The sequence below is a fragment of the Myotis yumanensis genome, unplaced genomic scaffold (genome assembly GCF_028538775.1).
Source record: "Myotis yumanensis isolate MYYU_CA2020_CCGP unplaced genomic scaffold, mMyoYum1.0.hap1 SCAF_11, whole genome shotgun sequence".
Classification (NCBI taxonomy): domain Eukaryota; kingdom Metazoa; phylum Chordata; class Mammalia; order Chiroptera; family Vespertilionidae; genus Myotis; species Myotis yumanensis.
Window position 1 is genome coordinate 40,072,907 of NW_027223762.1, and position 132,249 is coordinate 40,205,155.

Sequence of the window (132,249 nt, forward strand, 5' to 3'; positions counted from 1 at the left end):
GAGAAGGACGGCTCTACGGACTACAAGGTCCGGCGTCCTCCTAGCCAGGTGGGCGGTGGGAAGGGAAGGGGACGGGCTCAGCCGGGGTTTTAAACAGTAGTTGGCGTACTGGCAAAGGGGGAATCCTAGCTTGCGTCACTGGTCCAAGTGGAGAGGCGGGACTCGAGACGCGTCACTCGGGCCCCAGCTGCGGGAGAACTTGACACACCCGGGCCAATTTCAGCTCCCCCCAGTGTTTTTCCGGGGGGCCTGTCCAGGCTCCGCGCTTGTCCCTGGAAGGCGGAAACGGCTGCGGGGACCGTCTCCTGGCGGAGGGGCCTGATCCTCGCCGCCATGTCCGGGGGCTTTGAGCTGCAGCCGCGGGACGGCGGCCCCCGGGTGGCCCTGGCGCCCGGGGAGACGGTGATCGGCCGCGGGCCGCTGCTGGGAGTAAGTGTGCGAGGGCTCGGCCGGACCCGAGAGCCGTGCAGCGAACGATCTCGCTCGCTTCTGCGGCCCTTTCCCTCCTGAACCTATTCCCCATCACGCCGGCCATGTCTGGATTTTAAAAGTTTGGGGGCAGCACGTTTTTCACTCAACTTGAATCCACTCACACACGTTTCCCTTATGTTGCCTTTAAAAAGCACGGACTTGTGTTATCATCATTATCATCTCATCCGGTGGTCGGCAGACTGTGGCCCTGGGTCCAAATCCAGCCTGTTTTGGAATGGGCCTACGTCCTAAGAACTTTAAGTTTTAAAGTGGAAAATGTAAACAAACAAAGAACCTGTTAGCCTTTCAGGGGGAAGAATTGCTCCAAGGGCTGTGGATATTGCCTCTTGACTTGACAAACCACAATATTTATACTAGTTTCTGGCTCTTTATAGAAAAAAAAGTTTGCCAACCCCTGAAATTATCTTTTCTAGAATAATTTCTTTAACGTTTTTGGCCTCATTTCTGTGACTGATGGCCTCACTTTTATCGGAATAGTCTTTCAGTAGCTAACCCTTATGGGGTGTGTAGTGTTGCAGGCATACCAAGTTCTGTAATCCTTTCAAAACCAAGGGAGTTAGGTGCTCTTATTATCCTTATTGTTCAGATGAGACAATTGAGTTGTAGATCGGTTATTTAAAGGCCACATGTAAGGTTTTGGACACAGAGTGACACTAAGCTGTTTAATCTCCACCCTCTTTGGGATGTTTAAGAATTAGAAAAGTGGTCTGTTGCATTCTGAAATTTTGTAGCTCTCCTTCTAAATATGTACATGCATGTTTTCTTGATAGTCAACACTTCTTTTTTAGTGCCCACTTTGTGCAACACATTTTGTAGACTCTAGCACTGTGGGGCATCCAAATATGAGACATGGGATGATGCCCTCTAGTTTTCTCTTGGACGGTGGAGACAAACCTGTGCCAGTGAGCTAATGCCAGGGAATAATGGGTATGGACTGTTATCCTGGTTAACCTCCAGTGTCTAAATGGAACCATTGGTATTAGCGCAAGAACCCTTCTCCAAGCAGGATAAGTTGTGAGAAGGAAGTCAGTCCTAAAGGTGTGTGTGTGTGTGTGTGTGTGTGTGTGCGCGCGCGCGCGCGCGCGTGCGTGCGCGTTTAGTAAGGTTAAGTAAGAAAGTTGAAATTCACCCGTTCTTTATTTTTATTTTTTTACCTGGCAAATCGTTACTTAAATGTTTAAATAACATTGACAAAGGAAGAAGGGGAGAGAAAAGGATAGAGGGAGAGACAGAAATAGGGAAGAAAGAAGAGAGAAAAGGGGCGGTAGAGGACAAACCTCCCAGGCAGTTCCTTCAAATGTTTGTACAGCTTAATACTCTTAAATGAAAACTACTGGTTTATTTATTTATTTGTTTAAATATATATATATATATATATATATATATATATATATATTTGTTTTTAATTTAAATTCTTTATTGTTGAAAGTATTACATATGTCTCCTTTTCCCCCTATTTACCTCTCCCTGGAGGCTCCTACCCTCCTAGCACAGGCCCCACCCCCGCTTGTGTCTGTGTCCATTGGTTATGCTTATGTGCATGCATACAAGTCCTTTGGTTGGTCACTTACCTGCCCCCCCCCCCGCTTCCCTCTGAGGTTTAACAGTCTGTTCCATGCTTCTAGTCTCTTGATCTTATTTTGTTCATCAGTTAAAATATATTTTTACTGGTGGTCCAGTGCGGGGGGATGGGGGGTGTCCCTTAACCCGGCCTGCACCCTCTCCAATCTGGGACCCCTTGGGGGATGTCCGACTCCCGATCCCTGTGGGATCGTTTCTAAACTGGCAGTCGGACATCCCACTCGCAATCCGAGACCGCTGGCTCCTAACCATTCACCTGCCTGCCTGCCTGATTGCCCCTACCACTCTGCCTCCTGGCCTGATTGCCCCCAACTGCCCCCCGTTCCAGTCTGATCACCCCTAATTGCCCTCCCCGCTGTCCTGATCACCCCCAACTCCCCCCTCGCCAACCTGCTCGCCCCCAACTGCCCCCCCTGCCGCCAGCCTGCTTGCCCCCATTGCCCCCCACCCTGCCAGCTGACCTGATCTCCCCTAACTGCCTCTGCCTCAGCCCCGCCACCATGGCTTTGTCCGATAGGACGTCTGGTCTCCTGGTCTAATTGGGATATTACCCTTTTATTAGTATAGGTTGGTTTCAGAGAAGACAGGAGAGGGAGAGAGAAATAGAAATGTCAATGATGAGAGAGAATCATTGATCGGCTGCCTCCTGCATGCCTCGCACTGAGGATCGAGCTCACAACCTGGACATGTGCCCTGACCAGGAATCGAACCATGACCTCATAGTTCATAGGTTGACGCTTAAGCACCGAGCCATGCCAGCTGGGCAAAACTGTTGTTTTTTAAAAAATATATATTTTATTGATTTTTTTACAGAGAGAAAGGGAGAGGGATAGAGAGTTAGAAATATCGATGAGAGAGAAACATCGATCAGCTGCCTTCTGCACGCCCCGTACTGGGGATGTGCCCACAACCAAGGTACATGCCCTTGACCGGAATCGAACCGGGGACCCTTCAGTCCGCAGGCCAATGCTCTATCCACTGAGCCAAACCGGTCAGGGCTAAAACTACTGTTTTTGATTTCAAAATTTTCTTATTCTGTTTTGACAGCAGGAATTAGATGACATTCCTTTTTGATCTATTTTCCTCCAGGGAAATAGGACAGCACCAGATATCTATCTAGTGAGATTCCTACAGTAATTGAATCTACTGCTTTAATGAAAAAGAGAAGAGGTCCCCAGTTGGGGGTGGGGGAGTCATGGACTTTAGTGTGGACTCTTCAAGTGGCATCAGTTTACCACTTGTAAGAATGTTGTAAGTGTCCCACAAAGTTTCTACAAAGTAACTGCTCCTCATTCTGGCAACTCTGTACTGTTCCTGCTTGTGCAGAATCTCACTGGCTCTCTTGGAATGCTAGTCCTAACCTTGTCCAACAAGGTTTATCCCAAGGGAGTGTGCCAATCATTCCTAGCTGCTAGGTTTCGCTCCTTCCTTCCTTAATTATTGAGCCCAATACATGTCTGGCACATGATCTCATCCTTCCTGTTCTGTGTCTCAACCTCTCACTCTTCCAGTCCTCAAAAAAGAGTCTATTTGTACTTTAGGGTAAAAAGGATATAGAGTTTGCTTTTGGAAGTGCATTTTCACAAAGAAGCAGTGCTACCCATTGTTAAAACTTAAGGAGCAACATTCGTGGTGTTAACATTCTTCCTATTTAGTTGACTAATATTTTAGTAAACTCAGAAAATAGTTGATGAATATATACTAGAGTCAGATGGGAGGGATAAAAGAGAAACAAATCTTTACTCTCAAGAAACTTAAAGTTTAATAGGTATGAGAGACATAGAAGCAAGTAACTAAATAAGTCACAACCTCAAGTGGGACTGGAGCCAGTCAGGCAACCTGAGTGAGTGAACAGGAAGGAAGTAAGACTTACTCAATATGTCAGTGATTATGAAGTGTTAGAATAGGTAGAATTTTGGTTGGTGGAGAGTGGGTGGTAGGGAGGGAAGGTCCCTTTCAGACTAAAAGAATGTACCATTTCAGCCTCTAAGGCTTAAAAGTGTAGGCATATTGGATAATCAGATAAGTGCTGACTAGACTTGTGGGATAATCATTACAACAATGGTCCCATTTAACTTTTTACAGACAGTATTTTTATAGCACTTGTTAGTTAGCAGTTTTAGGCAGAATTGAGTTGAAAGTACAGAGTCCCATCTACCTCTGCCCCCCACCCCCATCTGCAGCCTCCCCCACTATCAACATCCTGTACGACAGTGCTATGTTCTATAAACTTATATTGACATGTCCTTATCGCTCAAAGTCCATAGTTTACAGTGGGGTTCAGTCTTTGTGTACATTCTATGGGTTTTGACAAATGTGTAATGACATGTATCCACCATTGTAGTACCACACAGAATAGTTTCACTGTCTGGAGAATCCTCTGTGTTCTGTCTATTCACCCTTCCTTTCCTTCCCAGCACCTGGCAACTAATGAACTGTTCACTGTCTCTATAGTTGTACCTCTTGCAGAATATCATATCATTGGAATCATGCAGTATGCATATGTGGACTTATCAGATTGGCTTCTTTTACTTAGTAATATGTACTTAAGGTTCCATAGCTTTTCATGGCTTTTTAATGATGAGTGATATTCCATTGTCTGGATGTTCTATAGTTTATCCATTTACCTACTGAAGGACATCTTGGTTACTTCCAAGTTTGACAGTTATGACGAAGGCTGTTTTAAACATCTATGAACAGGATTGTATGGTAAGAATGTATTTAGTTTTGTAAGAAACGGCCAACTGTCTTCCAAAGTGGCTATACTATTTGCATTTCTACCAGCGATGAATGAGAGTTCCATCCCAAATCTTCATCAGAGTTTGGTATTGTCAGTGTTTTGGCTTTGGGCCTTCGGGTAGGTGTGTAGTGTTACTTTTCTTATGTATATAAAAATTATCATCTGCCTTTTTTTTCATATGCCTTCATACTTCTGTATGAACTCCTTTCTCTAGTAACTTGATTCTGTAGGTGGTTTCTGGATATCTGTGTGTTTTTTAAGCTTTGAAGATGATTCTGTTATGAAACCGCAGTTCAACACCACTTCCAGACACACTATGAAGGATGCTTGGCACAGAATAGGTCTTGAAAGGTCTGCTGAACTGAACTAAATAAGTAACAATTAAGAAACTTTAATTCACCAGTCACAAATGAGGATTTAAATGCAGTTTTGTCCTCCTAAACTTTTCTTATGCATTTACTCACTATGTTGTCTCTGTCATAATATATTGATGATGAAGATGATGTTCTCACACTTGTATAGCGTTCACCCTGCAAGCTGTATTGCAAGCCAAATAGGTTAGGTGAGTTGAAATTTCAACAGCAGCAAGTCAGCACAGTTCCATCATATTGGCTAACAATTCAGCAACCTTGAATTAGGAGATCAGAAGGTATTGGATTTTACTTTAAAAAATCTACATGATCCACATTTCATCAGTATTGTGGATTAAATAGGTATTTGTGAGATAGCCTGATAACCTTACCATTTACCCTGTTATTCTTATGGAAAAGTATATTCACAAATTTCAAAAAACTGCTTCACCTCCAGTATACTAATAACCTTTGTAAGCTTATTTGTAAATTGGAGTCTGCCTAGAGCAGTGATGGCGAACCTTTTGAGCTCGGCGTGTCAGCATTTTGAAAAACCCTAACTTAACTCTGGTGCCGTGTCACATATAGAAATTTTTTGATATTTGCAACCATAGTAAAACAAAGACTTATATTTTTGATATTTATTTTATATATTTAAATACCATTTAACAAAGAAAAATCAACCAAAAAAATGAGTTTGTGTGTCACCTCTGACATGCGTGTCATATGTTCACCATCACTGGCTTAGAGAGCTTATGGCCAAAATCAAATATATTTTCTCAAAGTTGTCCTTTCTTTTCTTTTTTTTAATAATATATATTTCTATTGATTTCAGAGAGGAAGGGAGAGGGAGAAAGAGATAGAAACATCAGTTATTGGCGCCTCCTGCACGCCCCCTATTGGGGATTGTGCCTGCAACCTGCATGTTCCCTGACTGGGAATTGAACCAGGACCTCCTGGTTCATAGGTGGATACTCAACCACTGAGCCATACCCATCAGACCAAAGTTGTCTTTTCTTAATATCATAAATTGCACTTGGGTAAATTCCAAGTGAAATAATAAACATCTTATGTCAATTAGCTTTTGCTCTTATGAGGAATAAGATAAACTAATGTAAAGTTATGGTTGAGTCTCGGTGTTGGTGATTGAGCTTTGGAGTGTATGCTGGACCCCATACTGGGATGCTCTCTAGATAAGAAAACTTTATGGCTTGAAGACTGCTTTATAGTAGCCAGCCTGTTCAATTCAGGTCTTAATTTTAGATTTTATTGACTTTACACATGCAAACACACACACACACACACACACACACACAACACACACACGCTCTTTGAGGAATTTTATGCAAATCATGCCTAAACTAGATCTTGTTCTTCTTTGGGTTTATGTATTTTCCCATAAAACATACTCAGATCTCAGGTGGTTTTCTATTTTCTCTACCATGAAAGTTTGAATTGGTGTATTTTTTATTAATTGTTGATAGAGCAAACTAGATATTCTTATGTGAAAACACTGAAAATTATAAAGTACTGTACAAGGAAATTGTTATTCTCTGTGGCCTTAGTGGGCTATGTAATTTATACTGGAAAAACAACAACACACAAACAAACAAATTTTACCTCTTCTCTCTTCTTACATATATAGGAAGCAGGCTAAATGTGAACATTGAATTATTGAGTTATATTTGTCTATGATATTCAGAAATTGCTCTGGGAAAATATCTTAAGAAAAATTAACTGGTGTTGGTTTTTCTGTAAATACATATAGGCAAAGATGAAATGAGTGGTACCATTCTATTCTATCTATTTCAGGGTCCAGTAGCTATTCTGCTTTTACTTTATTTGGGTTTATTTTTAGGATTTTGGAAATAATAAACAAATAGGTTGGAGACCTTGATTCAAAACATCTAAGCATTTCTCCTGGTAGCATAAGAAAATCTTCATTTTGTTTGACTCCAATAAATGCCAAAAATGAATATGTGGCAAACAAGTCACAAACAGTTCCTTTATGTCTCTCTTTTCTTCTGGCACAAACTTTTGATCATAATGCATGAAACATTCAATTCAAAACCAGAAAATCAAAGATAAGGGAACCACTTTGTATCAATTCAGAGGTTATATAAAAACAGAGAACCATGCCCCCAGTCAAGAAACAATGTGAAGAATTTTAGTAAGAGGTATTTTTATAGTACCTGAAGAAAACTGCTGTCACTTTAGTGCTGCTTATGGAGGAGAAGAGTGACTTAAGCATTATCCTTCAGCCTGGGTATCCATCAGAGTTTCTTTTCTGAGTTCCTGCCACATGATACCCAATTCTTTTAATAATAAAGTTCTTGTTCTGGAGTACTCAGTTTAGTTAGTTTTTCTGTTTATTAATATTCTTTCTCTAAATGGCTGAGCATAAATAATTTGTTATTAGATGTCTAGTATCAACATAACAGTTGCTAAAGTAATGGGTATTAATCATAATTGCTCTTGGCTGGAAGTAACACAAAAGTGTAGATGGCAGCTTAATCAAATAGGTTTTTCTTCTGTAATAGAGAATCACAGGGGCAGTCAGTCAGGGCTGCTGCAGCTACTCCAGGAATGGGCTCTTCTGTGCTCCTTGCTCAGCCTTTGCATGTGGTTTTCATGTCTGTAGTCGTGGATGGCTGCTGTACTTTGAGGAATCACATTTAAGCAGGAGGAGAGAAAGGCAGAGGGCAAAAGGTGCATGCCAGTTGAGCCAGGTCCTTTTTATTGGGAAGACAATCTTTCCAGAATCTCTACTCTGTTTTAAAATATAGATTTTATGGTTTTAATCAGGTATGGTGAGGCCAACTGATCAGGAGATGATTGCCATTGAAAAGACAATTTATTACTCACAGTTCCCAAGGCAAAGAAGGGCACACCATGCAGGGCCACACTAGGGAACCCTAGGTCAGTGGAAGGCAGAAGGTGGAGAGAGCTAGGGCAACTGGAGGGGAAAGCCTTTATTGTGGCTTTCTTCTGAATGAATGGGCAAGGCAAGGAAGCAGGTTTAGGATGGACTGGTTTGAATAATTTTATTGAACTGAGGTCCCTTGGGGCTGCCCTTAGTTGTCTGATGCCTAGCCCTGTGGTGATTAGGGCAGTGTAAGAGCCAGGTAAAGCCAGGGGATTGGGGGTTAGGTTTTGGATTGGTTAGTTTGCATATGAAATGTGCACTTACAGGAGAGTCACTCATTTATTATCTCTAAGAATCCCATAACCCCGGGAGGGGTAGTTCTTTCCTTGTCAGTAATGCCCTAGGTATCAAAGCAGAAGATTCAGAAGCTAGAAAATGTGGTTAAAACACAATCCCTCTTATATCCTTTGTTAGAACTGTGTTTGTTGTCCATCCGTCACTACAAAGAATTCTGGGCACATTGTTACCCGAATAAATTGGAGTACTATTAGTACTGAAGAAGAAATGAGTAGATATTGATTAAGCAACTAGTAGCATTTGCTACACAGTGTCACATGGGAAGAATTAGCATCTAAAAAGTATAGGTGTAGTTTAAATTGTGAGTTGCAAATTCAAATGCCACCAGAGGCCAGGTATGCCATAAAGAGTAAAGTGGGCTCAGTGGAAGATTACAGGGAGTGCTGGTGAGATGGAGGGTGCGTATACTCTTCAAAGTAAAAATGAAAAAACAATGTGATTTGTGGCCCATTAGCTATTAGTTGTGGTGCCTACTTAAATTACATGTAATAGAAAGATGCTTATTAATTTTACTGAAAACACTATAAATAGAAATATACTATATTTATCATGTTATTTAGCAATCATGTACACTACATTTTCTAGTTAACTTGATGGTAACTCTTAAGTACCAACATTTTTGAAATATTAGTTATTTTTTCCTGAACTTTTCATTTTGAAAGATTTCAGACCTACAGAAAAGTTGAAAGAATAGTACAATGAACACACATATATCCTAACTTAGGTTAACTAATAGTTAACATATTGTTTTATTTACTTTGTCTTTTTCTTTCTCTTGAACCCATTTGAAAGTATTCTACACTTGTTATGGCACTTTATCTCTAAGTATGTCAACACGTTTTACCTAAGAACAAGGATGTTTCTACATAAATAGAAAATAAATACACACATTCGAGAAATTTGTAACTGTAATACATTTTAATATTCCACATTCAGTTTTATCCTACTTTTCCAATAATGTCTTTTTTTTAGCATTTAAAACAATTGAGGATCCAATCAAATATTATCTGGTCCTAGCTGTTTTGGTTCAGTGGATAGAGTGTCGGCCGGCAGACTGAAGGTTTCCGGATTTTATTCTGGTCAAGGGCACGTACCTCAGTTGCAGGCTTGATCCCTGGCCCTGGTTGGGACACATGCAGGAGGCAGCCAATTGATGTATCTCTCTCACATAGATGTTTCTCTCTTCTGTTTCTTCACCTCCCTAACACTCTCTAAAAATCAATGAAAAAAATATCCTTGGGTGAGGATTAACAACAATATATATATATATATATATAATCTGTAATCTAGACCTATTCTGTCTTTCATAGCACTAATGCTTTAGGAGTCCAGGCCAGTGACTTCATAGAATGCCCACAAGTTTGATTTGAATGATTGTTTCCACATAGTTAGACTCAGGTTAAGCATTCTGGGTAAGAGTATTCCATAGGTGATGTGAACTGGGAGCAGCATGTCAGGAGGCCCAGCTCTTGGTTGTTCTGTTTGCTGTGATGTTATTAGTGTGATGAGTTGGGGAAGGTGGTGCCAGACTTCTCCCAGTGAAGAGGACATTCCCTTTGTGAGTAGTCTGTGGAGTGATGCCTTGAGACTTCATGAATATTGTTTCCCATCAAGCTTTCACCTGAAAATTAACACTCATTGATCCTTTACTGAGTTAGCTCATACTTTGGTGGTTACAAAATAGTGATTTTTGGGGTCCTTTTTTTTCTTCTACATTAGCAGGCATTGTTTTATAAAGAAAGGCTTTTCCTCCCAGCCCTAGCCCCAGCCCCTTTTCTTGAGTTCAGTATGAATTTATGGATTATTTTTGTATTGTTTGTATTATATTCCATTATAATCATTATTCATATTGATGCCCAAGTTATTCCCAGTTTTGCTGGCCGTCTGAACTGCTGGATGTGAGATGTGTTTTCAGCATTTCCCACTCAAGGTGTGACTTCTCTTCTGGGAGTGATATTATCTGTGACTCACTGTCCTCTCTTCTCTTTTTCTTTTTCTCCCAGTTGCCACCTGTCAGTTGCAGCATAGATCCTAAAGCTTGATCTTCTGCATTTGATGTCTCTTTCCCCTCTTACATGTAAATTAAAGTTTGTGGTGATGTCTGTCTCCTAGTACTTTAGATGTGTGATATAGTTGGTTTTATTTGCTTTATTTATTGATCTTAGATATGGTGGGAGGTATGTGGTATGATTAGGATTTTTATGTGGCTACAATTATTCTATATGAAACTGGAATTCCGTGATTTTAACTATTTTTATGGCTAAGATACCAAAATGTCTGACTTTCAAATGAAGTTTTCATTTATTGATGACTCCTATAATCAATAAGAAAACTTGGGGTAAGACTTTAGTACCTTTTGAATGATGTTATGTCATTTGTCCCTACTCTCAATAGCTTCTAGCCAGCATATTCTTTTTGAATCCTGGGGTTTCTTTGTTTTTCTATAGCCTTTCTCTTTCCACTTGCAGACCAACATTAGTCATTTCTCCTATCCCCACCCCATTGTCAATGCTTTGCTTACTAAACCCTGTCCACTTTATTCTCTACTGTGAATAGAGAATTGGGAATTTAGATAACACATCTTGTTAGACTTGGGTATGACCGTTAGAATAAATAGGACCAAGTGAGAAATGAGGCCTCTTGGAGCTTTATTTAGAGCTTAAATTTTCTCAGAATGTCTACTTGCTGGTTAAATAGCCATTCTGCTTTATTTCCAGTTTTGTTCGTATATTGTAGTAAATAATCTAAAAAATAATGTTTAACCTAATGATGATGAGGGCAGTACAGTGTTAGGAGCAAAGGTATCTCTAGAATCAGATTCTGTGAGTTCAAATCCTGGTTCCACTGTTCATTGGCTACGTAACTTAACGTAGTTGCCTAATCTCTCCATACTGCCATTTCTCATCTATAAAGATGAAGATAATAGTATCTTCTTCACAGATTTTGTGAAGATTAAAAAGGATAATACATGGTATGTATAGTGTTCTTGATACATGATTGCTGTTACAGTTAATATATTAATAACAATGTGTGGATATTCATTCTGCACAAGGAGCAGTGATCAACTGTTAAAGTAAGTAGGTCCTAAGATATTTAGGATAATTTATTTGTGACCTATCTTCCACCTACCACCCACCCTTCTCACCCCATCCTGAAATTAAAATAAGCTTTAATGATAATTTATTAAACCTTTAAGCTTTCCATTGAGAAAACATAATATTTTTAAAACTTACTCATTTGTTAGAGGTATGGTTTAGAAGGGACAATTGTAGCTAAGTGCCTGAGGGATGTTAATTTCAAAGACTTTAAAGCACTTTTTTGGTTCTTTATAGAGATGCACATCTAGCTATGAAATTACATTGTGTGGAGTCATATGACCACTAGAGGTCATATTATACTTTTATATTATTTAAAAATCGTTCTTGCTGGTGTGTCTGTCAGTGAAGCCTACTTCAGACAGCTAGGAAGAGTCTATTATTGCTTCCTGAAAAAATATAGATTGGAAAAAAAGAAACCCAAGCTGGACAATTACAAGAATCATCATTATGTGTTATGGTTTTATGTTTGACAGTTTATTACTCTACTAGAGGCCTGGTGTATGAAATTTGTGCATGGGAAGGGGGATCCCTCAGCCCAGCCTGCACCCTCTCGCAATCAGGGACCTTTCAGGGCATGTCCAACTGCTGGTTTAGGCCCGATCCTGCAGGAATCCCTGCGGAATCGGGCCTAAACCGGCAGTTGAACATCCCTCTTACAATCCGGGACCGCTGGCTCCTAACCGCTCACTTGCCTGCCTGATTGCCCCTAACCACCTCTGCTTGCCTGTCTGATCACCCCTAACCACTCACCTGCCTGCCTGATTGTCCCTAACCACCTCTGCTTGCCTGCCTCATCACCCCTAACCGCCTCTGCCTACCTGTCTGATCTTCCCTAACTACTAGCCTGCCTGACTGATTGCCCCTAACCACTCTCCTGCCTGCCTCATTGCCCCTAACCACTCGCCTGCCTGCCTGATCACCCCTAACTGCCTCTGCTTGCCTGCCTGCCTGATCACCCCTAACTGCCTCTGCTTGCCTGCCTGCCTGATCACCTCTAACTGCTCACTGGGGTGCGGGGCCAGCCAGAGCGAGGGGCTGTGATCGTTCTGGTTGTCCCACCATTTTGCTCGCTGGGCTTTTATTATATAGGATAGTATTGGTTAGCAAATTGACTTGTATTGTTGAACTTAACAATGAGATCTTAGTATTCAAGTTAGAAATATAAACTTCTTACTCTCAGCCACAGAATGATTTGCATTTATTGAAACTATGTCTGAATGATTACATGTAGATGTAGAATCACATGAATATTTCCTCACATATTTTTATTAATAACAGTATGAATTTGGAGGACTACCTACTCAAAAATGACGTACAGAAGTTACTTAAATTCTTTAAGCTTTCAATTTCCAAATATGTAAAATGTGAATAATAGCTATAACAGTATTGAGTACTGTTTATAGTGAATCTCAACACTTAAGTGAAAGCTGTATGCAAATGGTAAAGTGGGTTACCCGATAACTGCTGTTGATTTTGGCCCACTAAGGTACATTATTGGGAAGATTATAGGAACTTTTGAATTTCTATCCTTTCTTTTCTGGTAGGATACGTTATAGTTTATATTTATGTTTCTGAAATAACCATAGTGGCTACTTTTAATAGGGCTGCCTTTAAGATACTTAGTTCAATGAAGGCCTGAGAGGGGGCAAGAGTGAGGAGGAGGGGTGATAATGGGGGAAAGAGAGAGCATCTGTAATATTTTCAACAATAAAAAAGATACTTTATTTTAGAAAATATTCTAAATATTAACTTGCAGCTGTGTGGAAAATTTATGGATGTGGAATTCATTCTGCTGTGATGCTTGATGTTACTACTTTTTAGTTACAGTCTTAAGTGTGGAACTGCTCTCTGGCTTAAAAAAATGGGTATTGATTCCTGGTAGTTTCACATTTTGCCAGGTTTTGCAAATCTAATGGATTTAATTGAATTTAGGCATTGCTGTAGTTTCTGCTTTTACCTATAATTTTGGTTTTGATGTGGGTAAATGATAGATAACAAGGTTACCATAAGATGGACCAAATATTTATCCTAAATTGTTGCTTGAAATGTTGTCATATGAATCAGCCACAAATGACAAAGATAAGCTGAACTATTGTGTTTATAGCCATGCAGCCAGGGCTTGATTGGCAATTTTAGCATTTAAAGTGCAAACAGTTTTTAAACTTTTGTATGCAGAAATGATTGTGAGCATAAGTAGAGCACTATTGGTTCAAACACAGAAAGCAAATTTATATATTAGATGATAGTCTCGTCTTCACTGTAAACATTTGATTGTCACTACTCCCTCTCCTACCTTCCTGTTGTCTTAAGTAGTGCTGATGGCTCCAGAGCTCAAACGCAGGTCTGCTTGACCCCAAAGCCTATAGCCTTACCTTTTACACGTAGTAGACTGCTGCTTTTTAAAAAAATATATATTTTATTGATTTTTTACAGAGAGGAAGGGAGAGGGATAGAGAGTTAGAAACATCAATGAAAGAGGAACATTGATCAGCTGCCTCCTGCACACTCCTCCTGGGGAAGTGCCCGCAACCCAGGTACATGCCCTTGACCGGGATCGAACCCGGGACCTTTCAGTCCGAAGGCTGATGCTCTATCCACTGAGCCAAACCGGTTTCGGCTAGACTGCTGCTTTTAAAAGCTGTTGGTCATCATAACCTACACTACATTTCCTGTAATTGAAATATTTTCTAATAAGTACATATTATATAGATTTTTTCTCATTTTATGAATATTATTGATAAGAATCCCCACTAAATGTCTGCCTTGAATGGAAACCATCATGTAGGTTTTGGGATCTGTTAGATTGCAAGCTTGACTCTCTGCTCAGCCATTTATTCTTCTCTGAATTTGGGCAGATCTCTTAATCTCTGAGTTGTTTTGTTTTTTTGTTCAATGAGGACAATCATGGTTTGTTGTAGTTGTTATTGTTGTTTTTTGGGGAGGTGGCTGTATTTGAAATTTTTATTTTTTTCCCCTGTAGATAACAGACAAGAGAGTGTCCAGAAGACATGCGATTCTTGAGGTGGTCGGTGGTCAGCTTCGAATCAAACCGGTAAATACGTTAATGATACATTTTAACGTTTTGTCTCTCACTTTTTCCCAGCTTCGGATCAGAGGGGCTTATTTTTTAAGTTATGGAAATAGGAAATTAATGTCAAAACATATCCTTCTTATTGCCAGGAGATAATTGGGAGAGAAAGATCAAACTATTTACCTTCTCTCCTATAGGGCAGTGTTACATTTACACAGAATTTAATGAAAGATTACTACCAGTTCACATGTACATGATTATTTTGTTCATGACTGGGTATTACAAATAAGATCCTATAAAAAAAACCTCATAACTAAGGGGGTGGGGTAGTGACCAAAGTCACTTTAAGTGTTATAGAGTTATATTTTAATAGATTTCTATACCTCTATGTGTAGAGTTGACTATTTCTAAAATTTAGACCTTATTCAACTGTAGGATTTTAAAAATAATTGTAATTTGAAAGTTCCTGTTAAGGGCTAGAATTTTAATTACTTGCTTTTAGTTTAAGCACTGATATGTTGTAGGGAAAGCAGGTTCTGAGAATATACTATGTGATCATTCCTTTTCATTTGCAGAATCTATTGCAGTGATTCCCAAAGTGGGCACTACCGCCCCCTGGTAGGCGCTGCAGCGATCCAGGGGGGCGGTGATGGCCACAGGTGCATTTGGGGGCGATGAGTAACTGCTATTAAAATAAAAAAAAAATTAATTTCCAGGGGCTGAGTAATATTTTTTCTGGAAAGGGGGCGGTAGGCCAAATAAGTTTGGGAACCACTGATCTATTGTATAGGAGAATGAAATATGTGTATGAAGATCCATTTATTTTAGACTTGATGCTGGTGTGTTAAAATTATTAATATGGAATGAATTTCATTAATTTATAACATTTAAAAACCTACATGTATGTTCATCTTAATATGTATAACTTCCTGTTGTTTTATTAGTTCTTTTTTTAATACAGATAGTACTTTTATTATCCTATGTTGAACTATCTTCAAATTTGAGAAATATACTTTTAATTCTAGTATTCAATGAATTCACACCACCTCAGCCTTAAATAAATACTTTTAAAGAAAGTTTGTATCTCATTCTACATTGTCTTAGTGTCTTGAAAAGTGCTAATATCTGTAATCGGCATTCTTGGGGGGGCCCCTTTATTTACCATCAGTTATTTGTCTTTGAGTCCAACTATCTTATTCTTCATAGTGAGACTTACTAGACCATAAGCTTGTTGAATATAGGGACACTGACTAAATCTTCATATCTCTAGAATCTAGCATAATAGTTAATATTTATTCAGTTCATGAGTAAATGCTGCAGTGAGAACTACAAGTGGCATTTCTAGGAGTGGGGATATCATGGATTTTTATAAAAGTATTAGAGGCCCAGTGTATGAGATTCATGCACTCGGGGGAGGGGGGAAGGACCCTCAGCCCAGCCTGTGCCCTTTCACAGTCCAGGACCCCTCAGGGGACATCCCCAGAGGGGTCCATAGAGCTGCCACAGAGGTAGGAGAAGTTCCTGCCACTGCCGCTACGCTCACCAGCTGTGAGCCCGGCTTCTGGCTGAGTGGTGCACCCCCTGTGGGAGCGTACTGACCACCAGAGCAGCTCCTGCGTTAAGCATCTGCCCCCTGGTGGTCAATGTGCATCATAGCGACTAGTTGTTCCACTGTTCAGGCAATTTGCATATTAGTCTTTTATTATATAGGAGACCTAGAGGCCCGGTGCACAAAATTCGTGCCTGGGTAGGGTCCCTAGGCCTGGCCTGTGGTCAGGGCTGATCTTCCCTGGCTGCCAGCAGCCGGCCCTCCCCCTTCTGCTGCCACCAGTCGCCCTCTGTGTGTGGGGTGATCGGTGGGGGGATAGGGGCCCCGGCACCACCCGCGTCTGCCTCCACCCACCCCTAGTTTCCTGTTCCTCATCGGGCAATCAGAGCCTGCTGGCTGGGGGAAGGACCAAGAGGTTAGCTGGCAGGCCCCCAGGCCTGCGGGCTGGGGGCAGCTCCTGCGTTGAGCGCCTGCCCCCTGGTGGTCACTGTGCATCATAGCGACTGGTTGTTCTGCCGTTTGGTCGATTTGCATGTTAGCCTTTTATTATATAGGACTAGAGGCCCGGTGCACAAAAATTTGTGCACTCGGGGGGGTCCCTCAGCCTGGCCTGTGCCCTCTCGCAGTCTGAGACCCCTCAGGGGATGACCATTTGCTGTCTTAGGCCCGCTCCCTGGGGGATTGGGCCTAAGCTGGCAGTCAGACATCACTCTGGCAGCCCAGGAGCCCTCGGGGGATGTCCACTTGCCAGCGGGGAGCAGGCCTAAACTGCAGTCGGACATCCTTAGCGCTGCTGAGGAGGCAGGAGAGGCTCCCACCACCAGCACTGTACTGGCAGCCGACAGCCTGGCTTGTGGCTGAGCAGAGCTCCCTGTGTGGGAGGGCACTGACCACCAGGGGGAAGCTCCTGCATTGAGCGTCTGCCCCCTGGTGGCCAGTGTGTGTCATAGTGACCAGTGATTCCCAGTTGCTCTGCTGTTAGGGTCAATTTGCATATTACCCTTTTATTATATAGGATAGAGGCCTGGTGTATGGGAGGGGGCCAGCTGGTTTGCCCTGAAGGGTGTCCTGGATCAGGGTGGGGGTCCTTCTGGGGTGCCTGGCCAGCCTGGGTGAGGGGCTGAGGGCCGTTTTCAGACTGGCCACATCCCCTTCAGGTGGGGGTCCCTGCTGGAGTGCCTGGCCAGCCTGGGTGAGGGGCTGAGGGCTGTTTTTAGGCTGGCCACACCCCCTTCAGGGTGGGGGGGGGGTCCTGCTGGAATGCCTGGTCAGTCTGGGTGAGGGATGGATGGCTGTTTGCAGGCTGGCCAAGCCCACAGTGGGGACCCTCACCCCATGAGGGTGTGGCCATCCTAGGTGAGGGGCTGATGGCTGTTTGCAGGCTGGCCATGGCCCCCAGACACCCAAGCTCACAGTGGAGGCTGGCTGGAAGCAGGTATCTGGGGTTTATTTATCTGATATAATTGAAACTTTGTTGCCTTCAGCGGAGGTCACAGCCAGCCAGGGCAGGCAGGAAGCTTGGCTTCCTCCATCGCCAGGGCAACCAAGCCTCCTGCTTGCTCCAGCTCTGTGGTTTCTTTTTATAGTTACTTTTTAAATAAGCCACCCCCATCTTGGTTGGGTTAATTTGCATATAGTCACTCTGATTGGCTGGTGGGCGTGGCTTGGGGCATAGCAGAGGTATGGTCAATTTGCATGTTTCTCTTTTATTAGATTAGATAGTTTCAATTAAATTCCCATTTCCTTGAAATAGATTTATTTATTTATTCATCTACTTATTGTAGCTGTACCTACAAGGTGCAATTTAGAGAAATACTAGTATTGAGAAATTCTAAAACTGACTTTTTTTTTCTTTTTAAAAATTGACTTTGTTAATAGAAGTTTTAGAGATCTTGAAAGTAGTGAGAATGAGGAGAACAAGTGATTTCTAGTTCATTTATTTTAATGTACACTACATATTTTTATTTGCTATGCTAAAGCAATTTAAATATACAAGTGTAATAAAGAGTTGAGAGATAAATTTTAGCTTAAAACATTATAAAATTATGTAAATGAATACAGCAAATGTTTTATTATGAAGGTCCCTTCTGTATACTGTATGCTTCAAATTATGTTTAAATGATTAAATATATTTTCTGCTCTCCTTCAATTTAGAAAGCTAATCTAATAAGAAGTAGCTTTGACTATGATAGATGAATGCAATTAAGCAATTACTAATTTGTACTTTTAAATTTGTCTTTTTTCTCTCTAATATTTTCCTCTAAAAGTCTCTGCTGTTAGTAGTTCTTGGAAGTAGTGCATGAGGAGATAATGTTAGCTCATGAGAAGATAATGATTTTTTTTTCAAATTTAAGCTAGTCTGATATCAGCAGGGAGAAAATACATTATAAAGGCCAAATGATAATATTCTCTATAAATGACTTTATCACCAATGGTTTGTTATGTCCTCAGGGTGAACTCATGGCTGTCAATGCTTTTATTTCATTTTAATAGAATCTTACTCTTTTTGGTTCTTAGTGATCAAGAGAAGATATATAGATATGTAAAAATTGTATGATATATTTTTGTCTTCATTTGGTATCGATCTTCAAAATACACATATTTGGGTGATTGCGGTTTTTTCTATTGCGCAATAAAATTCTTGAATTGTGATTGTTTTTCTTCCCATAAAATTTTGAGTGTACTTATAAAATAGCTATACAATACTGCAGTAGCTTTTCCACAACTTTTGCAAAAGAGAGAGAATTCTTTCTAAATTAAAAAATAGCAACATTGAAAATAAGAGGAACCTATTTTTTTGGGTACAAAGCAATCTTTCATTAATATTTGATGATAACTCCAAGAGTAAACTATAGAAAATTTACTATATTTTAGTTCCATTTATTCAGGGATAATGTATCTTTTGCACCAATTCTACAATAATAACATCTCGTTAGGTTCACCTTTATAATCTCAGGGATATGTTAAAAGGCACACAACAATGATATGATTCTGATATGGCAGTTCATATCTTCCATTCACTGTGGGCTTGGGTTTGCCTGCCCTTGCCTGTCTCAGGAGTCAAAGTTAAACTAACCTCATGAAGGAATTTGAGAGACTTCCATCTTTTTTAGTCTTGGAAGAGTTTGAATATTCAAAAAATTCTTTAAAACTTGGGTCTGGTTTTTGGAGGGATTCGAAAGATTTTTAATTATTAATTGTATTTTTTAAATATTATAGGTCAAATTCAATCGTCTTTTCTTTTTATAGTTACTTTTTAAACAAGCCACCCCCATACACACATAAACATCCATTTTTAAAAGTGTTGTTTATATTCTTAAAGATAATTGTCAATTTTGGCGCAAATCTATTGGCATAAAGTATTTATAGTATTTTATTATTGTCCACATTTTCCTTTATATGTAGTTATGTCATTGTTTTTCTCCAAATTTTTTGTATGTACATGTATGTCTTCTCTCTTTGTATTTATTAATATTGTTAGATTTTTAAAAACTATCTGTTGAACTTCATGTGTGGCTTTTTAGTTGGAGTGTATATAGTTTAACATTGATTTTTAAAACATATTCAATGAATTATATTGATTTAGGTATAAGTTATAGGACCAAACATTAGAGTTTTTGGAATATTATTTTTTGCTCTTAGTTCTGGGATTCCCCGTATGAATAGTTTTAGGAAAAGAAAAAGGATGATCATAGACCACACACATTGGTCTGTTATTTTTGTGGCTGAATTTGCTAAATGCTTGATATTTAACCTCCTAAAATTTAAATAAGCGCTTTAACGTAAAAAAAAAAATACTCAAACTGAATGTTTTCTTAACTTTGGGTTTGTGATGCATTTTTTAAAAAATTATTTTTATTGTTGAAAATATTACAGATGTCTCTCCATTTCCCCCTTTTGACCTATCTATCCCCCCACCCAACCCCCTGCCAAATGTAATTAATTTCCTTTTAAAAGTATTTTATGTTTTCTACTCTTAGAATTTTATACCTTGTATTTAATGTTTGTAAATTTAGGACTATACCATTATTTAATGTTTAGAGATTCATTTCAGTTTCTAAAATACTCATGAATAACAACATGATCATCTACACTAATAAAAGAGAAACATGGTAATTAGCGTAGGACTGCTACCCTTCCCATTGGCTAATCAGCATATCCTTATGCAAATTAACTGTCAGCCAAGATGGCGGCCGGCAGCCATGCACTGAAGCGAACAGGGAGGCTTGCTTGCTCCAGTGACGGCTGACTCTAACGTTCCCCGCCTGAGTTGCCGGCCTCTCAGCTGCAACTCTAAGCAACTATGTACTATGTTGCAAATAAGAGGCTAAACAAAACCCCAGAAAACTGCTTTCAGTCAGCCAGGTTCAGCCAGCCGGACCGCAACATTGTATCAAATACAGAAGGAAAAACAAAGGCCAGAAACCGGCTTTCAGCAGCCGAGGCCTCGGAGCTAAAGCTGGCCCAGAATAAAAAAAAAAAAAAAGAAAAAAAGGAGCTGTGGGGAGCTTTAGTCACCCTCCAGCCAGAAAACGGCCCTCAGCCCCTCAGCCAGACTGGCCAGGCTCCCCAGTGGGGACCCCCAGCCTGATCGAGGACACCCTTCAGGGAAAACCAGCCGGCCCCCACCCGTGCACCAGGCCTCTATTCTATATAGTAAAAGGGTAATATGCCTCCCGGCACCGGGATCAGCGGAGCCGCGAGGCCTCCCGGCACCAGGATCAGCGTGACAGGGGGCAGCGCCCAAACCCCCTGATTGCCCTGCGGCTCTGTGAGTGACAGGAGGCGGGGCCACAACCTCCCTATCCGCCCTGCTCTGTTCGTGACAGGGGAAGGCGCCCCAACCCCCTGATCAGCCCTGCTCTGTGCCTGATAGGGGGGAGCTCCCCAACCCCCTGCTCGCCCTGCGGCTCTGTGTGTGACAGGGGGGAGCTCCCCAACCCCCTGATCGCCCTGCGGCTCTGTGTGTGACAGGGTGAAGCGCCCCAATCCCCTGATCGGCCCTGCTCTGTGCGTGACAGGGGGTGGCGCCGCAACCTCCCCATTGACCCTGCCTTGAGTGTGACAGGAGGTGGTGCCCCAACCCCCCAATCGGCCCTACCCTGAGCGTGACTGAGGGTGGTATCGCAACCTCCCGATCCGCCCTGCTCTGTACATGATGGAGCGGCGCCCCAACTCCCCAATCGGCCCTGCTCTGAGCCCCACCAAGGGCTGCACCTAGGGACTGGGCCTGCCCTCTGCCACCCGGGAGCAGGCCTAAGCCAGCAGGTCCTTATCTCCCAAGGGGTCCCAGACTGCAAGAGGGCACAGGCCGGGCTGGGGGATCCCTCTCCCCTCCCGAGTGCACAAATTTTTGTGCACCGGGCCTCTAGTATCTTATAAGAGGCAAACCACACAGAAGAAACTAATGTACATTCCTGCTTTGACTATTGTCCCTCCTGTTACCCAATATTGCTGACTCTGGTGACCATGGCATACTCAAGGAAGGGGAGGCTTCCCTTAAGAGGAGTGATTTTCAAGGAGTAATAGAGAGTGATTCCAAGCCCAGCAGTGTGCACAAGCTCAGAACCTGGTGGCTTGTCATGCCTTGTTGCACTCAAAATCTCTGGCCAGAGAGCCACTTTGGGGGGTAAATTAGGGGTGACTGCTAGCATAATGAACGGCTTCTAAACATTAAGTTTAAATTAGAACTTGATTTAAAAAATGAAACATTCACAACTTTTTTAGGAATATGGTGCATCACTGCATCTCCATTCCTATGTAGTCTTGTGCATGGTTTGAAAAATGATCCTGATCAATAAAATAATTGCCTCCTAATTTGTATAGCCTCTGTTTTAAATTTTTACCTCTATCCCTACTCTCTAAATTTAATTTTACTGCTTGCTTTTAACACAGATTTAAAGAAAATACAAATGTTTTCAGTTGCAGGTTCCCCTAGGGGTCTGGTGGCCAAATCCTCATGAAAGTAAATTGCCAGGACTAGGTAGATTACATTCATTCTAAATTTCAACATTGTCCTTTTTTTTTCTTAAATAAAATTTGGGCATATAGGTAACAATGCTTAGTATTTTCCAATAACAGCTTTTGTTGCATTGCTCCCTGTTCTATATTAGTATCTCCCCTCGCCCCCCCAGCTTGGTTAAACATACTGTTTGGACAGTTCAGCTTTTTTTCTTTCCCCAAATTTCATGGTTCTGTGGTTAGTTTAAAAGTATAATGTTATGATATTTGATGAAGTTATGTAGAGTGAGAAAGTTACTTGGGAGTTTTGAAAGCCAGGAAGCTTATGTGCCTAGCTGCTTGCTATTGGGGGCTTTTTAGAAGATGAAAGTGATTATTGTTTAAAAATTTATCTTATAGAGAATGGAATTGAAATTGTTTTAGTGGTGAATCTATTTAAGTGACTCAACAGGTAGCATTTTTAGTAAATACATTAGATTTTAAGCCTCACTTCTTATAGTAAACTCTTTGGAGCCATTCCTGATATTATTCACTAATGAGTGATAGTTGAAATATTGATTCTTCCTGCTATTAGAGACTTCTGTGGTAGGTACAGTTATATGCAGCCATGGACCTGACAGTCTATTGGTGATTTATCAGATGATTATAGGTAACCTTTGAACTTATAGGATAGGGACTGATTCAAACAATTCATACAGAAGGTATGATGGGATAAGACATGTTTTATCACAACATTCTAGACTTGTTTATATTTTCCTTAGTTTATATTTTATACAGGCTTACCATTTTTTAAAAATGAAAGTGAGTATCTAACCTAAGAAAAGACAAACATGCAAATTGACCATACCTTTGCTATGCCTTAAGCCATGCCCACTAGCCAATCAGGGCGACTATATGCAAATTAACCCAACCATGATGGCAGCCGACAGCTACGGAGCTGAAGCGAGCAGGAGGCTTGGTTGCTCCAGTGATGGAGGAAGCCAAGCTTCCCGGCCAGCTCTGAGCTCCACTGAAGGCAACAAAGTTTCAATTATAGAAGATAAATAAACCCCAGATACCTGCTTTCAGCCGGCCGTGGCCATGGAGCTGGAGCGAGCAGGAGCCGGCTCTGAGTTCCACTGAAGGCAACAAAGTTTCAATTATAGAAGGTAAATAAATCCAAGAATAAAAAGAAAAAAGAAAAAAAAGGAGAGCCTGGGAGCTTCCATTGCCGGTGGTGTTGGCCAGCTTGAAAACGGCCCTCAGCCCCTCACCCATACTGGCCAGGCACCCTAGTGGGGACTCCCCACCCTAAAGGGGGTGTGACCAGCCTGCAAACAGCCATTTGTAGGGCTCAGCCACAAGCCAAGCTGACGGCTGCCAGTACAGCGGTGGTGGTAGGAGCCTCCTCAGCAGCACTAAGGATGTCCAACTGCAGCTTAGGCCTGCTCCCCGCTGGCAAGTGGACATCCCCTGAGGGCTCCCGGGCTGCCAGAGGGATGTCTGACTGCCAGCTTAGGCCCAATTCCCCAAGGAGCGAGCCTAAACCAGCAGGTGGTCATCCCCCAAGGGGTCCCAGACTGCGAGAGGGCACAGACCAGGCTGAGGAACCCCCCTGAGTGCACAAATTTTTGTGCACCAGGCCTCTAATATTTAATAAAAATTTTAGCCAAATATACCAATGGGGGAAATATTTGTTGTGGAGTAAAAAGAAAAGGAAAAGATACGTTTCTAGAATTTCAAAATACATTAAAAATAGGCCTATTATAAACTTCCTTAATATTCCCATAATGAATAGATTTTATAGGAACAGAAGTTTTTACCTACTGTATTTATAGTGAATTCTAATCTGTTCAAATTCAGGATGAATAAAACATACCTTAACACCTTCAGATGTTTTAAATGGTTGCGATCAGAAACGGTTTTAATGTATGAAAATATAATTTTATCTCAAGATACTTGAATGAAATATAAATAGAAAAACTGGAAATGTTCAGCCCATTCCCAGGGTAGTAATTACCTTGTTATACTGGAGAGGTTGTTGATGTCTCTAGAAAGTCTCACTTAAATTGATGAAGCGGATGGATGGATGGATGGATGGTAAGGGGAGTTGCTTTATCTAAGATTCTATTTAAAAAAAACCAAAGATCTGCATTAATGTAGATTGCTTTGTTATACACTAAAGCTTATTTATTTTAAAAGCTTCATAATATTGATGACAAAAAGGCTATTTGCCCTTTGGAAATAGCCACTTTCAGCTTGATTCTAGTTGGAATTTTTAAGGTGTCTTTCAATAGGTCTTAATTATGAAGGGAACTTCATTATCTTTAACATGGAAGCTTTTGGTGGCAAACGTAATTCAAAGTAATGGATATTGTAACAGTTTTGACATTGAGATATATTTACTTCTTACAATTTGAATATGGATGATAATCTCATGGTGGGATTTTATTCAAACAAAATAAGATTCCTCCATGAGAAGCTTAAAATCCCCACAAAAAATAATTATGCTCTTTGAGAGATAGAATCAAAACTTCCCTTCTCATAGTTTCTAATCTTTTAATCATAGTAAGAAATTATTAAGGGGAAATGAGTGAAAAAGAAGCAAGCCATTTCCAGGGGATTGGTGAATTTTGGATCTCGAAGTAAAGGGAGTCAGTTTCCATACTGGAGAAATTTTTTTCAAGTTTCTCTCTTCAATTTCAAATTACCTCAAGCAAAACAGTATCTTTTAACCAGTTAATTGTTAACTTTTTTTATTATTATTCTTAGAGAAATGGGAGGTATATTACAGCTTTTTTTGTATGAATGGATAAAAATTATGGTACTTATAAGTTCCAGATTTATTAGAATTTTAAGTTTCTTATACACCTAACTTATTATGATATTAAAATTTTGTATCAGTTAATATTCAGTTGTATTTTTTCATAATTTTGAGTTACAACATCACTGTATTCTTTCTTTCTCTGTTAGATACACACAAGTCCATGTTTTTATCAGTCTTCTGAAAAGAGCCAGCTCTTACCATTGAAGACAAATCTATGGCACTGGTTGAACCCTGGAGATAGTTTTTCTTTGTTTGTTGACAAATACATTTTCCGTGTTTTCTCTACGTATTCTGAAACAGAATTGGAATGTACTTTAAGGTAAGATTGCCTGATGAAATGACATTAGGTAATGGTATTTGTAACCTAATTCCTCAGCCATCCGCAATTGCCTCAGGAGAAACTATTCTAGTATTAAACTGTATTGGCGATATAGGAGTTACATGGTGTGTGTGTGTGTGTGTGTGTGTGTGTGTGTGTGTGTTTCCAGAAAACATTTGGAAATTCATGCCTCAGCAGTGATTGTTTTCATATGTGGTGTCTTTTACCATTGTGTTCAGAATGTATTTTCCATCTAACAGTAACCAGGATAGTTCATTTGAAACTCACTATATTTTCTTAATCTTTTTGTTCACTTTAAAGTTTTTATTTTATTATGTTTGTTGTTGAAAGTATTACAGATGTCCCTCCTTTTTCTTTATTAAGATATTAATCTTTGACTTAGACTAAAGTTGCATAACTTTTATTTCTTATAAAAATAACAGAAAATATAGAATAGGGAAACTGAGGAAATGAGGAATTATAATAAACATCTGGTGTAAAATTAAATTATATAATACACAAACTGGACCTATAAAAGTAGAATTATATACTTACTTCAAAAATCAGAAAAATGCTGTACATTTCTATTTTAAGCAAATTATGGCCATTGCCTGATAACTCATATACATTATTATATGTCAATTTTAATTTTTATGTCTATTCAAATTAGCTTGCCCCCTAGGTGTGAAAGATCAATGTTGTGCCTTCAGTCAGATTGTGAATTTTAAATTGTTTTGGTATTGATAAAACTGAAAATAGAACCCACTTTAAGAACACTCTATTTTTTCAGGCTATTATGAAGAGTATTATCTTGTATGTTATTGCTATCAAGCCAAATGTGTTGAAAGAGGTAGTAAATATTTTTTATATGTTTTGGTAATTATGTGCTTAATTTAGGGTAACCAAATTAATTGTGTTTTTATATTAAAAATTAAATGTTCTGGTTTTAGTCTGCTCTTGTAAAATTTCCTTCAGGGTGTTGATTTCACTTAGCTTTTTTTCCATTTGTGATTTGGAGTTTTCAAATATTCCCATCTATATATATAAAAGGGTGATATGCAAAGTGTCCCCTTGGGAGTTTGACCAGGAGACCGGGAGTTCAATCGCTCGCTATGATGTGCACTGACTACCAGGGGGCAGCATGAAATGAAGTAAGGCCCTGGCTGGCAGCTGGGGAAGGAAGGCCCGGGCCAGCAGCCAGAGGCCCCGATTGGCCCTGATCGCAGGCCAGACCTAGGGACCCTACCTGTGCAGGAATTTTGTGCACCGGGCCTCTAGTGATGATATAATGATTTCTGATGTGCAATAATGATTTTCATTTTTTTTTTACTTTGGTCCCTATTATGTAGTAACAATAGTTGAAAGACCATTTGCTTAAAGATAAGTTAACTATAATTTCTATTTTTAATTAAAAATATTTATCACATATGCATCATTCAATATATGATTGAAAGCATATAGCCCTCCCTTTTGAGCATTTTGGCAATATTTGATTCATTTCAGAATGTTTTTGATTTCATTGGTTAAACATTTAACATTTGAACAGGCAGAATAAAGATGAACCTAAAATACTGAATACTTTCTCAAAAGGGGCTATGTCCAGAAGCAACCATAGACAGTATGTAAACAGACATCCATGGCTATGTTTCAGTAGCACTTTATTTACAAAAACAGGTAGCAGGTTGGATTTGGACTAAGTGCTGTAGGTTGCTGATTCCTGTATTAGAGTAAAAGCTAAGTTGCTTAAAAAATGATCTCCAAATGCAGTGCTTAAACAAGATAGAACATTTTTTTCTGTCACACAATGGTCCAGAGTTATAGGCATGCTCTCCTTCATAATATAATTCCTGTTCTCCAGCTAAGGGAGAAACTCTGTTATCCCCAATATATATCTTTTAAATTAGTTTCATTGTTGGTGTTGCCAGTTGGTAAGGTAAGAAGGAAATGAGGAAGAGAATCCAGGACAGTGTCTTGCACATATCATTTCCATTTACACCCCTAGTTCCCCAAATTAGGCTCATGGCTATACAGAGTTGCAAGGAAAGCTGAAAAATGTCTTCAGCTAGGTGGACAGACATTTGTACAGATGCTTACTGACCAGTGCCATTCCAACTTTGCTGTCTGTTATGCCAGTAACATCTACTTAGTCTCTGATGTTTAATGCTAACCACAGGGCCTGCGCAATTCTAGAATCCTGTCATCTCCATTGATACTACGGAGCCCTGTTTTTTGGCAGCCTCCCCTACCACCAAAACTGACCTGTAGAGGCAGCTACCATTGAGCTACTCAGCACTGTCTCACTAGTGTGTACCTTATTGCTTAGTGTTTTGGGTCCTTCCAGGGAACATAGCCAGCTGGTGGATTCTCTAGTCTTATGTAAGAAATCCATTTCAGCATGCCTCTTTGGGATAGCATTCAACTGTCTGTATTAGTCCCACTCCTGCACCCCTAGCCCCTGGAAGCCACTGACCTGATTTCTGTCCCTATAGCTTTACCTCTTCAGAATGTCATATAAATAGCTCGTTTGACTTAGCAAAATTCTTTGAGATGCATTCATGTTTTGTACATACCAGCATTTCCTTCCTTTTTATTTCTGAGTAGCATTTCTATTTCCATTTTCAAATTTTCAAAAAGATAAATTTGTTGGATCATCTCTATGCATACATAAGTGATAATGATGCAACAACTTTGGATGATCTTATCACATTTGCAGCAAGTAGGAAGTAATTGGTCTGCTAGTATGTTCCACAGGTGATCATGTGTCGGAACATTTAGCTTTCAGTCAGGCTGCATGTTTGGGGAGATTTCACAAGTGGCTGTACTGGCCAGAATCCCAGTAACAGTTATAGGATTTTATTTATTTTTTCTCCAAGGGCCTAACTAACCTAGCTGATATATTTGCAATTTGCATTTTCTCTTTGGATTCTGCATGGTGATCTTAACTTTTATGGACTATCTGGACAAATACTAAATAAGTAAGTAGCTCTTAAGCCTTGAGAGAGATGACTGATCCCCATCTGATAAATAGTTGTGGTTTTTAGGCCCAGGGTTTGGAAAGATAAATGTATTTTATGGTGATCCTGTGGTCAGAAGACAAAGAACATGTTCTAGTTTAAATATTTTATTCTATTATAGTATAATCTGCTTTTTTGTTCTTCTAAGTCTGAGAAAAGTATCATAACTCATTATTTAGATGTACTTGGGAGACTTACATTTATAATAACAAATAATAGCAGTTTTAAATTCAAATGATAGATAAATGATTTTGATTTTATTTTCTAGAAATAGTCAAATGCTTGATGAAGATGAAATATTGAACGAAACACCAGAATCATCCTTGGTTAATTTGCCTGATGAGCCTACTGGTGCCCCACAGCTGGAAGGAAGCACAGGAATAGCAACGACCCAGACTTCTACCACAAATAGTGTGGTGAGAAATTTAAGATCTCATCCATTTATAACCTGTCCCTTAAATTATTTTGAGGAGAGAAAAGACAACTGAAATTAGGCACAACACTTCACCTAGTAGAGATCATGAATGTCTTTGAGAAATTTGACAATTCAGTTAATAATTGCAGATGGGTATTTTTATGGTAGCTTTCTACAAAGTAAAAAAATTTACAACTTCATTAAGGGAGCATGCTTATTTTTGGTAATTAATAAGATAGGTGATTTTTTAGTCTTTCGCAGGTGAATGCTCAGGCATCAGTAAGCAGCAGTCCAACCCCGCCCAGAGGAAGAGAATCCTTCCAGCGTGGATGTTAACAGATCTGGGTGATCAAAACCTCCCAGCTCCAGTGACCAGTGGAAGTAGGTTTTGTTTCAAGCAAACATTAAGCAGTATTTGAAAGTTTTTATGAACAAATGAAGAGGTGAATAACATAGCTTAACATTTTTTTAGATGTGTACATGAAATCTAATTTAAAACACTAGCTATTATGCTATTTATCAAACATCCTGTTAATTATTTTTTGATTTAGCATGTGCTAGACTTACCATATTAACAGATTTTAAACAAACTTGTGCTGTCATGTCTAAGATAAAAGGCCAGCACAGTAAGGGCTTTATAAATTAATATAATTTTTAAAAAGTGCTAGGCACATGATGTTATGTGCTGGAGGATTTAAGAAGAGGTGACCTCTGTCCTAGTATAGCTTACTGTCCAGGCAGATATTACAATGATTTATGTCATCTGCTGGGTATTCCCATTGATTTAAGATTATTAAAAACGCTTCTGCATTGTCTTATTTAGTCAACATTTTGTTTGCAACTTTTCAGTCATCTCACGTTCAGTTTCTTATCACTGCTTGTTTTCTTCATTTTCCTTTTATTCTCATCTAGTGACTTTCTGTTGGAAATTGGAAATTATAAATGATGTAGAGCTTTTGATTTTATGTTCCTCTGAGTAGGTATTTTTGTTCTAATAGACAATTAATTTGGTCTGATAGGCTATTTTCTTTGAATAGGCAGTTAATTCAAGCCCTAAATTCTGTTTTCCCCTGTGTAGACAGCAGTTACAGTCTGCTTAGTTCTCTCAGCTTCTAGCTGCTGCTTTTTCTCTGGGTTCCAGGGCTTCCCCCAGGCCATGTAGTGAGCTATGGGTTGATTCTATGCATTGATTTTGGTTCTCTGTGAGTTTCTTTCTTCTAGGATTTTATCCCTAGCTTTCTACCTGCTCCACAAGCCTCTAACTCTGTCCTATGAACAGGTAAGCCAGCAAGGCTACAGCTTTCTAATACCTGTGAATTGGGAGATGCTCTCAGGAAAGAGCCAAAGTTTACAAACCTCACAGGTTGTAGTGAGTTTTCCAAGCTTAGATTCTTCTCTACTTTTGCCTTTTGGTCACTCTCCAGTATCTTCAGATAGTGGCTTTTATATATTTTGTCCAAAATGTTTAATGGTTTTGTTTGGGATGATTAGTTCTTGCAAGCTACTCTTACATTTTACCATGAACATTATCTTTTATAAAATAACTAGAGGCCCAGTGCACAAAAATTTGTGCACTCAGGGCTGGGGGGTTCCTCAGCCCGGCCTGTGCCCTCTCGCAGTCTGGGACCCCTCGAGGGATGACCACCTGCTGGCTTAGGCCTGCTCCCCGGGGGATTGGGCCTAAGATGGCAATCAGACATCCCTTTGGCAGCCGGCAGCCCTCGGGGGATGTCCACTTGCCAGCGGGGAGCAGGCCTAAGCTGCAGTTGGACATCCTTAGCGCTGCTGAGGAGGCAGGAGAGGCTCCCACCACCACCGCTGTACTGGCAGCCATCAGCCTGGCTTCTGGCTGGGCAGAGCTCTCCCATGTGGGAGCACTCTGACCACCAGAGGGCAGCTCCTTGCATTGAGTGTCTGCCCCCTGGTGGTCAGTGTGTGTCATAGTGACCAGTCATTCCCAGTCTTTCTGCTGTTAGGGTCAGTTTGTATATTACCCTTTTACTATATAGGATAGAGGCCTGGTGCACAGGTGGGGGCCAGCTGGTTTGCCCTGAAGGGTGTCCCGGATCAGGGTGGGGGTCCCGCTGGGGTGCCTGGCCAGCCTGGATGAGGGGATGATGGCTGTTTGCAGCTGGACACACCCCCTTCAGGGTGGGGGTCCCCACTGGGGTGCCTGGCCAGTCTGGGTGAGGGGCTGAGGGCCGTTTTCAGGCTGGCCAGAGACTGAAGTTCCCAGCCTCTCCTTTTTTTCTTTATTCTGAGATTTATTTGCCTTCTATAATTGAAACATTGTTGCTATCACTGGCACTCCCAGCTCTAAGGCCACGGCAGGCTGAAAGCAGGTATCTGGGGTTTGTTTAGCTTCTATAATTGAAACATTATTGCTTCCGGAGCTCAGAGCCAGGCCGCAGCAGGTGGGGAACCTTGGCTTCCTCCATCACTGGAGCAAGCAAGCCTCATGTTCGCTTCAGCTGGGTGGCTGCCAGCCACCATCTCTGTTGGCAGTTAATTTGCATATCACCCTGATTAGCCAATGGGAAGCGTAGCAGAGGTACGGTTAATTACCCTTTTTGTCTTTTATTAGATTAGATAGCACAATTGTATATTTATTTTAGTTGATATTACTACTCTTACTATTTTTAATATTCAGCATAGTGGTCACAGAAATCTTCTAAAGTTTTTGATAAAGTATGCTGTGGATAGCATAATGCTAGTTTGGATTGTAGGAGGATCAAAAAATGATAATGCAATAATTAATAAATAATAATCCTATATAATAAAGAGTTAATATTGTAATTAGACCGAACAGCAGAATGACTGTCTGGACGACCTCCAGGACGATCTTCTGGACGAAGCCAGGGCTGCAAGGACCGAGCCCCTTGCACGAATTTCGTCCATCGGGCCTCTAGTACAATAATAAACTCTGTTTTTGTACTCACAACTGTAAACCTACTTTTGCCCTATCCTGTATTTATTTTATTTCCAGCAATATTGCTAAATGATCTAATTAATTATAATAGTTTTTTTTAGCCTCTTGGATTTTCCAGCTGTGTAATCATATTTATAGAATATGACATTTTGGCTCTTTTTTAACAAAAATTATGTTTATTGTTGTAAGTATTACAGATATCCCTCTTTTCCCCCCATTGACCTCCTCAATTCCACAACCACCCCAACCTAGGCCTTCATTGCAATTTTCTGTGTGCATGGGTTATGCATATAAGTTTTTTGGTTCATCTCTTCCCACTCCACTCACCTTCCCTCTGAGATTCATCAGTCTGTTTCATGCTTCTATGACACTTCTGGCTCTTTTGATCTACCTACTGCTTCTTAAATTTTTCTGACCTTATTTCATATGCTAGAACCTGTACATTTTAAATAAAAATGGGTAAAATTGGTACCTGTTTCTTATTCTGATTTTAATAGGAAATCTATTAGTTTTTAAGCATTTAATAGGATTGGGATTGATCCTGGTACTCTTATGTTTAGGATGTGTGTTCCCCCGCCCCCCCCACCCCCCCAGGAATAATTGTTGAAATCTCTGGACATTTTTTTAGTATAGACAGTCTTGCATTTTTATATGTTAATGTAATTAATGATATTGGTAGATTTCTTAATGTTGTATCATGCTGTGTTCCTGGAATAAGTTCAGTTTATCATAATGGCTTATTATTTTTATACTCTTAGATTAGATTTGCTAACATTTAGTTTAGAACATTTGTATCTATACTCACAAGTATGGTTTGTATTTTTTTCCCACGTGTGCCAACTATGTTAGATTTTGGTGGTAGAGCTTTATCGGTATTGTATTAAATGAACTAGAAGCTTTTCTATATATGCTCAAGGACAGTTTGAGTAACAGAAATATCTGTTTCTTTTTTTTGAAATTTGATTTTAGAAAGAGGAAGGGAGAGGGAGAGAGAGATAGAAGCATCAATGATGAGAGAGAGGAAGGGAGAGAGAAAGAAGAAAATAAAATTGACCTGTTGCTCACCCATCTATGCATTCATTGGTTGACTCTTGTATGTACCCTGACTAGGGATCGAATCTACAATATTGACATATAGGAATGATGCTCTGACAACTGAGCTACCCGGCCAGGGCTAAATATAGATATTTTTAAATTTAGAATTTTATATACATTTTAGGGCCCATTGCATGAATTCGTGCACCAGTGGGGTCCCTTGGCCTGGCCTGTGGGATCGGGCTGAAACCAGCTTTCCAACATTCCCTGAGGTGTCCCGGATTGCGAGAAAGCGCCGGCCAGGCCGAGGGGCCCCATCAGTGCACGACTGGGGCTGGAGAGGGACGCGGGAAGTTGGCCAGCTGGGGAGGGACCACGAGAGGGCTCTAGGGCGTGTCCAGCCCATCTTGCTCAGTCCTGATTGGCCGGACCCCAGCAGCAAGCTAACCTACCGGTCAGAGTGTCTGCCTTCTGGTGATCATTGCACATCATAGGGAGTGGTTGAGCAGCCTTAGCATATCATTAGCATATTATGCTTTCATTGGTTGAATGGCCGACTGGCCAACCAGACACTTAGCATATTAGGCTTTTATTATGTAATATTGCCACTTACAATGTGATACACTGTCATTTGGGAAGAAGCTGTGTCTTATTTAATTTGCATTTTTTAGTTTTTAGCATAGTAAACAATACCATAGTTGGCTATTTTCCTTGGTTTGACTAATTCATAACTGTTATAGCACTTGATCATTTGTTTCACCAATCTGTACGGTTCTATTTAGTCTTATTTCTGACAGTTTCTAAAATGATGTGGAATGTCTCCTAATTTAGATTCAAAACAATATTTAAATAATTATGTAAAGTTTAAAGTTATTAGTTTATCCATAAGTTTCCTTTAGTAAATGCATTATTTTTGTTGGTTCGGGTGATTTTCCTGTTTAGTAATATGAATAATAGATATTCTATTAGTATTTTTCCTCTGAATTTAATGGAGTTGTTTTTTCAGGTTACTTGACTATCCTTTAGAATAGCTCTGAGCAAATTATAACTCCTGTGCCAAATCCAATCCACTGCCTGTTTTTGTAAATAAAGTTTTATTGGAATATAGCCAAGCCCATGAATGTATGTATTCTCTATGGTTGCTTTCACACTACAAAGGCAGAGTTAGGTAGCTGTGACAGATGCTATATGGGCCACAGAGCTTAAAATATTCAATTTCTGACTTTTTACAGAAAAAGTTTGCTAACCCTTACATTACAACATTAGAATAGAGATTTACGGATTGCCTTACATACCTATATCCAGGCTCTCAAGGGAATCTTTGGACAAATTCTGTTTATGTTCACAAGTCATGTAGTTAGCATATTGAGGCACAGTTCTAGGTACTGGAGACACAAGGGGGAAACAGTGAACAAGGCACATATAGTCTCTGTCCTCGTGAAGCTATCTTTCAAGTGTAGAGGAAATAGACAACTAACCATGAAATATGTAAATATTTCTTAAAATATGTAAATCTTTCTTCCTTTCTGATGAGGTAATTCACGAATTTGTTAACAAAATATTATTCTGACATAAGTTTCCTAGTTGTAGTGAATCTTGGGAAGTATAACATGGGATTTAGTGTTCATTGTTATTTTCTTCTTCGGTGAAATTTGCAGAGGTCACTCTCCCTTTTGGGTTGTTTGGTTTCTTAATCTGTAAGGTAACCTAAATTGAATTCCTCACTGTGGCTATTGGGACTCAATAAATATATATAAAATTCATGTCAGATTTTTTTGTTAGAGAAATTCAATGCTAAAATTAAAAAAAAAAGATAGCTAACATATTTCAGGTACTCTCCTAGATAGTTTACATATCTTACCTCATTTACTCCTCTTAATAATGCCATGAGCTATTTATTTTAATTTCCTTTTTCCAGATGATGAAAGCTTTGTTGAGAGAGGTGAGGTGAAATAGTTAAGGATGGAGTCTGTCCTCATTAGCATCTTAACCTTGCTGACTCCAGGGCTGCCCTCTTGGCTATTGTTTGCTTAATACTTTTTGAGATTTGCAAACAAATGTTTTCAAGTTGACATCACCATAATGGAACTTTAATTTTACTAGCTTGCTTGCTTGCTTTCTTTCTTTCTTTCTTTCTTTCTTGTTACTGTTCTGTTTTTTTTGTGTTTTGGGGGGGCATTGATTATTGACATTGGAAGATATAGGAGATAATTTTCTCCTCCTTTTTCTTTGTGTATGTGTTCTTATGTGTGTTTAAGATAATGTAAACCAGAAAAGTGGAAGAGAAGGAATCTGCAAAAATAAAACCCAAGAAAACATAGCACAGCAAGGAAGAAAGCGATTGATTTCACCAGGAAGCTCACAAAGTACATCTGCAGAGCAAGACACAGGAAAAAAGTGCAGAAATGCTGATCAGGAAGAGTCTGTCATTTCATCCAAGGTGATTTAAAAAAATAATTATCTGATTGTTTTCTTAATCAAATATTCTAGATAGCAATTAATTATATGTTGTATGCAGCAAGGAAAAAACAAAATTGCTTTTTATTAATGAGTTTATGAAGTTTACAAAAAGAAAAATTAGCTCATATTTTGCTGACTTGCTGACACTAACCTTTAATATAGTATTTGCATTGTAGGAAACAAGGTTATTTAGAAATTTTCAGACTGGGGAAAAGATAAAGACCACCTGACTGTGGTTATTGGAACCTCCATTATTAAAAACTGGCCTCTTCTTATTATATTGGTTATTCTCAAATGGCATGTAACCACTTTTTCCTTTTCTTTATTTATTTATTTTTGTTTGTTAATCCTCACCTGAGGATATTTTTCCATTGATTTTTAGAGAGAGTGGAAGGGAAAGGGAGAAACAGAGAGAGAAATGTTGGTGTGAGAGAGATGCACCCATTGGTTGCCTCCCACACATGCCCCGACCAGGGCCCAGGATCCAGCCTGCAACTGAGGTACATGCCCTTGACTGGAATCTAACCCAGGACCGTTCAGTCTGAGGGCCAACACTTTATTCACTGAGCCAAACCGGCAAACCACCTTTTTCTTGATGAGTATTCAGAGAACAACTAATGGGCTAATTCTTACTAGCCTGTTGCAGGATTACTTCTGGGCTAACTGTTAGTATATATAAACCTTCTCTTTCAGTTTCTGCTAACTTTCTAAAATAGTTTGGATGACTTATGCATTCTTTAGCACTGAGTACTTAAAGAAAATTGGGCCTATATTGGATGCATATAACAGGGGAGAAAAAAAGATATCCCTGGGGCAGAAAGGTCAGGTATTCTTCCTCTTGGTAAAGGGATGGCTTCAGATGCAGTTTTCATGATCCTGTAGACCTACAGCTGAACTCTGTGGTCCTCATCTTTTTAGTCTCCACAAGAGCCAAAGGAGTAGGATTGGTTTTAGGACAGTGTGCACTGGAGTGATTGAAAGGCCAGTAGCCTTCCCGAGGGTCAGGTCTTTTGTAATGCTCCCCTCACTTCTGCCTCCTCTCCACCAGAGCAGATTCAACTTCTCACTGGATCCTTCTTTCAACTAGAGAGGTGGGGTCTAATAACTATAGCCCAAACCCCTTGCTTGCTTTTGGAGTCAAGTTTAAGAAGTGAAAACAAAGTGTTTTCTGACTCATTGTATTGCCCATAAAAGCTTATAAGGTAAAACTTATTTACTTTGAGACCTAACATGCTTTACTATCTGGACATATTATTTTGACTGCCTTTATTTTCCAAGAAGAGAAGTTTATTATTTTCAGAATAAAATCTATAGTATACGTGTGTACAACTTTCACAAACACCTTCTTAACTGATAGATTTTAGAGAGGAGCAGTAAACAGGGCCAAAATATTTGAGGTATTTGTGAGATTTTGATGACATCAAGGTAGTATTCAGCCAGGTCCCAGGAATGCCTGAGCTCTCCTTGGCCAATTTTGTTTCCTTATCTTAGGGTTTCTGAGGGAGAGTCAGCTCTCATAGCACAGGAGAAACAGGGCTCAAGGTTTCAGTACCTTTTCATAACCTTTTATGCAGGGCTTTCTGATAAAGCTGGGCCAGAAATGAGGACTTAAACTGAGACCCAAGAAGACCTTTCTAAGCCCCACCCTCCATCCCCACCTAGTTTCACTCTTAACTGGCTTGCAGCTGGTCCTGAAGGGATATCTGCAGTGCAGGAGCAGGTGAGAGGGAAAATTACAAAAGAGTGAAAACAGGAGGTTGGGGCTGCCTATTTATACTGTAATGGCATGAGATTACCAGTTATATGGGACTAAGAACAGTTTGGCCAGGCCTGCAGAGTAGACTTGAGTCAGTTCACTTGGGAAGAATCAGTCACATTTTCCTGGGAAAGAGAAAGAAAGGAGGTGGAGAGAAGGGGCAGAAATCACCTTCCCTCACTGGGCCCTACTCCTGAGATTCTGATTCAGTTCTGTGCACATCAGTGTTATTTTAAATAAACATTTTCAATTTTAATGTGTACACAAGATTGAGAGCTACTGATGTGCCATCATTCAACACCTTGGAGGTAACTGGGCCCAAGAGCACATTGCTAGAGACCTTGGGCTCAAACATAGGTCTTTTCATTTTGGGTACAATGGATTTCTCTACCATACATATGAGACTGTCTGCAAGAGTTTTGTGGCTCTATAACTTCTGACAATGCAGCGAATTGCTCTGAAATAGTTCATTTTTTATCAGTTTCCTTATGTCACCCCTTACCAGGTATGTAATTATCTAATTGGGGAGTGAAATGAGGATGCTTGAATTTATGAACTTTAACAGAAATAATGGTATGTCCTGTACACAGTCTAATTAGGACTGGGTTGTAAATGACAGAAGGAAGCCTAACTGATTCAACATAAGCAAAATGAAGTGTATCAGCTGTCTATTGCTGAGAAACAAGCTACCCCAGCACTTAGTTGCTTAGCAGAACAATGATTTATTATATCTTACAATTCTGTGGATTAGTTCAGCTCAGCTAGGCAGTTCTTTTATGACACAATTTTGGTGTCAGCTTGACTGTATTCAGCTGGGAGCTCAGCTGAGGCTAAAGCATCCATGGTGGCTTCACTCTCAGGAATGGTGCCCCAGCAAGGATTGATGGAATGACTGGGGGCTGGCTGGGCCTCCCTCTTTCCACTTAACTATTAAGTAGTCTAAACTGAGAATCTGTGCCTGACAGTGAAAGAAGCTTTCAGGTCTCTGAAGGCCTGGAACTGGTACATGATCATTCTGCAGCATTCTTTTGGTCAGAAGAAATTACCACTTAGATTCAGGGGCAGGGGATTAGACTCCACTTGGTGAGATTATTGGCAGCCATCTTTGATGACTGAATCTCACACAAAGATATAGGAATAATTCAATTTCCAAAATGGAAAGAAAAACAGCAGGAACTATAGATCATAGGGACCAGCCAGAGACTTGATCAAACCAGGTTGGTCTATGGTTTTCTTATTTTTGCTTCTTGAATTATTCTTCACTGCTATTGACAGGCTTTATTCACATGGTCTACAACATGGTCATAGGTAGCTTTAGGCTCATGCCATCCAATTTTTTAAGTTAAGAGAAAAAAATCCACAAGAGTCTTGTTTCTGTGGTTGCTTTAGTGTTAAATTCTAGGAACTTGGATAATGGAATCTCCATTTTGACCATTCATAATGGTCAGAAAGATGAGGCAGTATTACCCCTTTCTCAGTCATTTGATAATGAATTTAGGAAAGAGGTCTAGGAAGAAATGAACGATATACATTATACTTTAAAAAAAATACTGTAGTTAGATTTGGATAAATTCAGAGGGCAGGAAAACAACTGGTAGTTTACTTAGGATGGTTGAGATCAACCTAACAAATGAGGAGACTGGAAATGGTTGGGAACATTGGGGTACACCCTAGGCAGGGGCAGGAAAGACTAAGTTAACCTCTTTTGAAGGAGATATTTGAGTTAGGTGTTGAAAGATGGCTGGCTTTTTAGCAAGTTGGTTTGATAAGGAGGAGTAATGTCAGTGAAAGGCATCGTTGCTGAGCAGAAGTGCAGATGCAGGAAAGTGTGTGGTCCATTGATGTCTTTCACACTGCAGTGTCTTGTGTGTGTGTGCATGGATGTGTGTGTGGATATGCATGGGCAAGAGCTGAGGAGGAAGCTACAGAACAAATCAGGGTGAAAGCCAGATTAAGTAAGAAATCAGGACTGTATTTTATGGCTTCAGATAGTTTTGGAAGTGTTTTGAGTGAGAGTTATGTGGTTAGGAGTGTGTAGCAGTGATATGTAAGATGGAGGCGGGACCAGCCTAAGAACCTGCCACAGGCGGCCACAGGGAGTGAAAGCCTGGACTGGAATGGTGCCACTGGGACCAGAGAGAAGTAGAGAAATGTGAGAGACATTTTGGAGATAGAATGTGAACAAACCTGATGACTAACAGAATATCGAGGAAGAGATTGAAAATGTTCTTAACAGAGCAGTAGACATGGCAGTTGGGGAAGAGATGGGAGGACTTCCTTGGTTTGAGGCAGTGGTGATGAATCTGTGAAAGCCGTCTAATAGAAATGAAAGTCTGTCCCATAGGAGAGAAAAAAATCAGAGCTAAAGAGTTCTGTTATGCCATATTATTTGAGAGCAACTTGCAAATACACCTGTATTTCATTCAGAGCAAATGGAGTATATGTGGAGGTGGATGCTTTGGTGATAAGAGCCATTTCTAGATATACTTCCTGCTCTGTCCTCTCTATGCAGCTTCCCTCTGTGATAATAGTTGCTGAAACAAATAAGCTGGCTGTTAAGTATCTCATTTCTCTATAGGTAGATGCCTGCTGTGGAGTCTTAACTCATTTTTCTTTAGGGAAATGGCAGGGGAGATAAAGCCTATAATGCTTACTTACACAGCTATTTCTTAGGAAAGGCTGAATTCCCCAGAGCTCCTGAGTATTGGTTTATTAAATCAAGGAATCTTATACCCTTTGCTCCTGATTGGTCATTTGGGTTAGTACCATTTATAGCACAGTTCTAATCAGTCCCATAGAAACATCTTTTCATTTATCATTCATTCATTCATGCACTCAATAAGCATTCATTAATAGTAGTAATGTAGTGGCATTAATTATGCTATTAACAATAACAAATGAAAACAAAAAACTACAACCATTTAGTGAGCTCTTATTCTGGGCTAGACCCAGCACTAAGACATTATTTCATTTAATTTTTAGAAAATCCTGGAAAGTAGGTTGATTATATATCTGGTTTATAGATTATGAGACCTGAGGTTCTGAGAGTTTAAATCAACTTGTTTAAAGTCAAAGGCTAAGAAATGGCAAAGCTGATATTCAAAATCCAATTTTTTTACTTCAAAGATTATTCTAATAATCATTATACTAAGCAGTTATGTGCAAGGCAGTGTACTAGAATTTGGGATTAAAAGATGAATAATATGGAGTTAATAAGGAATCCTAGGGACATGATTAGAATCATAAAATAATGTGACAATACATTGATTTTTATGGAGCTTTGAGGAGGACTACCCAAGCCAGCTGGAGGATTCCTAGGGAAGGGTTCCTAAAAGAAATGATGTAGCTGAATCTTAACAAAAGAGCAGTAGGTACAGCCCAGGTGTAGAAGAGGTAGAGGTAGGAGTCCATCCCAGGTAGATGGGGCAGCAGGTATATGAGCAGGGAGTATACAACTGATATGTTGGGAGTTCTTAGTGCAAAGTAGGTGGCAGTGTGAGATGAAGGTGAAGTCAGAAGTGGGGACTAGTTCATAGAGGGAAGACCTGGAGATGTTTTCAGCCACAGAGATAATCCTGGCAGCTCTGCAGAGGAGAGATTGGAAGATAGGGGAAGAGGGAGGAGATTAGGGAATTAATACAATCAAGAAATAAAGAGAATGGGACCCAGGGCAGTAACTTTAAGGATGAAGCAAAGGCATTGGATTAGAGTAATGTATAGGAAGCAGAACTGTAGGACTTGTTGCTTGAATCTGGGGAAAGTGGAGGAAAGGAGGGAAAGATACACTTCCAAGGTTCTGGCTGGAATGAGTGGATAAGTTATGTTGGCATAGCTATGGTTCAGAATACAGAGGGAGAGTTTCAATTTTGACATTTTGAGTTTGAGGTGCATTGGATATTGGAGAAGAAATGTCTAGCTAGTGATTGAATAAATATATGAGTTTGAACGTGGGGCTAGAGTTTAGGATTTTTTAGTCTCTAGCATGCAGGTGTTAATGGGATGGATGTAGGACTTTTAAAGTAACTTATGAGCACAGGCATTCTTTCCAAGAGCAGCTTGGAAACAACGATGAATTACCTCATTGAACTAGTATTAAGAGGAAGTTTTTTATTCTGTCCCTTATAGTACATGAAAACTTCAGATGGTTGAGGGATGGGAAGGGCAAGTTAATGGACTATTTTAATAGCCTTAATAATGCAGTCCAGCTGCCTCCAACCACCAAGGTCACCTTCCATGAGCTCCATGCTCCTCCATCCCTGAGGTTTCTAGCATGTATTTTTATGGTATACGGGATCCGTCCTCTATAATGAATCTCTAGCCTCCCATACTTCATTCTTCATATTCTCATCCAATCTAAGAAAGAAGCAATGTGGGTATTTATAAAATATGGAACTCTCTGCCTTTCCCCTATTTCTTCCAAGTACAGAGCACCTTCCATTTTTCCTCTTCCCTCAGTTGCCAGTTCACTTGCTCTGGCTCATGAGCTTTGTAATTGGCGCAGTGCAAATTTATGTCTCAGCAAACTTACAAATTACTGCATGTAATGGATTTTGGGGATCATTTATAAATAATTGAAACCATGATTGTTAAATTCTTGAATGCCAAGGGTCTACTGAATATTAATATTTCATGGAGTTCCATAAAGAACATTATGAATTCTAGCTTCTGTGACTCTTAAAATTTTATATTTGAGAACCCCTGACCCATAAAATTGATATCTGTGACTTTATAATTTCGTTCTCTTTTAGAATAAATTAATGTGTTAAACATATTTCTTGTGAAGATATTTAAAAAAAAAAACCAAATCCTTATATTTCATGGAAGCAGAGGGAGTTGAAATATGATGCCAAACATTTCATGCCTTATATTTTATTTCATTTTCTTTTATTTGTTTTTCATATTTAAATATATTTTATTGATGTTTTTTAGAGAGGAAGGGAGAGGGATAGAGAGTTAGAAACATCGATGAGAGAGAAACATTGATCAGCTGCCTCCTGCACACCTCCTATTGGGGATGTGCCCACAACCAAGGTACATGCCCTTGACCGGGATCGAACCTGGGACCTTTCAGTCTGCAGGCTGATGCTCTATACACTGAACCAAACCGGTTAGGGCTGTTTTTCATATTTAAATGGCAAAATAATACATGCTTGTTGTGAAAAAACAACACCAACACAGAGAATTCAGAAGCATATAGAATAAAACATATATATCTTGAATTGCCTTATCCTTCAGTCCCATTGTCTTATAAGTATTTTGATTTGTATCCTAAACCATTTCATTTGGATTTATACAAGTAAGTACACACATAGCTATATAGGGATTTTTTTTTTTTTTAAAGCTAAATGGGATCATGGTACTATGTATATTGTTATTGTTTAATTAAAAAAAAAATAGCCCTGGCCTGGTAGCTTAGTTGGTTAGAGTATCATCCCCATATGCCAAGATTTCAGGTTTGATCCCCAGTCAGGGCACATATAAGAATCAACCAATGAGGGCATAAATAAGTGGAACAACAAATTGATGTCTCTCTCTCTCTCTCTCTCTCTCTCTCTCTCTCTCTTTCTCTCTTTTCCTCCATCCCCCCCTCTCTTTTTTCTCTCTCTCTCTCTATAAATTAAAATATTTATATATTTGAACCTCTGCATGGTGTTTCATAGTAAGAATGCCTTCTAATTTAGTTAACTTCTTCCCGAGCTGTCCCCCTTTTTTTTTCCTACTTCAGTGTAAAGGATGTTCAGTGGGACTCCCCCCCCCCCCCCCCCCCCCCATTGTCCTATAACTGTTGCTGAGGCCCAAAGATGGGACAACAGTACTGAGTATTTCATGTTTGAAAGGAGCCTCCAACAGTGGAAGCCAGACCTTTCCCCGTGGGGATTGTTGAAAGGCGTGCACTGACCCACCTTCCGGCTGTATACAAAGAGAACTGAGAGACAAGAGGTTTTAAGGTTTGGGGAGTGCTATGCTTGTGGAGAGAAGCTTTTTCTGCCTTTCTAAAATCAAGAGAAGAGGGGGCTCTGAGAGAATTACTTGTGGAGTTTAGAGATACCAACAGAAACAAGAGAATGGCATTTACGTGGACATTGGCTCAGCCAGTGGATTTGCTGGCCTACGTACCCCTTTAGTACCTGCACAGGCAGAAAAACAACCTGTGAGAGAGAACCTGGTGGGAGACTGCCCAGTGGGGAGGTCGGCCAGGGTTGTCCCAGTCCCACCCCAGAGTTCCCGTCTCTGACATGTGTTGGTTGGTCCTGCAGCAGAGGGAGATGAGAATGGGATGTGGTTGAGCAGCTTAGGAGAAAAGAGTTTATGTTTTAGAACAGGGGTCCTCAAACTTTTTAAACAGGGCCAGTTCACTGTCCCTCAGACCGTTGGAGGGCCGGACTATAGTTTTAAAAAAAACTGTGAACAAATTCCTATGCACACTGCACATATCTTATTTTGAAGTAAAAAAACAAAACGGTAACAAATACAATATTTGTATTTGCATGTGGCCCGCGGGCCATAGTTTGAGGACCCCTGTTTTAGAAGAATGGTATAAATGTCACCAGCGGAAGGTTAGCTCCAAGAGGTAGCCAATGATTGCTTTTCCAATAGTTATTTATTACAAGAAACATTATAAGACTTAGGTTCCATTTATAAATTGTTAAGTCAGTTTGGATAATATTTTTAAATTACATACTGTGTTTTTTTAAAAAAGAAAAGTATTTAAATACAATAATTAGTCCAAAAGAAGCCATGTTAATAATATCTTCTCAAGAAATTGGAACTGTTAGGCATTAAGTAATATCAAAATCAGCTTTTTCCAGATGCAGCCAGTATACATAAGTCCTCAGTTATACATGGGGGTGAACATTTATATGTATCTAGTACAGGGGTGGGCAAACTTTTTGACTCGAGGGCCACAATGGGTTCTTAAACTGGACCGGAGGGCCAGAACAAAAGCATGGATGGAGTGTTTGTGTGAACTAATATAAACTCAAAGTAAACATCATTACATAAAAGGGTATGGTCTTTTTTTTTTTTTTTTTTTTTTTAGTTTTATTCATTTCAAACGGCCGGATCCGGCCCGCAGGCCGTAGTTTGCCCACGGCTGATTATGTTGTCATCACTTCCTAGAAATGGTTCCCAGGAGGCCTGGGGTGTATCTGAGCAGTGTTTTCTCTCCAAAGGAAGTATTAGTCAGTAAGTGGTCATCTTTAATAGCATAGGACCCAGTTTATTCTTTGTGCTGGCAGTAAGTACCAATGAAAAAGGTCCTATAGTGTTAATGAGAATACTTACCTGGTTCACACCCCCTCTAATTGGTTAAACTGAAACTTTTATTCAGATCATGTCAGAGGAATCATATTTATTTTCTGAGTTGGCCATAAGATAGCTTCATGTAGATTTATCTGTGAGGGAGGAGCAATTTTATCATTCAGTTATAGGGAAAATATCATGATATTTAGGTGGGAGAAATGAAGTATTGCAGTAACTTAAAAGAAATTATAAGGATTGTGCATGTTAAAAGTGAAACACATTGTTGAACAGAAAATTTAAGAGATTAGTAGGCTTTTTGAGAAAGATGATATTCAAATGAAAGCAAATGTTGTTTTTGCTTATGTTTCATTTCTATTTTTCTGGTTATCTTTTATGGAATGTTTGACATGATTGGAATGGTTTGATCCAACTATGAATTCTTTTCTAATAACTATGTGTTTTAAAGTTATTAACTAGAGACATAGAAAATGGTATTTTTAATAATTCTGAATGAAGTAAATATTAAAAATTTTAAAATGTACATATTGCATGAATCTTGTAGTGCCATACTTTTATGCTTAGTTTACATATCCCCTTTTACATTTTTTTCTGATTTGTTTTATAGGAAATGCCACAAACAGTTTCTGCAGTCACATTAAGTAACACAGATGTGAGTAATAGGAAGACTAATGCACTGAGAAATGAAATCCCAACAGAGGAACTTGGTAAGGTTTCTGAAGATGAAATCATCACTAAAGGAACACGAAATAAAGAAGAGACAGTGAGCTGTTCTGAGAGTTGTTCAAGTGCCCAAAGCAAGTCTTCCCATGGGGAATCTCAAGGATCTTGTCCTGGGCCTAGCTCTGATCCCTCAAACCCTGCAACTCTGCATGCAAAAGCAGCTGATCCAGTTCTACAAGGTTCTGAAGAAAACAAGGTCAAGAGAACATCCTGCATGTATGGGGCAAACTGCTACAGGTAAAATGAAAGTATAGGTAGCATATAATGCCATTATTTCAATGGCATGTAGCTATGTAGATATATGTTATCATGTATTAAAAGCCTAATAAAACACATGGACCTAAAGATTAGGAGCTTTTTTATGTATCTACTTGGTTTGTACTGTCTCAGTGTGTCTTCTTGCAAATCCTGCTAGAAAGTTTTAATAATTAGATATTTCATATGTAGACATGTTGGTTAATGCAAGGATTTGAACTGGGGATTCCAGACTTGAAAATTGAATCACTCAGACCCAGATATTTAGTGTCTTATTGAGATATTAGAAAGATAGCTTCATAAATAGTTGTATACATTATTACTATTGAGATAAATTTTAGGTTGTGTTTAGGCATCTTATTATACTTATGCATTTTCCTCTATATTTTTTAATGGTGCTTTTGAATCACCATGATGTCTTCTGAAACAACTGAATGTATATTTCCTGGATTAATTGGTTACTTCTATACTTACCTCATTTGATTACATTGCACTATATTTTCTAATTTCAACCACCTCTGCCTCATCCCCTGCCATTATGGCTTTGTCCTGAAGATGTCCAGTCTAATTAGCATATTTCCCTTTTATTAGTATAGATAGAAACAGAACTTATTTTCATTTTTTATCCTGCAGCTTTGCTGAATTAGTGTATTACTTCTAAATGGTTTTTGTAGAATCTTTAGTTTTCTGCATATGTAGAAAATGCATAAACATGTACACCAAAAATATAATGTTCATGGCAGTATTATTTATAAAAGCCAATAACTTGAATGAACCCAAGGGTCTATGAATAGTAGAATGGACAAATAAATTGTAGCAACTTCATACAATGGAATGTTACACAGTAATGAAAATATACTACTGCTACATGCAATAATATAGAGTAATCATGTAAACATAAAAAGTCATTCTCAAAGAAGTATATACTATATACTTCAATTTAAATTCAAGAACAGAGAAAACTAATGCCTTGTTTTATAACATCACTTCCCAAAGTATGGTTAAGATACTTCTGAGAAGTTCTGATTCCCAGGAAGCTTTTAGGAGATCTGTAAGGATAAAACCATTTTCATAATGATACCAAGATTTTGTGGGTTTGCCTTTTTCACTCTAATTCTCTCACTCACAGGTATACAGCAGTTTTCCAGAGGTGACATGATCTGCATTACTGTTAATGATTGAATGCAGAAGCAGATCTGAGAATCTAGATGCCCTCTATTAAGATTGAGCCAGACATTAAATACATTTTCAAAGTTTGAAACAGTGTCTCCATGAATTTTGAGGGGAAGATATAGTTATTTACATTAAGACATGTTATTTATTATCTATAATAATAAAAGCATAATATGATAATTAGACTGGACGACCTTCCAGACGAAGCCAGAGCTGTGAGGGAAGCCCAGGCCCTAGGTGCCAGAGGGAAGCTGTGCCAGCAGCCGGGGGAAGGAAGGCCTACTCTTGCATGAATTTTGTGTATCTAGCCTCTAGTAATATAAAAGGTTAATTATTTTTAAATATACCTTTTACATTTCTTATTTTCTTATTTTTAACAGGTTATATAACCACATAAACAAAAGCTCTCTGGAATTTTAGTAAATTTTTCTTGCAACCAAAAAATTTGAGATACACTATTTTCTATGATAGGATAGTGTCTACTTTTGGGTAGGAAAATAGGTTTAATGATTGGAAGACCTGTGGATACTTCTAGAATATTGGTAATGGTCTGTCTTTTACCTTAGCAAAGAGTGCCTAAGTGTGCTCACTAAAAGTCCTCAAACACTTATACTTTTATCTGTAAAGTAATGTCCATTGACATACATGGCTTACCATATTTCACTAGAAATTAATTTTGTTACCATGGAGAGTTCTATGTTGAATACATGATGAGTTTTGTTTTTAGCAATGTAGCATATTAGTTCACATTCTGGAATAATCAGATGTGTGTTGCTTCGCTTCCTGCCATATCCTATTAATTATTTTTTAGTACATCTAGAAATTTCACATATTCTATTAGTTATTTTTTCTCACTGCATATTTGTAACCCTTTTAGGAAGAATCCTGTCCATTTCCAACATTTCAGTCACCCTGGTGATAGTGATTATGGAGGCGTACAAGTCATGTGTCAAGATCTAGCTGATGACCGGCCTGAATGCCCTTATGGAGAATCTTGTTATAGGTATGGAAACCTACAAGGTTTGGTTGTGCTTCCTGTTCTCCTTAATTTCTGTTATTTATTCATTTATGCCTGCAGTTTCTCATCTCAAGCCTTTAACTTTTAGTTTTTAAACTCCCATAGAAAGGTTTTCATTCTGCTAATAAGTAGGATTACAATATTTCCTTTAGATAATTCTAAAGTGTTGAAGTTGTTAACCTTATAAATATCTGAAATTTTTCTCATTTCTAACTTTCTAAAATGCAAATCATGTAATTTAAAAGGGGTCGAAGCTATCCCATCGTACACTCTTATCCAGGCTCCTTAGTGTGACACAAATCAATTCAGGATGTTATCGCTGCCTCCAACTCCACCATTCCTGCCAACACATGAAACTGGATCCTGTAAGGAAAGGAAAGCTACCTCTCTCTCCTTCTGTAGCATCGTGTGCCCGTGTGTATCATGCAGAGTAGAATTTATCTCAAGAGATCATTTGTTTCTTTACCAGAATGCCTCCTCCTCCAGACAGGAGCTTTCTTTACAGCAAGGACTCTTTTATCCTTGTATCTGCAACCTTGCTTAATGAATGAAGTTTAAATAGATCACACTACCAAAGAAAGAAGTAACGATTCCCTCATAGGAAGAAATTCCCTCAAAATTCATTCTTAGTCTTAGAGAGTGTTAATTCCAGACAGCCATTTTTCTGATAATTTTGGAATACAGGTTACTAAACCTAGTGGACTTTTTGAAGTTGTTCCCAGTTTTGTAATTGTGGTTTTTATTAAGAAGGCAGAATAAGCTTCTGAAGCTAGAAAGGAAAAAGCCTTATCATTTGAAAAATAAGTGTTCCATTCCAATAGAACGTCATTAGATATTTTCATCAGCTGTGTCAATAAACTTGAAAATTTAGGAGAAGTGAACAAATTCCTAGAAAATATGTCTTTTAGAAACATATTCAAGAAAAAATGGAATAATCCCATAATATTAGAGAAATTGAATACATAATTAAAAGCTTTCCACTAAGGAAAGGCTGTTTAGTGTTAATTCTACCAAACATTTAAAGAAGAAACACTCAATGTTTATACAGAGTATTCCAAAAAAAGTAAAAAAGGTTATATTCTCCAACTCATTTTATGAGGCCAATATAATCTTTAAAAAATATTTTTATTGATTTCAGAGAGGAAGGGAGAGGAACAGAGAGATAGAAACATCAATGATGAGAGAGAATCATTAATTGGCTGCCTCCTGTATGCCCCACACTGGGGATCAAGCCCACAACCCAGGCATGTACCCTGACTGGGAATTGAACTGTGACCTCCTAGTTCATAGGTTGATGCTCAACCATGAGCCTTGCCAGCCGGGCATTACCAAAATAATCTTAATACTAAAACCTAGCAAGAAAAATACAAAATGAAAAATTACAGGAAAAATGACTTTAGAATTTAGATGCAAATATTCCTAAAAGAACAAAAAAAGGTTGGTTAAGTGAATCAAGCAATTAGGAAAAAAAAAAGGGAAACTATAACATGACCAAATTGGGTTTGGTCAAGGAATGCATGTTTTAATATTAAAAAATAATGTTAATTTTCCACATATCAGAATAAGTAGAAAATTATATAATTTTAATAGATAATTATAAAAGCTGACAAAATTTACTTATGATAATATTTCAAAGTAGGAATAGAAGGAAACTTTTTTAATATTATAAAGAATATCTATAAAATGCTTATAGCAAATATCATACATACTTATAAGTGATATATTAAATTTTTTCTTTCGGATATTAGAAATGAGATAGTAATACTTCTTCCCTTAATTCTGTCAGTTTTTCTTCATGAACTGTGGTCTGTCTTTAATAGAAAAGCCATAGAAATGGGAAACTCACTCAGCTGTTCCCTTTTTCCATGTGACATCCCTCTGGTTTCTGCCTGCTTTTGGTATTATCTATTGCCTTAAGATTATAATTTTTAATAGGTTTCTTCTGTCATTACCAGAAGTAGAACTCTTACTTTGCATGATATGATAGAGCTGCTCAAGCTTATGTTAGTGTTTGTGAGATACTTTTTATCCTTTTACTTTCAACCTCTGTCCTTATATTTAAAGCATGCCTCCTAGTGTATAATTGGTTCCATGGTCTTATTTTTTATCCAGTCTGATAGTCTCTCCTTTTAAATGTAATGCTTAGTCCAGTTACATTTAATACAATTACTGATCTATTTGAGTTTAATTTTGTCTTTTACTATTTGTTTTCTATTTCTCCCACAAATTCTTTGTTCCTTTAGTCTTCTTTTCCTGATTTATTTTGGATTTCGCCAAGTGTTTTTCATTCCATTTCCCCCTCCATTTACTCTTTAATTATATATATTTTTTCATGTAACATTCTATGTAATAGTCATCAGTGACTTCTTATAGTCTACCTTACAGTTGCTAATTTTACCATTTTCCAAACAATGCAATAATCTTACATCAGTTTAACTCCTTTTCCTCTTTCACCTTTTTTTATATGTCATCATACATTTTTACTACTATTCATGTTAACTTCTAAGGTATTCTTATTAATTTCTTGAATGTTAAGCATCATCACTCTTTTATATTTACTGGCATATTTATTACTTTGCATGCCCTTCATTTTTTCCTGAAGTTTTATCCTTTTATTTGGTATCATTTTCTTTTAGTCTTAACTTCTTTTAGTATTTCAGGTTGTGAAAAATATTCTGGAAAAGAATTCTTTAAGCTTTTTTGTGTATGAAAATGGCCTTATTTAGTTTTTTGGGTTTTTTAGTTTTTAAGGATGTTTTTACTCAATGTAGAATTTTAGCTTGGCAAATTTTGTTTCCTTTCATCTCTTAAAAGATGTCAATCTACTGACTCTTGCATTCATAGTTTATGTCAAAAGTATATATTGTTGCTCTTTTATAATTAACTAGAGGCCCGGTGCACGAATTCGTGCACAGGTGGGATCCCTGGGCCTGGCTGGTGATCGGGAACGATTGGGGTCGGTGGGGAGGGAGGGTCAAGGGGAGGGACCACAGGAGGTTGGCCCCAGCAGTAAGCTAAGGCATGGCCAATTCTGTGAGGTGTGGGGTGCAGGTGAACCAGATTCAGGGCTGTCAGGGCCCTAGCAGCAAGGTCTGGCTCAGTGCACTTCATAGCTACTGGCTGGTAGTCCGGTCATTCTGGTTGTTCTGATTGTTTGGTCGTAATGGTCACTTAGGCTTTTATATATATAGATGTGCTTTTTCTCTGGCCATATACTATAGGAAGTTAAAGTATAGAAAAGGATATTATTAAATTTACTTTTTTTGGACTACAGGCATTGTTCCAATTTCTCTGATGTTATTATTTTTCAAATCGAATAAAAAATCAACTTGAAAAAAAGATAATTAAAATGAACCAGTTGATGTTGTCATTTTGAATATCTTGCCCATTTAACTAATTTGTTATTTTTGCATTGTACACTGCAGTCTGTCAGAAAACTAGCTCAGTTTAATGCATTTGATTTTCTTGAGGTATTTGTCTGAATTAGAATATTAGATACTTAATGTCTAGCATATCCTACTGATCGCTGCACCTGCCTCTGAGTCATTCATTTCCTCTGGTGTGCAATAGGTTTTATGCAGTACTTTATTACTCCTGTTCTTGCTGTTAAATTAAGCACTAAACTTAGAATGCATATACACTAAAATAATTGGAATCAATTTTCAACCAGTTTAATGTAAAAATGTAAAGCCAAACTCATATACATTGCCTTTAATTTACAAAACCTTAGGTAGGTGTTATACATATGAAGGTGTTGGTGCCTTCATGTTTCTCAGAAGCCAGCACCCTGCTTTTTTATTTTTTATTTCATTATACCTTTTAAGAGGGATGAGGTAAGGAAGTGTATCAGTCATCAACTATAAGTGCTCTCATTGTAATGAATCTGCAACTTGATCTGTACAGTGTGAAAGAACAGTGTTTGCCACAAGCAATAAATCATTTAAATGTATATTTGATAATAAGTAAATTTATTATATCTTGTTTTTGCTGATTCAGATTTATAACTATGACATAAAATGTTTTATTTTCCCAAAATGTTTTAAGTTATTGCAATATTATCTTAACTGATAATGTATGCAGGTGTACATTTCAAACTATTAGATGCTGACTTTTAGAAGCCACTTACTAAAAAATAGGAACCTGTATTTAGTATAAATCTATATTGTATAATTTAAGGCAAAATGAATAGGTTTTATTACAGAAACACTAGTTATAGTTGCCTGGTAGTTGAAATTCCCAGAATTAGTTATGTGAGACTATCAATCATTTTATTTGTAGTTGAACAGAATCAAAGTTGATAGTATCTTTTAATGAATTTTTATAGGATCTGCAGTTAGAGAAAGTAACCTATCATCATTTGCCATGCTTATAGTTCTTTAATCATGTATAAGAGTATGGTCTTAGAAGACCATACTAAATGCAGCTCACTTGCTACACAGTTTTACATAATACTTGACTATAATTTTTTAAAATTCTTTTATAGCAGTAACACCATCAATTATCTTTATATAGCTTTGACAAAATATGGCTTCTATGTTTTTTTTTCTTCTCTTTTTTGACTGTGTGTTCATTTTAATAATAAATTTGTTTTTCTTTGTTATATTTAGTATTAATTGCAAATATATAAGAATTTGCAGATTTCTTTTGGCATGGTAGTAAATTATAATTACTTTCAGTTAGCAAATTGACTACTTTCTATTATTTTTATGCTGGTTTATTCTTTCATTATTTAACAAAGACCATATTTATTAATTCTTTTTTCTCCTAAATTTTGAGACTTAGATATTTGATAACATAGAATTCATGTTTTTGCATTAGGTTTTAAAGTAAATGTTGAATTTCAAAAATTCAGGGTAAATTATTTTGGGATGAAAACAAAAAGATAGTATGATCATTTATTCATTGAGCAAATATTGAACACCTAATGTGCTAGTCACCATTTTAGACACTGATGTAAAACAGTACTTCAGGTTCATTTAAATTTTTGAGTGTTAAGTTTTGATATTAAATTACCAAGTGTTTGGAAGTAAGCAAAAATAAAAATTACTATTCTGTTCTCATTATTGTTGACTACTTAATCGTTAGGTAGCTCTTTATGATGGAGAGATATGAGTTTTAAAATCAGCAGACTTAAATTTCTAGTTATGGTTATGCCAATTCTATAGCATAACTTGGATCTTTCTGAGCCTCAGTTCCTCATGAAAACATGGAAAACAGAGGTTGGATCATTTATGCTTAGGGTTCTCCACTCAACGGTGTAGAAATGGAGGGCAGAGAGCAATTTATTCATATTCATACAGTCAGATCAGTTATATTCCCAGCTACTTTTCATAGCCTTCTTTGCTGTCTCCTCTTCCTTTTTCCTCCCTGTGATTATTGCAGAGCCAGAGGACTCAGTTCTCTGATCTCATCCATTCTCTATTCTATCCTTATTCCCTGGGTGAGCTAATTTAACTTAATGGTGCCAGACTCATGTTTGAATGCCCCCACTTGGTTGTAAATAGTAGTTCACACTTACCACATCTGAAACAGAACTCTTTTTTTTTTAAATTAAATTTTTATTGTTCAGATTACATTTGTTCCTCTCCCCCCCCCCCATAACTCCTCTCCTTCCAGTTCCCGCCCCACCCTCTGCCCTCACTCCCCACCCACTGTCCTCATCCATAGGTGCACGATTTTTGTCCAGTCTCTTCCCGAATCTCCCATTCCCCTTTCCCCCCCAAGAATAGTCAGTCCATTCCCTTTCTATGTCCCTGATTCATTATAATCACCAGTTCATTCTGTACATCAGATTATTTATTCACTTGATTCTTAGATTCACTTGTTGATAGATGCATGTTTGTTGTTCATAATTTGTATCTTTACCTTTTTCTTCTTCCTCTTCTTAAAGGATACCTTTCAGTATTTCGTATAATACTGGTTTAGTGGTGATGAACTCCTTTAGCTTTTCCTTATCTGTGAAGCTCTTTATCTGACCTTCAATTCTGAATGATAGCTTTGCTGGATAAAGTAATCTTGGTTGTAGGTTCTTGGTATTCATCACTTTGAATATTTCTTGCCATTCCCTTCTGGCCTGCAAAGTTTCTGTTGAGAAATCAGCTGACAGTCGTATGGGTATTCCCTTGTTGGTAATTGAGTCTCTTTCTCTTGCTGCTTTTAAGATTCTCTCTTTGTCTTTTGCTCTTGGCATTTTAATTATGATGTGTCTTGGTGTGGTCCTCTTTGGATTCCTTTTGTTTGGGGTTCTCTGCGCTTCTTGGACCTGTAAGTCTATTTCTTTCACCAGGTGGGGGAAGTTTTCTGCCATTATTTCTTCAAATAGGTTTTCAATATCTTGCTGTCTCTCATCTTCTGGCACTCCTATAATTCTGATATTAGTCCGCTTGAAGCTGTCCCAGAGGCTCCTTACACTATCTTCACACTTTCGGATTCTTTTTTCATTTTGCTTTTCCAGTTGGGTGTTTTTTGCTTCTTCGAATTTCAAATCTTTGGTTTGATTCTTGTGCTCCTCTGGTCTGCTATTGGGTATAATATTCTTTATTTCAGTCCGTGTATGCTTACTTTCTAATTTCCTTATTGTAGCATCGAGGGTCTCATTAGTTTTCGTGAGGCTCTGCTCAAGTTTATTGCAAGCCCTCAAAATTGCGATTTTTAGCTCCATATCCTCCATTTCTGTCATGTTTTTTTGTCTCCGCATCTTTTATGCTTTCTTGGTGCACCCCCTTGTGGTCTTTGTGCACAGTCTTGTTCTAGTTAAGCCTTAATTGTTGTAGTTAATACTAGAGGGATTTGACCACCAGGCCAACTGGCTGTGAGAATCAGCTGTGTAGAAAACTTCTGTCCTCTGGGGAGGTGCTAATCTAGCCTTTGCCTGAGGCGATCCGGCAAATGGCTTTGCGCAGGGCTTGGGCGGGGCGGGATCAACAGGGCGGGGGGAGGGAGCAGCTATGGCTGCTCTCAGTCCGTCCCCAGGGGCTCTGCCTCTCTGTCCCAGCAACCACTGCAAACCTCGGAGGGACCGTAGCCAGACAGTCCCGCTTCTCCCGTTTGAGTCTGGGTCCCTAGAGACTTGCCCGGATCTGTAGCCCAGAGTCTGAGACTCCTTCCTGATTGAAAACGACAACCGCGCCCTCAGCCACCAGCCCGCTTTGCGCGCGCACCACCGCACCACCGTACCTTTAAATTTTCCACACTGCGCCTCCTCTGAGCCTCGTAATGCTGTTGTTTTTCCTTCTAGTTGAAGAGTCTCTCCTCAGCCAGCCTTCCTGTGGTTCTGGTTGATGTCCGTTCCGTCTTTTAGTTGTATTTTTGAAGTGGTTGTTTGCGGCAGCAGTCTCCGGTGTTTACCTATGCCGCCATCTTCGATTCTCTCGACCTGAAACAGAACTCTTGATTTCCATCAGGAAAGCAACGCATTCTCAAGTGTTCTCCACCTTTGTCAATGACTTCACCTTAACAGAGTATTTAGGCCCCAAACCAAGAAGCACCCTTGCTTCTTTTCTTTTCTTCACACCACTCTTCCAGGCCATCGGCAGTTTTTGCCATTTCAACCTTTAAAACCCTAACCTCTTACTTCCTCTGTCTCTATCATCTTAGTCAAAAACTCTTTCCTGGATTATATCCCTTTCCTTCCCTTGCCTTTCTGTAGCTTGTTTTCCACATAGCAACCAGAGGAATTCTCTAAAAACAAGTTGTATAGTGTTGTTTTCTTACTCAACACCTTCCGGTAGCTTCCTACAAAATGCTATACCATGTCTCACAAGTTCTCTGACTTGATTTCCTGCTATTTTCCTTCTCACTCATTCCCCTTGAGCAATACAGACCTTTCTGTGTTTTGCCACCTGCCCTAGCTTGTTTCTACCTTGGCCTTAAAGCAAATTTAAAGACTTTTTAAAAATTACCTTTTCCTGAAGTGTTCTTCCTTCAGATATATATTATTATTCATATACCTATATCATCAAAATCAGAAATGTTTTAGAAAATGTATATTTTAAAATGTAACAGCTCACAAAAACTTGGTGTGGTTATGAGTGTATGGTTCTGTGTTTAGAACCCAAAGATTACTATCAATAATTAATAACAATGCAAACACACACACACACACACACACACACACCCAAAAAACAAAACAAAACAAAAAACAGAAAGGATTTTGAGGCCTGCTGAGTTATAGAAAATGCTATCTGTGAAAAAGGTTGATATAAATCTTTTATGAATGAACTCTGAGTATTTCCATTCATTATTAGGAAAAAGTCCTGGATGGAATTTAACATTGTCCTGGAAAGTTATTACAAATGCCTCCAAAGAACCCCACAGAATTGCCACTTAGCATTAACTCAGGATTATATGAAAAAGCATTCTGCCTTATTATGAAATAACTCGTTTTTGAGAATGGAATATACATAGGCAAATGTTAGAAAATATTCTATAAGTGTGTGAAGTGTGATTGAAGACATTTCAACTATAATAATTGTATGTATTACTGAAGACAAAATTTAACTATGTAGTATTACTTAGCAATTACTTTTGCTGGCACAGTTTTCAGATATTGTTGCCCATCTTAAAGTAAAATTGATTTCTGTTTCTATAAAAATAGCTGATGGTTGTAAAATGCTTAATAGCCTACAAATGTTTATACACATTACTTCATTTAACCCTTGGAACAACCTTGTGTGAAGTAGACACTACTATCCCTGCTTACAGAGGAGGAAGTGGAGACTTGGTTCATAGGAACTACCCTGAATCGCATAACCTGTAAACAGTGTCGTTTGAATTCAGACTTAGGTCTTCTGATCCCAAAACCAGAGCCCCTTGCACAACATAATGCTCAAGTTGAACAAGCCAGATGAGAACAGGTCCAAGACACAGTGGCATCTCTCTCTGAAGCATCTGGGAAGAACTCTGTGTTCCTTCTTGACCTGAGTGATGGATGGACTAGAGCTAAGTGTCTTACGATGCTCAGCAGTCAGTAGCCAGGAACCTGATTGCAGTGGAGTCTGCTTACTATGACTGTCAGGTTTTTCTTTGGATTCAGAAGAACCTTAAAAGTATCTTTTAGACATTACACAACACACACACACACACACACACGTATTTTATATTGTGTTATATATTTTATATACTATTTTACATTATATTTTTATATATGTAACATATGACATTGACATTTTAAAAATAAAATATATTTACTTTAGGAATATGATATATTTTGTTTGTCTCATGCTGCCTTTCTCTAGAGTATAAGTCATGAGGAAAGAACTTTGGTTCACCACTCTATCTTTTCATCTAGAAATATGCCTGGCATCAGTAAATGTTGAAATAAAAAAGCAGCTGCTGTGTACAGTATGGCGAGTGTAGTTAACAAGGAAAAGCAAATGCTTTTCAAAGAGAGGCTTATTGGGGTCTGTCTGTGTGAGTTAGTGAGTGTTCTAGTTTAATTAAAATAGTCATTAATTTTTAGTGACTGGAAAACTAGATCTTATTTCTGATTTCTTTTCTTTCTTTTTCTTCAGAAAGAATCCTCAGCACAAGATAGAATATAGACATAGTACACTTCCAAGTAAGTAATTTTTCTTCAGGAAACTCAAAATGAAACCTTTAAATGAATCTCTTATTAAACCTATATACAGTTTCCAGTGATTATGAATTTTTCCCAAAATCTCTCCTGTGAATTTGTCAAATTGCTAATTTTAATGGTTTTTATTAAATAAAAATGTAAGTATTTATACAGCAAATATTTCCTACAATCATTGTATAACAATATATATTTGTCCTTGCATATGTTAGGATTTTTTCTTTGTAAGTATCCGAAAACAAAATTTCAAATTGGTCTAAACAGTACAGAGAACTTGCTCACTTCTATAATTGAAAAGTTCAAATATAGGACTAGATAGACATAATTTATGCTTTGGCTCATTAACATTGTTAATAATGTCACCAGTGACCCAATTTCCTTCCAACATTCTGTCTTTAGAGAGGTCAGCATTATCCTAAGACTGGCTTGTCTTCCCATCCTTATTCAGCTGGTATGGTAAGTACCTACTTCTACATCTAAGGAGAGAGAGAGAGAGAGAGAGAGAGAGAGAGAGAGAGAGAGAGAGAATGAATGAATATGAACAACTTTGACTCTCACCATTCTAAGAAAAAAATCATAAAATTCACTTATTTTTTACTAGCTTAGATCACATTCATTCTCTTGAACCATTTACTATGCCACTGATTAGTTTGTACCAGCCCTGTAACCAGGGTAGAGTCACCTCCTTCAGAACCACAGGGATCCCCAATATAAACTAAAATTTGGGGAGAAGGAGAAGAAAGAGGAATAGACACTAGACAAACAACTATTAATGTCTGTCAGTCCTATTTACATCAGTCTGTTTGACCTTCTGTTTCCCCTCCTTCTGAACTGTAATATCTTTTTCCTTTTAACAAATTCTGGCTTATTTGTATCATTGGCAGAGGCCAGTTCAGTGCACAATATTTCTGCCCACAGAGTGAGAGAATAAAATGCATACTTCCAGACTATGCCCTACGTGTATCTGTATGTGTATAAACACAACCAACTTGTAACCAAGTGATAAAAATGATTAATTTCACCATTGGGGATTCCATTTGATGTTTCTGGCTGAAACATACTTTAGTGCTTTACTACTCCAGACACCAGTATACTCATTTTATCTGAGGTAATATGTATGGAGATTATATGTTATACTGTTTTTACTGAGGCTGTATCTAATGAGGTAGCATTTATGGTTGTTAACTTTCTTTCCAGCAATAATGTAATAATATTGATTAAAATTATATTTTATTGATGAAGTTTAGCATTTTTCTATGAAAAAAGTATTTGACACATCTGTGTATCTTCACAGAAATAGGAACCATTTTCATAAATACTATCAATATGTATCATATGGCATCATTAAAAATATTTGAATTTTCTTTGCAAAATCTCTTTGAAGTAAAAATATTTTTATTCCATTAGAAAGACTTTTTTTTTAAAAAAAAGTACAGATATTATTAAGCAACATTTAGTCTTATGTTTTTAATGTACTTTCAAAGGCTCTGTGGCAACATAATTAGAATATCTCTTCCTACTCCAAAACCTACAAATTAAGGTATCTGGAGTATTTCAAATATTAATTTAAGTATTGAGGTCTCATATTTTTTAATTTAGTGATATCTGACAGAATTATAACGTACTTGTTTTCTTATTTCCCAATCTTTAAAGTTTAACATTACCCAAGATCTTAATCTCATTTATGTAATGTTCATTTACTCACACGGTCATTCATTTATTTATTATATGTCTAACAAGTGGGCAAAGTTACAGAGAGACAGGAAAACCAGCACTGAGTTGACTTGTTTGTGGTGAGATGCTCCAAAACCTGGGGTTATCAGGGTACACTAGAGGTGCAAATTTTAAGTTAATGTGGTCTTTAAGGTGGAAGGATTTCAGTCATCTTTGTTTCTTGGCTTGTGGTGAGTGAGTTTAGGACATCCCAGACACAGTGAATAATAGATCAATCAAGGACATCAAGGTAGAAAATGGTAAGTTGTGTTTGAGTTAGCAAGATTTCCCTTAGGAAACCGAGGTGATTCTTACGCTAATGAGAATTGTGCAGCTTACAATGTAGCTCCTTTTTAGCTACCAAGAAACTTGATGCTCAAGTTATAATAATTATGTTAAAATTGAGATTGACATATATTTTACTTTTTATGTTTTTAAATTCTATTTGTATTTTTTTAATCACCTCTATTATTATTATTATAAGCTGTCTCAAATCCTCTCTGGAATGAGTAGTGATATTAAGAAAAATATAAATATCTATTTCATGTGAACTTTAGGATAGGAAGACATTAACTAAAGCATATGGAAAAACATGGACATTAATATTTCTTACCCATACATTTGCTTTTCACCACAGGGATTGTCCTCTGCTATTCAGACGATTTCCAGATAGAATCGTCCTACTGTATACATATTGATTTCGGAGAGGAAGGGAGAAGGAGAGAGAGATAGAAACATCAATGATTATTGATCGGCCTCCTTCACGCTCCAAACTGGGGATTGAGCCTGCAAACCAGGCATATACCTTGACCGGGAATTGAAACGTGAACTCCTGGTTCATAAGTTGATGCTCAACCATTGAGCAACACTGGCTGAGCCTACTTGTTTCTTAAATGCTCCATATCTTCCCAGAGTCTTTCACTGCCTTACTTTAGACCAACTCTGAGGCTCACTATGGAAGGAATATAAAACAGTGGGATGAGGGAAGAAATTAATTTGGAGATAAGAATTCTAGTATTATAATATTAATTAGAAATCTATAAATTCTAAATGCTGTTACCATAGTAATCTTATTTGTATAATGAACTGTAGAATATCATAGATTTATAAACTAAACTTTCCAAAAGTTTAGTATGTAAACTTTGTATCTTCTCATTTGATTACAGCCCTCATGCATCAGTCAGATTGTGCTAGGTTTGCTGTGATAATCCCCAAATTTCAGTGCCTTACACAAACACGAGATGTATTTCTTCTTCACTTCCAGCTGTGTGTTGGCTATGGCCTTGTCCCAGCTTGGCATTCAGGCTGGAGGATCAGCTCCTGCCTGAGACCCGCTGTTCTCACAGCTCAGGGGACATCATAATAGCAGAACCACAGAAAGGCTCTGCAAGCTTCTCCTTGGGAGGTCACACACCACTTCCACCCACTTGTTTTGGCCAAGACTGGAGTCATTGGGGATGGAGAAGTATAATCGTATCACAGGGAGGGGCAGTGAATAACTGGGACAGAAATACACTGTACCATCCCAGAAGGCAGGGTGGCCTGGATATGATTACGATATTATGAAGGAACCGTTATTATGACTCTCATAGGATTTTAGTCTCAGGAGCCTTATGATAGGAAAAGCTAGAAATAATAAATAGCAAGTAGTCATTTTAGTCCCCTTTCTAGAAGTGTGTAGTGATTAGCTGTATATTAGTTAAAATGAATTTTTCTTGACGGAAAAGGGCACTTTACAGTTAGCTATCTCCAATCCCAGGTTGAGTGGCAATTCATGTACCAAACTTCTGTTTTTCAGTCCGAAACACTGTGGATGACGACGAAGGGCAACCCAATGAGTACGACCTGAATGACAGCTTTCTAGATGATGAAGAAGAAGAGTATGAGCCCACGGATGAAGATTCTGACTGGGAACCCGGAAAGGAGGACGAAGAGAAGGAAGATATGGAAGAGCTTTTGAAAGAAGCAAAGACATTTATGAAAAGAAAAAAGTAACTTGGTTATGCAATAATACATGGCTCACATTTACTATTTCTTTATGGAAAAATATTCATAAACTAAGGAGGCACTTAAGCAATAATTGTTTTCCTTTTTATAGCGATGACTTTACTATTGACTATTGACTCTGCAAATGAAACATTGAAATGTCAACCTTCAGTGTAGTCTATGGAATTTTTTTTGTTGCTTTGCTTTTTCTATTCTATTTAAAGCATCTAGAAGTGGAAAGTAGACAGAATTAAAGACAAGTAATTGATATTTTCACGTGCTTTGTCTGCTGGTTATAAAAAGTAAAAAAACCATAGGTTGCACAAAACTTTGGTCTTTTTTTCTATTCTCCAAAGATTCTGTCTTTATAGAATACTGTGCAGGTATAACCCGGCAAATTACATCATGGGTAGAAAAGCATGCCTCTTTCATTGCTATTGAAGTAATTCTTCAAGCAGAACCAGGCTTTAAAATTTGACAGCCATCATATAATAGCTAGCATTTTTCTAGTATCCTAGATGCAAGCTTTGCATTTCATCGACTATTTTATTCTTTGAAACTTGGGGACATGAGTACCAAATGGATACTGAAAATAGATTCCATAAGACTATAGAAATGTTCACCATGCAGGGAATGTTACTTAGTGTCCCACATCTGTAATTTACTGTGTGTTTGAGTTTAAAGGTGGAAAAACTCAAAGAATTTGAGTTTCTTTCTTTTTCAAATGAAAATCCTGCCTCATTATTTTAACTTTCAATGTACTATTTTTACATTAAGAATATAGAAATGATTTTTGACCATAATTTTCTCAAAGGATCTTAGTTCTTTCATCCTCAGATGAAGGTGGCAAGCTATCTGGCCTTTTATTTGTTCTCCAGTGTCATGAACTATGTCTCTGTATCTCTGTTCCCAAACTGCTTTAAGCCCAGTAATAATCTCATCTCTAGTGACTTAGAATTTTTGAAATACAGTGTAGAATCTTTAATAATAGTTGGGTATATGTATTGGAAATAATAAATCACTAAACCAAGTGTCCTTGTTAAACACTAATATTTTCTATTCTATAAGAACCGAAAAATGTATATATTAAAAGAGCAACACAGATTTGTAATGGTTTTCTTAGTGTTTTTAAATCTTTCCAAGATAACCCTGTGAGGCCTGTTGGGTGGTGAGTTTGGGAGTGGGAGGTGGAGAACATTATAAGGAAAGACAGGATGAACCACCTGGTACCGCATCTTCACCCTTTACCCGGAAGGAATCTTCTCACCTTCTCCTGGGGCCCCTTGGCATTCTCTGATGTTCACCCTCAGCCGTAGACACTGAATGTCTGGGTTCTCCTGGATGTCTCGGTGCTTGGACTCCTGCACTGTGTCAGCATCATTAGGGCAGCAGGTGAACACCAGAGCGTTGCTGTTCTGTGTATTGTAACAGGGCAAGGGGAAAAGCCAGGCTTTCATCTCATGATCCTGCCCCCTGGATAAGGAAATGCGGGGTGAAGAATGTGAGCTCATTATGACTCTGAACAATCCCCATCCCAGTGCTCACATGGGAAGTCCAAAATATTTTCTAATTGTGCCACGGCCAGCTAATGGAAGTATAGCATTGGAATTCATCTCTTGTTTTGAAAGAGAAATTTACTCCAAAACTGAGATGAAGCAAAATGTGTGCCCAGCTGCAAAAACTCACCTTTCTTTGATGGTGTTGATAACTAAGTGCTAACTGACAGGAGATAAAACCCTGTTGCAGGTGTGACTAATAGCCACGAAGCAATCTGCCTGCCATCTTCTCCTTAGATGTAGCACTTGTTTCTGATTCGAGGTTGACATCTCAAGATGGCAGCAATCATCCAGACCTACATAACCACCATGCCACCCGATGCAGAGAGGGCCCTTTTGTGACTTAGCAGATTTACTGATGTGTGAAATAAGCAAGTGTCTGGGATTAGTAGTCTGGACATTTATGTAAACATCCCCTACTCAGGGATACATGTTTGTTCTCCCCAAGCTTTGTTTTTCAAACTGGCACCCTAGCTGTCATCTCCCTAAACCAGTAAAAAATCACACCCAAGACATTTCATTTTAACAACACAGAAATATCCCTCCTATCAGAATGATAGTGTTAAGAATGAAATTCCACTCAACACACCATCATGCCCTGACAGTCACCTCCAGTTCGCTTTAAAGGACGTCTGAAGTTTCCTGGGTGGAGGCTGCCCATTCCCGACAAGCCCATGTCCAGGAGGGGACCTCTAGGCTCCTATCCCGGCTCCATGAGCCTGCCTCTCTGATCTAATCCAGGGTGAGCCCAGGCCCCAGCCAGGCCCTTCAGGTGCTCCTTCAGGGAACCTGCTCAGCCTGTGGACAGACAGGAGGAGTTGCAGCTGGGGTGCCTGGCCCTCCAGCACTCTGGGGAGCAGGTCCCCAAGACTCCATTGCTGAGGCCTCAGGTGTCTCGTGACGGGTCAACTTTTCCTTTCTCTGAACTACCCCAGGATCTATGTTTATTTTCCTTTAGCTAGTCAGGATTGATTGTTACATCCAGCAAAAAGAAAAGAAGAACGTTGAATTATTACACTACAGTATAAATTATGATTGAGCTATGTAATCAACACTACAGTTTTCATTTTAATTAAGGAAATGTTAGTGTTAACTTATGATCTTTCTTTTTTCTCCAAAAGTCAGTAATTAAGTAGGCAGACAGAGGTAGAAATGTTGAAAAGTCAGTGTTTACCTTTTTAAGACATCTGATATAATGTTGTAGCAAGAATTTCTGGCATTTTGCCGAGTAATGAGTCTCCAAGTTCATTCTATTCGACAAGTGCTAATTCAATGTTCCCTAAGCTCTAATATGAATAGGGACTTCTTATAAGGAAAAAGTTCTTGTAGATCTCCCGACCCCAGTGTGTGGAGTGCTACACCAGCATTTATTGAGCTTATTTTTAGAGATTTAAGTTTTTTTAAAAATATATTTTATTGATTTTTTACAGAGAGGAAGGGAGAGGGATAGAGAGCCAGAAACATCGATGAGAGAGACACATCGATCAGGTGCCTCCTGCACACCTCCTACTGGGGATGTGCCCGCAACCAAGGTACATGCCCCTGACCGGAATCGAACCTGGGACCTTTCAGTCCGCAGTCCAATGCTCTATCCACTGAGCCAAACCGGTCAGAGCTAGAGATTTAAGTTTTAAGTTTAAACTGCCAAAGTTGGGGGTGGAAAAAATTGTGACTAATTTATTATAAAACATTAAATGAAAATCTTTAAGTACATAGAAATACTACTAATAATGCTTTTTTAAAGCAAAAGTAAGAAAAGGCTGATTTTTACTAACTCCTTACTCTGGAAAATTTTAACAAACATATTCTGCCTTTGGTAAGGAACTCTATTTCATCCTCAGTAGATGAGGGAATATTTTTTAAAATATGTATTTATTGATTTCAGAGAAGAAGAAAGAGGGAGAGAGCAAGAAACATCAATGATGAGAATCATTGATTGGCTGCCTTTTGCATACCCCTGCTGGGGATCAGACCCAAAACCTGGCATGTGCCCTCACCAGGAATCAAACAATGACCTCCTGGTTCATAGGTCAATACTCAACCATTGAGCCACACCTACTGGGTGGAAATATTTTTATGGTAGAATGCCAGCTAATAAATGGAGAAGGAATGAGAGAATGAGGATATCACCATTTTCTAACTCCACAATGTAATAATTTATTCAGGCAAGGATCATTAATAGACCTTGAAAAATATCATCCCCCAGATAAATTACAAATGAGAAAACATAGCTTTATGTTAGAGAGGTCAGGTGTCACCTGTCAATAGTGGATGGTCTGGCTTTAGATGCTTCTTAAAGTAATGTTCTTGCCAAAGTGTTTCACCACTAGTAAGTTTAATAAAGCCTTTGACCCTAACTCTCAGGAAAGAAGAAATATAGTAGATAGAGGAACATGGTAAGTGACACCACAGCAAAATATAATCAGATAAATACAAAATGTGAGCAGTTCTACCTGATCTCTTACAAAAGACAATGTTCTAAAAAGATAAATGAGGAACCCTCTAGACTTAAAGAGAATAAAAATCATAACTACTCCATGTAATGCATGAATCTGAATTTGATCCTTGTTTGGAAATAAACCAGCTCTAAAAGATATTTTTAGGACTATTGGAGAAATTTGAATATGAATTGGATATTAGACAATGTTAGGAAATTATTGTTAATTTCCTGGGCTATGATTAAAGTATTTTGATTTTGAGGGAGAATATTCTTAATTGTAGGAGACACAAGCTGAGGTGTTTATAGCTGAAATAGCATAATATTTTTATCCTATTTTCATTTGGTTCCATTTATACACACAAACACAGATAATGCAGATATGGCAAAAATATTGTTTAATTTAGATCATGGGTATCCAATTATTCATTATACTATTATTATAACTTTTCTGAGCGTTTGAAAAAAATGTTTAAATCTCAGAACAAAATAAAGGAAAACATGGGGATGATTTTTTTAAAGAAGGTGATGCATAGCTCTATCCCAGTTATTCTGAAAACAAAAGAACCCTATGTTAAAAATATTGATTATTTCAAGTTGACCTCATTCTTTTAAAATTTTAATTTTGTTTGTGTTTTAAAGTGCATATAATATATTAATATCGTGGTGCATGTAAAAACTTTGTGCCAAGTATTTACATAAATACTTGATATGGGGAAATACACATGCTCAAAATTTTCTTGCTCCTACAGTGTACAATAAAAATTATTTGGAGACCACTTCCATGCCTACCATGTCTCATGTTTCCAGGTCAACTTTTGAACTGCTACCAAGGCAGGTAGAATAACCAACCAGGCTACAGGTTTGTAGAGCAGAGAGAATTCATTCACACAAGAATACAAGAACCTAGGTGGGGACAGCCCTCTCCCCCTGACTCAGGGGCCTGTCTGATCACACCTTTCCTTGTGTCTTGGGTGGTTGTGACATATACACTCTTTCTTCTCTGACATGAACCCCAGAGCCCAAGTGCCTGGACTACTGAGAATGGAGTTCTGTTTCTGGTCCAGGAAAGAAATTAGGGTATTGGAGGGGGTAGGGGGCAAGAAGAGAGCAGGGGATTGCCTGGGAGTCAGGTGTCATTCCTTCCCTAAAATACCCTCAACAGACTTCCATAGCCAACAGTAGCCTTTCCCAAATGGAATACTGATTCTGTAGGATGTTTATAGGTGAGACTCAAAAAGGAATACAATGACGAAGTTCGTGAAAAGCAAATTTGCACCGTGAATCTTCAAAATGGGGTTTACAGTATTTACTGTTTCTAAAACTTATATAAACATGATTTTTTTCTAGAAATTCTGTAGTGTTCATTCACTCCTTCATTCAACAAATATAGTTTAGTAGCTATAACTGTGGCAGACATTGTTCTTGTCATGGTAGATGCAGAAATGAATAAGACGATATTTTTTCCCAAATGGAGCTTATCCTATATAATAAAAGGCTAATATGCAAATAGACCAAATGGCGGAACAACTGGAACAACCCAACAACAGAACAACCAAACAGTCGCTATAACATGCGTTGGCCACCAGGGGCATGTGCAGAACATGGCGGCCATTGGCCGCAGTGGGATGGTGGAGCAGGTGAGTGGGGGCACCAGACCAAGGTGAGGCGCCAGTTGCTGTCATAAGGGTGAGCCTCTGGTGGTTACTGAAAATTCTTTGCTCCTGTGTGCCACGGTCCCGCCCAGCACTCACACCTGCTGCCGGCGCCAGCCCTGCTTGCACCTGCTGCCAGCACCAGAGGCGCCACTCATACCCACTGCCAGCTTGCACCCACTGCCAGTGCCCAGCACCAGTCCCGATCACTCAGCGCCATCAGTGGGTGCGAGCGGCAGCTGCTGGCCTGATCGCCCCTGAGGGCTTCTCCACCTCCCCCTGCTACTGAGGGGTGACTGGGGCAGCAGCTGCTGCTTGCACCCACTGATGGTGTCAGCCCCAATGGCTCCATGCCGTCAGCAGGTGTGAGCAGCAGCAGCAGGAGCGGGGCTGCCAGCAAACGGGACTGGGGCCGTGGAGAGAGGGAACGGGCAGGGTTGCAGAGGATGGGCTGAGACCTGCCCCTGTGCCTATCCCAGCCTCATGGCCCACAGTTCCTTTCAAGGTTCACGAATTCGTGCACTGGGCCCCTAGTATTGAGATAACAGCAAATAAGCCAAGAAAACAGTGACTATGATAGTGTAGTAAGTGCTATAAAAATAAAACAGGGGAAAGAGAGTGGGGGAGGGGGCTTTGGGGGGTGTTAATGCTGGTGGCTATTTTAGAAAATGTCCCTGCAGAGTGATATTTGAGAAGAGAACAGAGTGAAGCAAGGTAATGGCCTGTGATGATCTGGGGGAAGTGCATTCTCAACAGAGGTACAAAGACCACAGGGCAGGAAGGAGCTTGGGGAGTTCCAGAAACATCAAGCAAGCATTGCCTTAGGTAGAATGAGCAAGGTGGAGAGGAGACAGGAGGGTTGAGAGACCTCTCCCTTTGGTAGAGGTAGGCAGGAGCCAGGTCATGGGACTCTTCAGAGAAGAGTGAGCATTTGAGGGGTTTTGTAGATAATAGACTGAGTTACAGTAGGTGAGCATTTGGGGTTGGGAAGGAGTGAGAAATCGAGTCAGATCTGTATACATGCTGAACACACAGAGGTAAGTTAGTAGGTGAGAAATGAATGACCTGGCGTCTTGAAGTTGACAGAGGCAAACAGGAGTGAGAGGCATGATGGGATAAATCTCATAGAAAATAATTATCTCCACTTGCAGCTGCTGACTCGGATTGCAATGTGGGCAGCTCAGGCTTGTGGTGTCCTGGAGGAGGGGAGGAGAAAGTATTCGCAGGGGCATTCAGAGCTCTTTGGGGATCCTTTATTTCTACCTGAGGGCCTGTCCCAGCAGGGAAAAGACGGCCTCCCTAGGTGTGCCATGTGAGTCTAGTTTCCGAGTGTAGGGACTGTGTTCTCTTTTTCTCACATGATACTTAACCCCGTGCTGTATGGTTGATCCTCCTCAGTAAATGTTTGCTTCAGTGAAATGCATTTAGACCTTGTGACTTTGAGAAAATGAATACTGGAGAAGAATAAGTGACTTACACTATCACCAGTAAATCTAAGTTCATATCACCTGAAAGATAAATCTAGAACACAAGAATTCTTATAAACATCTCTATCATAATCATTAATAACACCCACATTAGTAAAAGTTAAAACACTTCAGATAAAAATAACAGACCTTGTGTTCATATTAATTAAATGTATTCTTACATATGTGCTGATATGTATATAAGAGATATTTAACTTAAGAATAAGACCTTCTTTGGTGTTAGGTGTGAATGCCTTTGTATTCATTTTTTAAATTATGATATTTCTATATAATTCACTCTAACTAAAAAAGTCATTTCTTTCCTGTGGCCTTCGTTATGTTAAAAAAATTTTTAAACTTTTCAAAATGGGATTAACCATGCCCTTTAAGTAGTTTCTTGAATTGATGACAGGTTAGCTAACATTCCTGAACTTTTCTACACAGCTCATTCACTCCCTGTCAGACAGTAAACTCAGAAAGCATTTCTTTCATCATGATGATTGGAGAATATGTATTGGATGAAAGTAACAAAAGTATCATTGTCATTTCATTTTATGGCTGGAAGAAGCTTTCAAATTTCTTGGGAAGTAACGTGGGCTGTGGAAGAAATGTTGACTATAATTTGAGTCAATAATGGGTTGCTTCCTCTGTTATGACCCCAGGTGTAAAGGTCCATAAAAAATACAGAAGAACATTCATCAGTAGCTAGGCAATAACTTAATCTTTAAAAAAAATATATATCTTATTGATTTTTTCCAGAGAGGAAGGGAGAGGGATAGAGAGTTAGAAACATCGATGAGAGAGAAACATCGATCAGCTGCCTCCTGCACACCTCCCACTGGGGATGTGCCTGCAACCAAGGTACATGCCCTTGACCGGAATAGAACCTGGGACCTTTCAGTCTACAGGCCGATGCTCTATCCACTGAGCCAAACTGGTTAGGGCAATAACTTAATCTTAAAGAAGTGTTGGGGTATAAAAATAAAAAAATATTGAAATTCTATAATATGCTTAAAATTTCTTTTTTTTCTGAAAAATCAGAGAAAGACAAGCAAAAGGCACAATATAAAATCTCTGCCACCTATTCTAATTTACAATTGGTAAATTAAAGATTCAAAGACTTTAAGTGAATTCTTCAAAGTTACAGAGAAAAAAATAGTAGTGGTGGTGGTTCTAAGGGAATGGCAGATGATTTAGGCCTTTTCCTCATTCATTCTATGTCAATAGCTCAAAAACTCCTTTCCAACCTACCAAGTCCCTCTACCTTTGAAGCTGCCCCTAATTAGTAGTGGGTTCACAGTTCATTTGATGCCTGGATCAGCTTTCTCACACCTAAACTTATAAACAAAAACAAGAAGTCCAAATTTGCCTCACGCCTTGAATTATTTAAAATTTATCTTTATTGTTGAAAGCATTACAGATGTCCTCTTTGATTCCTTCCTGCCCCCCGCCCCCCCCGCCATGAATTCCTCCACTGTGCATCCACCCCTCCCAGACCCTTCACCAGACTTGTCTCTGTCCATGGACCATGCATATATCCATATCAATTTCTCCCCCTCCAACTCTCTCCACCTTCCCTCTTGAATTTGCTTCAGGTCACTGCTATAGAACATGGACCATCAATGACAGATGAATACAATTAACAGCCCTAATGGAAATCCATTGCCTTAGTGAACTTTACTAAGGTCTTGTTTGCTAGATTTGCAATTTAAAAATATGAGATAAATCAGTAAGGGAATAAAATGAATGCTAACTTGGCTCCATTCTTTTAGTGCTACAGTATTTCTGAAAGAGGAGTTCCTGATTAAAGATGCAAGGACCCTGTCATGCTAATTTCAGCTGATATCCTGACTGGGAATGCCATCCTGCCCCGTCACATCGGACATCTGGCTTAATAATTACATTTAGGCCGTGTTTGCTTTTGTTGACCTTTACTGAGAAACGAATTTCCGAGCTCTGGACATGAATCGAGTGCTTTGATTTGGGGGAAATAATAGGTTTGCATCATCCCCAGCAACACACAGATCTGATTACCTATGTTATTTCCACACTTTACTTCACGACTGACTTCTAGAGGATGCCTGGTAGTTGAAGCCACCCTGTAATCATTTCCCAGCCTTGGCTCTCTGCACACAGGTCACCCTAAAAGAGGGAATGCTGGTTTCTGTCTGCATGGAGGCTCTTGCTGGCCACTTCTCTCCAGAGGCTCCAAAATCTATTTATTTTGACTCCCTAGGTTTTCTTACGTTCTGTTAAGGTCTTTGTTTGTGTGAGCACCTATGAACAGTTTTTTTAAGTTGCAGCTAGATTTTCCCATCTTTCTTCACCTGCTCTTCGTCTGTCCCCTTATGTGATCTCTACTGCCCTCTATTGGGCCTACAGGGTGGTGTAGTAGCAAAGAGCCCTCAGACAAGGGTGAGATGGAAGTTTTCTCATCTGTAAAACTATCTTGCAGACGTGTTGAAAGGATGAGAGGAGATCCTGTATGTAATGTGCTCAGCAGATGCTTGGCCCACGCTGTGGTAGGCACTGGGTATATGTAACTGCTCTGATTTTCTTTATGTCCCTAATAAGTCGTCTCTATGACCCTATTTCTCCTGCTGTGTGGGCTTTCCACCACAGCCTCTTTTCCAGAGGAAAACATTGAAGACCTGTAAAGAGATCACAGAGTGGGTGCTGAGGAGTAGGTATTTGCTGAGATAACATCTAGAATATATAACGTGAAGTTTTATTTATATTTATTTATTTATTTATTTAATTGCTTAAAGTATTACAAAGGGTATTACATATGTGTCCTTTTTTTTCCCCCCGCCCTTGACAATCCCCTGGCCTCCCCTACCCCCCAGTGTCTTATGTCCATTGGTTATGCTTATATGCATGCATACAAGTCCTTTGGTTGATCTCTTACCCCCCTCCCTCCTGCCCCCCAACCCTCCCCGGCCTTCCAGCTGCAGTTTGACAATCTGTTTGAGACAGCTCTGCCTCTGTATCTATTATTGTTCAAAAGTCTAAAATGGTCTCTATTATCCATGAATGAGTGAGATCAGGTGGTATTTTTCCTTCATTGACTGGCTTATTTCACTTAGCATAATGCTCTCCAGTTCCATCCATGCCGTTGCAAATGGTAAGAGTTCCTTCTTTTTTACAGCAGCATAGTATTCCACCATGTAGATGTACCACAGTTTTCTAATCCATTCATCTACTGATGGGCACTTAGGCTGTTTCCAGATCTTAGCTATGGTGAATTGTGCTGCTATGAACATATGGGTGCATATATCCTTTCTGATTGGTGTTTCTGGTTTCTTGGGATATATTCCTAGAAGTGGGATCACAGGGTCAAATGGGAGTTCCATTTTTAGTTTTTTGAGGAAACTCCATACTCTCTTCCATAGTGGCTGCACCAGTCTGCATTCCCACCAGCAGTGTACGAGTGTTCCTTTTTCTCCACATCCTCTCCAGCACTTGTCGTTTGTTGATTTGTTGATGATAGCCATTCTGACAGGTGTGAGATGGTACCTCATTGTTGTTTTGATTTGCATCTCTCGGATGATTAGTGACTTTGAGCATGTTTTCATATGTCTCTTGGCTAGCGTGAAGTTTTATTGATTGCTGAGTCTGCTTTCTTCTGTACAAGAAAGAGGTGTCTGGTTAAGTTTACTTTTATTTGCAGCTTAGAAAGAATTTTGTAGAAAAGAACGGTTTTACATTTATCAAAATTTTTAGTATCTAGGAGTAGTATGCATCTTTACCATTCACCTATTAATGTAACAAATTACAAAATAGTTTTCTCATGTTGAACCATGCTTGTATTCCTAGAATAAATCCTGGTCATGATTATCCTGCTGTATCTGATTTTACTAATAGTTATTAAAGGTTTTAAAAAAATCTTTGTTCATAAGGGTGATGGGCAAATATTATGGGATATTGCCACCTGTTCTGCAATAGTTCAAAGTTTATTAATTTTTAGAGTAAATTTGGGTTTGGTACCTTTTTGGTAGTACATTTTCATTTGTCTATATTTACTGTGATCTCTACCTCTTCTTGAGTCAATTTTTAAAAATGTCATAAGATGATCCATTTCATTAAATTTATAAACTTTTACTTTCATATTTAAAAAATATTCTGTATATTTATATCAGTTTTTGATTGCTAAAGTTAGCCTTTACCATTTTCCTGTTTATTTCCTTCAGAGAGTTCATGCCTTTGAAACTTTTCCTTGGTAATGGTAGGTGAAACTCATGGGTGATTTGAATTGTATGATTGTTAAATTGTCCCCTCCCCCAATTACTAACTGGTTGATTACTTTATTCTGTTTGCTTTAGGTGCCTCTCTGAATTACTGACCACTAAAAAGATAAGATGAAATAGGAAAAATGTTCTAATATCAAGACACTTGGATTCCCATTCTTGTTCCAGAACTTACAAGCTCTGTAGACAACATAAGCTTGCCATGAACTATCTACTCCTTTCAAAGTGAGAATTGTTACAATAGGGGCCAGTGGCCCCACACGGGGAAGGTAAGCCATAATGATCTTTGGTCCTCCTCTGGTTCTGGGAGTACAAGTATAAAAAGCACTGTGATAGCCCTAGCCATTTTGGCTCAGTGGATAGAGTGTCAGCCTGCAGACTGAAGGGTCCCGAGTTCAATTCCGGTGAAGGGCACATGCCTGGGTTGCAGACTCGATCCCCAGTACAGGGCATGCAGGAGCAAGCCAATTAATGATTCTCTCTCATCATTGATGTTTCTATCTCTTCATCCCTCTTCCTTCCTCTCTGAAATCAATTAAAATCTATTTAAAAAATAAAATAAAAAACACTATGATGAATTGAACTGTATTCCCCCCCCAATTCATATGTTGAGGCCCTGGTCCCCAGTACCTCAGAATGTGACCTTATTAGGAAATAAGGTCATTACAGATGTAACTAGTTAAGATGAAGTCATACTGGAGTAGAGTGAACCCCTAATCCAATATGACTGGTCTCCTTATAAAAGATTTCACACCTTATTAAAAAATCAGGGCACAGACAAGAACACAGGAGAACAACATGTGAAGATGGTAGAAAAAATTGGAGTAATGCTTCTACAAAGACTGTCAGCAAACCACCAGAAGTGGGGAGGGACATGGAACAGATTCTTCTGCACATCTCTCAGCAAGAATCAACTCTAACTACACCTCGATCATGGATTTCCAGCCTCCAAAACTGTAATACAATACATTTCTGTTTTTTGTGCCACTTACTTGGGTACTTAGTTAGAAGAAGTCCTAGCAAACTAGTATGGGCACTAAGTTAGATGATCTCTCTAAATACGCCAGCATCTCATGATTCTAGTGTCTTTGTAACCCATTTCGGGCTGTATTAGTCAGCCTTTGGTGTAATAACGGTGCATTACTAACAACCCCAAAACTCGGTAGCTTAAATCACAAACATTTATATTTCACTCATGGGTCAATGGCTGGGCCTCTGGGCTAGGCTGGACTTGGTCCAACATGCGGGGAAGATCCTCTGCTCTATGTTCTCATTTTGGAAGCAAGACTAAGGGAGCAGCCACTCCTGAGACAGGTTGTTCTCAGGTGGCAGGCAGGAGCTCGGAAGGTCAAGCAAAACCACGAGAGTGGTCAGATAGAGTCTATTCATTCACATTCCATTGGCCAAAGTAAGTAAGTCATCTGACGAAGCCCAAAGTCATCAAGGAGGAAGGAGACTAGTGCAGTTAGGAAAGTATACTCTACCTATAGCTGAGTGTAAACAAATAATTGCTAACAAATAATACAGTCTTCTGCACAGACCCGATGGCTTAAAAGGAGCTTTTTGGGGGGCAAGATGTATGTATACATTGAAGAAGTAACTGATCACATTTACAATAATAAAAATCTAGCACAAGTTTTCTGAACAATCACATTGTTTTTGAGCAGTGTTAAAGAAGCTATTTCTTTTTTGTGAAATGCCCTCCCTACCTTGAAAGAAGAAATGCCCTCTTCTTTCACGATCTGCATTGCCTGGCATGGGGCTTTGCATACAACAAGCAGTCGATAAATGTTTGTTAAATTTATTTTTCAACTTAACCTTTTCTTCTTGATGTGACTTCTTTTAAAAAAAGTAGCCTTTTGAAGAGAAGGCATTAAAAAATGACTGAATTGAATTGAGGACAGGAAAAAGAACTGCTCTTTGAATACAGCTGTTGCTGGAGCCCCAGGCAACCTAGTCCGATTCAAGGATTACAAACAAGGAAACAAAATGCTACCCTACTGAGATGTTCTCATGTCTTTAAGAGCCAGTAACTTAGCCCCGACTTAATTAAGTCTCCCTTTTTTATTCAATATACTTTTTTTGAGCTTAATTAATTCTCTCACTATTTTTATTTGGTATCTTTTCTAGAAATGACAAGAAAATCTTAACACATTGTATTCTCCTGCTAAGTAGAACTTCCAGGGGTGAATCCCAGGCATGTGTATAATGAAAATGTTCCTCAGGTGATGCTGATGCACAACTCATTAAAAATCATCTTTGTAGCCCTGGCCAGTGTGCTCAGTGGTTAGAGCACAATCCCGTGCACCGAAGGGTCTCAGATTCGATTCCGGTCAAGGGCACATACCTGGATTGTAGGTTCATTTCCCCACCCTCACCCCCCACCCCCAATCCCCTACCCTGGCCCCAGTTGGGGCATGAGGGAGGCAACCAATTGATGTGTCTCTTTCACATCAATGTTTCTCTTTCTCTCTCTCCCGCCCTCCCCCTCTCTCTCCCTTCCACTCTACCTAAAAGTAATGGAAAAGGATCCTTGGGTGAGGATTTAAAAAAATCATTTTTGTAGAGGTAACAAAATAAAACCCCAAGAAGCTTCTTAAAACTCCCTAAAGATGGGTTTGGAGGACATGTTCAGTCCTGTATCTTGCCCTGTTTTCCAAATCAATGCTCTGTTTGCCTCATCAGAATGGAAGGGGCATGCATTTTAAGTTCTGGAAACATGAGTTTGAATCCCAGCTCTGCCATTTACTGCCTGTGTGACTTTATTACTACAAGAATTTTTTCCAATATAAAATGGAATGAATCGTAGGACCTACCTCAGAAAGTGGTTGTGAGGATTGAGTAAACAATGCATATATGTACAGTGTTGGCACATGGTAGGTGCTCAGTGACGACTTGTCCCTTCTTTGGCCGGGCATGGCGTCTGCACCCAGAGGATGGATGGCTGGGTCGTGGGGGAGGAGCGCACTGTGGAGGCAGCTGGAGTCTCCCTTTGGGAGCCAGTCTCCTCCATTTCCAGAGATAACCTGCGCACCTCAGACAAAGCCAATAGGTAAAATCTTGACTGTGAATGCCCCTGGCTTATTTAGAACAATTTAATGATAATTTTTGTTGTTTTTATATTCTGAAAAGTTTGTGTGAAACTGAATAAATAAAAGATAACGGGGTGTTTTTATTTTTTATTTTATTATTATTTTTTAAAATATATTTTATTCATTTCTTACAGAGAGGAAGGGAGAGAGATAGAGAGTTCGAAACATCAATCGGCTGCCTCCTGCACATCTCCTACTGGGGATGTGCCCGCAACCCAGGTACATCCCCTTGACCAGAATCGAACCTGGGACCCTTCAGTCCGCAGGCTGACACTCTATCCACTGAGCCAAACCGGTTTTGGCAACAGGGTGTTTTTAAAATCCACTAACTACTTTTGTTGAAGCTTTTCCTGCTGATTACTCTAATTGCTGACCTTTGAACTGTTAGTTTTGGGTTTTTCATAGATGTGCTTTATAAGGCTGAGGAAGTTCCCTCTCTTCCTAGTGGGTTGAGTGTTTTTAAACATGAGAGAGTTAGATTTTGTCAAATTTTTTCTGCAACAATTGAGATGATCATGTGGTTTTGCCATTTTTTGATTCATATGGTATATTAATTCCAGAGATAAATCCTACTGGGTCATGGTGTATATTCTTTTTTATATGCTGCTGCATTTGGCTTGTGAGTATTTTGTTGAGAATTTTGCATCTATATTCATAAGGGATACTGGTCTAGAGCTTTCTTGTGATATCTTTGTCTGGCTTTAATATCAGGGTAATATTAGTGTCATAAAATGAGTTAGGAAAGTTTTCACTCCTTTTCTATTTTTTAAAAGAGCTTGAGAAGGATTGGTATTCATTCTTCTTTAAACATTTGATAGAAGTGAAGCTGTCTGGTTCTGGGCTTTTCTTTGCTGAAAGTATTTTTTTCAGTACTACCTCAAGCTCTCTATTTGTTTTCGATCTCTTCAGACTTTCTGTGTGTAGCTGAGCTCCGTGGCAGTCACTGCTTAAACTGTTTAACCCAGAGACTCTCAACAGAGTCCTCTCTTCTCTGCTCCTACCTCTAATGCCAGAAGGCACTTCTCTCCAATATTGGGTCCAAAGGGTCAGTTCTGGCTGCTTTCCTGGTCAGAGGTGTCACGGAGGCTGCTGCCTAGAACCTGGGGCTCCAACACACTGTTACACCTTCTCTCACGATTCCTTGGTATTAGTCAGAAAAGTGGAGAAGGAGTCTGGCCACACAACCATCTTGTTTCTCTAAGACCAGGGCAGTTCACTTCCCCCATAGGATCTTCCTTACAGCCTCTTCATTCCTCCCTACCACACAACCCCAAATGTTCCTTCCTCCTGCAAGCCCAAGGCCCATTCACTTCCTGCCTGGGCGTGACTACGATGCAGAATAACTGCCTCGCTGTCTTGTCCTCATGGGTTCCAAGAAATAATCTCCCCAGGGAAAGTCATCTGAGCTTGGAATTCTACCAAAGCTGGGATTGTTCAGTCTTCTATCTGGTTTCTTTAATACATATCTACACAGAAAGTATTTTACAAACCATGTACACCATTGTAATGTTAAACTAATACTCTGGCACTGGGAGGGGGGTTATTTTGAACATTTGTGACTTTATAGTCTATTCTCTCTATCTGCTGAAATTATACTTTAACATATGTTAATATCACATTGAGAGATTATTTATAAGGTTATTTTAAGACACTGTATTTAGGAAAATATCTATACCAAACTGCTAATAAAGAGATTAGGGATAAAGGTGTAAGAATTTTTGTTTTCTATACTTAATAAGGTTAAAAAAATAAAACAACACATGTTACTTCTGTGTTCACAGACATAAGTTAAAGACATTGAAAAAAATATACATCATGTACTATGCCTAATTCAACATTGTATATCTCTCTATATACACTAGAGGCCCGATGCATGAAATTCATGCAAGGGGTTTGGCCCTCACAGCCCGACTACCTTGGCCAGCCCTTGCAGCCCCTCGCAGCCTCAGCTGGCTCTCACAGCCCCAGCTTCATTGGGAAGGTTGTCTGGATGGCCATCTGGAAGGATGTCTGGACGGTCATTCTGCTGTTCGGTCTAATTAGCTCTTTATTATATAGGATATCTATATATTTGTGTATCTATCCTTGTTCTTGAGAATAGTATTTCATATGGTGGAAGGAAGGGGGGGGGGGAGAGAGAGAGAGAGAGAGAGAGAGAGAGTGAGAACATGAGCTCGGACACACCTGAGCATGGATGAGTGACATCATGCACAGGGAAAAAGGTGGTGAGAGAGTCAAGGAGTCAAAGAGATGGTGCTGCCACACAAAGTGGTCGAACAGAGAAATGCTCGGCCTCTCTGACTGCATCTTGTTCAGGCCTGCTATGTTCCCATGGCCTTCTGGCTAATAGCACTGACTTAGTTTCCCACATAGACACGTTCATCATGAAAGGAATCCTGCTTGAGGCTGGAGTTTTACAAAAACAGCCCCTCCGTTTCCCCTCGACTGACTTAAAAGAAACCTGGCCTCTGTACTTTGCTAAGATGGATCTGGGCTCCTATCTTCTCAGTTGGTGCCTTCTCGATCAATAAACCTTCCCTTGATCAATAAACCTTCCCTTACTCCAAACTCTGACGGTTTGAATTTTGGCCTTTCAAAGAGTCAGGCTTTGGATTGGTAACAGTGGCATTTCTGTGTTGGCAACTTCAACTCTTCTCGAACCCTTCTTACCGACAGATGGCTTCCATTCTACTTTACCCACTTTACCGGAAGCCCTAGTCCTTGGTTCTTCTCAATATTCTCACTTCTCTCTACCTCCTCCAGCTCTTGGGGTTAATTAATATTGAAAGTATTTTCATTAGGTCAGCAGTATCATTACAGTCTGGCTTTTGGCCAGCGATAAAAAGTGCTTCTGGGGCTTTGCCATGTGTGTCACTTGTTTCCTACTACTACTACTACTACTACTACTACTACTACTACTACTACACACACACACACGACTGAAAAATGGCTTGAATATAACTTATTCAATCAACCAGGTAAAAGATCAATTACACATTTTTTAAGTGTAATTTGAGTTCACCCTTCTCCTGTGCATTTCTCTGGGAGCACGGAACTCTGAGATTTGATTGGAATGACATCATCTTCTTGGCCCTGTGCTCATGGCTATTCTCCTGGCTGCAGCTCCAGAAAATGTCAGGCAGACCTAAAATCAGGAGAGGGGGAAATGATTGTGGGGAATTAACTGAATCAACCCGCATTTATTATAAAGCTGCTCTGGGATGAATGCAGTAAAGGTCGAGGAAGCAAAGAAAGCTCAAGATACTTCCAAAGCTAGAGGGTTTATTTGAATTCTGAAATTAAGCTACTGATCTAATTTCAATTTTTACAGTTTGTGATCTTGGCTAATTTGATAGGCAAAATGGTATCTCATTTGTTTTTAGATGACATTCTTTGATTACTGGTGAGGGTAAGCACTTTAAAATACATCTTTATTGTTACTTACATTTTTGTGTGTGAATTGCTTACTTGTGTATTTTGCCCATTATTCTTTTGAGGTACTACTTTTTTGTTATAATGAAATAGTACTTCATACTTTCTTGTCCTTTTGTTTGCAATATTTGTCATAAATATTGTTCCTGGTTTGACATTTGTCTTTTAGCTTTGTTTATGATTTTTTGCCTTTCAAATGTTTAAAACTTTAATGTAGAAAAATCTATCCATCTTCTCCTTTGGGATATTTTCTACTGATTTGGGGTTTTTTTCTTTGCTTAGTAAAGCCTTCAATACCCTGAAATCAGATAAATTTTTATCAGTGTTTTCTTTCAGTTCTTACTTTTTTTTGAATTTAACTCCTTAATCCTTCCATATTGAATTTTAGAATATAGTGTGAGATAAAGATCTAAATAAAGACTTTCCCAAATAGTTGAATCTCCTATTTATTGTTATTGATTATCCCATCCTTTTCTCATTTGTGAAATTTAAAGCATTATACAAGTAATATAAATTCATTTTTTAAAAATCAGAAAATACAAATAATTGAAATGAAGGGAAAAGTATATTTTCTCTCCATTCTGAGTTGAGTGTTAGCAATTTGCTTTGTTTCACCATTTCTTCTACTAGATGAATGCAGATATTTCTCTCCAAAGGGAATCATACTACAATATGGTGTTATAACCTGATGTTTATCCATTCAGTAATACACCATGACTATCTTTCCATGTCAATCAATATACTTTTAAAGCACTGTAGCCTAATTAAATATACCGTACCTCCAGAAAAGTGCACATTTTGCAAGTGTACAGCTGGAGGAATTTTTGTCAACTGAACGCATGAGTGCAACTAGCTACCAGATCAAGTAAAAGAAATTACTATTGCCCCAGAAGCCCTACAAATGGCTCTTTCCAGTCATCTCCCTTCACATTGTTCTTCTATCCTGATTCATTTCACAGCCCCATTCTGACATGCTTGTTATGGGTTAGAATTAGATGGTGTCCTCCCAAAAGTTATGTTGAAATCTAATCCCCCAGTACCTTTCAAAGTTACCTTATTTAGAAATAGAGTCTTTGTGGTTGTAATAAAGTTAAGATAGAGTCGAGAGGACGGGTCCTAATCCATTATGACCAGAGGAAAATGCCATATGAACACAGAAACACATGAAGGGAACACCTTGTGATAAGAGAGGCAGAGTGATAGAGCTTCAAGCTGAAGAACAGCCAAGACTGACGGCCTATGAGAAGCTAGGAAGAGGCAAGGAAGGATTCTACTCAGAGACTCCAAGGTAACATGGTCCTGCTTACACCTTGATTTCACTTTAGCCTCCAGAACGATGAAAGAATAATTTTCTGTTGTTTTATGACACCTGGATTGCAATACTTCGTTATAGCAACCCTAGGAAACTTATAGATACCTAACCCAATTTCCATGGATTTGGGGTTTTTTTATTGTTTTATTATTTTTTATAATGTTATGAATATTCTTTTAATTTTTTTCTTAGAAAAAACCATAAAAGTGAACTATCTGTATCAAAGAATATTAATGGGGAATATTAGTAAGATAATGGCTATGAATCACCAAATCACTATCCTTGAATGTTGTACTTGGTGCTATAGGTGATATAAGCTGCTTTTTTTTTTAAGCTTTTTTCCTGTCCCTGCCAGTTTCACCAGGATTCCCTAGCCCCACATGAAGATATAACTGACTCCTGCCATCATTTGCATAAAGCAAAAAGTTCAGCCCCTCATCTTTAGAAGTCCTTGGGGGTTCAAGTTCAAGTTATCATTCAAGTTCTTGACTAATCCTCTCACATTCCTCCCTCCTACCCAGCTCCTGAACACATCCTTTCACAAGGACTTTAGGAGCCTGGCTATGTTGCTTCCCCTGAGAGTGCCCTGTGGAAAGGACCCACCTCAGGGTTTCAGAAGCTGAACCTGCAAGGGGCCAGGGCACTGCGGCATTCCATGTGGCCCTCGCTACATCAGAGCCAAACAAGGGGAGACCCTTCTTCCCCATGCTGTACTAGGAGCCCCCCAAACAGCACTACTGGTGTCCTCCTGTCTCCCAGAGTCCCCGTGTCTATAGCCCTGTTACTTTGGGCTTAATCAGGAAGACTAGGATCTGAGACAGATATCATGTGTCAGCTCCATTCCTGTCCTCACCTCTCCCACCCCTGACCCCCATGTAAAATATTCCAGATTAGTGAGTCCCCTGAGTTATCAGACTTCATGCCAAGACAGTGGGCCCACTTTATTCTCAAATTCACTTTTCATATTTTTATAGTAATAGGTCAAATTTCCTCTTTTTGAAAAAAAATTCTGTTGAAAAAAAATTCTGTTGAAAAAAATTCTGTTGAAAAAAAATTCTTGTATGCTGCTACATGTTTATTCTTTTTAAAAAATATATTTTTGTATTGGTTTCCGAGGAATGTTTATTTTTCCTGATAGACAAAGGATTCGTTTTGCCAATTACTAAGAATTTTTTAAGGATGGCATTAAACCAGTGAAATTCATGAACGATTGCCATCTTTGAAGGGTATGGGCTTCCATCGGGAAGAAGGGCATGTCCCTGGACCTATCTGAATCTTCCTTCACGTCTCTTCCAAGGGGCTGTGAGGAGGTGGAGGGGGCTGGCAGAGAGCAGTCTGAGGACCTGCTGAGTGGGCTTTGGGAAGCTGGGCGAGCATTGCTGGCTCGGATGCTGGAGAGGTAATTGGAAAAGGATGAGTACTGAGCCAGCTCTGGGTATCTTCCAGGAATCCTTGATTTTGTTCATGGCACTGGATGAGAGCATGTGCCAAGAGAACAAATCTGACGAAAGCAAAACCTAACCTGATTGAATACATTTGCCAGACAGGAGGAACAGGAGGAATGGTGGCTGGACCCTGGAGTCAAGGAGAATGGAAATTGAGAACAGGTAGCAGTCTGTATTGTGGGTGTGGCCTGCCAGAGATGGAGGCCTGGGCTGAAAGTCAGGAGATTTGGATTCCAATCTGGGCTCAGAAATCACCTCTCTCCATTTCCTTGGACTAGGGTCCTTCCCTCTGGAGCATTTGTTTTCTTCTTTCTCAACATGAGTGCTCACTGAATGAACTTGGAGGCCTCCTTGAGCTGAGTGTCTATGTGGTGCACACTAGAGCATCACAGGAGTTACATGGCTGAAAGAAGCCCCAAGATGTTAAAAACTGCCACGTCTGAACCAAAGGACATAATTAAAGAATAAAATGATAAAAATATGAGATTTCAAAGGGCTTTTGGGATGATTCCTGCCAGTGGAATAGGAAAGAAAAATATCCACAGTGGTCCAAGGGCATTGTTCAGGGGACAACTCCAAAGAAAGTGATTTCCAAAGGAGTTCCTTGGCCTTGTTTGATGAAGGCTCCCTGGGATGGCGAGTTTTCCTACATATTGTGGCTTCTTCCTGGCAGCAGACTCTAGTCACAGGAAAAAATTTCTAGGCTCTTAGTGTCCGAGGGGCCACAAGTTTGAAAAAAAATTTACATCATTGGAGTTACTGATTTTGTATATTCCCTTCCTTTTTTTTTTTTTTTTAACTCTTTTACTTCCAGACTTTGCTCTAATCCAAGGTAGTCCTAGCTTAACTATGACACAGAAACCACTATTCAAACAGGGCTCTGATGGGTGTTTGTCTCCTAGATGGAAGAGATCTCTTGAAGCTTTTGGCAGAAAATGACATGCAGGGACCACACCCTTCAAACTATTGCTCAATAGGACCTGCAATGCATAGAACTTGCCAAACTATATCTATGTCCATTCATTCCATTTTCCCCATGCTGATCCTTGGCCAAAGCCTTATATCAACTATTCCCTCTTGACTTTAACTCCAGAAATCAACCAAGGCCTCCCTACTCCGAAGGTAAAAACCTTCTTCATTGTGGCTAACCTTCTTTGTTACTCTCAAGTACCTTTCTTTGCCAGGTCTTTGAAGGGGGAGAAGGAAAATTCTAAGGTCCGCATACATGGTAGCCAGCCTCCAAGATGGCCTCCAAATCAGTCCCTAAGGATCCCCATCTCTTGGCATTCACACACTTGTTGTTTTTTGTGGTGAACAGCTTATAATAAAAGCAATGGGGGAAGGCAGCCTATGACTGCACCCACATGGCTAAAGTATGCAGCACCAGTGAAAAACTGGGGCCTAACAACAACCTTGTGAGTGACCTTGGAGGTGGATCCTCCTCCTGATTTAACCTGTAGATTTGACTGTAGCCCTGGCTGACAGTTTGACTTCAATGTCATGACAGACCCTGATCCTGGAACCACCTGATGCTCAGACACTCGGTGAGATAATTCATGTTTGTTGTTGTAAGGCACTAGGTTTGGGGGTAATTTGTTACACCGAAACAGTCAACTAATGCAGTCTGTGCTTTGCTTCTGATTTTTGAGTGGTAGTTTGGAAGACATTTGCTATGTGGAATGACAAATCAACATTTGTCTATCTTGTACCAGGCTCTGTTCTAGGTCCCTAGATCCCTAAACTAATTTGATAATAAGAATTGCCTGTGGTCGACCCTGTGATCCCACTACTAGGAATATATCCCAAGAAACCAGAAACACCTATCAGAAAGGATATATGTAACCAGATGTTCATAGCAGCACAATTCACCATAGCTAAGATCTGGAAACAGCCTAAGTGCCCATCAGTAGATGAATGGATTAGAAAACTGTGGTACATCTACACGATGGAATACTATGCTGCTGTTAAAAAGAAGGAACTCCTACCATTTGCAACATCATGGATGGAACTGGAGAGCATTATGCTAAGTGAAACAAGCCAGTCAATGAAGGAAAAATACCACATGATCTCACTCATTCATGGATAATAAAGACCATTACAAACTTTTGAACAATAATAGATACAGAGGCAGAGCTGCCTCAAACTGATTGTCAAACTGCAGTGGGAAGGCCAGAGAGAGTTGGGGGGCAGGAGGGAGGGGAGTAAGAGATCAACAGAAGGACTTGTATGCATGCATATAAGCATAACTAATGGACATAAGACACTGGGGGGTAAGGGAGGGTAGGGGTTTGTCAAGGGCGGGGGGGAAAAAAGGACACTTATGTAATACCCTTTGTAATACTTTAAGCGAAAAAAAAAAAAAAAAAAGAATTGCCTGTGGTGCTGGTTAAAAACACAGATTTCTAGGCCTCTTCTCTGGGTGTGGGGTGAGACCAAAGAATTAGTACATTTAATTAGAACTCCAGATAATTCTTATCATTAGGCAAGTTTGAGAAATAGTGTAGAAGAGGCTTCAAAAATGAATGAGACATAGCCCTTTCTCAGGCAACAGGGCAAGATGGAAAGCAAATCCGTACACAAAGGTGCATTTAAAGAGAGGCATCAAGTGGTAAGGAAAGATGTGAAAGCATTGGGGGAAATCAAGGAATACATCCTGGAAGAAATGATCCATGAGCATGGTCTCCAGAGGTGGTTAAGATCTCACAGAGCAAGATACGAAAAGCATCACAGAGCGATTATAACAACTGGTATTTTTCAGGTGCCTGCTAAGCACCAGGCATTGTGCCAAGCACTTTACCTACCTTACCTTATTTAATCCTCATTGCAAACTTATGCAGTAGGAGCTATTGTCACCTGGAATTTACAAATGGGCAAGCTAGGCTTTGGTTCCCATACCACCCACAGCATGCAGGTCCTGTGTGCAGAGCTAGGTAGAGAGGAGGCAGCTGACTCCATATGTCATTCTCTTAACCACTACCATGTTCCATGACCCAGCAGACATGAGGCTCAGAGATGTAGAAGGGCTGTGACATTTTTGCAAATGATGCAAGTATTGTGCAAATGACAGGGCAAGGCGTCCAGGGAAGGATATAGACCAGGGGAAGATGCTACATGAAGTGTTAGAATCTGGCAGTGACTTAGTGCAAGCCAACTCATTCATTTTGAATGAGTCAAATTAGGAAAGGGTGCCCTGGTCACACAGTTGATAGTGGCAAGTGGATTAAAGGTCCAGATCCCAGGCAGCGCCCTTTCCAACATGGACAATTGTAGGCCCAACTAGGATTGGCCTTGGATGCCTTGGTAAGAAGGTCTGAGCTGTTCTAGCTCATTTTAACCATTTTATAGTGTACAATTCAATGATATTGGTGCATTCACAATGTTGTACAACTATTACCACTATCCATTTCCAGAACTTTCCATTATTCAAAATAGGAAGTCTGTGACCATTAAACAATAACTCCCCATTCCTCCTCTCCTGGTACACAGCATCATAATATTTGTCCTTTTGTGTCTGGCTTATTTTACTTAACATGATGCTTTCAAGATTCACCCATATTGTAGCATGTATCAATATTTTACCACAATTTTTATTGTGATAAAATACACATAATATTTACAATGTTAAACTACTTTTAAGTATACAGTTTAGTGAATTAAGTGCATTCATATTGTTGCAACCATCACCACCATCCATCTCCAGAACTTTTTTCATCTTGCAAAACTAAAACTGGGTACCCATTAAACAGTAACTTCCCCTTCCCTATCCCTCCAGCCACTACCTGCCAACCAACATTCTACTTTCTGTCCCTATGATTTTGACTACTCTAGGTACCTCATTTAAGTGTAAGTATACAGTATTGTCTTATGTGACTGGCTTATTTCACTTAGCATAATAATGTCCTCAAGGTTCATCCATTGGTCAGAATTTTATAGCATATGTCAGAATTTTCTTTTTCAAGGCCGAATAATATTCCATTGTGTGTATACACTACATTTTGTTTATCCATTTATCTGTCGATGGACATTCAAGTTGCTTCCATCTTTGGCTATTGTAAATAATGCTGCTATGAACATGAGTGTGAAAGTATCTCTTTGAGACCCTGCTTTCAATTATTTTGGGTATATATCCGGAAGTGAAATTTCTGGACCATATGGTAATCCTATTTTTAACTTTTTGAGGAAGTGCCATATTGCTTTTCACAGTGGCTGTATCATTTTACGTCCCCACCAACAGTGCACAGGGCTTCAATTTCTCCACATTCTCATCAACAAAAGAAATTTCATTTCCTTTTTATTTGAGGATGAGAAGCATTGTAATGCGTGCATATGCCACATTTAAAAAATTCCATTCATCCGTCGATGGACAGTTGGGCTCTTTCCATCTTTTGCTATTTTGAATAATGCTGCCATGAACATTGGTGTACAAGTATCCTGGTCCCTGCGTTCAATGTCTTTGGAAGTGGACCTGCTGGAGCATAGAGTCGTTCTATATTTAACTTCTTGAGAAATCTACAGATTTCTGAGAAATCAGAGACGGTGCTCTGTAAGTTAGCTCTGGTCATCCTAGCCTTCTTCTGACCAGACATCCCGAGCTGGTGGGGAACGCCCCACTCCTTCCAGCATCCACACTGCCCACCTCCCCCACTGGGTTGCTTTGGGAAAAGCACTTCTCTCAGCCTTTCTTACACAGTATCCGAGCGGCTCAACTGATGCTGATCCCAGTGTCCGGTTGGGCTCATCCAAGCGAAAGCGAACGAGGTTTGGGTGGGTCCCAGCGTGTCCTGCGCGGGCGGTGCTATGGGCAGGGGCGGAGGCTGCCCCCGGCGCTTTGAAGCCTCACCAGCGAAGCCGGCCGTGTCCACCCACTCTGGCGGACGCGCGGGGCTGACCAGGTGAGACAGCCAGAAGTCCCGGGCCCTGGGGCGGGCACAGCCCTGCCCGATGGGCACCTCCGGCGCCGAGTCCCCACTGAGCCCTGCTCCCAGCATTGGCGCCCTGGATCCCGCCCGAGGCGGCCGTTCGGGAGACTGAGTCCGGAACGCGCGCCCCCCGGCGGGCCCGGCCCCCTCCGTGTCCCGGCCCGGAGCTGCCCGGGGACCTCACCAGCGTCCCCAGCCGCGTGCGTGCCCGGCGACTCCTCGGTACCCCCGCTGGGAGCCCGGACCCCGAGCACGCCCTGCGGAGCCGGCCGCGGGTGCCTGGGTGCCCCTCGGCCACCCGGGGCGGGGACAGCGAGAGCGAGGAGGCGGCGCGGGACACGGGTGGCCTCGCGGCAGAGCCGCCCGCCCTCGGACCTGCCGCGGCGGCACGAGCGCAACCCCCGCCGCAGTCGGGAAAAGAGCCGGGAGAAGAGGAGGAAGAGAAAAGGGACCTGTTCTTTTCGGGAGAAGCCGCTTTGTCCTCGGACCCGGAATAAAGAAACCCGACCTGGTCCGCTGGGCGCCGGGATGGGGATGCCGCAGGTACGGAGCGCGCCCGCCCTCCCCGGAGATGCCCGGGGAGATGCTCCAAGGACCCCCCGCGCCGCACCGGCCGTGGCGGGGCAGAGGCTTTGCGTGGGGAAGGGGCTTTTCGGGAGACTGGCAGTGGAGCTCAATTCTTCCGGGGAGCCGGGTACCCGCTCCTGCCCTTTGCTGTAGCCTCCGAAGCGCGAGGACAAAGCTGAGAGCAGGAGAGGGCTGATCAGCAGGGGGTGCAAAGGGGGTTCCAGGTTTGGCGGAAGAAGGGTCTGGCCAGGGGGCCGGCGCTAACCGGCAGGGTCCCCAGAGGACATTGATGGGAATAGGGTTCTTCTGGGAGAGGTGAGAATTAAGGATTAAAGACCGCTGGACAGTTTCTCCCCAGATCCTAAAATCTAACACCCTGCCCCACAAGAAGTTTTAAAAACCTGCCTTTGAGCCTTCTGGCTGACATGCTTTGGGGTACCCTACCCTCAGAGGTGGCAGGTCTCCAAGACACAGGGTCTGCAAGGGGTATGGAGAATCCCACCTGGATTGCAGCCGTACTTGTCTGGGGTACGGGCCTGGTCCCTGGGACCTTTCAGCTCCTCACACCTGACAGGGGCCGAGGGCAAGGCCTGAGGGACAGAACTGAAGGCTCAGAGGAAGGGAAAAAAAAAACCCTGAGAAACGTGGGGGGGGGGGCGGGGGGGGGGGAACTGGGGAGAGAGGCAAGAATGGGGCTAAACTTAATTGGGGATATAGAGGAACTTTAACCCTGGTCCCCCTAAAGACAAGCTCAGATGTCACATCTTTGAGGAATTGGGCAGCAGGCTTTCCTGGGGTCCGAGGGGTCTCCCTTTTCCAGGAACCTCAGGTTTTCCATATCTCCGCTCTCTGGCTTTCCTGACATTTCCAGGGCTCCCCAGCCCCCAGCCCTCCCTTTACACCCCAGCAACCTGGTCTGATGTTTTCAAGCCTGTGAAGGACTAGGACTAGGGGAGAGGGCCCGGGGACAGGGGACTTCCTGTTGTTCTCTGTCCCCAGCAGCGCAGAGGACAGCCCCTCCCCTCTCCCCTCTCCTTCTCCCATCTCAGCCCTGTTAGGTGGTGTGATCGGGTCATCCAGGTTAGGATTCCCCTCCCCTTCTTTGCAGCTGACTGGGAGGCCTGAACACTCGATAGTCATTCCTTGCAGTTCTAGGGAGTAACACCCTCCGTCTCCAAGGAACCTCTTTGCTTTACAGACATTATTGATCTCCTGCCTGGAGGATGCTGAAACTCTGAGTGTTTAAGCTATTTGCCTCAGGACACACACCAGCCACGGAAAGCATTTTGCTCCAGAGCCCCCTTCCTAAGCCATTTAGCGCTTAGGCTGTGACTTTTACCCTATGGTCTCTTCCTGAGGTCGAGCCTTGGTAAAGACTGTGGGTGGCTTGTAAGGTCACCGCAGACTTGTATGTTGGGACAGCAAGCCCAGTGAGGAGCGGGGAGGGTGGCTGCTAGGAGGCTCTGTGATTTTAGAGCAGTGTTTTGCCAGAAGGAAAGAGACCAACTCCTGGAGAGCAGACAGGGTTGTTTCAAAGCCCTCCCTCTTCAGATTGTATTCAGTCACTTCTTTTAAGCAACAGAATGGGACAATTCCACAAGGACAAAGTCCAGGCTGTCAGGACAAAAAATGGAGTTTGGAGCAGGTCATTTTCCTTCTCTTCAGCCTCCCAACTTTGGTCCCTGAGAAAAAGTGTAACAGTTCAGAGTCTTCAGTGGAAGGGAAATAAACAGAGGCAGTGCTGATGGTCTCTACAGCAATCCAATCTTCCCTGAATGAATGGGTATGTGGTTGATAGATTTCTTTTCTCTCACTGTTTTATTTTTTTATTTCCACTCCATCACCCAATGTTCACTCTGAGCAGGTGGCTAATGGATCTGCTTAGGTTACAGGATGGTTTTAAATTTGGCCGGATTCACTCAGCTATATAGCCAACTATTTTTTATGTCCTTTAAAGGCTTAGGATGGAGCTGAACCCCAAAGATGCTGGCAGGGACACTCTGACTCATTAAGACAGAACTGAGTGTCAGCAGAGAGAGAAGACATCGGCTTCCCAGGCCTCATCCCAGAGGAATTCCCAGCTGTGTTGCTCAAGGCATCACCTGGCCAAATGGAGATCACCCTGGGAGTCATGGATGAGAATGCCACCAACATCTCCACTGGCTTCCTTTCCATGCTTGACCCCCACGGAGCCCAGGCTGCTTCCTTCCCATTTAACTTCAGCTATGGCGACTATGATATGCCCTTGGATGAAGATGAGGATGTAACTGATTCTCTGACTTTTTTTGCTGCCAAGATTGTCATTGGCATGGCCCTGGTGGGCATCATGCTGGTCTGTGGCATTGGCAACTTCATCTTCATTGCTGCCCTGGCCCGCTACAAAAAGCTTCGCAACCTCACCAACCTACTCATTGCCAACCTGGCCATCTCTGATTTCCTGGTGGCCATTGTCTGCTGCCCCTTTGAGATGGACTACTACGTGGTGCGCCAGCTCTCCTGGGAGCATGGCCACATCCTGTGCGCCTCCGTCAACTACCTGCGTACTGTCTCTCTCTACGTCTCCACCAATGCTTTGCTGGCTATCGCCATCGACAGGTGAGTAAGGGGACGGTGGGGACAACGAAGGAAGGGGCATTGGAATTGTTAGTTGCAATTATAATTAATGAGAGATATCTGTATTCACCATAGATGTGGATATATAAGGGCTCAAAAGTTGGCCCCATGGCTTCTTGGCCTTTTTGCTAAGATCAAGTGTAGCTCATTGACTGACAGTGAGAAGGGTTCTAGATTTCCAGCTTTGGGCAGGCAGGAGGTAGCAGAGCCCCGATGAGTTAGGCAGTGGGAAGGCTTTGGATCCCTCTGTTATGGTTATGCTCCCAGATGTTGTATCTGTTCAAGGTCTAGAGAGAGACAGGTAGTAGGTGTGGAGGGACAAGATTAAACGCTAGGCAGGTAACTCTTGAGTCAACTTGGAAATCTTGACGGAGGTTTGTGTCTTATTAAGACTTACTCTACTGAAACATGAACTATCCAGCCCCACCAGCACCAGTTGATTTTACAATAAGATTGAGGGATTTTTTTTGAAAAACAAACAAACTAATTAAAAAAAAAAACCCAAAAGAAAACATATGCTTATTTATTCTTAGTTGTTGCATTAGTCTGTTTGCCCCTCTTCATACATCTGCATGCAGCAGCATAGAAGACCTATTTCTAGTGAAGGTAAATAAAATCAGTGAAATCAGTGCAAATCTCTCTGATGTTATGCTTAGTCTTTTCATTTAGTATAATCACTTATGCTAATGACCAGGGTGGTTTCTGGTTCCCTCAGGACAACCTTTGCAAGCTCCTCTGCTGAAAGTTGGACTCTAATTACAAAAACACCTTGTTACAGTGTAGAGACAGTTACCTTGAGGGTCAAATCAGGCCTCCGTGTACTTGAATCTGAACAGCCCGTCTCTCTCCCTTAACCCAGAAAGCCTGAAGCACACATGTTCTCCCTGTTCCATGGCCTCGGGGCTCTGGTGGAGTTCAGCCTGTCTCTCATAGTCAGAACAATGTTCCAGGAGGCAGCACAGCAAATAGAGCCTGTTTTCTGGAGCCATAGGCAGGACAAGCAGGGATACAGTGACCTGGAAGGAGACCACTCCTGAGAAAAGGGGGTTAAAAGGGAACCAGGCTTTAAAGCCACTGAGGGGTGGAGCCTTGGGAAGGATGATGTCAGGGAGTTAGAAGTTTAAATAGCCCTTGGTCTGCACCCATAGAAGGTGCTTAGAGGGTCATCCCTGCAGAGGGCTACTTCTTGGCCAAGGTCTTCCACATGAGTCACAGAGCCCCACAGTATATTGTCCATCCAGAGATGGACCCTGAGTGGACCTACAGAAGGAGTAGGAGGGAGAAGTCAAGCTGGGTATCTGCCCCTTAAGTCCCCTTCATAGCTGTCGAAGAAAGCTCCAGGGACCTTATCTTTGACCTTTCTACGAGTAGAAGCTACCACCATCTCTCTTAGTACATCAACAGGACAAAGCATACAGGGTCATTTCCTGAAGTTTCATTCTAGCTAGACATCTTTTCACAAGGGTTGTTCTCAGCCACTAACAGCGGTGTGTGTGTGTGTGTGTGTGTGTGTGTGTGACCTGTTGTCTGGGTGAAATCCATTTCACCATGTGGGGGTCCACTTGTCAAAAGGTTTAACACTGTAGTGGGGAGTGGCTTCAAGGGCAAATTCATGGGAATTGGGTTATTTTGAACATATAAGAGGAGAGATCTATGTTGATCTACTGAACTCCTACAAGTCCTTATCCTACTTTCATACTACACTCTGCCTGTCTGAAATACTGCAGGCATTTTTCTGGCCGTGTGAGTTTATATAATGCAATTTAAATACAATAAGAAAGATTAATTGGGGAACCTGCACGGCATCATAGAGACTGCTGTTGTTCAGAATGGAGTCATGAGTGAAAACTTGTACCCAGACATTGGAGGAAAGCATTGTTGCCTGCACAGGGCCATCCAACGGCCTTGGCCAACTAACTAGCTGTGCCAGAACATTAAGTTCTTTTATTGATGTTTGTAATCTTTGCTTCAAATCATTTTTATTTTCATGTGTCTTTACTATCTAATTTCAATTTAGCCGAGGACTTCATTGATTATTGTTTGCTTTCATGTGTTCAGGATTTGATCAGATTTTCAGGTTTGATTTGTTTAGTTTTGGACAACTAATTTTTATCTTGATATAACAATATACCTACAGTTATAAAAGTACATTTTAAAAATGAAATTTCTATAGGAAAATAATGTTAGCAGTTATTCTGCCTGGGTTTAAATTCCTGTGGTACCACCTATTAGCCTTATATTAATTATGACCTTACTCTTCCTCAGTTTTCTCATGTATAAAATGGGAATAATAAGAAAATCTAATGTATTGGGTTGCCTTGAGGATTAAGTTATATAATATATGTAATTGTTTGAACAATGTTTAAAACAGAATAAACACTAAATTATCAGTGGATATTATAGTTCTTGAGTTAACCCTTAAAGGAATAACAACAAAAACACACACACATACAGATAAATGAATGAATATTTCTGATTGGTTAACCTCTTTGTTTTCATTGAAGTGATTGTTTTAATGATGTGATTTAAAAGATAATAATACAAGGTTTCTAAGAAACACTGCTATCAAGATATAGCAGAACATAATGGTTACTCTTCTACCTGCCTGGACTTCTTTGTTTCTTATATTGGTTCCTTGGTTTTCCAGGCATCTAAACTAGCAAGTCTCCTCTGTCCTGGCCACTCTCTCCCTTTCTCCAGCATGCATTTCATTTCCAGGTTCCGCCAATACTTACTCCTCCCTCCCACCTATTCACTCAGGGCTGGACTATCATAGTCTCCTCTTGGCCTTCCATGTTTCTTGGCTCTGCTCTCTGCCAACCTACTCCCCTCATAATCCTCCCTAAACATTCATTCATTCATTCATTCAAACAATGCATTTTTGTAGAATGACTACATGTGACAGATACTATTCTAAGCACTGGGGATATGATGAATAAGAAAAAAATTCTTTGCCCTCATGGAACTTACATCCATGGGATGGAGAGAGTTAGCAGTTAGGCACACAAACAAGAAAGGCATTTTTAGAGCATGAGAAATACTCTGAACAAAAACAAACACTAAAACATTGAGAGTGACTGAGGGTGGGAGACACCAGGTGTAGAGTCAGGAAAAGTGTGTCTGAGGAGAAGACTTTTGAACCTACCTCTGAAAGATGGCGGAGGAAAAAAAAAGGCAGCCTTGTGAAGACTGATAAAAAAGCATCCCAGATAAAGGGAATAATAAGTGCAAAGGCCCTGAACAGGAACAAACCTGATGGGTTCTAAGAACAAAGAGAAGGCCCCTGTGGCCTGAGGGAATAAAGCAAGTCTGCAGCCAAATTAATCTTCTGTCTTGTATGTCTCCCCTCTCTGGCTCTAAAGACCTCAAAGAACTCATTGTCTACAACATATGCCTCAAACTCCTTCGCCTGCTCTTGAAACCTTCCATTATTAAGCCCAAGGCTGTCTCCCGGTCTCATGCTGGGTAAACACACTTATGTCCTTTTTTCCAAATAAGGTTACAATATTTTTGAGGGTTGCCGCCATGGTTGACTGCATTTCTATTTGCTTGGTGCCAGGAAATATTGAGAGTGAAGTTTCACTAAAATCCTAGGTGCCCATAATTCACAGACAGCAAAAGCTTATAAAAGAAGTAAGACATGGTCCCTGCTCTCTGGAGCTCACCACCTAAAGTGGGAGAGGTGGGTGGGGAGTGAGGTGACACTTCTGAAGCAGTTAAAGGATAAAGAATAAATTTTAAAAGAAATTTACAGAAGGGTGAGGTCATCATGTATCTAAGGAGTTAAAGGAGGTTTCGTGGAAGAGGGGGACTTTTTAACTGGCTTTTAACAAATGGTGATCCGCAAAGTAGAGGAGAGGTTTTCCAAGAGGAACAGTGTTTACAACAGCCTAGAAGTGGGAAGGCTTGAGGCATGAGGTCCCTTGCAGAGGATGTAGGGCAGAGGCAAGGAACATTTGGAAAGTCAAGGATAAGGTCCTATTCCAGAAGATCTCAAAATCTAGACACAGGGAGTCAGATCTGATGGCAGCAGGAAACTGAAAAAGGTCATCAGGGGACCCCTGGCCCTCCAGATCTTGGTTTCTTTGATGTGGAGACACCTGTACTGTCCTGGAGGTGTATCCTTCAGATCCCAGAGCATGTGGGGCATTGTGGGACCCTTCCTTCTTTTACCCCAAATCCAGGGGAAACTGACCAGTGTGCCTGCCATTGTCAGCTCTCCTCTTCTGTCTGAATGAGGCCAGCTAAGGCATGAGTAATCATTCTCAGTCCCAGGTCCTACAAGTGCTACCTGGTGAGATTATTGGTCAGAGCTGGCTGGCCCAAGGAGTAAGTCATGCAATCCCTGTCCATCCTATGACTGGCCTAGTAACTACTGCAACCTCCACTTCCATGGTTTGATCTGGGGCTGGGTCCTGGGGACAGAGAGGGAGCCCAAATGCTCTTTGTTTAATCACCCAGCCCACTATCACCAGACAATTACTGCCTGGACATTTCTTTGTCTATCAGCCTTCATTCTTTGTTGGTGCAAAGTGGATCTGGACCTGAGCCAATGTAGTGGTAGACACACAGGGCAAGCCTAGGGCATACTCATAAGCTGCCAATTGCCTGACTCCTTGGAACATCAATAAGTAGAAACCAATTGTGATGGAGAGAAGAGAGAAGGACTATTTGATGTCAGGAGAAGGGGAGGACGAAGGGATATTGCTTGCTTTGGTTGAAAAGGGTGGGGATAAATGGCGTATTTGAGAACCCACTGCATTTGGAGCAAGAGATGGATGGGTCTGCATCATGGTCCCGTCAATTTCTAGCTGTGTGGCTTTTGGCAGGTTATTTAGCCTCTCCAAATCTTAGTCTGCTTATCTGTAAAGTGGGTATTTTTGCTCTCTTACCTACTCTAATGAGAAAGTGGATTTGAAAATGTTCTGTAAATTGTAAACTGCTTTACAAACATAAGCAAGTAGAGTTCTGAGTTTTGATCCTAGCATACCCACGACTGGTGGCAATCCTTAAAGCAGTTTCTGCAATTTGCTTATTGGTAAATGTATTTGGACAGCCTCTTGCTCAATTCCTGGAACTAAGACTGTGGATAGAGTTAGGGTGATGTCAGAGAAAGCAAGGATGAAAAAAACTATCAGACAGGTTGTCACAGATTACCTGAAGGTTAGTTTTGATATGAAAATAAGTAGAATCAGTAAAATATCCTATCTAATAAAAGACAAAAAGGGTAATTGACCATACCGCCGCTACGTTTCCCATTGGCTAATCAGCGAGATATGCAAATTAACTGCCAACAAAGATGGCGGCCGGCAGCCACGCAGCTGAAGTGAGCAGGAGGTTTTGCTTGCTCCAGTGATGGAGGAAGCCAAGGTTCCCCGCCTGCCGCGGCCCAGCTCTAAGCTCCTAAAGCAATAGCTCCAAAAGCAACAAAGTTTCAATTACAGAAGCTAAACAAACCCCAGATACCTGCTTTCAGCCAGCCGCGGTCTCAGAGCTGGGAGCGCAAGTGATGGCAACAGAGTTTCAATTATAGAAGGTAAATAAATCCCAGAATAAAAAAAGAAAAAGAAAAAAAGGAGAGGCTGGGAGCTTCAGTCACAGGCTGGCCTGAAAACGGCCTTCAGCCCTTCACCCAGACTGGCCAGGCACCCCAGTGGGGACCCCCACCCTGAAGGGGGTGTGGCCAGCCTGAAAACAGCCATCAGCCCCTCATCCAGGCTGGCCAGGCACCCCAGGGGGGACCCCCCACCCTGAAGGGGGTGTGACCAGCTGCAAACAGCCATCAGCCCCTCACCCAGGCTGGCCACGCACCCAAGCGGGACCCCCACCCTGATCTGGGACACCCTTCAGGGCAAACCAGCCTGCCCCCACCCATTCACCAGGCCTCCATCCTATATAGTAAAAGAGTAATATGCAAACTGACCCTCACAGCAGAAAGACTGGGAATGACTGGTCACTATGACACACACTGACCACCAGGGGGCAGACGCTCAATACAGGAGCTGCCCTCTGGTGGTCAGTGCACTCCCACATGGGGGAGCTCTGCTCAACCACAAGCCAGGCTGATGGCTGCCAGTACAGCAGTGGTGGTGGGAGCCTCTCCTGCCTCCTCAGCAGCGCTAAGGATGTCTGACTGCAGCTTAGGTCTGCTCCCCGCTGGCAAGTGGACATCCCCCGAGGGCTGCCAGGCTGCCAGAGGGATGTCTGATTGCCAGCTTAGGCCCAATCCCCCGGGGAGCAGGCCTAAGCCAGCAGGTGGTCATCCCCCGAGGGGTCCCAGACTGCGTGAGGGCACAGGCCAGGCTGAGGGACCCCCCTCCCCCCCGAGTGCACAAATTTTTGTGCACTGGGCCTCTAGTATCCAATAAAATGGAAAGTAGTAGAGAACTTTCAAATGCAGTATTTGGCAAAAACAGGTGAAAGAAAATTGCTATGTATACAGAATAGCTCTGAAAAAATACATTCTAGGACGTTAATAGTTTCTTGTGTATTAATAGCTTATTGTTGTTTATATGCAGTGCTTGTTTGGATCTTACAGTATCTCTGTGAGGTTGTTGAGGCAGGTAATATCCCTATGCTACAGATGAGGAAATTGAGCCCACAGGGCTAAGAAAAATGGCTCAAATTCACATAACAAGTTTGTGGCAAAGCTGGGACTAGATTCTCGGTCTTCTGACTCCTAGATCAGCATTCTCTTCTACTTATTGAAAAAACACTTTGGCTTTGAAACATTATAAAGATGTAGGAAGTTACTATTGGGAAAAGCAGGAATAGAATTATATAGTGAAAATTCATACACTACACATGTATGAATATAGAAATATTCTTTGACAAAGTAATCAATGAAACATGGTGGTGTAGACAGAGAGGGAGAGAGCTAGTGAGAGCAAAAACACTAAGTTCCTAGTTTTTGCTATGAGTCAGAGCAAGTTCGGTGCACTCATTGTAGGAGCGCTTTTGTGAAGGACCCATACATGTTTACTGACAAAAGCACTGCCAACACCCTGCAGACACTGCATTTCACCCTTCAGCACTAGGAGGTTGGCGAGAGTGCCAACGATTGTTGCTGGTGGTGGAGCATGTCAAGCAGACAGCTGGGTGTTCAGAGGGTGGACTCAACCTTTCCAACTTCATCTAATATCTGGAAACCATAAGACAGCAAGAGTCTCACTCCAGTTAACTCTCCAACTGACACACTCCACAGAGCTGGCTACTTGGGTTGGGGGGCATAGGACAGAAACAGCAGTATTATAATCAGAAGAAAAAATAAAAATGAACCTCCTCTTCCGATCAAATTTCCAAGAAAGATGAACTCAAAAAGATTGGTTTTAAAAAACAGAATTGGTTTGGCTTTCTTCCCTGCTCCTGTCACATTTGTTCTTGGCTCTACCTGGAATAAGCTGTAGGCAAGTGAGGATGTGTTTCTTTCCAATGTTGATTAGTCATTCCCTCCCACTTCACTTCCTATCTTTCTCTCCTCCAATGTCCATCCCCTGCGAGATCGGAAAGCCTTCCAGGAAATCAAAGCTCCTGCATAAGTATGTGCACTCACCCTGGGAAGGAGGCTTTCATGCAGCACAAATGACTCACAACCCCCAGAAAGTGCTCTGTCTTTGCTCCTGGACCTCTGTGGTAACAACAGTGTGGTTTTTTGTTTTGTTTTTTTTTTTCGGGGGGGGGGGGATTGCGGGGGGAGAAAACAAAAGCAATATCTTTTTCTATCTGGTGCTTTGTGGTTAAAAAAAAGATACATTCATGTATATTCTCAATTGATTTTCTCATCCATCATGTCAGATAGGGTTAAATGTTTCCTACCAAGGGTCCTACAGTATATGACTTTGAGAAAGCCACTCATCTCTCTCTGGCTTCTATTTTTCCACCTGGAAAGTAAAACAAATGATCACATGTATTCCTTCCCCTTTGCATGAAGAGCCAATGGTTTAAAAAATGTGGAATGAAGACACAACTTTGCCCACTGCTTCCACTGGAAGGAGCAAGTTCTCCCAATAAGTCTTTGGATCTATCAGGCCCTTTTAGCTCTAAACTCTGGGTTAATTAGAATGAATGATCCTGAAGACAGGAAGGACGTGGGAATCACGCCAGGCTAGAAACGGATGGGAGGCATTATTACTACATTTAATAGTAATAGTTACCATTTATTGAGTATATGCCAGGAATTGTGTATACATTAGCATATTTCATCCTTAAAAACAAAAACATTTGCAGATAAGGAAACTGCAATTCAGAGAGACGAAATAAAACTTGCTTGAGGTTGCAACGGCTGGTAAGGGGTGGAACGGGGGTCCGAATTCAAGCCTGCCTTTCTGGAAAGCCCCTATACCATTGCGTTTTCCCTCCACACACCCCATTCGGTGGCCAAGATCTCGTAATCGGGCACTTTCTTGGCACAGCGGCTGACCCGTTTGCGTTCTTGTCCTAGATACCTGGTCATCGTCCACCCGCTGCGGCCCCGGATGAAGTATCAGACAGCCACGGGCTGGATCGCCCTGGTGTGGGCGGTGTCCGTCCTCATCGCCATCCCCTCCGCCTACTTCACCACGGAAACGGTTCTCATCATCGTCAAGAACCAGAAGAAGATCTTCTGCGGCCAGATCTGGCCGGTGGACCAGCAGCTCTACTACAAGTCCTACTTCCTCTTCATCCTCGGCCTGGAGTTCGTGGGCCCCGTGGCCGTCATGACGCTGTGCTACGCCCGCATCTCGCGGGAACTCTGGTTCAAGGCCGTCCCCGGTTTCCAGACGGAGCAGATCCGGAAGCGGCTGCGCTGCCGCCGGAAGACGGTGCTGGTGCTCATGGGCATCCTCACCGCCTACGTGCTGTGCTGGGCCCCCTTCTACGGCTTCACCGTGGTGCGCGACTTCTTCCCCGCCGTGTTCGTGAAGGAGAAGCACTACCTCACGGCCTTCTACATCGTCGAGTGCATCGCCATGAGCAACAGCATGATCAACACCCTGTGCTTCGTGACGGTCAAGAACAACACCGTCAAGTACCTCAAGAGGATCGTGCAGCTGCACTGGAAGTCGTCTTCCAACGGCAGCAAGTCCAGCGCGGACCTCGATCTCAAAACCACGGGGGTGCCTGCCACCGAGGAGGTGGACTGCATCAGGCTGAAGTAACCCGAGGGCCTTTAAACGTGTAAACGGGCCTTTGGGACACTGGCCCGTGTACTTCGATGCACACCGTCAACCCCAAGAACTCTCGGTTTGCCGCAGAGGGCCGAGTACATGGACGACTATGTGAGCATGGTGTCCCAGGGGCTCCGATTTTCTAACACTCGTGTGATGAGACACCATCACCAGTGGCTGACGTTCACTGAACGTCTCATTTGTGCAAAGAGGAGGCACTGGTAAAACCCGTATGTGTTGATGCCACTGAATGGCCCCAAAGAAGTAGGGATTAAACCAAGAAAACATTTGAGCATGGACAGCCTGGAGTAAGGCGGCTGCAGAGGGGACCTGAGTTGGCATCTCTACTGGTACATGCGTTTGTGGGGTGAGGGTCTCTCTGGACAATCTCGGGGACTCATCAGACACTGATGTAACCCATTTCTACAACTATTTTTAGGCTTGACTTCACTCCTGATGTTTGTGCGGTTGGAGTAAGAATACAGACAGCCTCCCAGTTCTGTCCTCAGCCCTTCTCTTCTCACTCCTGGTCCCCACGCTCACTGTGAGGAGCCTTACACGCATGCACACGGACACCGCAGTATACATGGCAAGTTCTATCCAGATCCTCTTGCCCCATGTTGCCCCATGGCGGCGCCTCAGGCTCAGGGCCCATATGTAGTGAAGCTCATGATTATAAGGATGGATCCTGGGAAGAGGCCGCAGAGACCCCGGAGACTATGGGGACAGGGAATCATGAGGTCTGGGCACCTGGAGCAAGTCAAGAGGGGAACAGCTAGGCTCAGGATGGGTATGTCCCCTTGGATCGATGGCCTTCTCTCCCTCAATGGGAGGGGTCTAGGCAGAGGACCCCTGAAAGTGGGGGGGGGGGGGCTCAGGGAAGGGGTCCAGGGTCTTTTGGTCTTAGGGTGATACTGCTTCCACCTCTCAGTTATTCTGATTTGGACCAGTTAGACTTCTCCTTACATCCTTCTCATGTCTCCATGCTTGTGACACATAGACTGTTTGAAAGGAGACACAGAATGTGTCTCATGAATGTGGCTATTAGCCATTTTTTTCATTCACACCAGCTTTCACCCTTATTGGTACGATTTAAGGGCAATGTCCTTGGTGCCTGAATCCCATCATAGGCATTATTCCTTTGGATTAAAACTTGATGCTCTTTTTAAAATGGAGGCACTTTCTGGAGGCATAACCCATCACATTTCCATTCCTCAGTGCACATGAAGTCATGCAATCCAGTGGCAGGGATGAAGCTCAGTGGTAGGGCCCTGGGTACCTAGGAAAGAAAGGGACATACAAATGGTGGTGGGGGAAGGTCAGCTAAAAAATGAGCTTCAGTGAGTCTACAGGCTCCCTGAGCGCTTGTCCCACTTCCCAATCACCTCCTTAGTTTGGTGTTTTGAATATTGGAATGTGGAGTTTTTGAACCAAAAGATCTGATCCAGCCTTGGCTTTGTCACCTCTGTGACCCTGGGTAAAGCCTCTTGCAGGGCATGAAGGTAGCTACTGAGGAGGTGGTTGTGAATAGCCAATGAGATAATATGTGGAAAAACTCTTTCAACCACACAACTAATCAAAAGCGAGACTAATAACTGTGTGTAATGTGCCTGGACATGGGAAAACTTGTAAGCTCGACTTATGTATCTAGACACCTCACCACCTTCCCCTTTCGCTCTCCTTTGTATAAATTCTTCCCTCACACCTCTCAGCAGTGCTGTATGCATCATGTTCTTAATAAGTTGGTACAATAAGGCAGTGAAAGCTGGTGGCGGAAGTATAAAAGGACATGGTAGACCGGTTTCCAGTCGGAAGACAAGCTCAGGGTTTTAGAATAAAAGCATCTTTATGATCATGGAAGTGCTGACCATCTCCCTATGCCTGTTCCCCAGCCAGCATGAATCGGGGCAATGTGGTATTTGTTTCTCAGTCTGTTTTTTATTTTCATGAGGGTGTATAGCTATAGAATGGACTTGTCCTTTTCTTCTTAAATAATTCTAGAGCAACACATTTATAATGCTATTTAAGTGAGACCTGTGTTGTGCATCTCCCCCTCCAAAATAGTCAACTCATAATTTTTCGTAGCAAAGTTTATTATTTATAATTATTTTATTTCTCTGGAAGATACATTCTAAAAAGCTATTATTTTCCCATTCATCATCCAGCATATTTACCCTGCCGTTTAATCAGAATACTCTCAGAGAAAAAAGAAACTAATTAAAACGCTAGCCTAAATCCAATATGCCTTGGAAGGCAATCCTTACTTTTTATGAAATCACATATTGCATTATTAAATCAGGAAAGTTAGTTTTTACACTAAAAGTAATAAAATGATATCATTTGCTGTCAATATGTTCACCTTTCCATTAAGAATGCTAAACAGCAGTTGGCTGTATTAAATGTGACAACCAAACCTCTTTTGGCTTTTCAGCTTAAAATGTACCTTTAAAAAAACCCTCATTTACCTGTAATATTTCTAGATATTGTATCTGATTGTGATTTTACAGTGAATGAAATTGTTGTGTAGTTATCGAGTAAATAAAAAATCCCAAGTATATAATCATTCAACATAGTGTGTCTGTAATTTCCACCCCCCATGCTTTTCCTAGTGATGGTGTGATGGTTCTTTGAGCAAACACCAAATAAGTGCTGATTCCATGATCAGATGAATTGTGACAACAGTGTTAACTCATGTTCATATTGCCTACGAACTTCTCTTCATCCTAAAGAAATTTAATTGATTTATATGTCTTCCTAGAATTCTTCAGTTGGTAAAACCATTAATACTTTTTAGCATCTGAGTGCCAGGATTGGAAATCTGAGGACCTGTTTATGCCTGTTATATAAGCTAAGGTTAAACCTTTGAACAAGCTTAAGGTTTGCAAAGTGAACCAGGAGATGAACCTACAACACCAAGCCTTGTTCAGGTTAGTGGTTGATTCACTGAACCGAGCAGTAGCCTGCCCAGATGATGGCTTCTCCAAAAACTGGTGGCAAGCCCAACAAGTTGACATTTTTGCTTTTGTGTTTCTTTTCTGTTCCCTACATACTTTCATTACGCAGAGAGATATGCACATTGCCATATGTAGAAGGATAAAGATGTGATTTTGTGAAGTCAAACTATTTCCTTAACTAAAGTAAAAGAGAAAGGCAGATTTACAACAAAGCTTTTAGAAATTTTGCCTAATGAGTACACAGTTAAAAATAATTTCTTAAGTCAAGGCACTAAAGCATGGCAATGTGATGGTCCCCACAGCAAGCCCTCAGCATGAAACAAGTTCCATGCTCATTTTGGGAAAGAATACTAAAAACCTTGTGCGATGGCCAGGAAATTATAAATATGAACTCTGTTCCTTGAAAACTGTAATAAATTTTGGAATGTATCCACAAAGAATGATCCAACTCTCTTTCCTCAAGTGTAAGTGAGAATATAAAATTTAAGTTATTCATTTTATGGTTGATGAAACTGAAGCCCAGAATGGGAAAGAGATGTTCAGGGTCACACATGTGGTCACTGTGTGAGCCAGGATTAGGACCCTGTGTGAGCCAGGATTAAGACACCCCCACCCCCCACCACCTCCAGTCTGTCGAAGCTCAATCCAGGGTTCTTCTACCACAGCATTTGTGGGTGCAAAGAGCATCAATCTTGGGAAAGGAAGGATCCATTCCAAGAATCCTTGAGAGGACTATTCAACTGCAGTCTAGCCCTCTCTTGAGACCCTTAAGGAGCTTAGCAGAAACATTCCAGGTTCCTTTGCAAGCCAAGTTTAGCTCATCTTACCCCTGGGAACTCACAGCACAGACTTAGAGACCAGGGAAGAACTAAAAAATGTTTGTCACTGCTCTTTACCTTGCCTAGTTGGGGGTCTTAATGACTATAAAAGGAAGATACCACACCTTGTTCATGAGAACACTTGCCCTGCCCTAGGAAAGCAGAAGAGAGAGAAAGAAGCCATTTTTGGCTGAATGTCCAGAATGGATGGCAGGCTTCTGTGTTCAGAGTTTAGAGGCATCAGAAGACTACCTCCTGCTTTTGTCAGTGAAGACATGAAAGGTTGAAGAGGCTTTTGGATGAGATGAGACTTGAACTGGACAAGTGGGGTGTAGAAAAGTAAGAGGGCAAATACTCCACATGGAAAGAGAAACATTCTTTTTAAAGATTTTAAATTGATTTTTTAGACAGAAAGTGAGGAGAGAAACATTGATATGAGATGGAAACATCAATTGGCTGGCTCTTGCTTGCCCCCTACTGGGGATCGAGCTCACAAGCTGGGCATGTTACCTGCAGGGAATTGAACCTGGGAGCTTTCAGTCTGCAGACCGATGCTCCATCCACAGAGCCAAACCAGCTAAGGCTGTGTTTTCTTTTTAAATTTATCTTAATTGCTGAAAGTATTACAGATGTCACCCTTTTTCCCCCTCATTGATCCCCTCTACCCATCACTTGCCCTGCCCCCCAGGCCTTCTGGATGTCATTCCGGACATCCTTCTGGACAAAGCCGGGGCGAGAGGGAAGACCGGGTCCCAGGTGCCTGCAGGTGGCCAGAGGGAAGCCAGCCCAGGTCCCGGGTGCCTGCCAGTGGATGGAGGAAGGAAGCCCCGGTCCCAGGTGCCTGCCGGAAGTTGGAGGGAGGAAGCCCTGGTTCTGGGTGCCAGCAGCTGGCGGAAGGAAGGCCTACTCTTGTACGAATTTCCTGCATTGGGCCTCTAGTATGCATGCATATAAGTTTCTTAGCCACTTGTGTTTTTTTACACAGATCATCACAGGGATTTTGTGACATTTTTTAGAGGTCATGAGTCATAAATCCACAGATTCTAGTTTTATTTAACATCAGTAATCCTGAAAGAGGGATATTCTGCTAAGAGGATTTCACCAATAAGAACTCCTCATATAATTTCATTAGTCTATTCCAGATCATTGATCAACAGGTTTACAAGGGGATTAGATTGGGCCACCTGCCTTCTTCTCCTCACATAAACTCAGCAATTGAAGTCTTTGGAGTGGATGAAAAATTGGAAGGACAGACTCTATAGAAAAAAGTAGAATGGCCACTGAAAAACAAGAGAAAGAGGAACCAGGAAGGGAAAGAGATTAAAGAATATTTTAGAGAAGAAGAATGAATGTAATATAGCTAGAAAATTTAGCTTCCTTCCTCTCTCCAGTACCCTCTTTTTTCTTAGTAGGAGAACCAAATTATTATCTCAGAGTAAAAACTATATTTCACAGGCTCCCTTGCAGCTAAGAGGACCATGCCAATAAAACCTAGGAGGAAACTTATGAAAATATGAAAGTTCCCTAAAAAGGAGGGAAGTGCCTTCCTCTTTTCCTTTTACAATCCTATTGTTTAGAATGCAGTCATTTTGGACAATGGATACAAGGCTTGCACCATGGGGATGGTGGACCAGAGAGCTGGAAGGACAATGGGCCCATGATAACTCTGGGGTGTCCATACCAACATTGGACAAGCTGTCTCCACACTTCTCCTAAGTGAGATAAAAATAAACTTCCATCTAATTTCAGTCACTGGTGAAAGAGTTCTATTCCTACCTACCTGGGCACCTAGAATGGCAGTAACAGCTCACTTCGACAACATTTTGTCTTCCACATAATCCTCATCTTTTCAACAAAGGTTATATTGTCAAACTACATGAGCAGGATATCAATGTTCTCCAGCATATTAGTACTTTAATAAAAATTTAATCTGAACAATTCCAGTTTACCCTCTATCACATCTATGAGGAAATATTTTTAAACCTGAACTTAAGGTGAATCCTCTTTATAATAGGCAAGTTTTTCTTTTTATGCATATGAATTGCTTAAATGTTTTTTCTTGATTTTATGACATAAATTATAGTAATATACATCATTAATTCTAGTTAATCAAGTGTCTGTGTACTATATTGAGTAGTTTAAAAGCATGATTTTATTTAATCTTCATAACCCAATGAGTTGGGTAGTAATATTGTTTCTGAAGGTCACTGATCTAGTATATAGTCAGCCCACCATTTAAAACCAAGCTTTATTTTGGTTTCAGAGTATGAGGTCAGTAGACTGTGCTATTCTGTAAGTGTCGTGGGTCTCTTCCACCTTTGTATTTAAAGAGACAAGGTTAAGGATTGGAAGGGAAACCTCTGAATGATATAAAGATGAAACTACCCGATCTGGTCTTTACTTTATTCCATCTAAATCTACTAATGTGCAGAGGAGTGTTTGAGGACAAGGACTCCTCCTTTTGGCTCCCTCGTCATCTGAGTTCTATCTAAGCACAAAGTTTTTGGGATTTTGCCCTTGACCCTACAGGTAAAATAAACAGGTAGGGCAGATGGAGCCAATAGAGCTGTCGGCTTCCATACACCATTAATTAGAAAAGACCCCAAATTGTTCACAACATGGGAGTTCTGAGCCTGTGGAGGGTAGAGAAGTGAGTACCTCTGTTTCACAATTGGGCTCTCTGAAATGCTAGTACTAGAAAGCTAAAATTAATAGATGATTTGTTGAGAGTAGGCTTGCAGAAACCCAGGGTACAACAGTTCTCAGTAAGAGGCATTAAACTATTCTGATAGCTATTTGACCTTTTGTTTAGGAAATGTGTTGGCCAGAGTTTTCCATGAATTTCAAGGAAGAACAGTTTGACCAGCAATAAATAGTAAACAACATAATGAGTACATTTTGTTTTTTAATAGTATTGAAAAAATACGGGACAAAGAAGGTCATCTTTATCTGGGCATACACAGACACATAAAATTCTTGAATTAGAGTAGGCATTTGAATTTTGGTGTTTTTACTTTTAGACTCTACCAAGAAAAAAAAATGTCAGACTCTTAAAATGGCACTTTGTAAAATAAACCATACCTCATTCTAGGTGAACCTCCAGATATTTTTTAATAACTTTAAGATGCCTAGGAGGGTCTTCAGATAAAACATCCTCAGGAGTTAGTGTGCAGCCTCCATCCACCCCATAGTCTTGCTGCCTTCTCAACTCTATGCCCCTGACTCCGGATTCCCTCTGCTATTGGGTTCTAGGCTCCAGTCATCAACCCTGCACTGTCATGCTGAAGCAACTGCCAAATTCTTCCTTGGGAAAATGGCATTTTGGGGGAATGAGACTATTGTTTGTGATAAGATGAGATATTTGGACTACCACTAGATTTCTTTTCATTGTTCTCTCCACACTCCTTATTACAATGGAAATATTCCATGGGACTTGACAGTTTAAATGCTCTTCTCAGAAAAAACTCATGGTTTAAAGAAGATTCATCCTTCTCCTTGTCCTTAGGGCTTGGAGCTGAGACAAACCTGCCCATTTGTGAAAAGGGAGATCAACACTTTTGGTCTCTTCTTTCTTCAAAGAATTCCCTCTGAGCCACAGGTCAAGAACTGGAAAACTTAGCTCACTTGGAACTGAGAATGCTTCTCTCTTGGTGTGTCTCTGTGGAAGCATTTTTATTAGCTTGCAGTTAACAAGCAGGGACAGTGCTGGCTTATTTACATGCTTAGCTAATAGAAGTGCTATTGTTGCTCCCCTTCCCTGCTCAAGGCTGTGCCAGAAGTAAGACAGCATTAGGGCTCACAGAAAATATCTCAGAGCACACTGTTCAGCCCAGATATTATGTTTGCAGCTAGCTACCCCCATCCGGTGCTATGGGAGTAAAAAAATGAAACCAAATTTCCTTTGCTTTGTACAAATGTTTCCTTTATTATCTTGCAGACTGAAAACCCAGGCATTCTATAAAAACAGTCATTGTAGCTGCGTGATTGTTTTTACCATCCAATATAACCCTGCATTAATTATTTAACAAATATCTATTTCATGCTTACTCTGTACTAGTACCATGTAGGAGTTTGGGATTCAACAGTGAACAAGACAAAGTTCCAGTGTTTGTGGAGTTTATAGTCTGGATCAATCAACCAAACAAAGAAGAGCACATGCATAAACATCCTATATAATAAAAAGGCTAATATGCAAATTGTCCCCTCGACCCAGAGTTCAACTGGGAGTTTGACCAGGGGGTGGGGTCGGCCAGTCAACTGCCCTTGGCCCTTTCCCCCGGCTGGCCCGGCCCAATTGGACCAGCCCAATCGCACTGATTGGGGCGGGGCTGTCAGACACCACCCATGCACGAATTCGTGCACCGGGCCTCTAGTATAATATAACTTATGATAGTGATACATTTTATGAGAAAAAAAAGCAGGATAAAGGCCCAGCAGGTGACGATTCTTGGCATAAGGCAGAAAGAAATTGCAGATGGCTTAAGTTGGGAGGTCAGGGACTACTTGGCTTCTTGGAGACTTGAAATTAAGAAACCAGTTCTGCAAAGATCTGAGACAAGAGCTTTACAAGCAGAGGAATCAGCAAATGCAAAGGCCCTGAGGCAGAAGCAAGTTTGGTGAGATGAAGAACAGCAGGTATGGCTGGAGTTGACATTGGTGAGAAGGCTACACACCAGATCATGTAGGACCTCACAGGCCATGGTAAAGTGTGGGAATTTTCTTCTAAATGTGAGGGGAGTTTGTTGGAGAGTTTTAAGCAAGGAATTAATGTGGCTCTAAATTAGGATTTAAAATTTAAGCTCTTGTCCATTTGCACTGAGAATAGTCTCGGGGTGGGAGGTGGAGACTGGGGCAGGGGTGGGGGGGGGGGGGGAGGTGGCGAGTGTTTAAAAGCCAAAATACCACCTACAAAGCTATGGCTTGCTCTACTTTCTAGAAGACTTCCATTTTACTTAGTGTTTCACTTCTGTTTTCATATTTTTTAATTGCTAAGAAGACTCTTGATTATCTTAATATTCCATTTTTATAGCATATTTCTCTTGTGTCTTAAGTGAAATTCCTTCTCTTATTCCAGAAGATGGTATTGTTAACTTTTGAAGTTTTGTTTTCTCTGAATTGTTTCTATTAACAAGTGTGTTTAATTTATTTGTTATTACTTTTTTTGGTGTAGTGGTTAATGGTAAGAACACAAATTACCACTATCAGAACAGAAATAGGGGACATCAGTAAAGATTCTATATCTATTAAAAAGATTATAAGGAGGATAACAAAAAATTTTATAATAAAATTTGAAATTCAGATAAAGTGGAAAAATACCGAGAAAGGTAATTTAGAAAAATTGACAAAGAATGTGGGAAATCTTAAAAACTTTATATCTATTTAAAAAATTGAATGTGTAATCAAAACTCCCATCTCCTTCCCCAGAAACAATACCCCCACCACCAACAAAAGCAGCACCTACAACAGAAACAAAACCTCTGGGCCCAGATGGCTATAGTGGTGAATTCTCTCAGACATTTAAAATAGAAACAGTATCTGCCCTAGCCAGTTTGGCTCAGTGGATAGAGCATCAGCCTGTGGACTGAAGGGTTCTGGGTTCGATTCCAGTCAAGGGCATATGCCCGGATTGCGAGCTCCATCCCAGTAGGGGGCGTGCAGGAGGCAGCTGATCAATAATTCTCACTTCTCATTGATATTTCTATCTCCCTCTCCCTTTCTCTCTGAAATTAATAAAAATATATTAAAAAATAGCCAGGACCGGTTTGGCTCAGTGGATAGAGCGTTGGCCTGCGGACTGAGGGGTCCCGGGTTTGATTCCGGTCAAGGGCATGTACCTGGGTTGCGGGCACATTCCCCGTGGGAGATGTGCAGGAGGCAGCTGGTCGATGTTTCTCTCCCATCGATGTTTCTAACTATCTATCTCTCTCCCTTCCTCTCTGTAAAAAATCAATAAAAAAATATATTAAAAAATAAAACCATTATAAAATGGACAGCCATTAAAAAATAAATAAATAAAGTAGAAACAGTAGCTATCTTGCACAAATTCAGAAAATAGAGGAGGAAACATGTCCTCCAAAGTTTTTAAGACTGACATAACATTGAACCCAAACCTGACAAAGATATTACAATATAATACACGGTCCCCATTAATAGATTCATTAATTTAGATTAAAAATTCCTTAATAAAATATAAGAAACTATAATAAACTAGAGACCCATTGCACGAAGAGATTCGTGCACTAGGCCTTCCTTCCCTTGACTGCCAGCACCGGTTTTCCTCCAGCACCTGGGAACCAGGCCTTCGCTCTGGCCACAGTGGAGAAGCCAAGCCTCTTCAGTCTTCTTCAGTCTTCAGTCATCTTCAGGCTTCAGTTGTCTTCAGTCATCTTCAGTCTTCAGTCTTCCCTCTGCGCCTGCATATGCAAATTAACCACCATCTTTGTTGGGTTAATTTGCATACTCATCCCAATTGGCTGGTGGGCATAGCGGTGGTGACACCAATTTGTATGTTTCTCTTTTATTAGTGTATATTATATATATATGTATGTGTGTAGAAAGGTAGAAGGATAGATAGATAGATAGATATAATACTTCATGACAATTAAGTTTATCCCAGGAGCAAAAGATTGACAAAACACTTGAAAATCAACCAATGTAATTAATCACATTAACAGAACAAATAACAAAAATTATATAATCTCAATAGATGCAGGTGAAACGTTTAACAAAATCAAACATCAATACTTGATAAAAATGTTTAGCAAACTAGTAATAGAAGGTAGCATCTGCACCCTGACAAAGGGTATCTTTGAAAAGTCTACAGTTAAATTATATATAACAATAAAATATTACACATTTTTCTCTTAAAATCTGGATCATGACACAGTTGTCTGCTCTTATCACTTCTATTCAATATTTTGTTGGAAATCCTGCTGATTTAATAAGGTAGGAGCAATTTTTTAAAAATAGCACAAGTTTGGTATTTTTGTTTCTAGAAAACCCTAAGTAATCTACAACCTATTAAATCTAATAAGCCAGTCTAGCAAGGTTGCAAGATATTAGTTGATATATAAAAGTCAATTACATTTCTACATAACAGCAATGATTAACAGGAAAATAAAAATTTAAAACAATACTATTTAGAATACCCTTGAAACCCATTAGATACCTAGGGAGGAAGGGGGTAAAAGACCTTTATACTTGAAACTGTAAAACTCTGTTGAAAGAAATTAAAGACCATTCAAGCATTCTCCCAATGTTAGCTCAGTTTTGTTAAGATGTATATTCTTCCCAAAATTTTCTATAGATTCAATAAAATCCCAGTTAAAGTCCCAGCAGACTTTTTTCTGTGAAAACTGATAGGTTGATTCCAAGGTTTGTATGAAATGCAAAGGATCTAGAAACCTTAAAAAAGAACAAAGTTGGAGGACATGTACTACCTGATTTCAAAACTTCTTATAAAGCTATAGTGATCAAGATGGTGTGGTTTGGCATAAGAATAGACAACTTGATCAAGGAAGCAGAAGAACGGACCTACCCATAATATGGCCAATTGATTTTTGACATGGGCACTAAGACCATTTAATGTTAAACCGCCCCCCGCCCCGCCCCCCGCTCAGTAAATGGTGTGGAATAACTGAATACCTGAATAGCAAAAAATGAACCTCAAATCTTATTTCTCTCTGTACTCCAAAATTAATTCCAGATTGATCAAAGACTTAAAAAGATAAGCAAGAACCACACAGCTTCTAGAATGGAACAGTGGAGAATATATCTTGGGGCAGAGACAGATCTATTCGGACAAAAAATGCACTAACATAAAATAAAATTTTGATAAACTGAATTCATCAAAATGAGACATTTCTGTATATTTGAAGGTACCACTTAGGAAATAAATAGGCAAGACACAGACTAGGAGAATGTATTTGCAATACATGCATCTGCTGAGGACTTCAATACAAAATATATAAAGAACTCCTAAAAATTAATTGTAAATGACAACACCCCCTTAAAAATGGCAAAAGATGCAAAAGAAAATATATAAATGACTAATAAGCACATGAAAAGTTCCTTAGCATCATTAGATATTAGAAAAATACAAAATAAAACTATGAGATGTCAATTCCCACCAGCTGAAATGTCTACAAAAAAATTAGCAAGTCTGTACATTAGCAAAAATGGAAGAGGCTGCAACTCTCATATATTGCTGTTGAGAATGCGAAATGATACACCCCTTTGACAAGATACTGACTTCTGTGGTCCTTCTCTAGTTTCCCATAGAAATTATCTCCCTAAATACATCCAGTGTCCCACCAACCATGGATAAGCACCTGGCTGTTCATGGGTGCCCTATCCCTCCCTTTTCCCCTAACCTCCAGGAAAGATTGTCTTAGTTTTTGCTAGAAAAATGAAAATTTCATTAAAACAACCAAATTTTTGGCAACAATTTAAAGTAAAGCTGACTATGAATGACTGCATTGCCTTTCACCTTTTCTTCTTTTTCAAACTAGAGGATAATGTCTTCATTTCTGAATCTCCAGAACTTAGTATAGTACCTGGAATAATAACTACTGGCCTGGTCGCTTTTATGTGGAACCCACATAAATAGCAGGAAAAAAATGGGTTAGGAAATGTCACTTGGTCATATCATTTATTTATTCAAACTACATTTACTGAGCTCTTATTTTCTGCTTATTAATTTAATAAGTAATTAACTTAGAAAAGACCCCAAATTGGTCACAACATGGGACAGAGGTACTCACTTCTCTACTCTCCACAGCCTCAGAACTCCTCAGGCTGTTGGAGGAAAGACCATTTACTCATTATCTCTTAGCTATTTAGGCAGAGCAGAAATCAGTAATTAGAAGAAATGTGTGTGTTTTTGGTGAAATTTTGTAAATCAACATTGTAACCAGCTGAAATTGGTATCACATTCTAAATAAGAAACTAGGTAATTCTTGTATGAAATGTAAATCTAGTATGAAAAGTAAGTACTTATCAATAACACTTTTAGGAAGCCATTTCCACCCAAGGACCCATTCGTTTGCATTCTGGGTCACTTCTGACTTCAAAGCTTGAGAATTCCTTTATTTCATGTGACTTGTATTATTTTAAATGTCAAGGTTGGAAGGGACCTTGAGACTACCTGACCCAATTCCCTCATTTTTCAGTTAAGGAAACACTTCAGGTAGTTTAACTACTTAGGCAAAGATCACACAGCTAGTTGAGACTTATAATTCTTGATTAATTGTTCTTTCCTCTACTGTAAGCAGGTAAGAAGAGAAATCCTGCAAAGGGTTTATTTTCAGGAGTCTAAGGGGGACAGTGTTGTCAGCTTTGGGGAGACTCTAGAGCAAGCATGTCAAACTCGTGGCCCATGGGGCCACATGTGGCCCATAATGAATATTTTTGTGGCCCAGCCAATATAACGGTATGTAAGAAACATTTTAATAAAAATTTCATAACTTAATTTTTATAATATCCTGTTATACATAATTATTAATAATGAACTACAATGTTCCCTAATGACTGATTACTATAATCATGTATTCATTTTCCTTACCCGCCTTATGCGCAGGCGCACCATTTCTTTCCACTAATACTAGCGGTGAATATTTTAGCAGCCGATTGCCACGTCATTAGTCTTGGACTGACTTGTTTGGTGTGCGCAACAGGGAATATTTCGCTTTCAGAGAACAAGAAAAATAGGTTTATTTGCATTACATTTATTAATTTGTGCAGTTATTCAGTGTCTGGTAAGTTAATGTTCAAGAAAAAAATATTAATTTTTATTAAAATGTTCTATTATTTTATGTTAATGGTTACTCATTTATTTCAGCCCTTTGTATTCAGGATGTCTCTATCGAAATAAACCTACATTTCTATGAAAATTGAAGCTTTTGTTTTTTTGTGGCCCACATAAACTTAAACCTTGTTTATTTGGCCTGTGTTAGCCTTTGAGTTTGACATGCTTGGTCTAGAGGAGTGAAGTTCAGCAACTCATTTCGCAAGAGAGGAACTGAACTCAGAGAGGGTAAGCCACTTTCTTCACCCTCCTCTCAGTGAGAGCTCAGTTCTATTGAAGCTGATTTTGAGCATTGCATTTAGTCATAATGTCTGGGCCATGGGCCTTATTGTCATGAGGCTCCCATTTGACTGATTGACAAAGCAGAAAAACAGAGACGCGGTGGGCTGTGATGAGAAAATTCTGGCAGGAAATGAGGTAGCCATTACCACCCACGGCTCTCCTCTTTCTCTCTGCAAGGCTCCTTTATGAACTCTTGCAATGCCTCCAGCGGGGCTTCATCTAAATTGTGTTCATTTGCATGAGCTCTCATAATGAAGAAGCGTATTCTCAACTGGACTGGAACAAATCCTGTGGCTACGTGGTGCCTTCTGTGCTGTGTCCATCCCCTAGTGACCTGAAGTCATCTTCAGCATTGAGTCAGAGCTGGAGCAGAAAAAGGAGGTGATTGGCAGGAGCAGGCCATGGATTAAATGAAATAACATAATATGTGCCTGACACACCATATGCATTCATATCTGTTCGCACCTAGTGTCACTGCAATATTATAAAGCACAATACAGCCTTTCTTCTGGCTCAAAGGTGTTGTGAGGCCTTCTAACTATTAACCAACCTAACAAGTTAAATCTATAAGTTTGTACTTATGCTTTAAAATCTGAATGTTGCATGTTAATTCCAGACAGACCACTCATAGGAGTGTAACAAGAAGTTGTCTGGAATGGACATTAGTTGCGTCTAAAATGAAAAGGCCCTTTGGATATGCATCCCAACACATGGCAATGACAAGTCAAACATCAGTAAGATGTGCTTCTCACCCTCAGATGGGGGACAATTAGGTGTTAGATCCGGATCTGTGTTGTTTCCAACACACCTGGCCTGGGCTTTGCTGTGAGGAAAAGGTTTGTTCATCCTTGAGAGGAGAGCATGAGGGAGAGAAGCCACTTCTGCAGATGTCCCTGGGTTTGAAGATGGCCTCTGATATTCAGTGCTCAGCTGAGAACAAAGCTTTCTAGAAAGTGTGCCGCTGATGTTCTCTCCACAACTGGCAGCTTTATCAGCTGGAGTAAACGAATGAGCCTGACTCCCTGCCCATAGCTGGGACAGGAGGGTTTCACCGTTAGTTCTCACAGGGGCCTGACCTGGCAAATTCTTGTCCATGTGGGGATGATAGTTCTGACAGCTGCATAAAAATGCTGCTGAAATTTGAGAGGCAAAAGAGTCAATGACAGAGGAGGCCAGACCTTCCCCAGGTGATGGGTATGGATGATTCAGTACACACTCGGGGACCCCTTGCTCAGTGAGTTCACATTGGTCCTCACAGTTCCAAAGACTCTCACACTCCAGATTAAGGCTTTCATCGTTGTGACCCCTTCTAGCAGAATGAGCCTGCTTGAATAGCTCTAGTGAAGAGAGGCCAGCCTCAGAAAATCACACTCTAAGCTCTGTTTGTATATATATATTTCAATAAACCCCCTTACCCAGATACAAAAGAAGTAAAGGGGTGTTTTTTCCCCTATTAAAAAAAAGAAAATAAAACACCTTAATTCTTCCAAGAGATCCTATTTTCCTTGTATAATACAGATAAAATCTAATAATGCATAAGCACTCATAACCTCTGACACTCCAACTGACCCTCCTCTTGCCCATAAGGAAAATTCTAGAAATTCTAGCATTCCTGATTTGGCATTTTTCTCTTTGATCATGTTCTCCTCCCTATTGTTTTTCTCCCCTCTCTCCCCACCTCCCCAACAGTCATTTTTATTTTGAAGATTTAGTTTATTAGAGAACAGGAGAAGCATTAGCTAGAGAATTTGTACTGGAAATGAAAAAAAACACACACAAACCAATAAATCTAAAAATGCATTAGAGTGCTACAAGAGTTCAGTAGCGTAGGTTTCAGAGGGTTTAAGTTGGGAGTTGGGAATGGGAGAGAAAATGTTTCCTGGAGCAACTTCCATCTACATGGAAGATATTGAGAGCTGAAGAGCTGAAGAGAGAGGATGACTAAGATGTTTGACTATAGGTTAAGAAGGTGGCCTTTTGAGAGATGGAATTTGAATAGTTTTTAATGACTCCGTAGTTGTCTGACTGTTTTCCTTTGAATTGGGAGGCACCGTTTAAAGTTTGGGCCATGAGATAAGCCAATTACACTCATAGTTTCAAAAAAGAAAAACATAGTGAAATGCTCTTTGCACCGAATGCAGCAAACCTGCCTTAAGAAGCACTTCTTTCCATTAACCATCAGAAATGTGGCCAGTGCCAGTGTGTGCTGGCCGCACCGTATCCCCCAAAGCTTCTCTCCTTTGGAAGCTGGGTAAATTGCATACTTCAGTGGTTACTCTCACCGCTGCCACAGCACCATGCTTACTTGCTGCTCACAGTACTTTGCTGAGTGTGCAGGGGTGCAGTCCCTGCCAAGATCCAACTCCGTGTCATTGCCATTCTTGTCCCTCCTCACCCAACCCAATTCCTGATGATGCTCCAAAGATAACAGGAACTATGGTCTTTACTCAACTCAAACCACTTCTACCAGTGTTCCCAACTACTGTGAGAACCACCTGGTGTGGAGGCAACAGGAGAAAACCCATTCTTTATAATCCCTACTATCTTCTAAGGAAGGCTCTCAGTTAAGCTGATTCCCTTGATGAGTTTCTATCTGCAAGTTTCAGAGCAGCATCTATAAGAGAGAAGAAATGCTCTGCACAATAGGAAGGGAGGAATTTGAGGTTCACAGGGTGTGTACAGAGAAAAGAAGGAAAGAGGAAAAATAGAGCATGTGAACTATCCATTCTAACTCCAAATCTTGAGCAAAAACTACTAAACTCAAAACATGGTGCTGCTTCTGAGTCCAAGTTGATGCCCAACAGAGACAGGACACAGACTCAGGATCTATTAGTGGAGAGTACCAAGAGAATAAACAACTCTCGGGACTTCACAAAAGTCACAGAGAGGGCTGTGGCACTGAGGGTTTTGAATGAAGTTTGCCTGGATCTCTTGGACAGCTGATATTGGGTGTTCATTTAAAAGGTTTTCAGTATAGAGTTGGGGAGAAAACTTTAGAATGCAAGTGCTTCTGACACAGACAATTCATTGGCATAAATATATAGTCAGGTATAAAGAACTGAGGTCTGATTAAAAGGACTTATTCAAAAGTATATGTAAGAATCTGAAGTAGAAGAAGGGTGAAAGAGAAGAGATACTAATGGGGGAAGGGGTGGAGAGAAGGCAGGTATGTCTGCACCTGGGCTAATAAAACTTTGCAACACATATGGGAGAAAGGGGTACACATCAGATGACTGACAGGTATTACTTTTTCTGCATTGTTTTATACATTATGAATGTAATAAAAAATTTAAAGCTTCTCAAATTTGGTTCTTAAATCCCAGTGACATAAAATAACATCCATTCTCCGACATATTCTTTTGAATGTCTTAAAAAAATCAGATGTGAGAATTTAAGATATTACAGTATATACATTCTGAAGTTAATACTCTGTCTTTTTTTTTCATTTTTAACATTTCCCCTCAAAAAGAACATATTCTTATTATAAAAATGTTTTTATGTGCACTTTAGTTTCACTAAGTCACTCCCAAGAAATGACTTCATGGTTAGATTACATGACATTGGACACATGTTTCTCCACCATTGCCCCACTCTCTAGGATAAAAAAACTACAAATGCCAATTAGTATGATTAAATTGAGACAATTCCAATTGCATTAGGGAAATTTGAAGCCTCTTTGAATTTTTTTTTTAAATGTACAATTCAGTGGTTTTTATTATATTGAGTTGTACAATCTAACAATTACCACTATCTAATTTTAGGATCTTTCCTTTTTCTTTCTTTCTTTTTAAAAAGACATGCTTGCCCTAGCCAGTTTGGCTCACTGGATAGAGCGTCGGCCTGCAGACTGAAGGGTCCCAGGTTCGATTCCGGTCAAGGGCATGTACCTGGGTTGTGGGCACATCCCCAGTAGGAGATGTGCAGGAGGTGGCTGATTGATGTTTCTCTCTCATCGATGTTTCTAACTCTCTATCCCTCTCCCTTTCTCTCTGTAAAAAATCAATAAAATATATTTTTTAAAAAAAGACATGCTCAGCCCTAGCTGGTTTGGCTCAGTGGATAGAGCCTGGACCTGTGGAAAGGTCTAAGGTAGCATTTCTCAACCTGTGGGTCGCGACCCCTTTTGGGGGGGGGGGTCAAACGACCCTTTCACAGGGGTCGCCTAAGACCACCGGAAAACACATATATAATTACATTTTGTTTTTGTGATTAATCACTATGCTTTAATTATGTTCAATTTGTAACAATGAAATTGGGGGTCACCACAACATGAGAAACTGTATTAAAGGGTCGCAGCATTAGGAAGGTTGAGACCACTGGTCTAAGGTTTATTTCTACCTCAATTGCTGGCTCCTACCCAGCCTGGCCCTGGTCCGGGCTTGGGCAGGAGGCAAACAACTGATGTGTTTCTCTCACATCGATTATTTCTGTCTTTCCCTCTCTCCCCCACTCTCTCTAAACATCAATGGGAAAATATCCTCAGGTGAGGATTAAAAAAACAAACAAAGGTGGATAACCTGGTCAGAAGGTCAAATCTTCAAAGTGCATGCAAGCTGCTCCCAGGGGTTGTGGACTGAATGTTCAGAGAGCATCTCCAGGAAGGCCTGCGGGGATGGTGCCTCCACATTCTGGAAGGTGTTCTGGACTCTGCCGAACAGGAAGAAGTGTTTCATCTCCAGCCAGATGAACCCCAAGTGGTTCTCATTGAACAGGATGAAGACTCCAGGGAAGTGCCTGGGGTAGGCTGAGCCATCTAAGGTAACAGTAACAGTATCAACGGCATAGAAACACATCCTGCAGGTTCGGGGGTAGTTCTGGTCTCTTGAGCGCACGCCCACAGGCAGAACAAACGCAACAGGCTGCTCCTCCCAAGCTGCAGCCCCGGACTCCCCACGCTGGGCTGGGCAGGGCTCTGCCAGCCATGGCCCTCGCTTTCCTCAGTCCCGTTTTCTTGCTGCTGCTGCTGCTCCCGGATCACCTGCTCGTCAATCTCCTGGACCACGCGGGAGAGCTTGTGGAAGTTGCGGAAGATCTCGCCATCTCACAGCTGGATGCGGTGCATGAGGTGGATCTCTAACGCTAACGTCTTGGCTATTCCCATGACCTTCGTGACCCTGGCATACTTCCCATGGAAGCTGAGCATGGGAATCGTTAGGCCGAAGGCATCGTATTTGCTTTGGAAGAGGCCTGGCCTGATGAGGTCGTCCGGGTGGCTCGGTGGGAGGTAGAGACGGCGGTAGGCCAGGCAGTCATACCGCTGTCTGTCCTCCAGCACCAGCCCCCCTTCTTCCCTAAGCCGCGTTGGTGAATCCGTTCGGTGGTCTGTCTTGATGCACTGGATGCTGAACCTGTCCTTCTGAATCTGCATGTGGCAGTTGTGGGGCCTGCTATGGAGGCCTTCCATGCACTCCAGCGTGGCTGACTTCCTCTCCGACAGGCGAATTCTGAACGAGGGCTTGAAAGGTATTGGGCCATCCACATGGGTGTGAAGGGAAGGCCCGTACGTCCAACCAGTAATGCATAAGCCATCCAACACTACATTCAGCAGTCTTCCATAGTCATTATCTAGCTGTCACAATCCCAAAATGTGTCTGTATGGGTGGAGCAGCTTCGCATAGAATTCTCGATAAGACATACCGATCATCTCCAGGTTCTGCAAGTTTTCACGAAAGCCAAACTCCTCGAGGCAGCGCCGTCTCCAGATGCTGTCGATATGCAGGATGTGGTGGAATTTGGTGCAGGCCTGGGCCAGGCTGGGCAGGTCGGTGCCGGGGAGCGAGACAAAAATCTTCACCAGCATCTTCACCGGCAGGTCCTGCAGCGAGCAGTGGTGGGGGGGGCCGGCATGGGGCTCGCGATTCCTCCACTCCCCTCACAGCACCTCACCACCATGTCCGCCTCGACGTGCTTTTCTGCCGGGGCCGGCTTGCTGTGGGCCACTGCCTTCTCAGCTGGGCGCTGGCGCTTCTGACGACACCGACATCCCCGCGAAGAGCCCACTCCGCAGAGGCAAGCGAACTCCTCCATGCCTCCACGAGTAACAGCCACCACAGAGTGGACCTCTGCTCCTCAGCCAAGCTTTAAGCGGGCTCTTCTCGCCCTAGAGTCCAGCCACGCCCCCCAGGGCCTAGCCACGCCCCTTCAGAGAGGAGCCAATTGTAGGACTTTAAACCCATACCTATTAACAGTAGCCTCCCTTTCCCAGTGCCCCCTCCCTATCCTCCAGCTCTAACCCCAGGCAGTCACTAATCTGCTTTCTGTAGGGATATGCCTCCAGGGATATGCGTATGGGGAGAGGGGACATTTCACAGAAATGCAGTCATAATATCTGGTCTTTGTGACTGGCTTTTTTCACTTAGCATAGCATTTTAAAGTTTTATGTATCCTATATTCTAGTGTATGGGTATACCACATTTTGTTTACCCATTCATCAGTTGAGTATTTGGTTTGTTTCCGGTTTGAGGCTCTTATGAATAACGCCGCTATGAACATTGTGTACAAGTTTTTTTGTGTGAACATGTTTCCATTTCTTTTGGGTATGTACCTAGAAGTGGAACTTCTGGGCCATCTGGTGTCTCTCCTTTTCCAACATGGCCCCGCTATTTTACATTTTCATCAGCAATGTGCGAGGGGTCCAATTTTTAAACATTCTCATGAATGTTATTTATTTATTTATTTATTTATTTATTTATTTATTTTTATCTTTAATTTCTTTATTGGTTAAGGTATTACAAATGTGTCCTCACCCCCTACATTAACCCTCAACTCCCCCACTCCCCCCATGTTCTCATCCCCCTGTTGTCCATGTACATTGGTTTGGCTTATATGCATGCATACAAGTCCTTTGGTTGATCTCTTTCCCTTACCCCCACCCTCCTTTACTTTCCCTCTGGGGATTGATAGTCTGATTGCTCTTTCTCTGTCTTTGGATCTGTCCCTGTTCATCAGTCTATGTTGTTCTCTATATTCCACAAATGAGTGCGATCATGTGGTATTTATCTTTCTCTGGCTGGCTAATTTCACTTAGCATAATGCTCTCTAGTTCCAACCATGCTGTTGCAAATGGCAAGAGTTCCTTCTTTTTTACCGCAGCATAGTATTCCATTGTGTAGATGTACCACAGTTGGTTTTTTTTTGTAGTTTAAACAGGTGGATTTTTTTTTTTTTCTTAAAGTATTACAAAGAGTATTACACATGTCTCCTTTTCCCCCCCTTGACATTCCCCTGGCCTCCCCCACCCCCCAGTGTCTTGTGTCCATTGGTTATTCTTAAATGCATGCATACAAGTCCTTCTGTTGATCTCCTACACCCCCAACCCTCCCAGGCTTCCCACTGTAGTTTGACAGTCTGCTCAATGCTGCTCTGCCTCTGTATCCATTTTTGTCATCAGTCTATAATGGTCCTTATTATCCATAAATGAGTGAGTTCATGTGGTATTTTTCTCGGCTTCCCAGGGACCGTCCCAACCTCACAGTTTGTGGTTCAGCCCCTGGGTAACAGTGTTTCTGGATTGACCTCGGAGGCTATAAGTCCTCTCTAGCCAGTAGTTTAGGAGAGTTGACTGCCCCAGAGCTGTTTCTTTGATTGTTACTCCCTGCTCTGATTCCCAGGTTCCACAAAAACAACTTTCCCCTGCAGTCTCTGTGAGTGACCCCAATTGGGCGATCCTATGTATTGGGTTTAATAATCACACGCAAAGATTTAAGGGGGAGAGAGAAAGAAAAAAAAAGGGGGGCCTGAGAAGGTGCATGAGCTCTCGCAACCCTCCACCATCCAGCTCTGTGCGCAGTCTCTTCCACACGTCCTCTCTCCCCTGGCACTAAGCAGCCGGCACACTGGCAAAATCCAAGGCTGCCTTTTTGCACCCAGTCCAGCTATGGGCTTATTTTTAGAGTTCCCTTCTGCCAGCAGCCCTGTGAGATCCCTTCTGCACTTGCGGATCACGCTGACCCCAACGGCTGGGGACTTTGTGGGGTGCAGACTACTCCCGCGCGTGTTCCTCTCTCCAACCTGAATTGCAAACCTCACCTTTATCTAGGCGAAATCTGACCTTTCTGTGAGGAGGGGCAGGGCTCCTCTGAGTCCACCTATGCGCCCTGCTTTAGATCTGGTGTTTCTGGGTTAGTAGCCGATTCCTGGATGCCGTGGTTGCGGGGTCTCTGGATGTATACGCTTCCGAAAACAGCCACTCAAGATGGCGCGGACTCTGCGGCTGAGCCAGCCACTCTGGGAAAGATTTCAGCAGTCTCCAACAGTCCCCTTTCTCAGAGAGTCCTCTGCCTTTCCCGGTTACAAACTATCTCCCAGCTGAATTTCCTCTGCCTATTCAGGCTAGATGTTATTCGTTTCAGCTGCTCACCCTATCTGCTCCAGGACAAGGCACGGGACACATCCATCTATACTGCTGCCATTTTCTCCGCTTTGAATTTTTATAAATTCATTTAAGAAGCACTTTTGTTAACAAAAATATATTTTCAGTATGGAAATTGCAGCTGGCAGTGCAGCCTATTACATGAATTCAGACGTATTTGGTTAATTGGATGACAGATCTGACAGATGGCTACTCACATTTGAGGCTAACTAGTCTTCTAAATAGTGCTGAGTCTGTATGTAGGATTCAAGCTGCACATCCAGCTGGTTTAAAAAATAAGTGGGTATTTCTGGTGAACTGGTGGGGTGATCTGAAAGAAGTCTGCCGAGGGAGGTTGTATCCTGAGGGAGGAAGGAGCCAAGCATGAAGAGCTTGAACCAGTCAAAAGATGTACTTCTCAGAGGGGTTAGAGATAGGAGGACATAACTGTAATGACTTGAGTCTGCCCTTAGCCTAAATACCCACATTGAAGGAAAAAGCGGAAATTCTGTAATACATAGGCCTCAAACAATCCTGCTTTGGGATCTCTCCTACAGTACGTAACACAATGGGAGGGGGTCATTCTCTCCCATTTCCATCTAGGACATAGCACAGCTCTGGTGCCCTGTGGCTCACTGCTTACAGCAGGGCCATCTAGGGCAATGGCAGTGATGCTCATTCCTGCCAGAGCTGCATGGGAGCAAGAACAGGATCTGCTGGAGTATTGGTGGCTACAAGGTAGGTAACTGCTATGCCCAGGTGGAGATTTGAAGAGAGACATGGTGCAGAGACTATGGTTTATATCTATTGAACCACACAGATATTATGAGAGTGAGATTTTCCTATGTACACAGCCTATGGGGAACCACCAGAGCTGGAGCAATTGCGTAGGCAACTGATCTTCCAGGTTCGTTGAGAATACCATTCTCTTTTCCAGGAACATGCTCTTGGCCACCATGAATGCTTCCTTGCTAATATCGTCCTCCACATAAGTGTCAGTTCTTCCAAGAAGCATGTCCTGGCCATTTTAAGTAAGTTAGTTTCACTCCCACTATCACCACTGCACTTTCATATCCCCAAATAGTTTATAAGTGTCATGATAGTGGAAGTTCGCACCCACTTGGTTCACCATTATATATGTAGGATTTAGTACCTATTATTTCCTTTTCTGAGGAACTTATACCCCACCTTCACAAGTCTTGCTCCTTCACATATGATCCCTGGGCTCTGCTCACCAGTTACCTCTTCAGAGAGGTCTTCCCTGACTACCCTATAAGTATACCCCCCCACCTCATTGCTCTCTTTTCCCTTAGGAAAGCCTGCATTGTCTTTCCTCTAACCACCTGTTATATGAATTATACTGCATCTTTAGGAATGTGAGTTCCACCAAGGCAGTAACTTTGTTCATTGCTGCATCCTCAGCACTGAAAATTGTGCCAGGAATACAGTAAAAACTCAATAGATATTTGTTGAGTGAATGAATATAGAAAGCCAAACAAGGTCATGCTAAATTCCATAATGAAATAGTTATGAAGACAATTAGAAAATGAATTAGCATTGGGGGTCAATTTAATCCTAAATGTTTGGGGGACTTAAACCCCTTTCCTGTGCCTCCAGGTTCCACCCCCATGTTGTAGGATGGGCAAAGGAAATGGTCCAGAGAACCAGTGTCCTAATTCTTCCTAGTATTCAGTGTATGTTCACCTGAATTTGGCAGCTCTGTATGAGCTTTGAATTCATCTTTTAGCTGTGGTGAACAAAAAATAGTGAGTGGAAGGATGAACAATCAGATGAGTAAATTAGGAGCATTCTTGGTAGATATCAATCTTCCTCTTGGAAAATTACAAATGAATTGCAATTCATTGATAATGTTATAACTGAGAGCCTCCCAATTCTGGTGCACGATGAACCTATATTATATCTGTAATTAAATTTTTTTAAAAAAAGATAAGTCTCTGTAAAACTCAGAGAGCTTTACCTATATTTATCTCAAGACTCCTTCTCCCATTCATAGAACCTAATCATTTCAGTGTATTGTTATTGATATTTTTCAGCAGGCTACTCACAGAGGATTAAATCTGATTGTGTGTGTGTTGTGCCATTGATTGAGTTCTTACACATATTTTGGCTGAATATTTGCCCAAACTGAAACATTATTTTTAATAATAATTGAGGAACTTATCTTAGAGGTGCTAATCTATTTTTTCAAAATATTTCTGGTTTTAAAATTATGGGCATATGTATAAATATATAAAAATTATACAGAGGGGGCAAAGTAGGCTTACAGTTCATATGGAAAATAATACAATAACTAACAAATAATAATACAAGAATAAACTCTTGTGTTTCACATACTCACAATTATAAACCTACTTTTGCCCCACCCTGTACATATATAACAATTAAAACAAATCATTGTAACAATTTAACATATATTTGTGAAATTTGATTGCAAAACACTATTAACATGTTTTGTAATGAATGAAGGGTTATAGGAAGGTATATTGTAAATTTATAATATTTTCCCAGATAGAACAAACTGTGTGTTTTGTTCTCTTGTCTGTGTGTACCTAGACTGACCTATGTCAGTCTCTCATTTTCAAATTTTGAGTTATTTCTCTGGGCAGGAAATAACCAAGGCCACATTTGTAGGGCACCTGGCCACGGTCATGGGTACAGCTTCGAGACTTGAACTCACTTTTCTCAGAGCAGCTCTGACTGAGACAAATAAAATTTGAGTGAAACCCATGCCCTGGCCAGTAAGAAGCAATGTCTTAGTCACCGAGCTAACATGTCAAGAACGCTTCTTCTTTTTTTTAATATATTTTATTGATTTTTTACAGAGAGGAAGGGAGAGAGATAGAGAGTTAGAAACATCGATGAGAGAGAAACATCGATCAGCTGCCTCCTGCACATCTCCCACTGGGGATGTGCCCACAACCCAGGTACATGCCCTTGACTGGAATCGAACCTGGGACCTTTCAGTCCGCAGGCCGACGCTCTATCCACTGAGCCAAACCGGTTTCGGCAAGAACGCTTCTTTTGCCAAGGATGGACTTGATGTATAGACCTCAGCACTGTGGACTCAGCATGCTGTGTGTGTCACTCAGCACTGTGCCCCCATCTTCCCTGCCGTCAAGCGTAATACATGGTGTCGAGCAGGTTGGGAGGTATGACCCTTCTGTCACTGGGTGGCTGCTGACCAGCTTCAGAGGGAATTCACTGACATTAGCAAAATCATTAAGGAGAAGACATGAGAAAACCAAAGATGAAAGAGAAATCTTTCAGGAGGATAGGAACTGTGAAGACAGGATAATGGAATTGGGGTTTTCAGCCTGAGGAAGCAAGGCCATAGGAGCCATTTATAAAATCAAGTATATTGTGTCAGATAAATGCTTAGCTATTCCTCTCCCATCCCCCTAAAATACACACACACACACACTTTCACCCTGCAAAATAGATACAAATTTGAACTGTAGAAACTGGATAAGGCATTAAATATAGAACAGAACTTTTAGGACCTGCAGTCCCCAACCAGGAGGTGTAACAGAATCACCTGGGATTGTTTTTCAGAGGGGCCTGGGCCCATCTCAGGCTCACTTTGTCAGCCGGGCTGGGGAGTCTTCATTTTGATTTGGACTCACCATTGGGAAGGCCCTTCTTCCATTTTCAATTTTTTTAAAAAAATTATTGATTGATTTATCACACACACACACACACACACACACATCCAGAGAGAGAGAGAGAGAGAAAGAGAGAGAGAGAGAGATTTGTTGTTCCACTTATTTATGCATTCATTAGTTGATTCTTGTATGTGCCTTGACCAGGGATTGAACCCGCAACCATGGCATTTCAGGATGACGCTCCAACTAACTGAGCTAGCCAACCAGGACTCATTTTCATTTTTATTTTTTATTTTTTTGGAGCCTTGGGTTCCTTGAGAAGTCTTTTCCAGTTGACATGGACCTAACGTCCCTATCAGCTTAGATCCTCAGGAAGATGGCTCTATGTATGAGAAGCACAGGATCTGGTAGTCAGGGGACAAATTGTTTTCTGAAAGGCCAGCAGAGGGAGCTGCAAAATAACAGTTTTCTTCTTGCCAAATATTCCCATGACCGCAGATGTAGAAAAACAGTCAACTTTTCTCTACTAGGTTACAATTTGGAACAGATTAAACCAAGATCCTAATATCTCAGAATTTGGCATTGAGTGTGCCTGGTATTTCAATCCTACTTTGCCTCCTTGAGCCAGACATGTGGTCCTTGTTTCTGAGCGATAGGGGGGACAAATGTAGCACATACCAGTCAACGTGGCCGTCTGTGTTGCCTTATGGCCCTCTTCGAGATGGAGCCAAAGAGAACAGAATCAAATTGGATTTTAGATTACAAGAAAAGATGGCCAATACATTTCTCTTCAGATGTTTTTTTCTAAGAATTTAAGGAACGATTTACCTTAAGGTAATAGTGTTATTCTTTTTGAGAGAGAGAGATGCCTTAGTGAAGAGTCTGATGACAAACCCTTCCAGTTGATCCACAAAGGAAACAGCTAATTACTCAGAACGTATAGCTTGAGGTTGATGTATGCTAGCTCTGAAAATGGGTCAAGTAGGTAATTTATAAATGAAAGGGAGAACTGACCACAGAAAGGGAGGAAAAAATAAAAATTCCCCCTAGGCTTGAAAATGCAAAGAGAAGTGGAAATGGTTAAGAAAAAAAGACACAAACTTGAATTATGAAAAAAAAATGTATTGACGAATAGAATCCATTAAGCTCCTGAGCAAATGGAGTAATAACATTAATTTTGTACTAATGGCAGAACTTCAGATTATTTCCTGGGTTAGTGAGGAATGATGACTACAACCAAATGGAACATAGTATTATTTTAATCAGAGTCCCTATTCTTCAGATAGAGAATGAATCAGACTAAAATTAGCTATAGGGCTGTTATTTATTTATAAGGGTGGGCAAAAGTGCATTTACAGTTGTGAGCCCATGAAACACAGTTTGTTCTTATATTATTATTTATTTATTACTGTGTTATTTTCCATATGAGCAACTATAAACCTACTTTTGCCCACCTCTGTATGTTCTTATTTATTTTCTCAGAGAGGCCTCTGCAATGGGTCAGACTTGGCTTTTCTTGTTTCTGGGTAAATAAAAGCCAGTCCAGGAGCACTCAAGATGTTTCATCTGAAGGACACACTCAACTTTTGGTTGATAGCTCCCTGCCCAGGTGGCTCTGGACACTGCTGAACCATCCCCCTCTTTCAGGGAGATATCTCTGTTACTGAAGATCGGAGAAGAACCAAGCAATGCTTAGAGAGATGGAGTTACACTTTATTATTATTATTATTATTATTATTATTATTATTACTAGAGGCCCGGTGCACAAAAATTTGTGCACTGGCGGGGGGGGGAGGGGGGTCCCTCAGCCTGGCCTGTGCCCTCTCGCAGTCTGGGACCCCTCGGGAGATAATGACCTGCTGGCTTAGGCCTGCTCCCGGGTGGCAGAGGGCAGGCCCAATCCCTAGGTGCAGCCCCTGGTAGGCCTCAGAGCAGGGCCGATTGGGGAGTTGGGGCGCCGCCCCCTGTCATGCACAGAGCAGGGCGGATGGGGAGGTTGCGATGCCACCCCTAGTCACACTCAGGGTAGGGCCGATTGGGGGGTTGGGGCACCGCTCTCTGTCACACTCAAGGCAGGGTCGATGGAGAGGTTGTGGCGCCACCCCCTGTCACGCACAGAGCAGGGCCGATCAGGGGGTTGGGGCGCTGCCCCCTGTCACACACAGAGCAGGGACCATCAGGGGGGTTGGGGCTCTGTACCTTGTCACACACAGAGCAGGGCCCATCAGGGGGTTGGGGAGCTCTCCCCTGTCACACACAGAGCAGGGCCAATAGGGGAGTTGGGGCACCACCCCCTGTCACACACAGAGCAGGGTCCGTGGGGGGGGGGGGAGTTGGGGCGCCACACCCTGTCACACACAGAGCAGGGTGGATCAGGGGGTTTGGGCGCTGCCCCCTGTCACGCTGATCCCGGTGCCGGGAGGCCTCGCGGCTCCACTGATCCCGCCCGGCAGGGTCACAGATCCGGGTCCCAGACCGCAGACAGCCCTGCCTGCTGCCGCCTGCCTTCAGTATGCAAATTAGCCGCCATCTTGTTGCTTCAGGGTGGGGGTCCCCACTGGGGTGCCTGGCCAGTCTGGGTGAGGGGCTGAGGGCTGTTTTCAGGCTGGCGGGCGACTGAAGCTCCAAACCTCTCCTTTTTTTCTTTTTTTTTATTCTGGCATTTATTTACCTTCTATGGCTGTCACTGGAGCTGAGAGCCGGCTTTCTCTCTGAGGCTCGGCTGAAAGCAGGTTTCTGGCCTTTGTTTTCTGTATTCGAAACAATGTTGCGACTCCAGCTCTGAGATCCCGGCTGACTAACAGGAGGTTTCTGGGCTTTTGTTTATCTTCTATAAATGTTACTATGTTTCCAACTGAAGCTCAGAGGCCGATGGGGAACGTTGGAGTCCTCTGTCACTGAAGGAAGCAAGCCTCCCTGTTCGCATCAGCTGCCTGGCTGCCGGCCGCCATCTTGGCTGACAGTTAATTTGCATATACTCACTGATTAGCCAATGAAAAGGGTAGCGGTCGTACGCTAATTACCATGTTTCTCTTTTATTAGTGTAGATTATTATTATTATTATGTGTAGGCTGAGAGAAAACTGTATTTTAAATTCTGGCCCCAACACGGAGGAAGTTTCCCTATTTATATCTTTTTACTTTCTTTGTCTCCAAAATAGGGGGTTTTCAGGTCCCCTTTGCAAGTTCTTATGGAGCCCTATGTGCTGGGGCTTTTAGACCTCAACCAAAGGCCTGGCCTGGCACCAGTGTAATGGGGCAACCCGCGGAGAAGACCACCAGGGACTCAGATCAAGATTTAGGAGCCTTTATTAAGCTGGCCAGCGACTAAAGTTACAGCACCCTGCCGAAGCAGAGGCTGAACTGCAGTACCAACTAGAGGAGTTACAGCATTTTTATTTGCAAAAACCACAAAGTTAGTTACAAAGCCTTGTTTACACAATTTGTTCCCAACACAGTACAGCATCAGTACAGTGACTACCTTCCTATCTATGTGTTTTAGGAACAGAGAGCATAGCATACCCCACCTGGCTGAAGCGCCAGATATGGCTCCCAACTAGTTATCCGAGAAAGAAGGCCTGTGTGCTGGGAAGGAGCAGTGAGACCATACCTCAAGGCCTGGCCTGGTGTCAGCACTGACAACTCTGTCTGGGGCATAGTTTACGACCTCTCTGGAATGGGAGTAATCTTATTTTCCTTATTATTTAAGACAGAAGCCATACTATCAGGGTTAAAATTTCAAACAGCAGTTTTTATATAAGATGGATACTTCACCAGCACTGATAACTTCATCTGGGGAAGGTTTATGGCCTTTCTGGAATGGAAGTAGTCTTGTTTTCCTTATTATTTAAGCAAGCAAGTATTTACAGGAGCCAAAATAGCAGGGTTAAAATTTCAAACAGCAGTTTTTATATAAGATGGATGCTTCATCTCCACATCAGGGAGTGACAGCTCCTTCTCAGGAGGTGAGAGCCCTCAGTCATCTGGTGATTTCATAGGGTTGTAATCTTTGCTCCTTGATATAAACTTGGTGGCCTTTTCTAGTTCTTATATAACTGGGTGTTAACTGGGGAGACTTGCCCTTTAAGATGTAAGTGGAATTACCTTCAACTTTCTAATAACTGGGTCCATGGAAAGTGAAAAACCAAGATTTCTGCTAAGAAACTTAAAGTTGTTTCCAAGTCTCCTCTGCCTCCTTGGCCTTCCACTTCCTCCCGGGTTGTCTCGGTTATCTGTGTCAAATGTGGAACAGGGCTGCCTTGGTTTCCACTACAAAAATCCAGTCACACAAGGTATAAGGCTCTTCACTGAATATGGTCCTAAGGAAGTGATGAAGGATGTCCAGGTGAGAGTTACAGCTTAAAATTCACCCACCAATGACACTCATTTCCCTTCCCTCTCCTCTCCATCAGCTGTCCCAAGGAGGGCCACAGCTTCTCCCTTCATTGGCTATGAATTTTAGCCCTTTTCTCTTAAGCCTTGGTGCTGGCCTTCACGGAGGTCCGAGGTGGTGGTGGTGGCAGTGTGAGGATGATTTGAAGTGAACTTTTCCCCTAGGTCCTTCTCAAATTATCTTTTCAAAAGGGAAGAGTGCCCTTCAGAAGACAAATTTTGATGCAAGCAATAGGTTAATATTTGTCAACCTCAATTTCTGGTATCCTTGAAAGAATAACTATTCCTACCTACATTAAACTCCATTAACAACCTTCATCTGGATATTAGAAGCTGCTGATTTGAAAAAAAAAAAAAAAAAAAGAAAGTTGCAAATATTCTTTAATAGAAAAACATGCACTCCAAAAGTATTCTTATTAAAGCAATAATACAGATAAAAATTCAACCAATTCAGACGAACACATAATTATAATAAAATATCTCATCAGTTTCTTTCTTCCCCTTCCTCTCACACCTGCTCCCGAGCAGTAGCCATTTTTGGCCATTTCTGCTTTTAGTTCCTCTGATGGTTACAATCAATCATAACTTCCCTGAATGAGAGGGATGACTAAGCTCTGAGCATGAGGGCGGGTCATGGGCACTGGAAGGCTTAACTTAAAGCACGTGGGCAGGAAGTCAGGTTAGAACCTCTGCCGAAAGAGGAGGGGCCCTTTCACTGTAGGTTGCCCCGTCAAATCCAGTGATTCTTAAACCAACACTATTAGCATCACCTGGGAACTTGGCAGAAATGCAAATTCTCCAGCCCCAGACCTGGACTTTCTGAATCAGAATCTATGGGGGTGGTACCCAGCAATTGGTGTTTAGTTAGTTCTCTAGGCCATTGTGTTATGCACCCAAGTTTGAGATGCACTGCTCTAAGTCAACAGAAATCCCATTCCTCTTGTCAGATTGATTTAGGAGTGGATATGTGACTGTTCTGGCTAATGAGATATGATGGGAGGTTTGTTTTGGTGGCTTCTGGGAAGTGTTCTTGCTCTTCAAAGAGATACATGAAAGAGTGGGGAGACAAACTCAGTCCTTCCACCAGATGTTGTGTGTCTAGGTGAGATGGATGAACTGCTGCTGACTACTTATGGTAGTGGGGTGAGCTGACACACTGAGCAGGATGGAGCTGAAAAGCATATACACTGAGTGGCCATTATTATGACCGGCCAGATTATTATGACTACCCCATCAGTACTTCATTGACACTTCCAAAAATACTGAATATTAAAAACTTCCTAAGCAAATACTCTCAAGGTTTTATTATTATTATTATTATTTGTATAACTAATTCACTTCATTGTACTGATGGGGTGGTCATAATAATCTGGCCAGTCATAATAATCTGGCCACTCTGTAGATCTAGACTCATAATGGTATCCTAGAGCCCTGAGATTAAGCATCTTGCAATCATCCTATTATGGACATCTTGTGGGAATGGGTGAGGAGAGGGGACAGGAGAATGAACCTACTCTATTTATTCCACAGTACCTGCCATCCCCAAGTCCAGACCCCTGTTCTATTGCAGCCTCCACTTGGGGATGTTCTGAGCTGATGTCCTTTCTGTGAATGTTTATCTCTCACTGGCTTCCAGAGATTCATGAAATCCTTAGCTTGCTGATCATCTCCTATGCCCTCCACTTACTGTCATTTAGAAGGGATTTGGGAAGGGCAGAGAGAGAAAAGAGTATGCTTAGTTTGCCAACATTAATCAAAAGGCCCAGTTTGTTTGTTTGATGTAATCTTGAGGTAGCACTTTCATTGGTGAGAAACCACTATGGGATCTCTAAGGAAATCTCAGATAGGCATCTGTATTCTACTTTATAGACTTATATGGCCTAAACTTTCTTCAACCTGATGTGGTTTTGCCACAACTGATATGTCTATTTACTCTTTATTCCTAGTTGAACAATACAAGATTCTCAAAATGTCAGAACGTGACATTCTGTTCGTTCAGAAGGATTTGTTTTATGGGTATTCTTAATATTTCTCTTATAGTTAACTAGATATTAAACTCTCAGTCCTGTGCTGAAGCTCATCAGGGACACCCCCTCCCCCTTTAAGGGGCAACAACATGGCAGAGGCATTACAACGTTGGTTAGAATGCCGAGGCTTTTACTGGCTCTAAAATTGAATCAATTCACTCCTCTCTTTGTGAGTTTCAGATTCTTCCTCTGCAAAAGATGGGGATTAATGACAGCCTCTGACAGGTTTGTGGTGCTGAGTCTTGAAGTACGTAACAACATGAGTGTCTAAAAATAAGCCAGAGGTCTGAAGAGGAAGCCAGTGCACCATTGAGAGAGGCGACAACCGCTTGACCTTTTACATTTTCACTTACGAAGTAGATGCTTATCACTATAGCTTTTCTTGGCTAAATCTTACCTGTAATGCACTGCAGGAAAGCCTTTGTTTCTTTTTTGTTTTAATTAATTGAAAATTTTTTTGGTTTAATTTCAGAGAGGAAGAGAGAGGGAGAGAGAGATAGAAACATCAATGATGAGAGAAAATCATTGATTGGCTGCCTTTTGGGTATTCCACACTGGGAATCAAGCCTGCAACCTGGGCATGTGCCCCAACTGGAGGTCAAACTGTGACCTCCTGGTTCATAGGCCGACGCGCAACCACTGAGCCACACTGGCTAGGCAAAGTCTTTGTTTATTGAAAGTGGGAGTAAAATAAAAACCTAAAGGCATGTTGTAAAGTGTTCTAAGTGTTGAGATTTTAGGACACCCCCTCCACTCACTTACCCACATGTGACTTGACATATTTTAGTGCTATTCATTTATTCTCTCTTTCCTAAGCCATTGACTTAATTTTCATAAAACAGCTTTGTGTTTTTCTCTGCACTCATATTTCATTGGTTTAAGTAATTGACTTCATCATATAATTGGTACAGTAAATACAGCTCTTATTCCCTTGGGAAGCATTCTCTTGGGAATAGATCCAACTGAGTTAACTCACTGGCTGAGAGTTAGAAGTAAAAGTCGTCATGATCACTCAGTGGACCCCGGACACCCATCAAGAAGCTTTACAAAGGACGGCACAGAGTGAGGAAGTGAGTTAAAGGCAGGTCCATAAAGGAGCCTCTTGTGTGCCAATCAAATACATTCCCTTCAAAGTGGTTTTCTAGAGCCTGACTACTCAAAGTGTGGTGTGGGGACCAGCGGCATCGCCTGGAACATGCTAGAAATGCAGCGTCTCAGCCTCACCAAGGACCTCCTGAATCAGGATACTCATTTTAACAAGAACTCCAATGATTCAAAATCACAGCAAAGCCTGCAGATCACTGCTTTAGGTGTACTTTAGGGCCTCTGTTCTTTCCACTATACACACTCTTCCTTCGTGGGCTCATCAAATTTTGAACTTGGTACAAAATAGGTATAGCATAAATATGTGATAATCTTGTTCTGAAAAAATGAGAACTGTTGTTTGTTGGAAATTGCATCCAGAGTCAGCTCATGGGTCACCCAAGAAAATCAGTTTCATAATCTTTGTATGCATTTCTGCTTGCCACTATAATAAGTTACCACAACCCAGTGGCTTAAGAAAATACAGATTGACTCTCAGATAATACTGGAGGTCACAACTCCAAGTTTGTCTCATTGGGTTAAAGTCAAGGTGTCCGCAGGGCTGCTT

At 40.9% G+C, this 132,249-nt stretch overlaps 2 protein-coding genes and 1 pseudogene across 3 annotated transcripts; 2 read left to right on the forward strand and 1 right to left on the reverse strand.

Annotated features, from left to right (window-relative positions):
* The first annotated feature begins 204 nt into the window (after positions 1-204).
* On the forward strand, positions 205-65,219 carry APLF (aprataxin and PNKP like factor). Of its 2 annotated transcripts, none has more exons than XM_070429374.1 (10): positions 205-429; positions 14,465-14,536; positions 24,978-25,150; positions 28,433-28,580; positions 28,831-28,960; positions 34,802-34,983; positions 44,627-44,979; positions 47,048-47,173; positions 56,701-56,747; positions 60,274-65,219. In XM_070429374.1, the coding sequence occupies exons 1-10, from the start codon at positions 334-336 to the stop codon at positions 60,468-60,470; spliced, it is 1,524 nt and encodes a 507-aa protein (XP_070285475.1). In that variant the 5' UTR covers positions 205-333; the 3' UTR covers positions 60,471-65,219. The 2 variants fall into 2 exon arrangements, with proteins under 2 accessions (XP_070285475.1, XP_070285476.1); XM_070429375.1 differs by lacking the exon at positions 60,274-65,219 and adding an exon at positions 57,162-57,249.
* A 23,420-nt stretch (positions 65,220-88,639) lies between these two features.
* Positions 88,640-99,110, forward strand: PROKR1 (prokineticin receptor 1). The gene is made up of 2 exons (XM_070428454.1): positions 88,640-89,184; positions 97,643-99,110. Exons 1-2 carry the CDS (start codon positions 88,700-88,702, stop codon positions 98,337-98,339), a joined length of 1,182 nt encoding a protein of 393 aa, XP_070284555.1. The 5' UTR covers positions 88,640-88,699; the 3' UTR covers positions 98,340-99,110.
* A 17,626-nt stretch (positions 99,111-116,736) lies between these two features.
* Positions 116,737-118,234, reverse strand: LOC139019223 (F-box only protein 31 pseudogene; annotated as a pseudogene).
* Positions 118,235-132,249: the final 14,015 nt, after the last annotated feature.

Coding starts and splice junctions, on each gene's coding strand:
- APLF (XM_070429374.1), top strand. CDS start 334: ATGTCCGGGGGCTTTGAGCTGCAGCCGCGGGACGGCGGCCCCCGGGTG. Junction 25,151..28,432: donor GAATTGGAATGTACTTTAAG/GTAAGATTGCCT, acceptor TTTATTTTCTAG/AAATAGTCAAATGCTTGATG. Junction 28,581..28,830: donor CTTCTACCACAAATAGTGTG/GTGAGAAATTTA, acceptor GTGATTTTTTAG/TCTTTCGCAGGTGAATGCTC.
- PROKR1 (XM_070428454.1), top strand. CDS start 88,700: ATGGAGATCACCCTGGGAGTCATGGATGAGAATGCCACCAACATCTCC. Junction 89,185..97,642: donor CTGGCTATCGCCATCGACAG/GTGAGTAAGGGG, acceptor TTCTTGTCCTAG/ATACCTGGTCATCGTCCACC.